General features: G+C 34.9%; 4 protein-coding genes and 1 long non-coding RNA gene across 5 annotated transcripts; all 5 read right to left on the bottom strand.

The window, feature by feature from the left end:
* Positions 1-28,601: 28,601 nt before the first annotated feature.
* LOC144419897 (uncharacterized) lies at positions 28,602-29,517 on the bottom strand. Its single transcript, XR_013474354.1, has 3 exons — positions 29,435-29,517; positions 28,843-28,914; positions 28,602-28,754 (listed from the first exon to the last, which is right to left on the bottom strand). It is a non-coding gene; the product is annotated as an uncharacterized LOC144419897 (long non-coding RNA).
* Positions 29,518-38,320: 8,803 nt separating this feature from the next.
* On the bottom strand, positions 38,321-46,471 carry LOC144418862 (uncharacterized). Its single transcript, XM_078109797.1, has 5 exons — positions 46,338-46,471; positions 42,512-43,297; positions 41,814-41,905; positions 41,517-41,610; positions 38,321-40,846 (listed from the first exon to the last, which is right to left on the bottom strand). The coding sequence occupies exons 1-4, from the start codon at positions 46,438-46,440 to the stop codon at positions 41,566-41,568; spliced, it is 1,026 nt and encodes a 341-aa protein (XP_077965923.1). The 5' UTR covers positions 46,441-46,471; the 3' UTR covers positions 38,321-40,846; positions 41,517-41,565.
* Positions 46,472-85,871: 39,400 nt separating this feature from the next.
* On the bottom strand, positions 85,872-100,929 carry LOC144431071 (carnitine O-palmitoyltransferase 1, liver isoform-like). The gene is made up of 8 exons (XM_078118971.1): positions 98,758-100,929; positions 96,654-96,745; positions 94,906-95,040; positions 94,174-94,246; positions 93,756-93,835; positions 88,870-88,983; positions 86,645-86,737; positions 85,872-85,952 (listed from the first exon to the last, which is right to left on the bottom strand). Exons 3-8 carry the CDS (start codon positions 95,002-95,004, stop codon positions 85,872-85,874), a joined length of 540 nt encoding a protein of 179 aa, XP_077975097.1. The 5' UTR covers positions 95,005-95,040; positions 96,654-96,745; positions 98,758-100,929.
* A 7,394-nt stretch (positions 100,930-108,323) lies between these two features.
* LOC144419833 (uncharacterized) lies at positions 108,324-113,471 on the bottom strand. The gene is made up of 3 exons (XM_078109923.1): positions 112,669-113,471; positions 111,847-111,950; positions 108,324-111,679 (listed from the first exon to the last, which is right to left on the bottom strand). Exons 1-3 carry the CDS (start codon positions 113,363-113,365, stop codon positions 111,584-111,586), a joined length of 897 nt encoding a protein of 298 aa, XP_077966049.1. The 5' UTR covers positions 113,366-113,471; the 3' UTR covers positions 108,324-111,583.
* A 6,666-nt stretch (positions 113,472-120,137) lies between these two features.
* On the bottom strand, positions 120,138-130,648 carry LOC144431042 (uncharacterized). The gene is made up of 4 exons (XM_078118970.1): positions 130,514-130,648; positions 128,168-128,335; positions 122,110-122,277; positions 120,138-120,383 (listed from the first exon to the last, which is right to left on the bottom strand). Exons 1-4 carry the CDS (start codon positions 130,646-130,648, stop codon positions 120,210-120,212), a joined length of 645 nt encoding a protein of 214 aa, XP_077975096.1. The 3' UTR covers positions 120,138-120,209.
* Between the last annotated feature and the right edge of the window lie 13,531 nt (positions 130,649-144,179).

The raw sequence follows: 144,179 nt of genomic DNA, 5'->3' as shown, positions 1-144,179 counted from the left end.
CACGAGAATGAATGATTCAGCAATTATGAAATCCTTAAAACTCATAGAACAGAACAAAAATATTGTTATATTAAAACAGTCACACTTGCAGGTATGAATTTCAAAAGTCAAAAAATGTTTTGACCTGCCTTTGCTCACTATAAGATGGAACATTCCTGAAAAGTTTGGCATTTGCGAAAATTTCTCGCAGTTTTTACAGGGAAGTGCACTTATAGTAAACAAAGAAAAATTGTAAGCTCATACTATAGCTTAAAATATAAAAAATTTGAAAATCAAGTTTTGTGTTTTCACTTTAATACAAAAATCACCATTGGGTGAAATAGTGATCGGGTCGTTGCTGCAAGTCATGTCAATTGAACAAAAAATCAGCTAATTCTGTGAAGTTTCATTGAAAATATTTCTAAAAACTTTTATAGTTCCTGATCAAGCATATTTATTGTGCACAGCGTATTTCTATTCAAAAATTTGAGTGACTTCGGCTGGTAATCATCTAATTATATTTACACATATAAAAATTTCTAATAGTTGATAATTATAAAATTTATCTTTTTGCATCTTACAATGTTTTTTAATATTAAATTTGACAACAGTGACATGTCATAAAATGCTGACCTAACTCTGATTGGCCTTGGGGTTGTAGGTCAAAATAATTGCATTTAATGAAGTAGTAGCACTTGGCATTAATACACAACATAGTGAAATTCATATTCAAATTTGACGAAACTTTGTCAAAATCCGCATTTTGAAAGTATTGCGCCATTGTAACTTTGAATATAGCCTGGTGCCAGAAGATGGAAGTTTGATTTATTATTCATTTATTATTCAAAAAGGTAATGTTAAAATTATAGAGGTTTTACATAAATTTCACCATGTAATCCAATTCTGGGTTATGAAGGTATAAAACTATAACATATTAAAAATCAAACTCAAAGTTTCTTCCAACTCTTTCAAATACGTTAATTATGTGATTATTATTGTTTTATACCTCTGTGCTGCCCAAGGATGATTTTAAAGCATGTAGTTGATCTGATGACAGGTTACAGTTGTCAAGGCTCAACTTTTTAACACAGGATTGATTGGAAAGTATTTGTCCAACTGATGATAAACCTTCAACTCCCATGTTTGTGTTTCCCCACAGTTTAAACTTCATGATCTATAATGAAACAAGAACAATTTAGGGTCGTAATTGGACTGTTATAAATCTTGTTGAATTAAGCAACAAATTAAGCATGGACAGTGGTTTTCACCCTTTTTCATGGAGCGGAATTCTAATGAAACATTCCAGTTGATAGAGGCCCCGTGTGCAATAGTCCAATGCCATTTATTGGCTAAATTGTATAAAACATGAATACCTATTAAGCAAATCTAATACTGACAAAACAAAATGAACTACTCATGTAGTATGTTAACCAAGATGGCGGACACTGGAACGTAGAACTGGTAGCAGGTAAGGGCTAGGCCATAATTTCAGGTACAAATACTACGAGAGTCACTTGGCTAGTCCCCGAACTCTCAATAGAACTGAAATAAGTAAAATTGAAATAAATTTATGGCCTAACCCTAACCCTGGTACACATGCTATGTTCCGGTGCACATACTACAGGAGTGCTAAAAATTCTGCTCTATGGTGTTTTACACATACTTTATAGTCAAGTGAGTATTCGTCAAATAGGAAATTTAACTATAATAATTACATTTGCGCCACGGACCGCAGATTTCAGGTTTAAAACCAGGTCCACCACAACACTCCGTGTGACAATTCAGTAAATACTTTCAAACCAAAAAGATTCTGATATATGATTTAACATATACAGTAATCAATATATGGTGACATTCTACTATATAGTAGTACCGGAGACTCCAAATATGAGCTTCTTGCCTAAAGCTTTATTTATAGTAAAAACATAAAAACAAATTTTAAAAGATTTGGTATCAGAAATTCTACCTTCACATTTGATCCTTTCAATTCAGATGCCAGAGTTTGAAGTGAGGCTGACTTGAGATCACATCTAGTGAAATCCATTGATAGTGATGTGCAGTAGGAAGCTACTGACCCAATGACATGAACATCACTGATTGAGAGAGGATGAACAGACATGTCAATTTCGTCAAGAGATGATTTGACAATGTCGCTCGTTCCACTCTTGGCTTCGTTCAATGCAGTGAAAAGTTCCAAAAGATCTGATTTGTTTGATCTTTTTTTGAGTTGTAATTGCAGACTTTTCTTGAGAATATCTCGTTTTTCTAATAGATCCTGAATTTCTGTGAAATATAAGAATATATGTATACTGATGATACTTGTGTCTGAATGATAAGTTACCATTCAGTAAAGATTGACTTGCAAATAACATTAGCGTTTATCTCTTTTAAATTAGTTATTGGAAAATTAAATCTAGTCAGCCATAGCCAATCAATGTATTGGGCACCTCAATGTATTGGGCACCTCATTGTACTAATGTGTCTGTTACATTGTTTGGACTAGTGTTTGTTATTGCACTTCAGATTTCCCCAAGCTTAAAACTTTAGTACAAATCCAGTGTAAAATGTGTAATAATAATGATTGATGCGTATTAATGATGCTCGGCTATAATGATTGATGCGTATTAATGATGCTCGGCTACTTTTTGCTTTGCAATAAAGCACCCTAGTACAGACATGGGCAAAGTATGACCCGTTGGCCAAATCCGCCCCGTTGAGTAATTCAATCTGGCCCGCATGATGGTGCCACAACCTAACTAGAACTAAATTTTGATGTCTTAGTTAAAATTAGCTCAAGAAATTTGTTGAGATTGCGATTAAAATTAGTCTTGGCACGAGGCTTATTGTTTTCCACTTTTGCTTTTGTTACACTGTAAATATTTTACATAAAATGTAACTTTTACATCACACTTACATGGCCCGCAAGTCTAAGTAGGCACAATTTTTGGCCCCTGGTCGAAAAATCTTGCCTATCCTTGCCCTAGTAGTATCTCAACCTTTGCCCCTATTACCAAGAATTACAGCATTGATAAATTAATTTTTTATATGAACTTATTCATGGATTTGGCTCCGAACAATGCCCTGTAACAGTGTGCACTGATAAGCTAGGCATAGAGTTACTGTTTCTTAAAATTACAGGAATATTCCTAGGTCAGCATTGTATACCAAATTTATTACACCCTAGGGCCTAGGTGAAGAGACAAGTATGTGATGTGAACCCAAGATGAGTAACCTACAATGCCAATACAGTTATTAGGTTGAAGTTTTTACCTGCTAGGCCATTGCACTGATTAATTGATGATGCGAGAAACGCTTAACAAATTTTAGATTCGAATCGAGAAAAAAAAATGGCTCTAGCTTGAATTTGAATCAACAATAAACAACACATTACCTTCAAGTAAAATTCCGGCTGCTTCATAAACTGTCGGATTCAATAAAAATCCACAGATCATTTTTCTGACGAAAACAAAGTGACCGGTATGAAGATGTTTATCCACGAACTCCTTAAAAGATTTTAAATCCAGTCCAAGAATATAGAAAGATGTGAACATTTCTTGAATACTTTGATGTTGAAAGTAAAGAAGATGGATTCCTTGAAAGAGTTTACGATATGTTCCTCCAGGAGCCAGAATTGCTAGATCGGTTGCTTCTTCGGGTTTTAGATGAACTTGACGAAAATCATCTTCTGTAAATAGAACTCGTTGTTTTAATGTCCCAAAGTATGATAGTTCTTTTAATTTGTCCAAAACTTCCATAGTAATCTCTTGGTGAGTGTGGGGTGATCGTAAGATACTTTGCATGACCACAATCATAATACCACTCATGGTGTTTGGTTTGAAGTCAGATTTGAATTTTAATGCTATCAGCGTGTAAACCAGCATCACAGGGGTAGTGCACAGTAACAAGAGTGGTGGAGCTTTGATTTTGAGAAATTCTATTATTTTCTCGGCTTCTTCATTTCCTTCATATCCAGAAATGATTTCTTTGATGGACTCCATTGTTAATCCAGCAAGTGCAATAACCTTGTCTGGTCGAACTTCTCCCCAATAATTTCTGATGGAATGTTCACGACTGGACGATATAATGCGACAGCCAGGAAATAATTTTTCCGAGAGAAAATTCCACATAATTACCTCAGGATATGCAGGCTCATCTAGACTGATGAGTTCATAAACTCCATCAACTGTATATTGAAGAGTATCCAAGGAGTCGAGCATAAACAAAACTTCCTCTGGGTGAGTTTTTGCAATGTCTATTGCTTGAACTCTTTCTTCTTTTGTGAGATTGCTGAAAATTAGTTCTTCTGCTGTTACTTTACTGTCGTTCATAAATTGTTTACATTCTACATATGGAACCATCTTGATATTCCCCTGAAAATATTTTCCCTGTATGACATCTCTTGAGGTTGCTTTCATGAGTGTGGTCTTTCCTGAACCAGGGGGCCCCACGAAACAGACATGACCATGTTTAAAGTTGTTAAACAATTCATCAAGTTGTGTCTCTTTTCTGATCCCTATTTCTCTTTCTCGTTGTAAATACTTTTGTTGATTAGGTGACTCTGGTACATAATCGTGTTCAGGAATTCTTCCACCTCTATAAAAATCAATTTCTTCCAATTGAGGAGTTACGTCCACATTTAGTTTTCTCTTGAAAACTCCATGAGGTTCGGCAAAGTCATAGAAGTCAGTGCACTTTTCAGTGTTATCATTGACTTTTGCTATTACTTTTTGATAAGACATATTTGCTTTACAATGTCATACACTTTAAACATCCAGCGTATTGACCATCTGGTAAAGCTTCATAAAAAAGGATCCATCCGATGTAATATTCAATAATACTTTTCGACAATAACTTCAAAGTTCTAGGATATAAACTTTAACTGAAGCTGCTACAAATCTAACAAGAAAACATTTGTCATCCAAGTGCGATGAAGCCTAACATAGATGCCATTAAATCTGCTATATAATGTACACTTTTGTAAACAGTCGCTATTCATAATAACTTTGTAACATTTACATAATTGTTCCTAAATTAATATTGTTGTTTTCACGATTTCAAGTAATACATTCAATGATGTTTCATGCGACACCCATTCCACACCTTCTGTTTTGAACAGAGCCGCCAAAAAGTACTTGCGGACCCCTGCTCTATGTGTGAGGAAATACTGTTTTTTTGGCAAAAATATTTTCACACCGACAGAAATTACTTTATATTGAGTGTTTTTAGGACAGGAATGCAGAAAGGAGTACCGGTATGTATTAGTTTCGATCATGAGGATAGTGCACTGAAAATTTTTTTTTTTTCCAAATTTTCTGCAAGGATAAAACTCTTTAAAGAGAAATTTGTTTATTTTAAAGTGAGTACCTAATGAAATCTGACATGTAGAGTTATGAAAAACTTCTCGTACTCGTCATGGTACATAGTCATGATTCCGCTGCTAAAATTAGGTGACAAATGCAAGTTTAAAGTACCCATCAGATATTGTTGGCTATATTAGACCCCAAACATTCAAAAACAAAACAAAACTGGTATTTCAGGGTATTAATAAAATGCCATATGTTACCGATTGCTTCTACACTGAGAGTTTTAATTTTATGTAAGACCAGTCGTAAGTCTCCATATAATCCCGCCACCCCCCAAATAATTTTTATTGCCATGTATTCGAACCCGGTATTTTTTCGATGAATATCAAATTACAAAAACTAAATTAAAAAACTATTATAAATAATTATAAAGACTAAATCTATGCCAAATAAAAATAACATAATCTCTTTCCACAAAATATCAAGTATATTTATGAGCTTTCGTTGGATCATAGTCTAACTTCTTCAGATAAAACAAGATATGGCTGCAAATTATAAAGATCAGTAATTAGTTGAAAATTGTAAGATTAAAATCACAGAAATACATTATACATTGGTTGGTTGGTTTATCTTCATAATACTATCTCAGTCACGCATTCTTGTGGCAACAGCCACATACGGATCCGGAATAGAAAGTAAACAAGGAGAAAGGGCCTGCAGTTCAATACACAAAACCCTAGTACACCCCATAAATCTATGCTCTCGATATTTGTTCTGATTCTCTAGACCTTCTCGGATTCAAAAATTTCACTTGACCTATTAACATCACAAATTGCAATATTAAACTCAAATTCGATTGCTGATTCACACATACAAATTTTATTTCTATATACAGTATTCTTATCCATTTTCCATCGCTGATGCTATATCTGAATGATTACTTTCATAAAGCAAGGGCCAAGATTCTCTGTGACCTAACCTGTCTTGCAGCCTGACCAACACAAATAATGATCAACTAATTCTTGTTGAATTATTTTGCATTCTGTTGCTTCAAAAGTGTCGACTTTGTTGGTGGTAATAAAATCTCCCAAAATATAACATGTTTATGTACTATTATGTTGAATATATATTGAAACACAAGAATATTTAAACTCTAATGACATAAAAAGTAGTTTCAGATTTCGGCGCTCCGGAAATATGTGTACCAATATAGAGAAAGCTAATTTTGTTCGCCTACTTTACATCATGTTGTGTATAGGTGGGCAGACCTATGGGCATAGGGTATATTTACCATACAGTCTCCGAACTCGTAATAGGCTATTGCAAGTGACACTACAGGACAATTCCAGAAATTTTACATTTTTTCTCCACCATAAGCATAAATACTGAGACATCACGTATTTCAAGTTTTTTTTACTCAGAACATGGCTCTGTGCAAGCAAGTATTGAGCATATTAAAATGCCAACTGTAACCACAGAACTCACTTACGCTTCATTCAGACAAAAAAGGAAAGTATAACACATGTATCTTTTATACAATAACCCCGCCCAAAACACTCACCACCAATGCTGAAAATAAAAAAATTAATAATTATCCAGTTAGAGTTAGGGATGCAGATTGCACTGGATAGTTAGTGGGTTGTTATTTCAAAATGTGGCGAGGGTTGTTTTTCTGAAATCTTACATTTTTGCACTAATGACGGGGACTATGTACAAAAGATCCTAATACGTAACAGTTTAATATCATTGTCCAAGTTTTATAACAGTTGGAAATTCATCAAAATATGCGACCATGATCTTCATTTAAACGGCCCCTCCCTCTCGTCTAAATGAATTTCTTGATTTGAAAAATTAGTCCAAAAAACGAAGAAATGTAAAAAAATATTTCACTTCACCAATTGATTCATAGAATTGACAACATAGGCTGTAAAAGTTTAATCTATTTCAACCGATCTTTTTTATTATTTACAGAATTAGGTGAAACATAACCAAGATAAAAATATACTTATTCATTTTTCACATGCTATAATATGCCGGTAATTTTGACAGGAATTGGAAACAACAATTGGGAGAAGACTTGAAATGAACTGTTGATATATTGATGTCTGTACCTAGACAATCTCAGTTTCAGCAAGCATTTCGCGATTATTTCAATCACTTTTATACAATGGTTTTCTCAAACTAATTACATATAACTAACATCAAACTCGGTAAAACTAACTAGGAAGGTCATGGTCTTGTTTGCCCAAATTACAACTACTAAGAATACGCGTCAACATCGTATTTCTCAGTTTGATAAAACTGATAAAAACAGCAATGTGTTTCAAAAAATTATACTGCCAAGTATGGGATACTGCTGGATCGCACATAGATGGCGTGTCCCACGTATATTCCGAGCTTGTTAAACTCTCTCTCTTCGTGGATCGATGACAAAGTGTGACAAAGTAACTTGACGTTAGCCTTAGCGCATTGTTTCGTTTACAACCGTTTTTATACCATGTTTCGTCAAACTAATTATGCGGGGTGTCCATAAAGTCCCCTTACAATTTTGTCATGAAGTTAGTTGTTAGGAAGGTCATGGTATTGTTTGCCCAATTTACAAAAGTAAACGAGTATTGCCCTATATTGCGACCTTTTCCATTATTTACTAATTATGCAGACCATAGCCAAAATGAACATTGAATTCTTCATTTTTTCACAAACTATGATATGGTAGACTGATAGTAAATGGTAATTTCAGATTGAAATTGCACATAATAATTGTGAGAAGTCTTGAATTGGATTGTTGATTTAGTGCTTATCCTTGGACAAGCTCAATTTTATTAAGCATTTCACAAATATTTTAATCATTTTACACCATGGTTTATCAGGTTACTTATTAATAACGGAAAAACTCCAAACACAAAGCCTGGGGCAAGTGATACTGTAATTTTTCGCGCAGATACATGAAAATCAACATGTTATTCACAACCCAGACTGCAACTCAAGTGAATCAAACCCAATATACCCCTGTACAAAGGAGTGTTTACTCAAAATATGTTTGACTTCTGCCGAGTGTGGGGTATTGATGAAGCATGCAAGTATGCATGTTCCACCCACGATCAGTGTTTGTTAAGATACCTCGTTCATGCATGTTTGGGCAAAAGTAAATGATTGTTTTCGCATTCCTTTTCGGTTGACGTGTTTCTAAGATTAGATTACTTGAGCATGTTGATAGACCGTGAAGTAAAAATGATTGTATCTGCAGAATTCTAACAATAAAGTTGGGAAAACTTAACCAATGGTTTACAGTGATCAATGCGCTTCAAAGAAATATAACTCAAGATAGATCTGTTGACAAGTATTTTACATAATCCACATGTATGTAAAATAATATGGCAGAACACTGCCTTTCAACCACTAATAATGATATATCAAATTTCCTCCACTGATGCATAAATTAATTTGGATATTCAAAAACTACAAAAGTAAATCAAACTAAATTAGGTGGTTTTTAAGAGTTTTTTTTTTTTGAAAAATTGTTCATTAGCTATATATGCTGCTTAAAAGACGAGCTCATTCAACTTTTGGTAACTGTGGAAAATATTAAATTTTTTAAATCTGTATGAATCAATAACTATGTACATTATGAGTATCCTCCTGCATAAATATACAATAATTCATGTGCGATGTTATTGGACTGGCCATAAAATGTTTTTCTGCCTGGTGTAATACATGCAGTATCACAAGTACCGTTACTTCTTCTAATAAAGGCGACACCAAATCCAGTGTTTCGAAAACAGCGCTTATCATATTAATGTCAAACTTTTAGCATAAATACTGAGACTTCAGGTGTTTTAAGTTTTAATATTGGAAAATACAACAACCCTTTTCTCATGAGGCATTCCACATTTCGCTTCAACCTAATATAGAGAAAGTCAAATACAGGCTTATTAATGCACTGTTTATAGAATATTTTATACTATCATTCAGAAGGCCAGATATAAGCAGATATGGGCGTACAAGTTGGATTGTAGATGGGTGTTGTACATCACAATATTTTATCTAGTAATTCTTTTACATCTATTGGTCTGATGAAGCTAACCCACTTTTTCTCATAGATCGTTCCACATTTTTCCTTGGAGCAATGGTCTTATTTGTGAACTATTTGGACTAGTTTATTAAAATGTCATCTGTAACCACAGAACTTACGCTTCATTCAGACAAATGAATCCGATATATTTTACCCCAACCAAAATGAATTAAGGAAAGTATAAGCCATGGATCTTTTCTACAAAACCCCGCCCAAAACACTCCCACCAATGCTCAAAATAAGAAAATTAGTAATTATCCAGTTAGAGTTAGGGATGCAAATTGTGTTGGAAATTCAAATTTTCAAATCATTACTAGCCCTAACCCCAACTGGATAATTAGTAAGTTGTTACTTGAAAATAGGCAGGGGTGTTTTCTGAAATCTCACATTTTTGCATTAGTGGCAAGGACTTTGTACAAAAGATCCTAATACATAACAGTCTAATATTAATTTCCCAGTTTTATAACAGACGGAAATTCATAAGGATATGCGACCACAATCGCCATTCAGACGGCCCTCCCTCTCTGTGAAATGTATTTCTTGAGTTGGAAAATTATTACCGATAATGAATAAATGTAAAAAATTATCCACTTCAATTCTTTCATAAAATTGGCCACATAGGCAGTAAAATTTTATTCTATTTGAACTGGTCAAGTTCTAAACGAAGTCCCATATTGTGGTCTTTTTCATTGTTTACAGAATTAGAAGAAACATTGCCAAGATTCTTCATTTTTGTACATGAAATGAAATGGCGGTAATTTTGACAGGAATTGAACATAATAATAATTCCTGAATTGAACTGTTGATATATTGATGTTCATCCCCGGACAATCACAGTTTTAGCAAGAATTTTGCAATCATTACAATCGTTCTTATACCATGTTTTGTCAAGCTAATTATGCAGGATGTCCATTAAGTCCCTTACAATTTCAAATTTTGTCATAAAGTTAGTTCTTAGGAAGGTCATGGTATTGTTTGCCCAATTTACAAAATTAAACGGGACTATAGTCCTGTATTACGGCACAAGATGTACATTGAATTTTATGATATGGTAGTAAATGGTAATTTCAGAAAGAATTGCACATAATATTTGTGAGAAGTCCTGAATTGGATTGTTGATTTAGTGCTTATCCTTGGACAAGATCAGTTTTAACAAGCTTTTCAATCTTTTTTACTCTGGGGTTTATCAGGCTACTTATTAAAAATAGCGAAAAAGCTATGAATACAAGCCAGGGACAAATGATGCGGGAACTTTACGCCCAGATAGATACATGAAAATCAACATGTTATTCACAACCCAGACTGCCAGAGACAGCAATTCAGGTGAAACAAAAATACTCCCTACAAAGGTATGTCTATTAAAAATAAGTTTGACTACTGCCAAGTGTGGGATATTGATGAAGCACGCAAAATTGCATGTTTCACCCACGATCAGTGTTTTTACAGTTACCTCGTTCATGCATGTTGAGGGAAAAAGTAAATGATTGTTTTCGCATTCCTTTCTGGTTGAGGTGTTTCTAAGATTAGATTACTTGAGCATGTTAATAGACCGTGAAGTAAAAATGATTGTATCTACGGAATTCTAACAATAAAGTAGGGAAAATTTAACCAATGGTTTACAGTGATCAATGCGCTTCAAAGAAATATAACTCAAGATAGAGCTGTTGACAATTATTTTACATAATCCACATGAGCATAAAATAATATGGCAGAACACTGCCTTTCAACCACTAATAATGATATATCAATTTTCCTCCACTGCTGCATAAATCGATTTGGATATCCAAAAATTACAAAAGTAAATCAAACTAAATTAGGTAGTTTTTGAGTTTTTTTTTTTTGAAAAATTGTTCATTAGCTATATATGCTGCTTAAAAGACGAGCTCATTCAACTTCTGGTAACTGTGGAAAATATTAAATTTTCAAATCTGTATGAATCAATAACTATGTACATTATGAGTACATTATCCTCCTGCATAAATATACAATATTTCATGTGCGATGTTATTGGACTAGCTATAAAATGTTTTTCTGCCTAGTGTAATACATGTAGTATCACAAGTACTTCTTCTAAAAAAGGTGACACCAAATCGAAAACAGCGATTATCATATTAATGTCAAACTTTTAGCATAAATACTGAGACAATAGGTTTTTTTTTGCTCAGAACATGGCCCTAGACTAAAAAGTATTGAATTTTCAATAGTGGAATATAGAACAACCCTTTTCTCATGAGGCATTCCACATTTCGCTTCAACCTAATATAGAGAAAGTCAAATACAGGCTTATTAATGCAATGTTTATTGAATATTTTATATTCTCATTCAGAAGGCCAGATATAAGCAGATATGGGCGTACAAGTTGGATTGTAGATGGGTGTTGTACATCACAATATTTTATCTAGTAATTCTTTTACATCTATTGGTCTGATGAAGCTAACCCACTTTTTCTCATAGATCGTTCCACATTTTTCCTTGGAGCAATGGCCTTATTTATTGACTATTCGGACTTACTTATTGAACAGAACTTATGCTTCATTCAGACAAATGAATCCGATATATTTTACGCCAGCCAAAATGAATTAATTAAAGTATAAGCCATGGATCTTTTTTACAAAACCCCGCCCAAAACACTCCCACCAATGCTCAAAATAAGAAAATTAGTAATCATCCTGTTAAAGTTAGGGATGCAGATTGTGTTGGAAATTCAAATTTTCAAATCATTCCTAGCCCTAACCCCAACTGGATAATTAGTAAGTTGTTACTTGAAAATAGGCAGGGGTGTTTTCTTAAATCTCACATTTTTGCATTAGTGGGGGGACTTTGTACAAAATATCCTAATACATAACAGTCTAATATTATTTTCCCAGTTTTATAACAGATCGAAATTCATAAGGATATGCGACCACAATCGCCATTCAAACGGCCCTCCCTCTCTGTGAAATGTATTTCTTGAGTTGGAAAATTATTACCGATAATGAATAAATGTAAAAAATTATCCACTTCAATATTTTCATAAAATTGGCCACATAGGCAGTAAAATTTCAATCTATTTGAACTGGTCAAGTTCTAAACAAAGTCCCATATTGTGGCCTTTTTCTTTAGTTACAGAATTAGAAGAAACATAACCAAGATTCTTCGTTTTTGTACATGCTAACCATATAATCAGTAATTACTACAGTTAGTTATTATAATCAGTAATCTCTTGACTCTCTCGATTTTATTTTGCCAAATTGTAATCCCATTTTTGTTAAAGAATAATTAGTTGATTTTATTTGACGTCATCTGCTGTTGAACTCAGCAAACATGGTGTCGCTGACTCGATGACTCTGGTAGTATTTCACGGCCATGCGTCAATATTGTGTGCCTTTCTATTTCAACTGATCTTTTTGTTAGCTTTTTTTTTCTTATTACTTGTGTCGCTACAATATTTCATGCACGACGGAAATAAAATATCTGAATCTGAATCTATGAGATGACGGTAATTTTGACAGGAATTGGAAATATCAATTGTGAGAATTCCTGAATTGAACTGTTGATATATTGAAATCCATCTGCTCATAATTTCAGTTTTAGCAAGAATTTTGCGATCATTATAATCGTTTTCATACTATGTTTTGTCAGACTAATTATACAGGATGTCCATAAAGTCGCTTTACAATTTCAATTTTGTCATGAAGTCAGCTCTTAGGAAGCTCATGGTATTGTTTGCCCAATTTACAAAATTAAACAGGAGTTGGACATAATAATAATTCCTGAATTGAACTGTTGATATATTGATGTTCATCCCAGAACAATCTCAGTTTTAGCAAGAATTTTGCGATCATTACAATCGTTTTTTTACCATGTTTCGTCAAACTAATTATGCAGGGTATCCTTTAAGTCCCTTATAATTTCAAATTTCAATTTTGTCATGAAGTTAGTTCTTAGGAAGGTCATGGTATTGTTTGCCCAATTTACAAAAGTAAACGGGTCTATAGTCCTATATTGCGACCTTTTCCATTATTTACAGAATTATGCAGACCTTAGCCAAGATGAACATTGAATTCTTCATTTTTTCACAAACTATGATATGGTAGACCAGGGATGGGCAACATACGACCCGCGGGCCGGATCCGGCCTGCGACGAGATTTTGACCGGCCCGCTGACTGTATCCAACCACACTCTGTGATGTGGTCCGACGCATCATTCCTGAAAGTTGCCGATCTACTCTCACCGCACTGTCAGTGCAAGCTGGTAAAATAAACAATTGCCTTAGTGAACAAACAATTGCGTTAGCACACTTGTTAAAACAAACAATATGAGGTCAAAGCAGAAAGCGTTGTAAACATTCCATTAACATAATCCATATCCACATAAACAGATTTATTATTTTGTCAACCAAAAACAAACAGTCATCAATACGAAAAAAATACATAACATAAATAAAATTGCTTCGGTATTGACAGGAGGGAGCGATACGACCATGAGGTCATTGAGTTCAACTCCCACCCTATTTTCTGAAGTGATTAAGTTTCACACTGAAGATGACTATTAGAAAAGTTAGTCTGTCAAATAATACATTTAAAAATCCAATGTAATCTCAGGAAACTATTGGGGCATGTTTTATTGAGAACTCATTTACACAATAAAAGTTATATATGCTTTAGATCAGTGGTTCCCAACCGTCGGTCCATGGATCGGTGGCGGTCCGCGAGGCTTTTTCGCCGGTTTGCGGAAAATTTCATTTTGTTGTTTTTCTACCGCATCAATCGCTTTACCGAAGCCGAAAAAAGACGAAGTTACGTTGGTTTATTACACAATTTCTTTTCCGCCGTCATATTGCTGTTGGATACGTGCGGGATGGCCCGGCAACGTCTTGGCGCCGAGTAATCATACTTTTCGGTTCATCGCGAAAGCGCTCCGTCAAATCTCGCAAGATTCAGAAGCCTGGAAATCAGCTTGCGTGCTTTTACCGTTCTGCATGATTTTCTCAATTAATACGTCAAAGTTATGTTGGTTTATTACGCAATTTCTCCTCCGCCGTCATATTGGTGTTTGATAAGTGCGGTATTAATGGCCCGGCGACGTCTTGGTGCTGAGTAATCACTTTTTGCTTTTTCGGTTCCGATTCATCGTGAAAGCGCGCCGTCAAATCTCGCAAGATTCAGAAACTCGGAAATCAGCATGCGTGCTTTTTCCGCTCTGCATGGTTTTCTTGATTAATCCAAATCCATCCAAACAAAAGGTTATGAATATTTCTTTGTTTAAAACCAGAATGTATCAAGATAGACAGTATAATATTCCAGAGCATCACCATGAGCATCTAATAAAGATTGGATACCGAAGAATTTTTTGTAATCATCCGGCCCGCTGAGTACCTCATTTTCCCACATCTGACCCGCCGACTAGAGAAATTGCCCACCCCTGTGGTAGCCTGATAGTAAATGGTAATTTCAGATTGAAATTGCACATAATAATTGTGAGAAGTCTTGAATTGGGTTGTTGATTTAGTGCTTATCCTTGGACAAGCTCAATTTTATTAAGCATTTCACAAATATTTCAATCATTTTTACACCATGGTTTATCAGGCTACTTATTAATAACGGAAAAACTACAAATACAAACCCAGGGGCAAGTGATACTGTAATTTTACGCGCAGATACATGAAAATCAACATGTTATTGTTGACTGCAACTCAAGTGAATCAAACCCAAAATACCCCTGTACAAAGGTGTGTTTACTCAAAATATGTTTGACTTCTGCTGAGTGTGGGATATTGATGAAGCATGCAAGTATGCATGTTCCACCCACAATCAGTTTTTTTTAAGATACCTCGTTCATGCATGTTTGGGGAAAAAGTAAATGATTGTTTTCACATTCCTTTCCGGTTGACGTGTTTCTAAGATTAGATTACTTAAGCATGTTAATAGACCGTGAAGTAAAAATGATTGTATCTGCGGAATTCTACCAATAAAGTTGGGTAAATTTAACCAATGGTTTACAATGATCAATGCGCTTTAAAGAAATATAACTCAAGATAGATCTGTTGACAAGTATTTTACATAATCCACATGTATGTAAAATAATATGGCAGAACACTGCCTTTCAACCACTAATAATGATATATCAAATTTCCTCCACTGCTGCATAAATCAATTTGGATATTCAAAAACTACAAAATTAAATCGAACTAAATTAAGTGGTTTTTAAGAGTTTTTTTTTTTTGAAAAATTGTTCATTAGCTATATATGCTGCTTAAAAGACGAGCTCATTCAACTTCTGGTAACTGTGGAAAATATTAAAATTTCTAAAGCTATATGAATCAATAACTATGTACATTATGAGTATCCTTCTGCATAAATATACAATAATTCATGTGCGATGTTATTGGACTAGCTATAAAATGTTTTTCTGCCTGGTGTAATACATGCAGTATCACAAGTACTTCTTCTAATAAAGGTGACACCAAATCGAAAACAGCGATTATCATATTAATGTCAAAGTTTTAGCATAAATACTGAGACAATAGGTGTTTTAAGTTTTTTTGCTCAGAGCATGGCCCTAGACTAGAAAGTATTGAATTTTCAATATTGGAATAACCCTTTTCTCATGAGAAATTCCACATTTCGCTTCAACCCAATAGAGAGAAACAGGCTTATTAATGCACTGTTTATTGAATATTTTATATTATCATTCAGAAGGCCAGATATAAGCAAATATGAGCTTACAAGTTGGATTGTAGATGGATATTGTACATCACAATATTTTATCTAGTATTCTTTTACACCAATTGGTCTGATGATAACCCACTTTTTCTCATAGATCGTTCCACATTTTCCCTTGGAACAATGGCCTTATTTATGGACTATTTGGACTTACTTATTAAACAGAACTTATGCTTCATTCAGACAAATGAATCCAACATATTTTCCACAAGCAAACATAAAACAAGGAAAGTACAATACATGGATATTTTGTACAAAGGTCCTGCCCAAAACACTCCCACCAATGATTAAAATAATAAAATTAGTAATTTTCCAGTTGGAGGTAGGGATGCAAATTGTGTTGGAAATTCAAATATTTGAATCATTCTTAGCCCTAACGCCAACTGGATAATTAGTGCCGTAAGCTTTTTTAAAATCTCACATTTTTGCATTAGTGGCGCAGACTTTGTACAAAAGATACTATTACCGGTACATAACAGTCTGATATCATTTTCCAAGTTTGGAAACAGTAGGAAATTTAAAAGGATATGCAACCTTGATCGCCATTCAAGCGACTCCTCCCTCTCGTCTAAATGATCTTCTTGATTTGAAAAATCAGTACCGATAATGAAGAAATGTAAAAAATATTCCACTTCACCATTTGGTTTATAAAATTGATCACATAGACAGTAAAAGTTTCAACTCATCAAGTTCGAAACAAAGTCCCGTATTGCGGCCTTTTTCAATGTTTACAGAATTAGAAAGAACATTGCCAAGATTCTTCATTTTTGTACATGAAATGAGATGGCGGTAATTTTGACAGGAATTGGACATAATAATAATTCCTGAATTAAACTGTTGATATATTGATGTTCATCCCCGGACATTCTCGGTTTTAGCAAGAATTTTGCAATCATTATAATCGTTTTAATACCATGTTTCGTCAAACTAATTATGCAGGGTATCCATAGAGTCCCCTTACAATTTCAATTTTGTCATGAAGTTAGTTCTTAGGAAGGTGGTATTGGTATTGGAAGGTGGTCATGGTATTGTTTGCCCAATTTACAAAATTAAACGAGACTATAGTCCCGTATTGCAGCATTTTTCATTATTTACAGAATCATGCAGAACATAGGCAAGATGAACATCGAATTCTTACTTTTTTTCACAAACTATGATATGGTAGTAAATGGTAATTTCCGATAGGAATTGCACATAATAATTGTGAGAAGTCCTGAATTGGATTGTTGATTTAGTGCTTATCCTTGGACAAGCTCAGTTTCATCAAGCATTTCAATCTTTTTTACTCCAGGGTTCATCAGGCTACTTATTAATAGCAAAAAAACTACGAATACAAAGCCAGGGATAAATGATGCGGAAACTTTACGCCCAGATACTTGAAAATCAACATGTTATTCACAACCCAGACTGCCATAGACTGCAATTCAGTTGAAACAAAAATACTCCCATACAAAGGTACCTATGTCTATTCAAAGTACGTTTGACTACTGACGAGTGTGGGATATTGATGAAGCACGCAAAATTGCATGTTCCACCCACGATCAGTGTTTTTACAGTTACCTCGTTCATGCATGTTGAGGGAAAAGTAAATGATTGTTTCGCATTCCTTTCTGGTTGAGGTGTTTCTAAAATTAGCAGGCTTAAGCATGTTAAGAGACCGTGAAGTAAAAATGATTGTATCAGCGGAATATTCTAACTATTGAGTTGGGGAAAATTACCCAATTGTTTACAATGATTAATGCACTTTAAAGAAATATAACTCAAGATAGAGCTGTTGACAATTATTTTACATAATCCACATGAGCATAAAATAATATGGCAGAACACTGCCTTTCAACCACTAATAATGATATATCAATTTTCCTCCACTGCTGCATACCGTAGATCAATTTGGATATTCAAAAACTACAAAAGTAAATCGAACTAAATTAAGTGGTTTTTAAGAGTTTTTTTTTTTTTAAAAATTGTTCATTAGCTATATATGCTGCTTAAAAGAAGAGCTCATTCAACTTTTGGTAACTGTGGAAAATATTAAATTTTCAAATCTGTATGAATCAATAACTATGTACATTATGAGTACATTATCCTCCTGCATAAATATACAATAATTCATGTGCTATGTTATTGGACTAGCTATAAAATGTTTTTCTGCCTGGTGTAATACATGTAGTATCACAAGTACTTCTTCTAATAAAGGTGACACCAAACAAAAAACAGCGATTATCATATTAATGTCAAACTTTTAGCATAAATACTGAGACAATAGGTGTTTCAAGTTTTTTTTTTGCTCAGAACATTGCCCTAGACTAGAAAGTATTGAATTTTCAATATTGGAATAACCCTTTTCTCATGAGGCATTCCACATTTCGCTTCAACCCAATAGAGAAAAACAGGCTTATTAATGCACTGTTTATTGAATATTTTATATTATCATTCAGAAGGCCAGATATAAGCAGATATGGGCTTACAAGTTGGATTGTAGATGGGTATTGTACATCAAAATATTTTATCTAGTATTCTTTTACATCAATTGGTCTGATGAAGCTAACCCACTTTTTCTCATAGATCGTTCCACATTTTCCCTTGGAACAATGGCCTTATTTATGGTCTATTTGGACTTACTTATTAAACAGAACTTATGCTTCATTCAGACAAATGAATCCAACATATTTTCCACAAGCAAACATAAAAAAAGGAAAGTACAATACATGGATATTTTGTACAAAGGTCCTGCCCAAAACACTCCCACCAATGATTGAAATAATAAAATTAGTTAATTTTTCAGTTAGAGTTAGGGGTGCAGAATGCGCTGGAAGTTCAAATATTTAAATCATTCCTAGCCCTAACCCCAACTGGATAATCAGAACCGTAATTTTTTCTAAATCTCACATTTTTGCATTAGTGGCGCGGTCTTTGTACAAAAGATACAATTACATAACAGTCTTATATCATTTTCCAAGTTTGGAAACAGTTGGAAATTTATAAGGATATGCAACCTTGATTGCCATTCAAGCAACTCCTCCCTCTCGTCTAAATGATCTTCTTGATTTGAAAAATTAGTATCGATAATGAAGAAATGTAATAAATATTCCACTTTACCATTTGGTTTATAAAGTTGATCACATGGACAGTAAAATTTCAACTTATCAAGTTCCAAACAAAGGTCCGTATTGCCAAGATTCTTCATTTTTGTACATGATATGAGGTGGCAGTAATTTTGACAGGAATTGTTGATATATTGATATATTGATGTTCATCCCCGGACAATTTCAGTTTTAGCAAGAATTTTGCGATCATTGCAATCGTTTTTATACCATGTTTTGTCAAACTAATTATACAGGATGTCCATGACGTCCCTTACAATTTCAATTTTTTCATAAAGTTAGTACTTTGAAAAGTCCTGGTATTGTTTGCCCAATTTACAAAATTGAACAGGACTATAGTCCCGTATTGTGGCACAAGATGATTATCGAATTCTATGATATGGTAGTAAATGGTAATTTTTAGATAGAATTGCACATAATATTTGTGAAAAGTCCTGAATTGGATTGTTGATTTAGTGCTTATCCTTGGACAAGCTCTGTTTCATCAAGCATTTCAATCTTTTTTTCATCCATGGTTTATTAGGCTACTTATTAATAGCAAAAAAACTACGAATACAAACCCAGGGACAAATGATGCGGAAATTTTATGCCCAGATACATGAAAATCAACATGTTATTCACAACCCAGACTGCCATAGACTGCAATTCAGGTGAAACAAAAATACTCCTGTACAAAGGTATGTCTATTCAAAATATGTCCGACTACTGCCGAGTGTGGGATATTGATGAAGCACGCAAAATTGCATGTTCCACCCACGATCAGTGTTTTTAAAGTTACCTCGTTCATGCATGTTTGTGGAAAGGTCATTGATTGTTTTCGCATTCCTTTCCGGTTGACGTGTTTCTAAAATTAGATCGCCTAAGCATGTTTACAGACCGTGAAGTAAAAATGATGTATCAGCGGAATATTCTACCAAGAAAGTTGGGTAAAATTAACCAATGGTTTACAACAGTGGTTCCCAACTGAAAAGAAATATAACTCAAGATAGAATTGACAAATATTTTACAAAATCCACATGTATGTAAAATAATATGGCAGAACACTGCCTTTCAACCACTAATAATAATATATCAACTTTTCTCTACCAATGCATACATCAATTTGGATATTCAAAAACTACAAAATTAAATCAAACTAAATTAGGTGTTTCAAGTTTTTTTTGCTCAGAACATGGCCCTAGACAAGCAAGTATCGAAGTTTATGAATTTTCAATAGTGTAGTATAGTACAACCATTTTCTTATGAGGCATTCCACATTTCACTTCAACCTAATATAGAGAAACAGGCTTATTAATGCACTGTTTTTTTGAATATTTTATATTCTCATAGTATAGTAGTCTCATAGTTTCAGAAGGCCGATACTCGAAGAAGCAGATATGGGCTTACAGGTTGGATTGTAGATGAATGATGTATATTACAAAATTTTATCTAGTAAAGATTTTACGTCAATTGATGTGATAAAGCTATACCACTTTTTCTCCAAAATTGTTCCACATTCACTCTTCATAACAAGGCCATTAGTTTTCTATGATGCCAATATTGTTATCATATAGCTTCCCTACCAAAAAGATAGAAAACTAGCTAACAATTAGGACTAGCTAATGAGAATGTAATATATTGTCATTGGACTAGCCAAGTGCACTATTCAACTTCGATGATTGTCTCAGCTAGTCATATCACTAGTCAGTTCAATGACATTAGTGATGTAACAATATGTCAGAGGATTTTTCTGGTTATTTTCATGACAAAACAAAACCAAATAAGATTTTTTCATTACCCTCCAACCAATACAACGTGGGCCACAGATAATGATGCTGCAGGCCACTGGCTATATGCGGCTTGAGGTTTGGACCACCTCTCCTTAGTAATTAGGTGGATTTGTAATGTAGCCGATGAGAGAAAACGCTACCGGTACTCAAAGAGTTATTATTGACTATATTACGGAAATTATTGAAAGCCCCATAACTGTTTGGATACTGATAAAAATAGACTATATATATTGACACTGGACACTGTCTCGATCTGGCTGATGCCATAACACAAAGTTAAAGACTGTCGAAGCATTTGCAATTATTCCCATAAGTTTCTAGTCAGATATGAACTCTTTCAATAGTTTCACTTGCTCATAAATATTACAGTATTTGCCTAAATTCTTTCTGAGCCAACAAGATATTGTATACCGAACCTATTTACATTATATTATTTATCATACATATACTACTAAATTTAAAAAAACCATACCCATACGTAAAAGTCTTGGATAAAACTAGTAACATACATACATTTCCAATAATCTGAACCAAACCTGCTAAGCAAGGAAATAGTTATTTTTATTTCTAAACCAAACCTAAGGAAAGCAAGCAAGGAGGCAAGGAAATACCGTAGCTTTCTTAAGCTAATGAGGTCTTAGGCTGTCTATATCATCTTGTATCATACTGATTTAGCATGCATTGTAGTATACTGCGTTGTTCCAATTTTTACCGTAATCGCACAAACTATAACAAGTTAAACATAATGCATTCATACACATATATTATTGAAAATTTATTTGATCAGAAGTCGCTGTTAATTCCATGCAAGGCCGAAGAATGTCACTATTTTACTTTCTGTTCTATGCATATTTAATATTGAAATTATCCTTCATTTGAAGAAAAACTGCGAGACCACTGATACAAATAACTCAATCTGGAATCTGGAAAGATAAAAATCCTGACGTGACATTCGTTCAACTATTATCTTCTAAGCACATATTCATATCATATTATCATACTCAAATATCCCAATTGTGAAAAAAGTATAATGAGAGATACCATCCCCTAACAATACCCTGCCTAGACCCGCAGGTCCGGTTCTGATGTAGGATTGATTATGCGCAAGAGGATTGCCGAAATCCAAGCACTCACTTACTTTCTTCTTCTAAGAACTTATTTTATATCATAATATCATACTCAAATATCCTAACTGGGAAAAACAGTATAATTAGAGATACCATCCTCTAACCAAGTGGTTCTTAAACTGGGGGCGCACCCCCATTGGGGAGCGTGAGCAACTCTTATTCTTGTTGCTTTTCTAATGATGTCATTACAATGATGTCAAGCATGCACAATGATCTATTTTTAACAATGTCACATTTAATGCAATATTTGTGAATCAGTCAACTTAATGATCATTATGTCTTTCGAAAACCTTCAGTTTAGTTGCAACAATGAAAATTGATACTGCAAAGGCTTCGATAGACTAGACAAAAATCAGCTATAGGAACCTGTAAGCGGCACATGGTTTAATGTTTTGAATAAAAATGATAATTTCGATGAAGTGAGCCAGTTTGTAAGCGATATCTCTCCAAAACACTCTCAAATTGAGCGTCTGAAATTTTGCAATGAGAAAAAATAAGGTAAATTTTTAATACTGGTAGGTCAAGGGTCGGGGAAGCGTCCACATGCATAATGTTCGTTAGAAAATGAACTGCATTTCTTTATGCTGAAAATGTACATAAATTCAATTGTAAATCTCCATTTTGTAAACTTTATTTTGAACCTGGTGGTTGTAAGCATGTCAGGGTTATTTGTAGTGAATTTTGAAGACGTTAGGCAAGCAATTGCGCTATGAGACAAACTCGCGCCATCTTTAAACAAAGCAATCTGCCCATCACAAAAACATTTGGCATTTTTTTGGCAAAAAGGGGGCACGAAGTTCGTAAAATTTTCCACGGGGTGAGACGGGACGAGCGGCTTAAAGAGTTTAAGAACCACTGCTCTAAGCATACAAAGAACCAAAATGAATCCAAAAATATCTAAACTACAATATTTAACAACAAAAAAATTCTCCCGTTCAACAAATTCAAAAATAAAATCACGAATTTGCAACACACACAAAAATAGTCAGCCACTATTTCCTATATCTTAATATTATTTATAATAACTAAAAAATGAATATTGAATTTGTCAATCCTAATTGTAGTACAAGTGTGTAATATTGGACTCAAAATAATCCAATATTCGTTTAGAAATATATCAGTATTCTCAAAACATCATATTTTGAAAAGTTGGCTAAAGTTTTAAATTCTTTTTATCAGAATTTTTTTGACTAGCTGTAATTTTTTTTGCAATGATACATACATTTCAGCAAATTAATATGAAGACTAGCTATTAATATGAAGACTAGCTATTACGGTAATATGAAGACTAGGTGTATTTGCAGAGTTCGAGATAATTCAGTGGTGATGCTAAATAAAGCTTTTCAGCTCTGACCGTAGAAGACGCAAATTCCCTCGTCATTTTGCACACAATTACAGTAAAACATTGGTATTGCATATAATTGACACGTTGAAACTTGTTTCTAGGCTCTAAGAATGGATGTAATACAATTTATAAAATATTCCCATAGTTTGTTACTTGTGCCATTGTTTTTCATTCTCGAAACAGAGGCGGTCGGAGTAAAAAACAACACGTATGTGCGGCAGTGAAAGTTTGAGAACCACTGCTCTGTTATGTCTAAATGATTTTGTGGAAACTATTCAAATAACCAATTATCTCAATTTGAAAGAGATTTTACCCTGCAATGCTAACACACCGAACTTGGTAACACTGTTGCAACAAACCCCAACATTTTATTAATTTCATGCAATTGAGTTTTGTGGTTATTATTGCATTTAATTCTAATTTTTTTTAAAAACATGTAAATGTAGCAGCACTAAGAATTTTACAATTAGCATTCATATCAAGTTGTAAACAGCTAAACCAAAAATACTACAAAAACGTCATCAAATGTATAACTGTATTATGTATAACTTATATAATGTATAAAAGTATAATATAAACCTGTATTTAAAAACACATCTTTGGCCAACTTATTCTGCTCATATCAGTCTCATGATATGACTTACATATACCATTTACAAGAATTTTATTGCAATTCAATGATAGTTGGTCAAAATTGAGTCAGTTCTATACTAGGGCCCGACTGATACTGCCTTTTTAAACCGATACCTATAGTTTACTAAAACTAGGCCGATAAGCCGATACTGATGTTTCCTCACCTGAAAAGATGGCTACAAGTAACAAGCAACACTCTTGAGACTTCTGTGTTTTTCTTGCAAAAGAAATGAAATCTATAACAAAAACACTTATTGTAATGGCAGAAAGCTTATGAATCTCAATAGCTCCAGTTGAACATTCTCAAGTTGTAGTTGAGAAAGCAGAGTTTTTATGCATTGGCTCCAATCATTCTTGCTCTTGTGTTTAGCTACGAGATGGCTTTACAAATTACTGGTGTTTTCTTTTAAACCGGCAGAAACTTGACTTAATAATGAAGAGCATATTTTACAAATTACGCCATCAGCATGAGAATTCTCTATAAATCTAACGTATATTATTAAACACAAATAAATTGTTCACGTGTTTCTCTCGCTTCAATTTGCAAGCCACCGCGCTCGCAAACTTGCTCACAAATTGTGAAATGATTGGTCCTGTCCTAATAATAATCTAATTTTAAAAATAAAATTAAGTTGTTGTATATCAAGAGCCTCAAATAATAGTGAATTTAAACTATACCTCTAACGTTAGGAATCTAAAAGCTTTGCCTTCCAGATACCTAAAAAATTATGAACTTAGCCCGGAAGTTACAATTAGTCGCCATGGATACCTAAATGAATATTGCTCATTATTGCCACATAGTGGCCGCTGTTAAAATTCTAAAAATACAAAATTGGATGGGAGACGGGTTGATAGTTGCATAATATTATTTGATGTACTACTAAAAAGGGCGTAGGTGTGTTGAGTTTGCATTATATTATTTGATGTACTGGAAAAAAAGTCAAGTTGAAATTATATGAAATGTCCTGATCATCAGATGGAAATCATTGGAGACACCCTGACGAATTTTGTTGTTCTATACTGTCACCTAGCGCAGACTTTTCAAATATTTGCTCATGTCAGTCATGACTATTTATCCAATTTGCCATACTTTTTGCGGTGTGTCCCACGTGTCCCACTTGATCCACGTGTCCCAAAAGGACCAATTGTCACACTTATGCCACGTGTCACACTTGAACCACGTGTCCCAATAGTACCAACTGTCGCCCCACGTGTCGCACTTGTCCCACTACAGAATCAAAGGTGAATAAATCGTGCATCTAAAGTCAAAGAATGATTTTTGATTAAATTAAACGCAGACGAAAATTCCCTCACATGCAAAATTTCTCTGAATAAACATTTTTTTTTGCCTCGAAACGAAAGCACTCAAATAACAAGAGAGCTATGCTATATATGAATAAATATAAGGACACGTAGCGCCACATAATTTTGATGACGTAATAGCAAAAATTCTATCTTTGACAACTGAAAATTTTAAAGCATTTGGTCCAGTATTCAAAGAGAAAAGCGATTTTCTCAAAACGATACAAAGAACAACATAACAACAAAACGATCGTGTGTCCACTACGTGTCCAATAACGATATAATGGAAACTAGTTGAACACGTTGTACAAGTGTGGAACAAGCTGAGTTATCTGGGGTCGTGTTTACTTATTGACTTGTTAATCAACATTAACACTTGTTATTGGTCAACATTACATTCTTTTATGCATTGCATAAAAAAATTCCCAGTATATGGTACAATTATAAACAAGAGAGTTATGCTAAAATGAATGGACACGTAGCGCCACATTGTGGCAAATTGGGATGACGTCATGGCACAAAAAAAACGAATCCCATGCAGCTCACCGACATATTTTAAATAAATATAAGTAATAGCCTTGTAGTTTAAAAATTTAATCTTTAAGCACTGAAAATTTCAAAGCAATTGGTCAAGTAATCAAATAGAAAAGCGTTTTTCTTCTGTGACAAAGAACATAAAGAACAAGAACAACGACATAATATTTGAACGATCCATAGGTCCACTTACGTGTCCAAAAATGTTTATGTAGTTAATGGCGAAAAGTTCAAAGGTCGCGTTAATGAATTTTGCTGTTCTATATTGCCACCTAGTGTATATCTGGGAAACTTTTGCCCACTGAGAACAACAGCGCGCACAGCTGTCCTTCTGTCGCATCAATGACATTAAACAACATGATAGGCAACTCTGACGTCACTCCATAAGACTACACGCGAAAGATTGTATTTCATGATACGCTTCAATGCACATAGTTATCGTCGCCTGTCGAGACCGTTTCCCGTTCGCTTTTGCTACTCGGCGCCTTCTTTACGTGTAGCATCTGCCTTTTTGCGCCTGTGACGAAAGAAAATAATCATTAAATCCAAGAAGTTTTGCTCACTTGGAAAGCTGGAATGGCAGACAAGCTAAGCAGAGTAATTCTGGACATCATAGACGTTTTTATATTATCAGAGAAGATTACAAACGAGATAGTGTAAAGATTTGTGTGGAACATTTTGCAGATAATGACAAAATTCAAAGTTACTAGTTTTAATGTTTGTACTTAAACATTGAAATTTTATTTAAAGAGGGTTTCTTACAAAACAGCAAGACTGTTTATACTTCTCTTAACGGTGCTGTGATACAATTCCATAACACAAAGTTTGCACCCATCGAATTTGCTTTAGTAGGTGAGTTTATTAGACATATTACATATTCATTTTATCGTAGTTAACATTGATGGTACATAATGCCTCGTAGATATGTTTGTGTCTAAATTTAGGAATTTAGCTCATAGCCCACTAATTAATATTATCGTCTATGCAGGAGGTTGCAGGGCTGAATTCAACTTGCAGCCCTACCGATCACCTGATGATGCTCATTTAGTTTGGCTCGAGCAAGTCTTTTTGAAAGACTTGTATGAATAGAAACTACCTATATCTTTTGCCTTCTTCCGATTTTAGAGGACAAATTTAATCTGAGGAATTTTGCATATAGTTCTCATTGATTGTTGGCTGTTTATATTTTCTATTAATTGTGAATTCTGATTATAACAAAATGTTAAAAAATTTTTTACGTAATTTACTGGCACCTTTTTCTTGTCAATACTCCAAGCTGAGGTAATAAACAAGACAATACATTCATGTCACCTGGAAGCAAAATATGCACACTAATTAAAAGTTTGACACATTGAGATAATACATCGCGACAGCAAATACAAGTCATACAATATGCCGCATCGCATTTTGGAAATTGTAAAAAGGGCCGCAAACAGTTTTTGATTATGTATACTTAAAAGATATTTTTAAGATAGTTTTAGTTTGTGACATATATTGTGATGCAATTAAACAGTTGGATTAAGTTCTATTATTTTCTCTAATTTCAAATGCAATTACATATTAATATTTGCATTCCACTATTATTGCAAGTTACTGTATTTATTACAAAAAAATCATAAAATTCCATGAACAACCATCAAAATCATTTTTGAACAAGCTTTGGATAAGAAAAGAATGATACATACACTAAGAATGACTTAATCTAAATATATGGACCTAAAATTAACAAAAATACTGTAGTATAAACTCAATGTTTACTCAATTACATTTGTCCTGACGTTTGACAACTTTTTTGTGTCACCAGCATACTAAGGCCAGGCTAAAATGATTTTATAGTACCAACTCTTATAGTAACTAACGAGGTCACATGATCATGGGTTAATATGGATCTGCGAGAATGTTTAATTAATTCCAGTAATGCAAGAAAGCGTATAGATCAGTAAACAAACAAATGACAGATTTTTTTGACAAGAAATTTTGCGCCACATTGCGTGGCATTGAATTGCTTGAATTATTGGTGATATTGATTTTTAGTAAACTAAGTCGTTGTATAATTATATTAATATACAAACACATGGAAATTTTCTGTTCGAAGTTGGTCTTAGAATTTGTCATATTGACTGCTGAGTTTATTGTGTTATTTCATTGTACTGATGGAAATATGACAAAACAAAAACAATGTGCTTCAGAATTTTGAGAAATGCAGAAATATTGTAACTCCCATTTTGTTTCGAAAATGCCACCTTCTTCATGTACTTTGCATTTAATTTATCCATTCAAATGTTTTATTCAAGTATTCTTTTGCTAGCTTGATGTGTATATTCTTAATTGGGTCAAAATGTGAACAAAAAAATAATAATTTTCCAAAACTACTTTCAGTAAATTGCTTTTTGCGTGAATAATCAATTTCACTTCAAAAAATTGGAAAAATCTTTTACATTTAGATTAAAAAAACTTTTAAAAAACTATTACAATTATTGTTTAGCGTTCGAGGGCCGCACTGGAAGTTCTCTGGGGCCGCGAGTTTGACATCCCTGGTCTATATTGAAGTTGTCCAAAATATTGAACAGTATTTTATCATGAATCATGATTATACCCTTCCCTGAATTTCTTCTATAGTACTAACAAAATTTTATGGAACCAATTCTAACATGGTGTAGTGAGTGACCCATAATCTACATTTCCAAAGCTGTTTTCAGTATGTCTGGCGTGTTTTGTGCCTTTTCACAAATAAGACCCATACACAACTCTACCGGAGGGTCAAATGTCTTTGCATGCCTCCATAGGTTGTTCTTCTATTGCAAACACTTATGGAGTACTCTAATTGTATTTCTTGGAATTTCGCCAGACTTCTGATATCTCCCCGTCTGCTACAGTTGTCCTGTGAATGAATAATGGGAAATTGAGGTTAGACGAATAGTTGAAAGTTTTGCTCTATGTCGACTTAATTTCTTGATTGATATTCTTACTATTTTTGCTATTGCCTCTTGTGCTACAGGAATCTCACAATGCTTGTACAGATTTGTCCACAACATTCACGTCTGAAGAAAGAGAGGAGATTTATTAATTTTCGTCAAGAATATTTAAAGCAGTCTATATGATTTAAAATGGAAAAGTTAATAAATCCAATATCTCATGTTAAATGTAAAAAATGTTTTACTTAATTTGGTATATAAACCAACTAATGAAGGGGTTTAGTCCGAAAATTACAGGCATTCGTGGCTTCATATACTTGAGAGATCATACTATACAATATAGACCGGTATGGGTGAAATGTTAGGTGAACTTGTTAACCCTTTGAATCAATACGCAAATAAAAGTGATTGAGCAATAGTATGTTACGGCAATGCGTATATATCCCCATTGGTTAGAAAAATCTAAATGGAGGTACATGAACTATTTGAAACCATAAGTGGTAAGTAAATATGCAATTTCGGCAAATGGGCAACTACGTACCGTACTGAATTAATAACTTTGTAGTATTTGAAAAAGCTGGCTTTCCCACATGCACCTAATAGTGCGATGCCCGGGTGTGATATACAACAATAGTATTTATCTTACCTTTTTCCGATTTCTTTTTAACTCAACTTTCCAAAATATCATTAAAATCGACAACAACTGTCAAAGCAGGCACGAACACCATTTTGAAAACAGCACACATCCGCTCGTTCTCGTCTCGTCAAGTATGTGCATTGGAGCGTGTTATCGAATACGATCTTCGGCCAAAAATGCCGGAGTTGCGCATCATGTTGTTTAATGTCATTGGTCGCATTGATAACCTATGAGTATGAACTTGTTGTAATCACAACTACATAATCTGAGAATGGTTGAATGAAACGTGATTATACTGTAGAGTGGTTAATGCAATCGCTGTTCGGCCACAGGTTCTTCCATGGAAGGCAATTAATGAAGCAGCATGAGAAACTTTGATTTTCGACCTTTTAACTTTTGCATCAATTTCATCTTGTTATAATCAACTCCCGTAATTCCCAAGTATTATTCCACGTTCAACCAAATCTACTCTATACTGCATTTGAAGCCATGACAATTCCCATACCTGACATAGATTCGCCATATGTTCATAGTCAAGTTTATTTTATCCATCCAGTAAAAAAAATAATATATAATGTTTAAACGGATAATATTGAATACACGTTTCACTGAGGAAGGGAAGTCGCGAGGCCAAAGCTGGTTATCAAGCGGCGACACCCAAGGTTCGGATATCTGATTAAACATTAGTAAGTTATGGCAACTTGATTGTCAAGTTGTCTCTTCCTCAGAATAAATATTAAAGTCCCGGATATGAATGAAAAAAGTGTGTGAAAAAGTGTTGACCTGTCAGATGCCACAGGTCCATGTACAAATAACTGGCTCATACCCATCATGAACTAGGTAGTGGACGAGACATCTTGGATCAGCATATGAAAAAGTTTTCTTATCAGCTTTCATCTCCCCTGGGATAAATATGTAAACCCCATCCTCTAACCATCAAGTGCCTGCATCTGAAATAAAATGGCTGGCAATCAACCCCGTACCTGACATACATTGGTAACAGACCAGAGGCCGTGGTTAGCCATATGGCCAAGTTGTCATATCAGCTTTTCCCCAGGATAAATATGAAAGTCCAAGATATGAAAAAAAGTAAATGTTGACCTATGAGATGTCAAAACGCTTTCCCATCTAACTGGCCAAATATTCCTTTACTCGACGTGTATGGGCTACCTTACGCTTGTTCAATATGTCGGAACTCGAAAATTGAGTAACTCGAAAATTCACATACAAATGCATATCGGAAAGAGAAACCTTATGTTTGTGAAACATGTGGGAAAAGTTGTTCCACGTTAAGTCATTTGAAAAACACGTACACGTACAAGGCGGAAACCTTATGCTTGTGCAATATGTGGCAAAGTTGTTCTAAATGAAGTAATTTGAAAAGTCACATACAAATGCATCTCGAAGTGAAACCTTTTGTTTGTGGAATAGGTGGAGAAAAGTTGTAATGGAGTATTGAGAAGTCACATACAAATTCTACTCGAAGAGAAACCTTTTGTTTGTGGAAAAGGTGGGAAAAGTTGTTTTACAGAAAGGTCACATACAAATTTATATCAAAGAGAAACGTTATATTTGTGGAATATGTGAGAAAAGTTGTTGCGCATTAAGTAACTTGAATAGTCGCATACAAATCCATACCGAAGCTACAAATCCATACCGAAGCAAAACCATATGCTTGTGAAATATGTGGGATTAAGTTGTTCTACATAAGGTAACTCAACAGGTCACATACAAATTCATATTGAAGAGAAACCTTATGTTTGTGGAATATGTGGAAAAATTTGTTCTACATTAGGTTATTTGAAAGTCACATACTAATCCATACCGGAGAGAAACCTTATGCTCGAAAACTGCTTGAGGAATATGTGGGGAAAGTTGTTCTAAATTAAGTAACTTGAAATGTCATATACAAATCCATACCGGAAAAAAACTTTATGCTTATGCTTGGATAAGTTGTTCTACATTGAGTAACTTGAAAAGTCACATACAAATCCATACCGGAGAGAAACCTTATGATTGTGAAATATGTGGGAAAACTTGTCCTACATAGAGTAACTTAGAGTCGCATAAAAATCAATCAAAAGTTGTTCCACGTTAAGTCTCTTGAAAAAACATGTACACCTTTTGCTTGTGCAATATGTGAGAAAAGTTGTTCTAAATGGAGTAATTTGAAAAGTCACATACAAATCCATCTCGAAGAGAAACGTGGAATAGGTGGGAAAATTTGTTATACAATAAGTAACTTGAAAAGTCCTTTATAACGTCCAATAACGGTATAATGGAAACTAGTCGAACATGTGGTACAAGTGTGGAACGAGCTGAGTTATCTGGGCTCGTGTTTACTCATTGACTTGTTAATCAACATTAACATTTGGGATTGGTCAACATTACATTTTTTAATGCAATGCATAAGAAATTCCAAGTATATGGTACAATTATAAACAAGAGAGTTATGCTAAAATGAATGGACACGTAGCGCCACATGTATAAGTATATGTTTATTTCGACTCCATAATCAGCATAACAATACATTTGACAGATAAAACAAATAAATAAAAACTGATTATGAAATCAGGAGAGCAAACGAAACCCTAGATAAGGTTTATAATGTACAAAATATAAGATGGAAGATTTTGCCGAGAGGAAGTGGTACGTGTTTACTCACCTAAAATTATTAAGTTATTTCACACACGCTCACATGCACCCACCAGCCACACACACACACACAACCACTGAGAAGTCATTTAAGTAAGAATAGAACGCGATAAATTTAGGGTATACTATACAGTAAACAAAAAAAAATAAATAAATACTAGAAAAGAAAAAAATTATTTGCCACACCATATTGATATTTTTGTAATGGTTGCCATTGCCAAATTGATCGATCTTCTAATCGTTAATTAAAATATAAAAAGAAGATTCTATTGAAAACATATTGCCAAGCTGATTATAGTTGGAGTCAAATGCCAAGTTGCCCAACCAAAGTTGCCAGAATTGGGTGCATGAAGAGGAGGGCGAGACCATTTCATTCCCCAAATTAGAGTCTATTATTGCCAAATTATAGACCAGATTGTAATACCGGTAACAGTAAAATTACATTAATTAAGTAAAGTAGGAGATGGGAATAAATTGGTTACAAAGGGTGTAAGTGAGGTTCTTCATTCTTGGGTATTGATTTCAGACAAGGATATATGAATAAGGTTGTTATTTCACAGGATATCGGGGTCTTTGTTTGATTTTTTCCTTATGTGTTTTACTTCATTTAATCACTTTAAAGTAACCTAAAAAAAATAAAAATAAAACTGCGAGTAGTTGTTTCAATGATTGGGTGAAGGGGAACGCGCTGAACTATTTATTACAGGCAAAAAATAATTGTTTAATTAAATGGGATGTATTGTCATTATATAGCGATGGATAGATGATCTATGATGACATTCTGCTTGGGACAGAGAAAAATTTATCACACCATAAAAAAAACACATAAAATTTTACTATCTATACCTTGGTCAACAAGTCAACTCAAACACCAATACCATGCCTCAACATAAAATGCATGCATACATAAATGATATAAAAACCACACCCAATTACAATGACCCACAGCAAATTAAAATCTGAAGGGGAGAATCCAACATAGCTCTACTACTCGCCTAGTTGCAAAAACTATGTTATACAATCTACAACCCTTATACCACCACTCAAACATAAGACAAAGCGTGTATGATAAGGACATCACAGCTAGAAAAAGGTAAAAACACGAGCGTGAAGTGATAGAATGTGTGCAGTTATTTAAAGAAAATATCATCCGGGTATGTCAGCTACATATATATTTAAAAAAAATATACTCATGCATGTCACAATACCATTTCTTCGGTGCTGGACTAGGTCTGGCCAAGTCATGGCAAGATATAACAATATTATTATAGCTGTTAAACATTTTTATAAAAACAATAATGTGCAAGTGTGGAGTGTCCCAAGTTTTTGTCATCGAATACCACCAGTAGTAATTTTTAATATTTGGAAACTAAATGAGCCTTGACTTGTTTTTGAAAATATTTTTTGGACCTTAACGTCTTCAAATTTAAGGGAAGAGAATTCCAAAGTTTGGGTCCAGTAAAAGACAAAGAATGTTGACTCACAGATTTACTCATGAAAGGTACGAATAAATCAGAACTACTTCTTCGGTTGGAGGTATTTTTGACAAGTATGTCATTAAAGCAATTAGACAGCTCATTATTATGGAAGTCGTAAGCTAGGGATAATATTTCAAATTTCATCATGTCTTCAACTTTGAGTATATTTAGTGATTTGAAGTAAGGGTCTCCTTTTACGTTTTCTTTCAGCAAAAACTATCCTTCAAAAATTATTACAAATACTCTGCAGTTTTGAGACGAGTGTTTTATTACCATGAAGCCAGACTGAACAACAATATCGAATGTGGCTAAGTAGTAATGATTGAAACATTGCTAGTAGAGCTGATTGATCAACACACTGGGATACTTTGGCAGAAACTACTAGGTTTCTTTTTGTTTTACCAATAACATGCAATATTTGTGATTTTCATGACAGATTTTCATCAAAGATAACTCCTAGAAATTTTATTTCTTTCACTCTTTCAATTTCCTTGTCATTGAGCAGTAGTTTTTTTGAACAACTCACACTTTTATGCTTGCTTGAATGGAATAATACAAATTTAGTTTTGTTGGCATTGAGAGATAATTTATTAACTAACATCCAGCTATGAATGTTGGTTAGTTCTTGGTTTGCAACTGTGAATAGATCTTCAAGGTTTTTCCCATGAAGAATCAAGTCAGTGTCATCAGCAAACATGATCTACTCAGAGGATTTCAGACACCTGGACATGTCATTAATGTAAGCTAGAAAAAATAATGGGCCAAGTAAAGATCCTTGTGGAACTCCGTGCTTCATGACACAAATATTTGTAGAGAATGAGTTGTCATATTGCACAATTTGCTTCCTGTCTTGAAGGTAGCTCCTGATCCAATTGAATGGGACGCCTCTAATTCCATAGTGATAGAGCTCACTTGGGAAGATCGAATGGTCAATGGTGTCAAAAGCTTTTGAGATATCGAGAAATATTCCAATTGCATGTTGTTTGCATTCAAACGCCTTGGTCAGTTTGTGTACCAAAACATTAGCAGCCATAGCAGTGGAGTGATGCTTGCGGAAACCAAATTGATGCAGATTCAGATTCAGATAATTTATTTTCGTCGTGCAAGAAACATTATGAACAACACAAGCATAGTAAATCAAGGCAAAAGAAAACAACAGACACATAATGTTTCGACTGCAATTAACGAGGAGCCGCGAAAGACTATCAAGTCATCGTGTCAGCGACACCATTAAAGCTGAATGATGTCAAAAAAACGTCAAATGATTAAGGTTGAGTTATATATGATCAGGGCAAAAATTTGGAAAACGTAAATCGAATCGAGAGAGTAAGCCAAATGAGAAAAGTTTAAATAAAAAGTATGAATGGAATCAAGAGAGTCGGGGAAGAAATGATTAATCTAGAATTAAGTTAGCTCAGGGGAAATTTAGAAAACGTAAATCGAATCGAGAGAGCAAGTCAAAAGAGAAAGGTTTAAAAAGAAATGTGAATGGAATCGAGAGAGAAATGTTTAAATGGGAACGAATATCCATCGTGTCGAGTAAAAGTCAGAAAAAACGCATTTACGATAAAACTAGTATGTCAGTCTCGCAGCGTCATGCTCGGGTGATCGCAATCACAATATGAAAATGTTGACCGGCAGGACGCTGCAGAAACTTAGCAACTGAAGGGGAATTCCCAGCAACCATAACAGGGGAAGCTGGGTTGGATTAAGTACCGGTACTGATACGGCAATATATGAATAAATAAATATATAAATACAAATCAGACAGGAAAAACAGTTTTGATGAAGTTCATTCCACATGTACTTTGGGCAATGATGCAAACTCAGTGATAATGGTCGTGCTCTGTGAGGACAATAAAGAAAAATGGTGACAATGCCAATGGCATTAAGAGGTGAAAAAAGTCACGATCGTTTAGGTAAAATAGAGATCCTGGACCGAATGACCAGTTATAAAAAAATCGAGCCACACAAAAGGTGGGGGACATAAGGGATCTATACCACTTATTGAAGCCGACTAAAAGGATACATAGGAATCCAGGTAAAATTTTTTCAAAGCTTGTTTGAATGAATTGTAATTCATAATTCGAATGTTATCGGATACAGCATTCCATAATTTAACGCCTGTATATTTTATCGAATTTTGAGTACGTTTGGTTGAAAAATGAGTTACATAATAGGAACTACTGGCAGAGGATCGTGTTCTATAAGAATGCACGCTGCTTTGTTTCAAGAAATAATCAGTGAATGTAACAGGGAGTTTTTTGTTGTGATGTTGGTGCATCAATTTCAATATCTCTAATTTATAAATATCCACCATTTTAATAATACGAAGTTTATAATAGATAGGATCAAGTTGGGCATAAGGTCCACTGCCAGAGACAGCACGAATGGCCCTATTCTGCATTATTTCAATTTTGCGTAAAAGAGTTTTATCAGCGGAGCCCCATGCAGAAATACCGTATTGAATATGGGCTTGGAATAACGAGTGGTAAACCATACGTAAAGTTGAAATTGGTATAAAATGCCTGAGTTTGTACAGTATTCCCACCGACTTAGATAACTTAGCAGCCAAGTTAGTTATATGAATATCCCATTTCATTTGACTGTCTAAATATATGCCCAGATATTTATAAGAATTGACTTTTTCTAATGTAATGTTGTCAATACAGATTAATAAATTATGATTGGCTTTATGTTTATTTGGTGAAATAAGCATAGACTTAGATTTATCGATATTTAATGTCAATTTGTTAGCCTTCATCCAATTAACCAATTTTACAATTTCAGAGTTCACTCGTGACTGTATAGCTGGTAGAGATTTGTCACTATCTAGAAGTATAGTGTCGTCAGCGAATAGTTTTGCGAAGAAAGAAGAACAGTGGGTGAGGTCATTTATATAGACGAGGAATAATAATGGACCCAACGTCGAACCCTGTGGGACCCCGTGAGTCACTGGTAAGACTGGGGAGAACTAGTATACAGAACTACAGAACTAGTATAAGTTTATTTCGACTCAATAATCAGCATAGGCCTATAACAGGTATAGGACGATGGAATAATTGAATATGGTACTGTGTCGTATGCGGGTGCTCTGTAACGTCTGAGAAACAACCTGACCGATCTTTTTTCATGAGTTCCCAAAGGATCCAAAGCTTCGGAATAACGCACAATTAAAAGGAAATTCAATTCATAAACGTTTTTGACTGAAGACCTGTTAGATTATGCAGGCGAAAGTGTTTTAAGTTGGTCATTTCATTTTGTATCATAAAGTTATGAGCTCTTTATTTAGATATTTCACTTTTACAATAATTAAAATAACATATCAAGCAAAAGTTAGGCATTTAAATACAGGACTCACTGAGAATTTCAAACATGAATTATCATCATCAGTTACCGGTACTACTCACTCTATACCCGGGTGGTCCAAACCAAGGCCCACGGGCCACATGTGGCCCGCAGCTTCATGATCTGTGGCCCGCGTCACATTCGGAAAGTAGTCAAAGAATCGCATTTGGTGTTGTTTTCATATAAAATTAACCAGAAATTTTTTTGGACATATTGTTACATCACTAATGTCGCTGAATTGATTAGTGTTATAATCGGCTGAGGCAACTAGCGAAGTTGAATGATGTGCTTGGCAGTTTAAATTTTTTTTATTCTTCTTGGTCAGAAATATATGCTAACAATTTTGGCATTATAGAAAACTAAAAATCGATTGCCAATTTTATTAGCCTAGGTTGGCTATGCCTAATAACTAAATATCATCGTTATGGCCCAACAATATAATTCATGCCGTGTGTTTTTTGCAACCACCCTAAACAGTATTAGAAAAAATTCTGCCTATTTGTCAGAAAATTCAGTATTTACCCTCCTGTTAGCTTACATTCGGTAATTAATGAATCTGCAGTTATTTATAAGTTATTTCGTAAACATGAGTTTGAAAAGAAAGCTGAAGAAGGCCTTTGCAGGTTTTAGTAAGTTTTTACATGTTTTAGCTTGATAAATGCCAAATAGTGATCAATGTGTTTGCACAATAAAATGTTTGATTTGTATTGCACTGTTTACCTATATTCTTGGCATTATTGTGGCCCGCGAACAATGCAAAAATAATTTTGTGGCTCCCGGAGCCGGCAACCTTGGACCACCCTGCTCTATACAGTACGAACAATGAGACTGATTTGAAAAGCAGATTTGTATGAAAATAACCACTTATAATGGGAGTTTTATCCACAATGTCATATTCAAAAATCCCAATCAAAAGACAAAAATTAGAAACAATAACGACTCGACTAGTCTGTATCTCGACTAAATTGCTTTCAATAATGGGCTGTAGCATCAGGTTTGAGACATTGCACATAAACTGCAAATTTAGCTTCATAAAATTATTCATCTAAGAAAGTTGTTCTCAAAGTTACTATGCCTACGGACCCCTTATACCTTTCTGGGGCAATTGCGGACCCCAATAATTTCAAACCTAAAACACAATACAGAACATAGCATATAGCTATTTGGAAAACATTCGCATCAGTTGCCACTCCTCAAATTGCAACACAAATTGTGTTACTGATTTATTGCAACTAAATGATGCCTATTAACCTTAGTGTGATCGCTGAAATGCGGTCATGGAACAAAGACATGATGCAAATATTTTATTTTAATGACGTCATCACACAGAAAAGATAAATACGAATTTCATAGAGACCACATAAATTTTTTAACAATCTTTAGCCGTAGAAAATTTTTTAGCAATTGATCCTGTAGTTAAAGGCTATTTTTTCCCTACAAGAATAAGAAAAATACTAAGATATCCATAAGGCCCTTTCGTTTCGTGTCCAATAAGTAAGTGAAATTCAAAGAACTAAATGACACAACAGCGCCAAGAACAACGTTAGTCTATAACGCCAAAACTAACAGCTGTTCAGACACACCCTCCCTACCCAATTATAAACATAATATGACATTGGTTAATTATCGGAAACCCTTTGATTCAATATAGTTTAATAATGAAGTAATTCAATAAAATAAAAACAAGAATTATATTTGTTCAGCAAAAGAATTGAAACAAAAGCTAATAGGCTACTCCATGAGCTCTGCCTGTGAGTACTTTAAGCCTCACACCAATCAGTATTCACTGGCATGTAATTTTACACTATAATGTCTTATGGTCTCAGTAGGTTTTGGGGCTTCAGTGGACCCTCATATTTCCACTCATATATCAGCCTCCTTAATTTCTGAGCTTATTTCTGATTTTTTTTTAGTTGTTTTCAATTTTTTTTCTATAATATAAAATTTAGGGAATACATGAATTTTTCTTAATTTTTATTACTGTTTTTTTTATTTTTTTTTTGCTATTTTTTATTTTTTTTAAACATGAAATTTTTTTTTTTCTATTTTATGACTCTTTTTAATTTTTTTTTACGTTTTAAAACATAGGAAAACACACAAGGTTATATAGAAAACCTATATACATTAGGGAGGATTGAGGATTGGATAAGTTGAAATATTTAACCAATTTTTATTTTCATTCCAATACAGCAAGATTAGGTACAGTGCTGTCAATCATGATAAACAAGAAATGTACAGTACATAAAAATTTAAAAAGCAGATGTATACAAAGGAAATGGAAATTTACAATAAGCTTTGCATGTCATTGGGATATTTTTGTGGCATTTTTTTACCAGTGAAAGTCCGTTTTGTGTCCAATAATAGAAGTGAAATTCAAAGAACCAACTGACATGATAGCACCAAGAACAACGTTAGCCTATACCGCCAAAACTAAAGGCTGTTGAAAACTTGGGATTTTTTTTTCGTTATTTTTCAATTTTCATTTTTTTATATTACAAAATTTAGGGAACACATTAATTTTTTTAATTTTTACTACTGTTTTTTATTTTTTTTTTGATATTTTATATTTTTTAAACATGAAATTTTTTTTTTGGCTATTTTTTTTTTTCACTTGGAGAAACACACGTAATTATAGAGAAAACCTAGGTACAGCAGTTGTCAATCATGATAAACAAAAAATGTACAGTGCATGAAAATTTAAAAAGCTGATGTTCACAAAACAAAAAATGGAAATTCGCAATAAGCATTGCTTGTCATTCTAACATGTATCGCCATTATAATATAACTAGAATTTATCATTGATATCTCTTGTTAATTTACATAGATTAGGGGCAAAGTTACACTGAGCTCCAGTAGAGTCCTCAGGTACAGATTTTTAGGAAATAATCGCAGTATCTAAAATTCATATGAATGTTCTAAAATATACACAGGACTAATAGATATCAGTAGTTGACAATAATTGAAAAACATAAGAGCAAAAGTTGATAATGCATTTCACAACAAAAATTAATAAAAATTTAACAATAGCTATTTAAAACGAGTTACGATTATGTTAATAACTTGGAAATTTTTTTTTACTTATTGATTTTTATTGATTTTTTTTTTTTAATTTTTTATATTTTAAAATATAATCAAATGTGAGGTTACAAAGAAAGCCTATAGACAAAAAGAAAGATTAAGGGCGATTTAAATACAGCAAGATTATGTACAGAAGTTGTCAATCATGAAAAATTAAAAAGTCTTGAAACCTGAAGTAAATAATGAAAATGAAATACCATAAAAATTACAATTACATAAAAATTTCTGAATCTAATCGATATAAAACCAATGTATAGAAAAGCTTAAAGTGGGTTTGTTGTGGCTCACTAAAAATAGTACATAAAAGCTGAAGCATTAGGTTTAATTTTTAAATTCATCAGATAACAAGGAATCGTATGAAACAAATGAAAATACATGCAAATCAGCATTTAATGGAGAATTTTATAAAATGCTGTAATTATTAAATATTGGCCGCTCCAGAATTTTTCGTACCAATGTGGGGATTAAGTGAGGCAAAGTAAAGCAAAGGGAAAATGATCTGGTACAGAAACATCGGTTGCCCAAATGTTGTGATGGCTGCCAAAACACTCATTCTACAAAGATTATCGTTGTGAGCTTATAGGGTCAAATCTACTCTCAACATTTCAGTCAACATTTCACATAAAAAAGGTTTGAATTTTAAATTCAAATATTACTGAAAAATTTGACCATTTAGGGAACAGTGTTTTTAAGAGTTAATTAATTATTCGGCATTCAGTCCAAAGTTGTTGGAGTAATCAAAAGTTGAACACGACTCTCTTTAGTTTATGCGACATCTGTCCCTTAGCAATATCGTTCGAATGTGTTCAGTCTAGAACACTTTTCATATTTTGAAGGAATTTTCAGCAAAGATCATCGGAATCTAAAAAAAATTGTTCATTTAGATGAAGCTGAAAACTTGATAGCTTGATTGCATAAATGGTGCTCAGTAAAGAAATATTACAACAATTTTCTATGTGTTGTTTGCATAAGGCACTAGAAAAGCAAGTATCACAAATATTGTTTATCAAAAATGAAATGGAGGGAAAAGCTGGCTAATTTCCTGCAAACACAATAAAATTTTAAGAGTCATTGATCGTCCACAAATATTGTGTTCCTTAGGCACACTAGTACAATATAGTTCAGGGGTTACGCAAGTTCCTATTCATTAGAGAACCCCCCCCCCCCCTCCCCCTCCCCCCACCCACATCCTCATGACATTATAAACACCCACCCTAATTTTGGAGTATGACAGACTTTAATTCCTAACTTAAATATAATTGTACTTGAATATCCAGAAAACAGTTTTACCGCTAATACAAAATCTCTAAAAATGAAAACTCTGGGGGCGCACTTCTCACAATACAGTATACACAGCGAAAATAGAAATTAAGAAAATATGAATCATGCAAAAAAAATGTGTCATTGTTTTATCTAAAATGACTCCAAGAATTATTTCAGGAATTATTTATATCAAATACCTTTAGTATGATTTGAGAAACAGTAATTTGGGAAGGCTGAAAAAATGCTTATAGCGGTGGCATTTCACCTACCGTTATCAGTTTCATGTTGTAGTGGTTCATTCAATTGTTGTTATCTTCCTTAGTTTCCACCTACTGCACCAGGTTCTCCTTGTTCATTTTGACCCTTAAAATAATATGTCATATTTACTATGTGACATAGACTACTATCCTTATTGACAGTATTATAAAGTGCAGAATAATATCAATTAACTTTAAGGATATAATATTGCATATGGAATGGTGGTCCCAATATCTCATAGTTAATATGGGGCTTGCTACCAGCATAAAATATAACTGTTCAGCTGTCTGAAATAGTAAAAATCTCACCATTTGCTGATTGTTCTGATTTCCTCTCTCTGGTAGATGCAGATTCCCAATATTTGCTCCAGCAAAGTTGATAGGTGGAGGTCCTCTGCGTTCTATGAATATAGTAATAGGAAGTTGTTTAATATTTGGTCTGAGTATAATTAAACTGAAGATGGTCTTAAGGTGAGTAGTTCTGAAGATAATGCTTGTGATTTTAAGAATATTAAACAAAAATTCGAAAAATAAACTTCCACTTTACATCCTACAAGGGGTTACCTTTTACTCAGCCTAAAGTTAAACAACCATTTACTGTCAGGTCATGGCACTTTCGCGATCCAAACTACCGTATGTTATCACTTTAACACAAATAAACACCATCAATCTTTTAATTGTGTTTATACCCTATCTCTGTTAGTTGACTCTGATAACGATAGTATTTAACGATTAACTATTCTTGTTAATTTTTAATATTGTAAGACAAGTTCTAAATGTGGGCACATAATTTATTTTTCTAAATTGGATTGATATTTCGCGATACACACAAAACTCGGCAACCACTGGCATATATCATTCGTTCATTTTTTTGAGAATGTTACTAACTCATTTTGTTTTTGTATTTTGTGTATGTTTTTTAAGAAAACTCATGTACCATTGTTTCATATTAGTACAATATATGGTAAAACTGTGTGAGGCGAGCGCAAGAGCCTTGAATTACTAACCTTCCAATGGGAAATCAAAATTACGATTGCAAATTTCCGGTTCATCACCATCCTTATCCATCTCGTATCTGATGTTACGTTGGGGATATTCGTCGAGGACAGGGAAAAGATTAACCGTGTATACATTTCTTTGCTTTCTCAGAAATTTTTTGTCTACCAGGAAAGTATGGCCATCAGGAAAATCGAAATGTAAATTTTCTGGTCCGCGGTCAATTCGAAGTTTCATGTGAACTCTGTCTCCAATTTGTAACAGGATCTGAGGGAGATGAAAAGGAGCAAGTTGTGCACCCAGGTCTTTATAATAATGTCTGACAGCGTTCTGAACAGTCTCACCGCATGTAAAAAATGCAAAATGAAATTGGTTTTTGTTTAAAATATAAAGACGATGTTCCATAAGAAGCTCCACTGTTCCAAATAGCAACCACTTGATGAAGGCCATAACTGGGCTGAACTCTCTGCATCGAAATTCTATGCTGTTATCCTCTGTGATTCGATCAGGGTTAATAATGTCCCAGTCAGTTTTACTTGAGAAATGTAATATGTCAATTTTGTCTTTCTCTAGACCGACGCACCATGACTGAATTTGCACGATCGCATCTTTGAGGAATTCCGAATCCGCGCTGATATCGAAAACTGGTGTGATACCAATGTATCCTTTTGGGCACAGTGAATTGTCAATTCCAACCGACATCCAGACCTTTGTTTGTTTGTTGAAAGTTCCACTAAGAAACGTGATTTTGCACTCGTTCAGTCTCATGGAGCCGCCGGTAACTTCGACGTTTACCACTAAAAAAACAGATTTGTTTTATAATGCGAAAAAAATAAATTTTAACCGTTTGTTCCAAAGTTATCTAAAGAACTTTCCCGATGTCATTAGGAGTTCCATATTCATCCCGGTGAAAGAAAAGTATATACGACGTTTCAGTTGTATAGCGAACCACAACACCTGTTCGATTACCAGTTCATGTCAGGTAGGGAAATAGTTAACCAGTAATTTGTTCCAGATGCATAAAGACCATTAGGGAAAGGAGATAATAGGCTACAAAAGGAGAAGATTGCTAATTACTAATATAAACGCAAGAAATAGCTTGAGCAAAAACTGGGTACTTGGACATAAATCAAAGCAGGCTCAGCTATAATTTCACTATCATTTGAACATTTTGCGCAAACAAAGCAAAATATAGAAAAGACTTGGGAAATACGACACAATATTTGTTACCAAGTTGCTAGAGTCATTACCTGTGTATTGAGTTAGAATTTTCAATTTATTTATTTTTTTCCCAGATCAGTCAGGTATGGAACAACTTATCCACATTTAGGAATAGAAATATGATTTGGTTCCATAAATTTGGATTGCTTGTATGACCAGAGCACGATATATTTTTATGTATCGCATTTAAGGGAAGAGGATGGTGTTTAGGAGACATTAGAGTAGTGGTTCATGCATAAATATTTCGGTACTCCCTGATGTATGTCAACCAAGATAGCTGACATCGTAACGTAGTATGTGTACCAGGTTAGGATTGGGCCATAATTCCGGGTACAAATACTGTGGGAGTCACTTGGCTAGTCCCAGAACTCAATATGTGTACCGGGTTGAGATTAGGCCATAATTCCAGGTACAAATACTGTGGAAGCCACTTGGCTAGTCCCCGAACTCAATATGTGTATCAGGTTAGGATTAGGCCATAATTCCAGGTACAAATACTGTGGAAGCCACTTGGCTAGTCCCCAAACTCAGTATGTGTACCAGGTTAGGATTAGGCTATAATTCCAGGTACAAATACTGTGGGAGTCACTTGGCTAGTCCCCAAACTCAGTATGTGTACCAGGTTAGGATTAGGCTATAATTCCAGTTACAAATACTGTGGAAGCCACTTGGCTAGTCCCCAAACCAAGTATGTGTACCAGGTTAGGATTAGGCTATAATTCCAGTTACAAATACTGTGGGAGCCACTTGGCTAGTCCCCAAACTCAGTATGTGTACCAGGTTAGGATTAGGCTATAATTCCAGTTACAAATACTGTGGGAGTCACTTGGCTAGTCCCCAAACTCAGTATGTGTACCAGGTCAGGATAAGGCTATAATTCCAGTTACAAATACTGTGGGAGCCACTTGGCTAGTCCCCAAACTCAGTATGTGTACCAGGTTAGGATTAGGCCATAATTCCAGGTACAAATACTGTGGAAGTCACTTGGCTAGTCCCCAAACTCAGTATGTGTACCAGGTTAGGATTAGGCCATAATTCCAGGTACAAATACTGTGGGAGTCACTTGGCTAGTCCCCAAACTCAGTATGTGTACCAGGTTAGGATTAGGCTATAATTCCAGTTACAAATACTGTGGGAGCCACTTGGCTAGTCCCCAAACTCAGTATGTGTACCAGGTTAGGATTAGGCCATAATTCCAGGTACAAATACTGTGGAAGTCACTTGGCTAGTCCCCAAACTCAGTATGTGTACCAGGTTAGGATTAGGCCATAATTCCAGGTACAAATACTGTGGAAGCCACTTGGCTAGTCCCCAAACTCAGTATGTGTACCAGGTTAGGATTAGGCCATAATTCCAGGTACAAATACTGTGGGAGTCACTTGTCTAGTCCCCGAACTCAGTATGTGTACTAGGACAGGATTAGGCCATAATTCCAAGTACAAATACTGCAGGAGTCACTTGTCTAGTCCCTGAACTCAGTATGTGTACCAGGTCAGGATTAGGCCATAATTCCAGGTACAAATACTGTGGAAGCCACTTGGCTAGTCCCCGAACTCAGTACGTGTACCAGGTTAGGATTAGGCCATAATTCCAGGCACAAATACTGTGGGAGTCACTTGCCTAGTCCCAGAACTCAATATGTGTACCAGGTTGAGATTAGGCCATAATTCCAGGTACAAATACTGTGAAAGCCACTTGGCTAGTCCCCGAACTCAATATGTGTACCAGGTTAGGATTAGGTCATAATTCCAGGTACAAATACTGTGGGAGTCACTTGGCTAGTCCCCAAACTCAGTATGTGTACCAGGTTAGGATTAGGCCATAATTCCAGGTACAAATACTGTGGAAGCCACTCGACTAGTCTCCAAACTCAGTATGTGTACCAGGTTAGGATTAGGCCATAATACCAGGTACAAATACTGTGGAAGCCACTTGGATAGTCCCCAAACTCAGTATGTGTACCAGGTTAGGATTAGGCCATAATTCCAGGTACAAATACTGTGGGAGTCACTTGGCTAGTCCCCGAACTCAATATGTGTACCAGGTTAGGATTAGGCCATAATTCCAGGTACAAATACTGTGGGAGTCACTTGGCTAGTCCCCGAACTCATAATAGAAATAAAAAAAGGAAAATTGTATAATGAAAATATGGCCTAACCCTAACCTGGTACACATACAACGTTCCGGTGTATCTTTGTTCACATACCTCGAGGGTGCCATTATTTTACATAACAGTTTGACATAGTGCAGTCGAACGTCAGTGAGCAAATCTTGAACTACCACAAATGGTAGAATAAAAACATTTGTCTTGGTCAACAGATGTAAAATCATTTTAAATTACGAAAAAATGTCGAGTTCGAAAATGAATGAGTTACTCGTGTCCCCCAACATTGCTACCATGGCCCACAGAACACTGGTCAATATGTTATTGAAACAACATTGTCTAACCCAAATTGTACTAATAAGGGAATTTCAGAATGAAAATGCTTGATATTTTTATAACAATGATGATGGGACGCCACCATGCAGATACACTCACCAACTATTTATTAGAACAACAAACAAGTTGAAATAGAAGGCTGCTACTTCACTTAATAATTAATGGCCATAACTTACATTTGATAACATTCCTTGACTGTGTTTTGATGCCAGAGTTTCCCAATTCATCTTTGGCCCAGACTTGAAAACGATATGTTTTACCAAGTGTAGGTGACTTCATTCTATACTGAGGAACCTCTGTAGTGTGAGTCTCTCCGAGCTTCACATCATCACAGAAGATTTCTATGTTGTATAGAACGTTGCTGTCAGATACTTCATTCCAAGTCAAAAGAATGTCGGTTCCACTTCTTTGAGACGAAACATTTTCAATTTGCGGCAAAGCTATAAATAAATATTTTGACTTAGCATACTTCAATAAAAAACATTTTCAATATAAGATGTGAACTTAAAATTATTTCTGGGCAATTCATACAAAATTCAAAAACAAAATCGTATATAAAATAGTAGTGAGTAGCAATTCAGATATTTTAGAATCAATAAAGCAGGCTTACAATAAAACAACTGTGAGTGACTTTTTCAAGCAAAAGCCAAATACAAAAATTCATGTGCAACTAATAGGAAATCTAAGACTCAGTTAGCGATATATGCTAACAGCAGGATAAAATGTTTTCATTGGAATTGGAGCTAAAGTGGTATTTTCAAACTCAAAGTCAGGAGTAGAAGTTGGAATGTTGAATTATCTGGGTAATACGGTAATTTTAGACTTTTATGAATTTTTTTACTGAAACTCAAAAACATGAAGTGGACCAAGCGTTCCTAACAGTGTATTAAAGAGGCATGCACACGGCAATTAATTATAATCAAAATTTGATCTCCTTGTAGTTTGGAGCTGGAGTTGATATCCTCTCCAACCTGGAGTGGTTTATATTTGTCCAGTTTGGCAGTTGATTTGCCAAACCTCACTATTTGTGTGAAAATTTGATTGAAGACAGATTCTATTATTTCAGGGGTCTGCAACAGGTGGCTCGTGGGCCATAAACCGTTTCGTCAAGCTATTCAGTGTGTCCCTTGTCAGCATTCAAATTCCTCCCCCCCACCCCCCACCCCCCACCCCCCCCGGGGGGTTACATTAATGGGATTCTTTATTGTGGGAATTTTTCAATTCTTTATGTTAATGGAAAAACTAAATTTGTTGTCATATGGCCCACTCGCGAAAAATGTTGCACACACCCCTGTATTATTCTAACATCCGAATGGTTCAGCACTTCCTCATAAGCATTTAGCTCAGCCTAATGCTACCTGATTCTATTAATATGGCTGACTTACTATGCTGAGTTACTTCTTTATCTGATTGTTCTGCTTCTTCTTCAGACAGTGGGAGTTCACTTCTGTAGATAAGATTGGAGAATGCAAATGTATTAATTTTGATTCATTGGTTGGAATATCAGCCCCTGTTACTCAATTTCAAAACCCTTCCCCCCTCACCCACAGCGTTAAAGATTGTGCGTCAGGTAAGCTGGTGGGCATGGGCTTTAAACCAAAGATTTCTAACCTGTGATAGATAATAAGTTCAACACTTTGACCACTAGGCCAGAGTTTCCCACGACGCGAAAATTAAGAGAATTGTGTAAAACATAGCTGATATATGATTGAATTTTTTATTATAAATGTTTTATTATTTCTCATTTTAAATGATGTGTATATGAATATATATGCTTATCAACAAGCAAACCTGAGCAATTTGTCAATTTGACATCAGATTTTAATGACTCATATGAATTTTGTTTGAAATGACCACAAGTGCAACCTCCTATCTCTGCAAAGCTGGGTTTTCAGCAGTGATGTCAATCAAACAAAATACCGGTTACTATTGGACATAGAGAGAGAAATGCATGTGCATAACAAGTATAACATCATGCTTTGAAAATATGTGTTCAGAGCAACTGCCACACACCTCTCATTAGATAAATAAGTGTGAATGTTTTTTGATGGCATTCCCTTTTCTTGAGGCGCACATATTGACAAACTTTAAAAAGCACAAAATGCACATTAACGACCACAAAATTCAGTTTTATCCAAAGGCAGCAAGTTCCATGTACGTGTACAACGATTTTTTCCCTGATAATTTAGCGCCGTACGAACATAAAGTTTGGGAACCGCTGCACTAGGCCATCACTGTCCTTGACAATTGGAATATAGGTGAGCATTATATATCATACAAAGTACTGTTATATCTAACCTGGGGCTTCCTACTTCTAGTAAAGTCTCCGCATTTTCTCCAGTATTCTCAAAACTGTCATTTGGTGATTCTGAGAAAGAATAATAAATGATTATCAAAAAATGATGATACTATTTAAGACCCCGTTTTGAGCTATTTAACATCGTTTATCAGAAATTATGATAGTATTTCCTATTTTGCCCGGAAAAGAAAGGTAAATCAATAGTGCGGCTTATACAGTGAATCATGGCCTCTCATCCGGTTACCAGTCCATGTCAGGTATGGGATTAAATAGCTAGTTATTTGTTTCAGATGCACGGACTTGATGGTGAAGGAAGCTCAATAAACCAGTGGGATAGGGTTAGGAACCACTATTTGACGACATGAAATTCAGCAAACCTCTCGCACTTAATTATCCCCAAGATCCGAAACTGTGAACCGAGCAAGATAATCAGATTGGTATGCCAAGCATCCATCCATAATAATGCTCTGCAACCAAATGTAACAACTTGGAAACAATTTATATTTATCCATGAAATTAGTTTTGAATATCCTAGATTTATATTGAATCATATCACACTGAAAATTTTGTTCGATATTTCCATATTTATAATAAACAATAAAAATACAGAATCTGTTTAAAGAATCACAATAGGCTATATAACAGGCTGCAAGATGCTGTTAAATGATATGTCCGTTTCAGCAGCTATGAAAGTATATTTATTTAACATAAAATCCCTGAAAAAATGAAAAATACTTGATGACCATAACTAAAATACTTGATGACCATTACGTACTCATCATACCATAGCACCACTCAATCTAAAAAACATATTTACAACTTACCAAATTCAGCTTTTGAAGTTTTGATTGGAAGTTGTTTAGAAAAAACATTAGTTGTAGCATCTGCTGACTTTCTTTGACTTTTGAGTGTACTTCCAGAAAGCCGAATCTTTAGTACCTGTAATTAATAAAATTTTTATACAAGATTAGCACTAAGCATGCAGAACAATATTTAAACAGACAATGGTATCTAATAATTCCAGTACTAAAATTTGATGCATTTTTCCATAAAACCATACTATATAAAAGTGCTTCTTATTTTATTAAGAATTCTTCCATTTATTAAAAAACTTTCAAAATTTGCATATTTTAATTATCTTTGATAACTCACTAAACTGACAGTCCACAATTGGTAATTCATTAAAATAGGAATTATTGTGAAAAATCAGTTAATTCATTTCAAATTTAGACTTTTGCTTGGCGAAACAGAAACACAAATGAATCTTGATACAAAACCTTGGTATTGTAAAATTATTAGTTTAAAATTAAAATAAATATTCAATGCAGTAGAGCAAGATGAATGATAAATTTTGGGAACTAAAAAAATGTACTATGAAATTGTTCTTTTTTTCAAAACACAAATAAACATAATTAAAAAATAGCAAATATTGAATATGTACAACACAATCACATTGACTGCGATGACATTATATTTTAATATAAATAACATACACTTCGGTGAAACTTTGAAGTGTTCAGTTCAGCGGGAACAATTTAAACTTGCAGTTTATTTCAGTTTTTACGCAAATCGTTGATTTTATGTCTGTCCCATATTTTATATTTAGAATATCGCAGAAAGAATTTCAAACCTCAGATCCAATTTCATTCAATTGATTCTGCAATATTTCTTTATCTTCATCTGCCATTTTCCATCCTACCAAATCCAACTTCTTTGCAACATTAGGAAGCAGATTTGCAACTGCAACAATATCTTTATGGTTTGCAGTTCGATTTACATCCAGTAACAACCAATCAATCTGTTGAAATATACAAATACAAAGAACAATCAGACGTGGATAAAATATATAACAGTCATATTCATCATAGTTTTGCCAAACCCATATTATTCATATTACACAGAAATGCATTGTAACATTAAATACAGCCTGGTGCTAGAAGTTGGGAGTTTTCATCAAGGGAGAAACAATAGTTATCAAAATTCAATGTTTTCGTTGTGTAGCATTTTTTGTGGTGAAATCAATTGTAATTCATAAATTGCTAACATTTGTAATCATAAAAAAAATTGTAAAATCAGTGTTAACTTAGTGCAACAGAGTCAAAATTGAAATTTCTAAAACAGACAAGCTCTTGTGACATTAAATACCTAGCCAGGTGCCAGAAGTCAAAGGTTGTTTTGGAAGGTAATTCATTGATTCTGTACTAAAGACTAAAAGTTAAAGTTTGTCACAAGGTTTGTTGTGAAAAGGCATGCTTAATTCATGTCCCAAAGGCCTAATTGGCCTGTCTCATTAGAATTTACTAAAATACAATGGGACATACAAACATTCATGATATCAGAATTAATCCTTCCATTGTAAATGTCAAAAGATTTATAGCGTTAATAGTCCTTCAATCAGTGTGACGTACATATACTTAGCTTAGAATAAAATAGAATGGGAATCGCATGTCAGTGAGGAGAACCTTCAAGTACAGTCTAGTAAATCCAGAGGCGCTAGTCAATGAAAAAATAGAGACTACAAGCACCATTAAGCGTGGTAACCATGACAACTGCTCACCCGGGGCACTGGCAGCTGATTAGATTAGACACGGGTTTGAGTTTTCAAGGATGCATAAGATAGGATTTGCGAAGTGCAGGCGTGTATAAAATGTTAACTAAATAATTTACCCATTTGATAAGAAGAGATTATGAAACATGAACCTCGTACTGTCATTGTGCTTGAGTAAAAGATGAGTACCATAACTCTGTGTGAAATTATTAAGATTAATGATTCTAATCAGTGAATTGAATATTCAACGAAATGCGGGTAACTATAAAGACTATAATATGAAACAGTTATTCAGGGGTTCCGCAACAAGCAGTCAATGAAATGTTTAACAACAATTGGGAATATTGTAGAGGTGTAACCAATCATGTTAAAGGTAGTTGTAATGCACAAAATATAACTTTTATTAACAACTTAGCATAAAAGGACTAACTAACTGATTTGAGATCAAGGTTTATTGTACATCTATGGCCTGGAAATTATTGTTTTGAATGTCATACTGCACCCAATATTATATATGGATGATATCCTCAGAACACTCCTATCTATCCCATGGAATATGTCCATGCAATGGTACCAATTAGCAGAGAAATACACTATAAAACTACGGTAATTATAGAATGAGATTTTTAAAGTCACAAATCACATAGAACGACTGACTATTCCAGGTATTGACGACTCGATAGTTATGAATCTGGTCAATTGTTTAGCTGAAAATGGCAAAAAAATGGAATACCAACACGACATTAACTGGGAGATGTGGCAACAGCAGATTGGTAAAAGAGGAGAGCATGAGTTTTTTATATTTTGCTATTCGGGAATTCGGTTTTCTATTCGGAAATTTGGGTGGCTCCGTCAGGTAACTATCTAATTATAATAACACATATAAAAATTTCTAATAGTTCATTGATAATTATAAAATTTATCGTTTTGCATCTTATAGGCCTACTGTTTTTTAATATTAAATTTGACGACAGTGATACATCATAAAAGGCTGACCTAACTCTGAATGGCCTTGGGGTTGTAGGACAAAATAATTGCGTTCAATGAAGTGGTAGCAATTAGCATTAATACACAACATAGTGAAATTCATATTCAAATTCGACAAACTTGGTAAAAATCCGCATTTAGAAAGTTGACCCATCCTTGTAACTTTAAATATAGCCTGGTGCCAGAAGTTGGAAGTTTTTATCAAGTGAGGATAAATAGATATCAAAATTCAATGTTTCAGTCAAGTGACAATTTTTTTGGTCAAAACGATTGTATTTCATATCATCAGGAAAGAAGGGCAATTTCCCGTATTTCACACAATCACAGAACAAGACTCAACAGAACCGTATTGGTCAGAAGAATTGGTTATTATGTTTTTCAAACAAATCTTTGAATAAACAATAAACTTAAACTTTTTCATAAATTCCATCATGCAATCCAATTTTGGGTTATGAAAGTGTCAAACTATAACATATTAAAAAATCAAAATTTCCTCCAACCCTTGTTAAAACGTTAATCATGTCATTATTATTGTGTTATACCTCTGTGTTTCCCAAGGATGATTTGAAAGCTTGTAGTTGATCTGATGACAGGTTGCAGTTGCCAAGGCCCAAGTATTTAACACAGGATTGATTGGAAAGTATTTGTCCAACTGATGATAAACCTTCAACTCCCATGTTTCTGTTTTGACTCAGCCTCAACTTCATGATCTATAAAGAGACAAGAATAATTTATAAACCATGAAATCTATAAATGGTTCTTTACTGAGTGAGAAAATATGAACTTCTCAAACTGAAAGTAGTTTTCGATACAAAATATACCATTATTATTTCATAGAAAATACCGTTGAATTCAAAAACAAAATCTGAACTACAAAACTAGACATATCAGAATTAAAATCTGTAAATTCGGAATAGCTGAATCCCATGTTAACAACTGCACGAGATGAAAGATTGAGCAATTATGAAATCCTTAAAACTCATAGAACAGAACAAAAATATTGTTATATCAAAACAATCACATTATGAGATAAAAAATTTCTAAAAAGTTTAGCATTTGTGACAATTTCTCGTAGTTTTTGCAGGGAAGTGCAATTATAGTAAATAAAGAAAAATTGTAAGCTCATACTATAGCTTAAAATGCAAAAAATTTGAAAATCAAGTTTTGTTTTTTCACTTTAATACAAAAATCGAAATAGCGATGAGATAGCGATCGGGTCGTTGCTGCAAGTCATGTCAATTGGACAAAAACTAAGCTAATTCTGTGAAGTTTCATTGAAAATATTTCTAAAAACGTTTTAGTTCCTGATCAAGCATATTCATTGTGTACAGCGGTTTTCTATTCGGATATTTGGGTGGCTCTGTCTGGTAAACATCTAATTATTTTTGCACGTTTAAAAATTTCTATAAATGGTTTTTTACTGAGTAGGAAATAAAAACAAGCCGGTAGTCACCCAGGATCTCAGCTGATAGTTGGGGCCCGCACTTAGCTACTTATTGCCATTCATAGAAACTTGAGGATCTTTAACGGTGGCGCAATTAACTAAGTGAGCGGGTTGGTTAAAAAGTCCAATTCATTTTAAGCGCTGCGCATTTTGTAGACATACTTACGTGACTGATATGCGGTGACAAAAAATTGGAAAGAATCATGTTCATTAAAATCCCCAAGGCTTCTCCAGTTTATGGAGTATCGAGACCAAAGACGACTTATTGGAAAGCGTATTTTTTTGTGCAGAAGGTAGCGTTCTTGAAATTTCAAATTAGTTAACAATTGAACAGCGATAAGTTGGGAAAAAATGGAAATTTCTTAACGATTGGCGCGTTATTCGTCGTTGTCATGGAAACGAAACCTCCATTCGGACTTTCTATGAAACGCACAATACTAGGGTGACATGATAACCCACGTGAGAAATTTCATCCCGATTGGTCCAGACAGAACGACTGATAATAAAAGGGTCTCCTAGAGCGGAGATTCATTATGAACATTTACAAACTGGAAGTGGTTTTCCGTGGAATTTCTAGGTTTTGATTCACGATATTCTAGTAATGACCAGGGTGGTCCAAACCCAGGCCCGCGGGCCAGATGGTAATCAAAAATCGCATTTGGTGTTGTTTCGTCATAGAACTAACCAGAAAAATCTTTTGGCATATTGTTATATCACCAATGTCACTGAATTGAACAGTGTTCTTGGGCGACTAGCAAAGTTGAATGATGTGCTTGGCAGTCTAAATTGTTATCTGAATTTCTATCTTCCTGGTCACGAATATATGCTAACAATTTTGGTATCATAGAAAACTAAAAATCGAATTAGCTTGGTTGGCTATGTCTGATAACTAATATTAATGTCATGGCCTTACAATATAATTCATGCCGGGTGTTTTTTGCAGCCCGCCTGAACAGTATTACAAAAAATGCTGCCTATATGTCAGAACATTTAGTAGTTACCCTCCTGTACCTCACATTTGGTAATCAATCAATCTGCAGTTATTTATTTGTACGCTATTTTGCAAACTGACAAATTCAAACATATTTTTAAATGAATGTGTTGGGGGGGGGGGGGGGGGGGAAGGGGCCGGGGGGTACCACAATGCTTGCTTGATATATCGGCAAGTTTTGTCGGTGACAAAAGAATATTTTGAAACCACATTTTAGAATCTTGTGAGCAATGAGCTTTTCCAAAGTTAAGATTTTGCTTTAAAAATCCTATAGCTGTTCAAAAGCACTTACATTTGCGGAAACACTTTTACCGTTATGAAGAGTTTAAAATCTTACACTAAACGTAGATATAGAAAGCCTTTTGCTAGACAGCCTTCTCACTTTTTCCGTTATGAAGAGTTTGAAATCTCACACTAAACGTAGATATAGAAAGCCTTTTGCTGGTTTTAGTAAGTTTTTTGGTGGTTTTTGCATGTTTTAGCTTGATAAATGACAAATACTAATCAGCGTGGCTAATCAATTTTGTGGCCCCTGGAACCGACAACCTTGGACCACCCTGTTCTAGACCTTACCATTGAATTTGAAATTAAAAAAAATAAATCAAACTACAAAAGTAGACATATCAGAATCGATATATATTGGGTGAGCCACTCAAACACCGAGGATTCTGACCCATGTTGTGAAATGGATCGGAAGCTTGAGCTTTATGAAATCCTTAATACTCACAAAGCAGAAAACTAACATTAAAATATTACTATGATATTAACACGGCCTATTTCAAATTTTTATTACAAGGAGCTAATGGAATGCTGCTTCAATAAAGTAAAGTATCATGGCCCCTGTTTCATGCAGGAGTGACCTTAGAGTTGTATCTGGCTCTTATTCTGTTAACCGGGAATATTAAACTTGGAAAATGTATTTTCTCTCGTCATGTACGATGTTAATGTCTTCATTTCTCACCATTCTTTTGTATATATGTAATATAATTTTGGCGCTAGTGAGAACATAGCAAATAGAAAGGCCTGCTGCCGTTTGTATGAAATAGGCAGAACAGCCCAGGACAGGTATCTGGCAGATAGCAGTTACATCATCAAGAAAACATGGTAAAAAATATCTAGGACTTCTACATTGTGAGACGAGGCCAATCTTTAGCACATAAATTAGGGTTTAGAATTAGGATTGACATATTTATCCCAGGGGAGAGGAAAGCCAATAAGATTGCTTAATCATCATATGGCGAACCACGGTCTCTCGTTCGGTTATCATTTAGTTAGCCAGTTTTCAGATGCATGGACTTGATGGTGGAGAAAGCCGTAACCGACCAGTGTGTGCATGAACCACCTTATGGTGGCGAGGAGTCCAGTCATCCTCTCATACGTAATCAACCCTGCATGGGATTCGAAAGTGCGAACCCATGCATGGTAATCAGAGGTGCGGTGGCAAGCATATTCCTAACTCTTAGCAGAATTTGCCACACTGCCGAGCCATGCGCAACACCGCTGAGAGTTTCTCCATATTACCGCCCAACAAGTAGGGACAGAATAAGTAAAAGAAATTTCTGTTCTTTAGTTGAACACCAATGCTCGCCATAGTTTTATATGCTTAGAACCAGATCATGTTCGTTTCATTTCACTACACATACAAATTTGTAGGTAAGTGGTTGCCAAAGGGGCATATCTGCTGTAAATTTACAGGATATATATGCATGCTTGCTATTTTGCAATTGATGATAATTTTCTGCTGTTACATATATATTTTCAAACAACTTCATTGATTGTAGGAATCATGTTAATCCAAGATTAAGTAAAATTACATATCACACAAGGGAAAATAGTATGTTAACCAAGATGGCTGATACTGGAACGTAGAACGAGTAGCAGGTTAGGGTTAGGCCATAATTTCAGGTACAAAAACTACAGCAGTCACTAGGCTAGTCCCCGAATTCTCAATAAAACTGAAATAAGTAAAATTGGAATAAATTTATGGCCTAACCCTAACCTGGTACACATGCTACGTTCTGATGCACATACTACAGGAGCGCTAAAATTCTGCTCTATGGTGTTTCCGGTTACCATTCCATGTCGGGTATGGGATTAGTTAGCCATTTTCAGGTGCATGGACTTGATGGAGGAGAAAGCTGTAACCGATCAGTGGGTACATGAACCACCCTATGGTGGCGAGGAGTCCAGTCATCCTCTCATACTTAATCAACCCCGCATGTGATTCGAAAGTGCGAACCCATGCATGGTAATCAGAGGTGTGGTGGAAAGCATATTCCTGACTCTTAGCAGAATTTGCCACACTGCCCAGCCATGCCGCATCGCTGAGAGTTTCTCCATATTACCGCCCAACAAGTCGGGACAGAATAAGTAAAATAAATTTCTGTTCTTTAGTTGAACACCAATGCTCGCCATAATTTTATATGCTTAGAACAAGATCACGTTCGTTCCATTGGACTACACATACAAATTTTTATGTAAATGGTTGGCAAAGGGGCATATCTGCTGTAAATTTACAGAATATATATATATATGCATACTGGCTATTTTGCAATTGATGATAATTTTCTGCTGTTACATATATATTTTTCAACAACTTCATTAATTGTAGGAATCATGTTAATTTAAGATAAAGTAAAATTATATATCACTCAAGGGAAAGGGCAGTGAGGGAGATTACATGGGTAATAACCCTCATTTTTTTAATTTTTCACGATTCAAAATTTCTGCCTTCCACTTGGAACAAACAATGCCTCGTTTTACTTTAATCAAATCACGGTATTGCGGTCAAAACTATTTTATTCTGTGCACTATCACCTCAACGCAATTATCACCACAAGTTTTCATTTGTCTTTACAGCATCTTATGCTTTCATAGCGCTGATAAAAATACTTATCTCCGTTATTATTGAGATATTTACCTTACTCCTCATCAATCATATCTTGATCATTGATAAACAGTTGCACAAGGTTCAGAATCAAGAATATTAAAAATGCATGGTTTAATAATGAATAATTGCCAACTGTGCCGGCATTAAAAAAATGAACTTTATCCCTAAAAAACATCAAATTTATTCTTTGACTGATGAAAACCTCAGTACAATTGTCGAATCCGCGAAAAATACAAATGTGTAATTTTGGTTTGTAATCAAGAGAGAGGGCATACATGTTTTATTTTCTGGCTTGAAACATACATGAAACGAATTTACCCATCGCCTAAAGATGATTACATTACATTTGGCTGCTCAAAAGGAGAGAAGTGTTATATGTTTATTTAAGGAATACAAATATCAGTGCATTGAAAATAAAAATGGTTTTTATTGAAGGTAATTGTGACAAGTAATAGTTTTATGTTTCATACACATTTAATCGATGCTACACGTGAGCTTGTCTTTGTGTATATAAACGAATATAATGTCTGATATCAGCAAGTCACAAATGACTTTCAAAATTAATTTTCACGATTTCTATCGCTTTGTTTCTGAACGTTCCCACATAGAAACAATTTTTAGGATATGGGTTAATATTTCGCGACTTATATCAAATTAATTTGGGAACCACTTTTATAATCAAATGCCGGCATATAAGAAATTGTTTATATACATAAAATAAAATACAAAATGGATTAATATTTTGCGTCACATCAAAAAATTGGAATATACATGCATATATCATTTGTTTATTGTCTACTATAATCATGTCATATTTCGTGACTGACAATTTACGGTAATTTTGTTCTCGCTATATCTCATGTACATTTGTGTTTGTGCCATATTTCATATTAGAATTATATAGTAGCGTTAAGTAGGGCATCGAAAATGCAAAATTAGAGAGATTGATGTTACCTCCGTCTCTCTACAGCAGGGGTCTCAAACTCGCGGCCCGAGTGCCAATAACGGCCCGCAGGACGATACTTTGCGGCCCCCGCCTTGGTATGAAAGTTTAATGTGTGATGCAGCGCGGCCCGTAAGTCACTCAGTTCAGTTAGAATGATTGATGCATTTAATATATGATCAGGACAAGTAGAGCAAAACAAAATATTTTATAATTTATCTCCCAAATAAAATGATAATATGCGGTACGGTAGGCTACTAGTACCGGGTACCGTACCTGTAGGCATGATATTCGATGGACCTTGACCCCAAAGAAATTTTTTTTACCTTACCATTGCAAAATCTTGGTGCTTATTTTAGAGGTGACTTCGCGAGTTGAACCCTATAAACTGGGGTTTATGTTTCACGTCATCATTTTGATTCGAAACATTCAACAACCTGTTTTTCAACAGTACGGTACCGGTAGAGAAGTTTAGCCTAGTCTATCACAGCTATTTCTAGACTAATTTTTGATTACGGCAATTAAACTATGACGCGCAAGCAATCAGAATGATCATTGAGCTCTTTGATTCATACTTGAATTTCTGAAACACAACCCAAGACTAACAAATAGTATGCAAAAACGAGGTAATGTTTACAAACATGCCTGAAAATCTTTCTGAGTGACAAGTGTCTGAGCGTTTGCGAAAAAGTCTATTGTTATGCCATTTTTTAAACAAGGAAGTAGATGCTCGGGGAAAGGTCCATCGCGGAATTACTTACATTTATGTTTTTGACATGTTTTGCGTATAGAAAAACAGGGGAAAAGATTTAACTTTTTAAGTTTTATTAATGCTTTTATTGTGAAAAACCTGATGCGGCCCGGACTCACTAAGGCTCCGTCTCGGTGGCCCCCAGGTAAATTGAGTTTGAGACCCCTGCTCTACAGCAATATTTTTGCGCGAACGACATTTTTGTGGAAAAATTAACTTCACAAAACAATGCGTGGAACAGTTAGCTGAATTATCAAACATTCAGCGAGTAAAAGACTGGATATTTTATGCAAAAGACCAAAACAAAATAGCTTGGCAAGCTAGGTGGCCCATACCTCTCCACTTTCCCTTAGCATTTATAATCCATAGATAAAAAAAGTTGTGATATCATTGTTAACTGGGAGCTACGGGGTCAAAATTAGAATTTTTAAAACAGACAACTAGCCAGGTTCCAGAGGTCAAAGGTTGCTTTGAATGGTAATTATAAATTCCGTACAAGAGACTAAAACTTAGAGTTTGTAACAAGATTTGTTATGAAAAGGCAAGCTTAATTTATGAAACATAGACCTCATCTGATTCATTGGGATTTACTAAGTTACAATTTTACGGCAGCAGAATTACTGTATATTATGTCAAAAGATTTATAGTTAATAGTGCTTGGGTGACTAATATAAATATTAGTAGGTAAATAATAGGTGACTAAAATAAATATAATAAGCTGTGACTCGAGTTTGAACAGGTGGACATTTCATATTTGATCAAGTCAAAATTTAATTTGGTTATTGAACACTCATCATTAATTGTTGAAGAAGTATTATTTTGGGTTGAAAGTTCGATTTACTTTTTTACTATCGAACACTCAAACTAAACACAACTTTTGGAGATGATAGAATAACATTAGAAATATAAATCCACATGCATGGCCATGGGTGTTATGACCCAGTAGTAAGACCAATGAACTTGACTGCGTTTGCATTACAGATTGTACAAGTTCATACCATTGAACACAAGCTGTAATAAAATGGGAGGCCAATGCCGAACTGAAATGATTTTTTATTTTTCAGAAAATAGTAATTCCTCCAGTGAACACTTGTACAGGGCTTGGATTAGAGTGAAATACATGAATAAGAGTCATATAGAATTTTTTTTTCAAAAACTATATTCAGTAAGTACTCAAAAAAATACTGCTTTTCACACTGCCCATTTTGTTCTAAAATTTTAATGAAAATCAATTGAACTTGGAAGTTTATCAGAAAATTAATCTTCCTTTGGGTGCAATATAGGGCAATTTTAGGTATTTCACACAGGTATTTAGGTATTTCACACAGGACAAGACTCAACAATACTAAATTGCTCATCGGAATTGGTTATTATGTATTTTAAACAAATATTCAAATAAAAAATTAGACCTAAAAGCTATTATTCAAAAAGGTAAATTTAAAATAATAGAGGTTTCACATAAATTTCACCATGTAATCTAATTCTGGGTTATAAAGGTGTAAAACTATAACATAATAAAAAATTAAACTCAAAATTTCCTCCAACTTTTTGAAAAGCGATAATTATGTGAATATTATTGTTTTATACTTCTGTTTTGCCCAAGGATGATTTTAAAGCTTGTAGTCGATCTGATGACAGGTTACAGTCGCTATGGTGTTTTGCACATACAGTATAGGATAGGATAGGATTTACATATTTATCCCGGGGGAGAGGAAAGCTGATAAGACGACTTATCCATATGGCGAACCACGGCCTCTCGTCCGGTTACCATTCCAAGTCGGGTATGGGATTAGTTTTTACTGTATTGTTTGTTTTCGGAAGCATGGACTTGGTGGTGGAGCAAGCCGTAACCGACCAGCGGTTACGTGAACCACCCAACGTCGGCGAGGAGTCCAGCAATCCTCTCACACATAACCATCCCTGCATGGGATTCGAACCTGCGAACCCACGCAGAGTATTTAGAGGTGCGGTGGCGAGCGTATTCCTAACGCTTAGCCCGTTGAGCCACACCGCCGCGCCTGAGTATGTAGTATAGTCAGCAAGTATTCAGCAAAAAAAAAATTTAAATACATTTGCGCTACGGACCGCAGATTTCAGGTTTAAAATCAGGTCCACCACAACACTCCGTGTGACAATTCAGTAAATACTTTCAAACCAAATAGATTCTGATATATAATTTACCGGTGACTCCAAATATGAGCTGCTCGCCTAAAGCTTTATTTATAGTTAAAACATGAAAACAAATTTTGAAGAATTTAATATCAGAAATTCTACCTTTACATTAGATCCTTCCAATTCAGATGCCAGAGTTTGAAGTGAGGATGACTTGAGATCACATCTATTAAAATTCATTGTTAGTGATGTGCAGTAAGAAGCTACTGAACCAATGACATGAGCATCACTGATGGAAAGAGGATGATCATACATGTCAATTATGTCAAGAGATGATTTGACAATGTCACTCATTCCATTCTTGGCTTCGTTCAATGCAGTGAAAAGTTCCAAAAGATCTGATTTGTCTGATATTTCTTTGAGTTGTAATTGCAGACTTTTCTTGAGAATATCTCGTTTTTCTTCAAGATCCTGAATTTCTGTGAAAATATAAGAATATATGTATACTGATGATACTTGTGTCTGAATGATAAGTTACCATTCAGTAAGGATTGACTTGCAAATAACATTAGCGCCCATCTCTTTTAAATAAGTTATAGGAAAATTAAATCTAGTCAGCCATAGCCAATCAATGTATTGGGCACCCCATTGTACTAATGTGTCTGTTACATTGTTTAGACTAGTGTTTGTTATTGCATTTCAGATTTCCCCAAGTTTACAACTTTAGTTCAAATCCAGTGTAAAATGTGTAATAATAATGATTGATGTGTATTAATGATGCTCGGCTACTTTTTGCTTTGCAATAAAACACCCTAGTACAGACATGGGCAAGGTATGACCCATGGGCCAAATCCGCCCCATTGAGTAATTCAATATGGCCCGCATGATGGTGCCACAACCTAATAAAACTAAATTTTGATGTTTTAGTTAAAATTAGCTCAAGAAATTTGTTGAGATTGCGATAAAAATTAGTCTTGGCACGAGGCTTATTGTTTTCCATTTTTGCTTTTGTTACACTGTAAATATTTTTCATAAAATGTAACTTTTTACATCACACTTACATGGCCCGCAAGTCTAAGTGGGCACAATTTTTGGCCCCTGGTCGGAAAATCTTGCCCATCCTTGCCCTAGTAGCATCTCAACCTTTGCCCCTATCACCATGAATTACAGCATTGATGAATTAATTTTTTATATGAACTTATTCATGGATTTGGCTCCGAACAATGCCCTGTAACAGTGTGCACTGATAAGCTAGGCATAGAGTTACTGTTTCTTAATTACAGGAATATTCCTAGGTCAGCATTGTCTAACAAATTTATTACACTCTAGGGCCTAGGTGAAGAGACAAGTATGCGATGTAAACCCGAGATGAGTAACCTACAATGCCAATACAGTTATTAAGTTGAACACTTTAACTGTTAGGCCATTGCACTGATTAATTGATAATGCGAGAAACGCCTAACAAATTTTAGATTCAAATAAAAAAAAAATGGCTCTAGTGTGAATTTGAATCAACAATGAACAACACATTACCTTCAAGTAAAATTCCGGCTGCTTCGTTAACTGTCGGATTCAATAAAAATCCACAGATCATTTTTCTGACGAAAATAAAGTGACCGGTATGAAGATGTTTATCCACGAACTCCTTAAAAGATTTTAAATTCAGTCCAAGAATATAGAAAGATGTGAGCATTTCTTGAAAACTTTGATGATGAAAGTAAAGAAGATGGATTCCTTGAAAGAGTTTACGATATGTTCCTCCAGGAGCCAGAATTGCTAGATCGGTTGCTTCTTCGGGTTTTAGATGAACTTGACGAAAATCATCTTCTGTAAATAGAACTCGTTGTTTTATTGTCCCAATGTATGATAGTTCTTTTAATTTGTCCAAAACTTCCATAGTAATCTCTTGGTGAGTGTGGGGTGATCGTAAGATACTTTGCATGACCACAATCATAATACCACTCATGGTGTTTGGTTTGAAGTCAGATTTGAATTTTAATGCTATCAGCGTGTAAACCAGCATCACAGGGGTAGTGCACAGTAACAAGAGTGGTGGAGCTTCGATTTTGAGAAATTCTATTATTTTCTCGGCTTCTTCATTTCCTTCATATCCAGAAATTATTTTTTTGATGGAGTCCATTGTTAATCCAGCAAGTGCAATGACCTTGTCTGGTCGAACTTCTCCCCGATAATTTCTGATGGAATGTTCACGACTGGACGATATAATGCGACAGCCAGGAAATAATTTTTCAGAGAGAAAATTCCACATAATTACTTCAGGATATGCAGGCTCATCTAGACTGATGACTTCATAAACTCCATCAACTGTATATTGAAGAGTATCCAAGGAGTCGAGCATAAACAAAACTTCCTCTGGGTGAGTTTTTGCAATGTATATTGCTTGATCTCGTTCTTCTTTCGTGAGATTGTTGAAAATTAGTTCTTCTGCTGTTACTTTACTGTCGTTCATAAATTGTTTACATTCTACATATGGAACCATCTTGATATTTCCTTGGAAATATTTTCCTTGCATGACATCTCTTGAGGTTGCTTTCATGAGTGTGGTCTTTCCTGATCCAGGGGGACCCACGAAACAGACATGACCTTGCTTGAAGTTGTTAAACAATTCACCAAGTTGAGTCTCTTTTCTGATCCCTCTTTTTCTTTCTCTTTGTAAATACTTTTGTTGATTAGGTGACTCTGGTACATAATCGTGTTTGGGAATTCTTCCACCTCTATAAAAATCAATTTCTTCCAATTGAGGAGTTACGTCCACATTTAGTTTTCTCTTGAAAACTCCATGAGGTTCAGCAAAGTCATAGAAGTCAGTGCACTTTTCAGTGTTATCATTGATTTTTGCTATTACTTTTTGATAAGACATCATATTTGCTTTACAATGTCATACACTTTAAACATCCAGCGTATTGACCATCTGGTAAAGCTTCATAAAAAAAGATTCATCTGATGTAATATTCAATAATACTTTTCGACAATAACTTCAAAGTTCTAGGATATAAACTTTAACTAAACCTGCTAGAAATCTAACAAGAAAACATTCGTCATCCAAGTGCGATGATGCCTAACATAGATGCCAATAAATCTGTTATATAATGTACACTTTTGTAAACAGTTGCAATTCATAATTTCTTTGTAACATTTACATAATTGTTCCTAAATTATTATTATTGTGTTTTCACGATTTCAAGTAATACATTCAATGATGTTTCATGCGACACCCATTCCACGCCTTCTGTTTTGAACAGAGCTCTCTATACCAGGGGTCCGTAAGTAGTGGGCCTGCAATCATATTTGGGCCGCAAGACCTTCTAATCTGTGTCGCAAAACAATTTGTAATTTGCCATAAATATAAGTATCCAGAGTTGTCTGCGGCTTCAATGAATGTTCTTCTACCCTTCGTAACTACCTACTAATGTGAAAGGACGTTTTCTGTGTTATTAAAAACGAATACAGATCAAAGTTAGAAGTGGAAGAAGATCAACACAGAGCCTGTAATTCTCATTAGGCAGAGTGAATGCAATTATATACTATTTCATATGCTAAGTATGGCTCGGCGGTGTGGTGCATCGTGCTGAGCATTGTGAATACGCTCGCCACCGAATCTCTGATTATCCTGCGTGGGTTCGCAGATTTAAATCCCATGCGAGTATAGTTATGTGCGAGAGGATTACTGGACTCCTAGCCGCCGCAGGGTGGTTCACTCAACCGATAGTCGGTTAGGGCTATCTCCACCATCAAGGTCATGCCTTCGAAAACAAATACCTGTCTAACTAATCCCATACCCGACTTAGACTGGTAACCGGACGAGAGGCTGTGGTTCGCCATATGAATAAGCCTGATTATGTCATCTCATCGCCTTTCCTCTCCCCGGAATAAATATGTAGATCCTATCCTAAGTTTCAAACAATTCATGTGCAAGAATATTGCTACTGTCAATAGTAGTTTTGAAATTGATATTTTTATTTACAAAGTATTTCCCACAACATTATATGCTAACCAAATGCTTGGCTCGTGAGAAAATAAAACTATTTTTTTAGGGTCGCGCCGAAAAGTACTTGCGAACTCCTGCTCTATACAAGAAGCCAATGATATCTAACAATGTGAAAAGGAATACTGTTCTTTTGACAAAAAATTTTCCACACTGACAGAAATTACTTTATACTGCAAAATTGGGGGGGTTCAATCATACCTCATTGCTGTTAGTTATCTAATAGTGACGCTATCCCCATGTTTATGTTTGTATTTGAAAATGAGATATGTCACCTCAAAAAAAATAGAAAACGCGCGCTGTCGATGCGAATTGAAAGCGACAATAGCAATACAATATCTCTCTTGTGACAAATACTCTCATGCTTCATCATCTTGACGCATTTTACTGTCCCCCGTCTTTATGTTATAATAATGCAGTAGAAATACTGCAAATCTGGATATAATAATTATTTTCGGGAAAATATTGCTTCGACTAATGTAAGATTTTCTACATATGAAAGGCCGAAAACCGAAAACTTAAAATGTGTGTGTGATATTATTGGTTTATTTTAGGGTAATTTAACGCAGGGATGTACAATATAAATTTAATATACGAATATTGCAACCTTCGAATATCGTTTTTTCGTGTTTATAAGAATACCGAATATGGTGCACATATCCTACCGCCACTGTTTAGATTTAAAAACATTTCACAATTATTTCATTTTTTATTGCAATCAGCTGAATCGAAAGCAGCCATGTGTGGCACGGCAATAACTAACAGTCATCATGAATAGATTTCAATAAACTCCGAGTTGAAGTGCTTATAAGACGTCAAGGACGTTCTTGGTTAAAATTTTTTTACATTTAAATTCGGCAATAAATTTAAAAGCAAATTGTGTCGTAATCAATTGTTTGCATCCTCATTTTCGATAGATAACGAACATAACGAAAATTTTTTCAATTTCTTGCAGTCTAGAGTGTATAAATAGCTCTTAAATATTATTTAGTTTCTGTTGGGGATTTTATCGTTATCCAGACAGCGTTGATAACAATATTTTTAATTTTAAGTTGGAGGTATTGATTCATAATCAAAAATAAATTTATAATACATAACATGAAAAATTAAAATCATTAAGAGCTAATTTAAACACTCTAAATTACAAGAAATGGAAAAATTTCCTGTTATGTTCGGTCACTATCGGAACTGAGGATGTAAACAATTAATTAGGACCCAATTTTCCGAGGACGCCTAAACCATCTCGACTAAGTTAAAATATACGATAAGAAAATATTTTAAATCAAAAACGTTCTCGATGTCTTATGAGTTCTTCAAGTCGGCGCTTATCAAAATTCTTTCATGTCGGTTGTAATATATTGTCGAACCACACATGGACGACAACTCTAGGATATATGCGCCATATTTGGGATTCTTATAAACACAAAAAAACAGTATTTGAAGTTTGCGATATTTGAATTTTTACATCCCTGTATTAAATTAGTCAGTTATAGATAGATAAGATAAGTTTATTTTGACTCAATAATCAGCAGAAAGGCGATAAAATGGTCGGTCTTGCATACTGATCCACACAAATAATGATAATAATAATGATCAACCAATTCTTGTTGAATTATTTTGTTTTCTGTTGCTTCAAATATGTTGACTTTGTTTGTGGTAATAAAATCTCACTCTACAACAAGAAATATAACTTGTTTATATACTATGTTTTACATAGCTCTACTTGAAACACAAGGACATTCAAACTCTAATAGCATAAAAGTAGTTTCAGATCTGAGCGCTCCAGAAGTATGTGTACCAATATGGAGGGAGATAATTCTGTTCGCATACTACATGTTGTGTAAAGGAACTGAAACCTATGGTCAGAGGGTATATTTACTTGGCTAACACAGACAGTCCCCAAACTTGTAATAGAACTAAAATAAGGAAAATCGGAATAAAATTATGCCCTAACCCTAATCTGGTACACATACTACAGGAGTACCTGGTTTGTCAAAAGTGACAAAACCTCTATTTATCGAATGACTAGGCCTAATTGGGATATAGTTGAGTGAGTTATACATTTTCAATATTTTCAAGATTTTGAAAATGCAGAGAAATTCAACCCCGAATCCCTGTGGCTATGTCACCTGGCACTGAACAAGGGCATAGCAGCCCCAAAACTGGGAGGGGTGCAATTTGTTTTAGTTTACACGAAACTTACTCGTGATTTTCGCTTTGAACAAGGCCAGACACAAGCGAGCAGCTACTTATATCTCAAGCTCCTCACAAACTCACAGCAATATAAGTGCGGAATTTCATATATCTCATATAAGTTCGTTTGGAGTAAGGATTGATAGTAAACCAAAAAATGTTGAGTGAACCACTTACAAATAGAGCAAAATAGTGTTAAAAAAGAGACATGAGTTTATGCCTCACAGGAAATGCCGCAAAATCACTTTTCAAAAAACATTTGGAACAGTATCCTTGCTACGTTGATGTCACTGAATATACTTTTCATAAGTAATTATACATGATAATCTTAGATTTCAATGCATTATATGAAAAATTCTCAAAGAATACAGCAAACAGAATTTAAAGAATAAACTTTTTCATAACAAATTTGGTGGTCCCGAAGTGTGTGAAACAAGATGACAGACACAGGAACGTAGTATGTGTACCAAGTTAGGAATATTCAATTTTCTTTATTTTGGTTCTATTACAAGTTCTAGCGAAATGACTCACGTAGTATGGTGCTCCCGAAGTATGTGAACCAAGATGGCAGATGCCGGAACGTTGTATGTGTGCCAGGTGACTGTTAGGCCATAATTTTATACCAATTTCCGTATTTTTGTTTTGTTACGAGTTCGGGACTAGTTGAGTGACTTCTGTAGTATTTGTTCCTAAAATTATGACCTGACCCTAACTTGGTACATATTCTACGTTCCGGTGTCCGCCATCTTGGTTCTAATACCTCAAACACAAATTTTGGGAAGTTAAATTGTGTACCAGTCACAATAATACAGCAAAGTAATTTTACCTAAATGATCAAAAGTTTGGATTATCATAAGGAAGAATTGTGAAATGCCAAACTATTCAGATATGAGCAATAATACATTTGTGATAAAGTAGTCAATTTAACTGTTATTTCATGTTGCATTAAATTAACTTTCCTTAAACTAGATTGACCAAACATGGGCTGCTGATGGATTGCACAATTATGGTATGATTAACCTATTGACCATCATCGGCCAAAGAAGATTTCAATTATTATATACCCACCCCTTTCGCATAGGGCTTTATAGGACGGGCAAATATACTGCTATTTCAAGAAATACAGCATATTAATCACCCGTCTGTCGTCATCTGTTTACTTAGCACTTCAATATCTGGTACAAAAATTGGCATTTATCAGAAAAACTAATAAATCATTGACTAAGAGCAAACAAAGGGCGCAGTAATATTACAGAGGAATTTCGCAACAATTCAGAAGCGCAATAAACTGAACAAAATATCCAGCCAATACAAGGGAAACTTGCTTTCCCATTTCCATTACAAAACTACATATCAGACAGACTAGCAGGAATGAAAACATCAAAAAAGTGGGAGAAACTCAAGTGTGATAATTATGTTTAAATATTGCATAAGAAATACATTGACAGAAAAGTTGACAGAATCAAACACCCATACAGATTTTCATTTAACACATAAGAAAGCTTTCAACAGTAAAGTAAAATTAATATCATCCCGCAAGGGGTCCAATTATTATCTGTGGAAGGGTACATGGCAATGGCAATCCAATATATTCTGTCACATGTTGTGCCAGCCCAGACCATGTAACTGCAATAAATTCTGTCAGGAAAATCCTTTGTATGTAAGTGTGATAATTAATCATGCATGACTGAGAAGGTTGAAAAATCTAATCATTGAATAATTCATCTAATTCATTTACCATCATTGCCTCCATCGAGATTGATTGAGACAGCGTCCAATTCTTTTAGCATTGATAACACAGATTAGATAATTGACATATTGGCGGTATACTACGTTTGATTGTAATTTGTAGATAATGCATTATTGTCGGATATATCAAAAACAAACGCTAACTGTTTCATTAGAACTAATTTTCATTCAATCGTTTATTTAGGCTCTGCAACCTCGTCGCATTAGTGACGAGTGATTTACTGTCTAGTGAATGGTTAAGCGTCAGTTATAACCCATAATGTTTTCTTGTGGTATTTTCTTACAAAACAATAATACAATCATTATGATAGTTAAAATATTAATATTTACTGTGAATTTCACATTGTATTTTCGGAATTTGTAAAGTTAATTCACCTAGGATTTATCCACTCGACTGAAAACTGATGACATCAGTAGGTTCTCTCCAACTTTCAATCAAATGAAAAAATAATTATGAGAGAGAAATGGAAAAAAGCTCTCTCGTTTTACAGTGGCACTCAACAGACACAATTCAAAAACCGGCGTGGCATGGACACATCCCGTTTACATACAGCTTTTATAGGACTATCGAATATACATTTATAATCAGATGTCTGTCATCAGCTGTTTACATAGCCCTCCAATTTCTGGTAGTAACTGTCATCTCATCAGAAAAACTATTTAAGAGTTGACTATGGTTAAAGATAGGACACAGAAATATTACAGAGAAAATTTCGCAATAATCTGGAACACAAAAACATTGGAAAAATGGACAAAACTTTGGAATTAGGTTTAAGAAACATACAGACATTATTCACAAAAAAATTAAAGCTACAAATAGGTAATTAAATGAATAGTATTCTACCACAAGAGATTCAGGGCCAGCATTACCCTTTGGAATGTGCATAACAATTCAATCGATTATGTCTCATGACTAACTAGTCGCAAAATATAGTGCCTGGGAAGTCCTTTCAAGTATGTGATATTTGGTCATGTGTGACTGGGAGAGTTGAAAAAATTTGAACTCATTGAAAAAAAATATATAATGGTACAATAGTGCCTTCGAATTTTCATGAACCCATTTTAAGTCCTTCAATCAAAAAATATCAATGAACTGTGACTATGAAAATGAACTTTCCCAAAGAATATTTACTAGAAATTGAACACAAGCTACCCTTATACTGACTTAGTTTATGCTTCATTCAGAAACACCTTCAATCTTGTGGCTAAAATCTCCGAGGGGTATAACTCTACCCACACTAAAAATTTCAAACAAAATTACATGCTTTTCATGTGGGCCTTCAATATGTATGTCACTAAACCCTGACTCCAGAAATATTCCTTCCCATTGGTCACCATATTAAATTTTCAAAGCCTATTTTGAGAATGATTATGAGAGTTGGCAAATCATTTCACCTTTGACGGCCGCTGATTGTGAACCCTTGTTGTATGTGAATGACTGATAACTCAACATGTTTTAGCTTACTAACAGTCAATGAAAAAGAAATAAATAAGTCGGTGTTTAGGAAAACACCAATAACTTCAACTGCTGTCGAATCACAAAATTCAACTTTATACAACACTAATAAGATATTTTAGAACATGTGTATTGCTTATTTAGATTTTTTATTTGCAAAACAAATTTGAACCAGAACTTGAAGTCTTGGGTGAAATTTGTAACAATAACATTTTCATTTATAAGAAATCATTAAATGCCAATTAGAAGAGTTATCCTAGGCTTTCAATTTTATTTAGATTAGTGGTGGTATAACAAAATAAATATTCTTATTAAATCACTTATTGTTTATTTGATATTTTCAAATACCCCAAATACGGGCAAGCTGAAATTCATTCAGATACTAATGGAAATATTACTATTACCGGTAATTACTACTCTATTGAAATCCAATTGTCCAATTCTCATTGTGGTGGCACAAGTGTGAAATATCATTGAAGATTTCAAGGGCTGACCCCAAATGATAGATATTGTCAATAATGCCAAGTTTGAAATTTCATCAAGAATCTTAGAACATTCTATCCTGAGAATATGGCATGATGTGAGGGCATAATTAAAATTTGATTTCAAACCCTGGATTCTCCCAATAAACGTTTGAGTCATACATATTGAATATACAAATTGCATGTTCATTCAAGCCTGATGCAGGCTTAATCAAATTGGTTGATACTAATAATAAATTTATAGCTCAACCTTAATCTTGCCTTCATTTGTGAAATCAATTTAATTAAGGAAAATCATTTACATTTTACTCTTCCAAAATAGGACATCAATCAAAAATACATAATCAAAAATTCATCACAAGGTTACTTAAAAATTTCCTGGGATTGACAAAATTGGAATATTACTTCTAAATACCACAAACATTTACCACAGAATAACACCACTGAGTAGTGACAGTCAGTATGTAATACAAGACTTGTTATATTTAAATAACCCATATTGTTCAACACTGATAAAATGCCATTCAAATCAATTTTGCAAGTTGTTTATATAATAGTATAAAATTTTCCTAGTCTATTCAAACTGTTTTCTTTCCTTTTATAAATTATACTTTGACGTGTGAATAGAATAGTTCACAAGCACATAATTCGAGGTATGTAACAGACAAGAATGAGGACTGAAGTTTGCCTAGTATTGAGAAGATACTACTATTATCACAAAAAATACTTAGCTTATCAAATGCAGAATATATTTCATTAATTTGTTTCAGATGCATGGACATGATTGAGGATGAAGCTGTAACTAACCAGTGGTTAAGTGAACCACCCACGGTGGCGAGGAATCCAGCAATCCTCTTGCACATAAATATGCCAAGATTTACAGCTTCGTTCTGAAAACAGCTTTTACCAGGCAATTACTGATAAGTGGAAATATTACCTTACGAATGGATCATACATAAGTTCAACAATTGAAAGCATTTCAGCACAAAGATTTTGAGCTTTGCAGTAATCTGTTATTCCATGCCACTAAATTTTTGATCTGTTTACTGCAATTCTATTCCCCCTGGGATAAACCAGGGCTGTGCAACAGGCAGTCCGTGGGCCACAACATGGCCAGCAAAGCCATCAATTGTGGCTCTTGTCAACACTCAGATTTTTTTCCCAATCAAGCATAAAATCCTAACCGACAGTTTATGTTCGAAAAGGCACTCACATGGATAAAAAACATAATGTTTTATGCTTTTGTCGCTCTTAAACTGACCATGGGACAACTAATGAGATAAACAGAGGATGGTGGGACACTAAACCTCACTTCCAGCAAACAAAACAACATTAATGCTGAAAACTAATGTTGGGGCAGTGGCAGAAAATTACAGATAAATAAATTACTAATAGCAGTATGCAACGCTCAAAATTTTAAACTTTAGCCTGCTCATTTCAGTCATTAGCCTACTGGGAGTTAACATTGTGCCTGGGTGAAACTTGCCACCAATTATAATCATGCAATTCTCTTAAATAAGTTGCTAAAAGAAATTCTATAACTCATGTTGCAGGGTGCCATATCTAACATGGATGCCTAGAGATCGATTAACCAAGAATTTGATTTATATACCGGTAATATACAGTTACCGTAGATGTTTCCAACTGAAATTTTTAAATTGATGGTTATCGCCTCACCTATGAGAGGGTTAGTCTAACAATAAACCATACTGAAAAAGAAGTCAAACCTAAAATACTAACAAAAGCGTGACTTTGAGAAACATTCAAGCGACCCGATATCCCGGTGACTCTATAGTTTACGTAAGAAGACAACCTTAGACATGACATCCGAGGTAACCATAGCAGCCGCAGATCATTGAATAAACAACCAATGGTACCGGTAAATATTTCATGGCTGCGCTAAGGACTATTGTTTTTTTTGGCGCAGTACTGAATTCCGGTACACATATAAATATATTTAAATATACACTCATGGATCTCTCTAGAGGCTGGGTGCTGGAGGCAATTATATACATGAAAAGAGGTTGCTAAACTCACAGTAATATGGATCTAGTACGACAGCACATGAGAATAAGAAGCACTAACATTATAAAATTAGGATGATGAAAACGAGTACGATACCGGTACCAGTTCCATATTATAAAAACAAGGCTAAAATATATAAACATGACTATGTTAACAAGCCCAATTCCAGATGAAAATTAACCTATTTTTAAACATGTACTTGCCATAATGTCCATGTGACACGCACAACATGTACACTCATTTGATCCATGTGGAGTCAAGTCAAAATAGGCTGGAGAAGATGACTTGTCACATGCTAATCTGTACCAGTAGCTGGTAAGGTTTCCTACTTCCCATTGTATTTCATTGTTTGAAGCAAAAATTGAGACCACTACTTAAGAACTATTCAATTTGAGAAAATAAAAATCCTAAGGCTCAAAAACCTCAATTGAATGGAAAGTAAAATAAGTGTTATATTCAGTCACAATTTCCTATACCTGCATGTCCTAATCAGAAACAAATATTGAATTGGTTGATCTTTTCGGAAAAAGTCCAAAAAAGTAAACTTTATATATAAGTGTTATTAGGAAAATTAGCATGGTGTTTGATACAATATTTAAAATTTAATTTTAAAGCAAATATTTCCAAGTTAAAATGTTGAATGTTATTGTATGATTGTACGAGTTGTATTTCCAATCAATCTTGATTCAAAATTTGACCATAATTTTATTCCAATTTTCCCATCTCAGTTTTATTACGAGTTCGTGGACCATCCAAGTGACTTCCATACCGGAAATTATAGCCTAACCCTAACCCGGTACACATACTACGTTCTGGTGTCTGCCACAGTGGTTCACATACTTTGAGAGTAGTAATTTATTTAATAAATAAAAACAACTGTATCCCAATCATGTTCATATTATAAACAACTGATACATACATATATATGTTCATTAACATATTATTAAAGAAAAAATACGACACACCGGGAAGATTTTTTGGTAAAATTTGATTGGAGTCAGATAAAATCGAATTCAATTTCAGTAAGACTTCGCTATATATTTTCTAAGTTTTAGTAAAACATAAAATGAAATGTATATATTCAAGTTAAAATTAACACAAGGATAATCAGTGCATGCTCGATAGTAAGTTATATGAATAGATTGACTGAATCTGATTTTTGACCAAAATTTAGATTCCAATAGAAAATAAAAGTTTATTGTTTATTGGAGTGAATACACTTTACTCTGAACAATGCTCGTGACAAGTATCGAGCTAATAGTTTTAGTCCCTCAACTGAAAGCAACAAACATTAGAACTGCATGATTTTAAAATCTTGTGCCTGCTTTACTCCTTGCCAAAGCTCAAAACAGTCTCTTATAGCAGTAGTCGCCAAACTTTTTAAGATGCGACCCCATTTCAAAAATTATGGCGTATGATAAGCACTCATGACCCCAAGGTATATGAATACCACAGTCAACAAAAAAATATTCATTAAAATTATTCAAACCACTATAAACTAATTACAGTGAAATCTCATTCTCGTGCACTTGCAACATAGCGTTTCCAAATTTGACTTGCCATATTTTCCAACGCCTAAATAGACGCCCCACAACTTCCCATAATTTCAGAGAATGTATGTTTCACGCATATTTTGTTCGCCACTGTTCATTGTGATGTCACACCTGTGTCTGTTACAATCGAGTACTTTTATTTCTCTATGCCAGCTCAGGCCCGTGTCGCATTCCGAAAATTCCATCATACGCTCTTGATTTATTGTTATAATTCAGATTATTGTCATTACATGATAGCCTTATTCTAAACCAGGGGTTCGCCAGTACTTTTTGGTGCGACCCAAAAAATGTTTTTCTAATTTCTTGCGACCCAAAGATTTGGTAAGCATGTAATTGATTATTGATTTTAAGACTATTATTGACACTAGCAATTTTCTTGCACAAAATTATCTGACAATTAGCACATAAAATCTTGTTATCTGTCTTAGTTAGCAATTACACACAGCTACTGCTAACTTTGCATTGCTACAAAACAATACAATTGACTACGTAGTAGGATAATAACAAATAACATTTCGAACAACTATGCAATAAATGTTACCCCGACTTTTGATCCCCTGATATTCTTTCTGTATACTCTACCTGTGCAAAATTATTGGTACTTATTTCAAGAGTGGTTTTACGAGTCGGCGCCTATAAACCAGTTTATATGTTTCAGAATATCTTTTCAAATCAAAACATTCAACAACCTTCCAATTAAATGTATCGGTAGAAAAGTTAGTCTAGTCTGTCACAGCTATTTTTAGACTAATTTTTGATTACTGCAATTAAAATGAGACTCATACGAAGACAAAATGATCATTGAGTTATTTGATTTGGACTTATATTTACCAAAACACGACTGAAAACTTACAAATAGCATGCGAAAACAAGATATAATCACCATGAAAATCTGTCTGAGTGACACAAAAGTGTTTGAGTGTATGCTAAAACGCTTATTGTTACATCAAATTTTGCACTTATGCTGATTGGACAATGTTATGGCAGTAAATAAAGATGTCGATGCTCAGGAAAACATCCATAATTTTAGTCAGATGTTCATAAAGTTGCGATAGATAAATATGCTACACAGACACAATTCTTATATTTACGGAAAATTGCAATTGTTTTGCGACCCAGAGTGGACGGTTTTGGGTCACAACCCTGTATTTGCAGATCCCTGTATAAAAGATATCACTATAATTCAGAATATCCAAATTTGCTATGTAGTGCTAGTAAGCTCGGTGTAGAATGCACACAATAGAATATTAAAAAATAAAACAAGAATACAATGCCGGACACTGGGGGACCCCTAAAATATTTAGGGCGACCCAACTTGGGGTCACGACCCACAATTTGATGACCACTGTCCTATAGCTTTTCTTACCAATAACAAAAACATCTATTTGATGTTTGTTTCCTGCCTTTCACTTTGAAATAGGCTCTGTATAAGCTTCCACTGATCTGTACAATATTTGGAGTCTGAAATCTTTCCTATTCAAAAGTGTAAATGGTTTAAACACGACATTTCAACCTGCGATGCCAACATAGGTAGAGCTTATGTAAAGCTTTTTAGCCTTGCGCGGGTTGGCAGGTTTGAATCCTGCGATGGATAATTATGTACAAGATGATTGTTGGACTCCTCCCCACCGTCCAGTCTGGATTTCATGGCCTTTTTGAACGAGAAATCGGGCGTGCAATCAGAAATTCCCGCGTGCAAATAAGAATTCCTGGCGTGCAATTATAGCTCACGACGTGCAAAACAACTGCACTCGCGTGCAACTGACTTTGACATCAGATACCTCTCAATACATCCGCGTAAAATTACCGGTATCGGATAAAAAATACGTTGAATCAGAGAAAAAATGGACGTTTGACCTTTGACCCCAAACATTATTTCTACAGTTTGTCGCTAATTTTGAGAGTGTTTGTGCGACTTTGGATACCGGTACTGTTCAGTACATCCGCGTAAAATTATTGGATAAAAAATACGTTGAACCAGAGCAAAATGGACATACTTTGTCATTCATTTTGGTAGTGTTTTTACGTAGAATCAATGACATTAAACAACATGATGCGCAACTACGGCATTTTTGGCCGAAGATCGTATTCGATAGCACGCTCCAATGCACATACCTGACGAGACGAAAACGAGCCGATGTGTGCTGATTTCAAGGCAAAGCACGAATGGTGTTCGTGCCTGCTTTGACAGTTGTTGTCGATTTTAATGATATTTTGGAAAGTTGAGGTAAAAAGAAATCGGAAAAAGGTAAGGTAAATACTATTGTTGTGTATCACACCCGGGCATCGCACTGTTAAATACATGTGGGAAAGCCAGCTTTTGTCAAATACTACGAAGTTATTAATTCAGTACGGTACGTAGTTGCCCATTTGTCGAAATTGCATATTTACTTACCCCTTATGGTTTCAAATAGTTCATGCACCTCCATTTAGATTTTTATAATCAGTGAGGATTGAATGAAAGGGTTAACAAGTTCACCTAACATTTCACTCATACCGGTCTATATTGTATAGTCTGATCTCTCAAGTATATGGAGCCACAAATGCTTGTAATTTTCTGACTAAATCCCTTAATTAGTTGGTTTATATACCAAATTCAGTAATACATTTTTTACATTAAACATGAGATATTGGATTTATTAGCTTTTCCATTCTAAATCATATAGACTGCTTCATTTATTCTTGACGAAAATTAATAAATCTCCTCTCTTTCTTCAGATGTGAATGTGGACAAACCTGTCTAAGCATTGTGAGACTCCTGCACCACAAGAGGCAATAGCAAAAATAGTAAGTATATCAATCAAGAATTAAGCCGACATAAAGCAAAAGTTTCAACTAATCGTCTAATCTCAATTTCCTATTATTTATTCACAGGACAACTATAGCAGAAGGGGAGATATCAGAAGTTTGGTGACCGTGTGATTCCAAGAAATATAATTAGAGTACTCCATAAATGTTTGCAATAGAAGAACAACCTATGGAGGCATGCAAAGACATTTGACCCTCCGGTAGAGTTGTGTATGGCCCCCACATCCTGCAGGGCTTAAGGAAAATAACAAAAAAGCCTGAGATTGCATAAGCCGTCCTATTTGTAAAAAGGCACAAAACACGCCAGACATACTTAAAACAGCTTTGGAAAATGAGGATTACGGGTAACTCACTACACCTGTGTTATATTTAGTTCATCAACTTTTGGTAGTACTATAGAAGAAATTCAGGAAAGGGTATAATCATGATTCACGATAAAATACTGTAATATATATTTTGGACAACTTCAATCTAGACCAGGGATGTCAAACTCGCGGCCCCAGAGTGCGACCCTCGAACACTTAGCAATAATTGTAATAGTATTTTGGAAGTTTTTTTCTATCTAAATTTAATCGATTTTTTAAACCTTTTAAAATGAAATTGATTATTCACACAGAAAACAATTTACTGAAAGTAGTTTTGGAAAATTAATTTTTTTTTGTTCACATTTTGACCCAATTAAGAATAAACATCAAGCTAGCAAGAGAATACTTAAATAAAACACTTGAGTGATTAAATTAAACGCAAAGTACATGAAGAAGGTGGCATTTTCAAAGAAAATGAGAGTTGTAATATTTCTGCATTTCACAAAATTCTGAAGCACATTGTTTAATTTGTCATATTTCTATCAATACAATGAAAAAACACAATAAGCTCAGCAGTCAATATGACAAATTCGAAGAGCAACTTTGAACAGAAAATTTTCATGTGTTTGTATATTAATATAATTATACAACGACTTAGTTACTAAAAATCAATATCAATAATAATTCAAGCAATCCTATGCCACGCAATGTGGTGCGAAATGTTCTGTCGAAAAAATCTGTCATGTGTTTTTTCACTGATCTATACATGAAATTATAAAAATAACTTTTTTGCATTCCTGGAATTAATTTTCGCAAAGATCCTGATTAACCCATGATCATGTGACCTCATTAGTTAGAGTTGGTACTATAAAATCATTTCAGCCTGGCCTTAGTATGCTGGTGACACAAAAAAGATACCAAACGCCAGGACAAATGTGATTAAAAATTTAAATTAAGTCATTTTTAGTGTATGTATTATTCTTTCCTTATTCAAAGTTTGTTCAAAAATGATTTTGATGGATGTACATAGTATTTTATGATTTTTGTAATAAATACAGTAACTTGCAATAATAGTGGAATGCAAATATTAATATGTAATTGCATTTGAAATTAATGAAACTTAATCCAACTGTTTAGTTGCATCACAACATATGTCACAAACTAAAACTATCTTAAAAATATCTTTCAAGTATACATTATCAAAAACTGTTTGCGGCCCTTTTTACAATTTCCCATATGCAATGCGGCTCTCGAAAACCCATGAGTTTAACACCACTGATCTATTCTAGACGATTCAAGCATTGCTTTGGGAAATAATATCGCTTCAATTAAATTGAAAAAACCTTGCTATATTAAATACAAAATCGTTGCTATCATAAAGGTAAACTAATTCAGCCACGCGAAATATATTGGCCTTGACAAAGCAATGGAGATAAAATTGAGAGTTCATGAGCTATGAACTTTTGTTCTTTTCTTTGTCTTGAACTTTTCATACTCCACAGCCGCTATTAATTTTTTTTTAATTTGACATACCATGTGATGGTCATACATATCTTTAACTTGTATTTTCTGTCATGATGTATTATCCCAATGTGTCAAACTATTAATTAGTGTGCATATTTTGCTTCCAGAAGACATAAATGTATTGTCTTGTTTATTACCTCAGCTTGGAATAATGACAAGAAAGAGGTGCCAAAAAATTACATAATTTTTTTTTTAACTCTTTGTTATAATCAGAATTCACAATTAATAGGAATTATAAACAGCCAACAACCATTGAGAATTATATGCGAAATCCCTCAGAATAAATTTGTCTTCTAAAATCGGAGGAAGGCAAAACATATAGGTAGTTTCCATCCACACAAGTCTTTCAAGAAGACTTGCTCGAGCCAAACTAAATGAGCATGGTCAGGTGATCGGTGAGGCTGCAAGTTGAATTCAGCCCTGCAACCTCCTGCATAGAAGATAATATTAATTAGTGGGCTATGAGCTGAATTCCTAAATTTAATCAAACCTATCTACGAGGCATTATGTACCAGCAATGTTACCTACGATTAACTAAATATGTAATATGTCTAATTAATTCACATACAAAAGCAAGTTCGATAGGTGCAAACTTTGTGTTATGGAATTGTATCACAGCACCGTTGGGAGAAGTAAAAAAAGTTCTGCTGTCTTGTATGACACCCTCTTTAAATGAAATTTCAATTTTTAAGCACAAACATTAAAATTACTAACTTTGAAATTTGTCATTATCTGCAAAATGTTCCACACAAATCTTTCCGCTATCGCGTTTGTAATCTTCTCTGATAAAAAACGTCTATGATGTCCAGAATTGCTCTTTACAGCTTGTCTGCCATTCCAGCTTTCCAAGTGAGTAAAACTTCTTAGATATGAAGATTATTTTCTTTTGTTACAGTCGCAAAAAGGCAGGTACTACACGTAAAGAGGATGCCGAGTAGCAAAAGCGAGCTGGAAACGGTCACGAAAGGCGACGAGAAATATGTGCATTGGAGCGTATCATGAAATACAATCTTTCGCTTGTAGTCTTACGGAGTGACGTCAGAGTTGCCTATCATGTTGTTTAATGTCATTGGTAGAATTCATGGATAAAAAATACGTCAAATTAGAGCAAAATGGACGTTTGACCTTTGACCCCAAACATTATTTTCATACTTTGTCACTAATTTTGGGAGTGTTTGAGCAACTTTAGATACCGGTACTGTTCAGTACATTCGTGTAAAATTATTGTATGGAAAATACGCTGAATCAGAGCCGTACTTGGCCATTGGTGCGGAGGCGATCTTTTCGTCCATAACTATTCTCACAGGATTCCTATTTCCTATCATTCAACACGATATGGATCTTTCCCCGAGCATCGACTTCCTTGTTTACTTCGTGACATTGGCCAATCAGCAAGATGCAAAAAAGGACGTAACAATGAGAGGAATTTTTCGCGGGTCAAAGGTAGGGGAAAGGTCCATGGTCTTTTTGCTTCGCAATATTTCGATCAGACCAAATCTTGCAGGCTGGTATTTGTCGACAATTGTGGAGTTATAATATTTTGGCATCTTTATATTACTGGATTATTGATTTTAAAACCATTTAAACCGATTTACATTGGTGAGCAATTGCAAATTTTCGGCGTGCAAAATTGATTTCGCTCGCGTGCATTTTTGCGGAGCGCTAGCGCCCTCGGGCGTGCACCTGCCATGGAATCCAGTCTGGCCCACCGTTGGGTGGTTCACGTAACCGATGGTCAGTTGCAACTCCCTTCACTATCAAGTACATGCATCGGCAGTCAAATAACTGGCTAACTAATCCTATACCCGACATTGACTGGTAACCAGTAGTTCGCCATATGATTAAGAAGTGTTATTATTGTCTTTCCTCTTCCTCAGGATATTTAAATTCTCTTCTATCCTATCCTAATAACAATCTTCTTTTCAAAATAAAATAAGTTGTTGTATATCAATAGCCTCAAAATAATAGTAAATTTAAGCTACATCTCCAACGTTAAGAATTCCAAAGTTTGCCTGATTTTTCAATACTTTGCCTTCATGATGTGTAAAATTATTTAGGCCGGAAGTTACAATAAGTCACCATGGATACCGAAAAGGATATTGCTCATTGTTGCCGCATAGTGGCTGCTATTTAAGTTCCCACAAAATATCAAATTAGATGAAAGAAAGGGTGATTACAATCGGTTTGATAATTTACAAAATCATTGCATAAAATTATTTGATGTAAAGTTGTAGTTGAGTTGAAATTAAATGTCTTGATCTTCAGATGTCAATCATTCAAAGAATACGTTGATGAATTTTGTTGTTCTATACTGTCACCTAGTGTGAACTTTTCCAATATTCGCCGATGTCAGTCATGATTATTAGGACAAGAGAGCAATGCTCAAATATATGGACACGTTAACCATAACTTTGACGCTACCGGTACCCTCAAAAAATTTCCGAGTTTTGCGTAGCAAGGATTTACAGAATCAAACCCGACAGCCGGTGTTTCCATGGATGAAATAATACAGCGAAATTTTGGATGATATATAAGATTTCATACGAAATTTAGGAAAAAAAATAAATGTAATAGGTCTTCAACCACTATAAATTTCAAAGCAATTGGTCCAGTATTCGACGAGAAAAGCGATTTTTTAATGATGAAGAATAACAAGAACAACAACATAATATTAAAACAATCGTTATGTCCATTAACGTGTCCAATAAGTAGCAGAGTGTTCATATACAGTAAGAAACGTGTTTCATAAAATAACTCACTCGGAAGAAAAGAGTCATATGTCTGAACGGATTTGAAAGCTCTTCTGATAAACAAAAAGCGATGCTCCCGAAGTATGCGAACCAAGATGGCGGTCATCGGAACGTAACATGGGTAACAGGTTAGGGTTAGGCGATAATTTTTTTCCAATTTTCCTCATTTTAGTCCTATTATCAGTTCGAAGACTAGCCAAGAGCCTCCCGTAGTATTTATACCTAAAATTATTGCCTAACCCTAACCTAGTACACATATTACATTCCGCCACATATTACATTGATGTCCGCCATATTGGTTCGCATACTTCGAGAGCCCCCAAAAAGCTACCATTGCTATAAAAAGACATGTCAGGTCGGCATTGGTGATCAGAGACAGGAGTGTAGCCAGGAATTTTCGAAGGGGGATTCTGAACTTTGTAATTGCCAAGTTAGACCATAACAGCTAGCAGAACCGGCTCAGGGTCTAAAAAGCGTTCTAAGCTATGAAAAATTTCTATGTGTGATACGAAAAAATTTGCTTTATTTACATTTTAGAAGAGGGGTCTGACCCTGATCTGATCTTCAAACTCAATATTTCAAACTTGCAATTCAAGCCCGACCGACACTCCGAGTACCAGGGCATTACAATTTTTTTTATCATTCTTTATTGTTAAAAATGTCTTCACCCCTTCCATTTCAAAGAAAAAACACAATACTGCAAAATATTGTTCATATTTGTCCAATTTACTTTCAAAAATTTTGAAACACACAAAAACAGCTAAAAGTCTAAGTACATAGAGAGAACGGCGAGTGTGAATTCAGAAGTATAAAATCCATATCTAGATAGTTTCATATTGCAGAATTCTACCCTGCTTGCCAGGATGTGATTATTCTGCCCAGTCATGCTTCAGTGACCATAAGCGGGATAGCTTTTTGAGATTGAATAGTTTAATCCTGGGGTGGGCAACCTTTAATACAAGAGGGCCAGGTACAAATAACTTGGTGAAACCTCGGGACGCACCTTTTTAACATCGGCTTTCTAGTAGTCGCAGGCCCAAAAAGTTTGGCTATTGAAATTATGGCATGTGTAGTTCGCTTCTGTGACATCATACACATAGATAATAAATTGAACTCGTGTATAAGCTATGCGATGCAAAGAGATTGGAATAACTAGCACGAACCAGATTGAACTAATAAAAACTCGTTTTACAGGCCGTACACCTTTCAAAATTGTCACTTCTGCGCGGACCACACAATTTTTTCTTATGGCCGCAGGTTGCACACCCCTGTGATAGGACATCCCTAGAGTTTGACATGCTTTTAATAACAATATTGGAGTCCGACAGAGTTTAGTTTGAATTGCTCTTATTGATAAGCTGTATTCAAAGACTAGAGCAGCGGTTCCCAACTGGGGTCTTTAAAACTATAAATACCACTGGAATGATAAACAGGGGGGCCAATGAGTCCTTAAAGCCTCTGTAAGAAGGCTGTTGAAGGTTGGCAACCACCGGACTAAAAACTAGAGACTACTAGAGTAGAATCCGGAGTCGAAAATTCAAATCTAAGAGCTCCGGAAATATTTGCTCAAAGATGGCGCACAACCTGAACTCTAACCTGGTACCTATACATCTTAGCGCACATACTTCGGGAGCACCCTAATCTATGGCATTATTTTCACTATCCATTGAAATATTCAGAGTAAAAAATACTTTCGGACATCAAGAATTAAAAATCAGCCAAGAACGCTGTGATTTACATCCAGTACAGAAAAAAGCTGGCATTACACACGTAATTAATTCGGGCTTGGGTGCTCCCGAAGTATTCGTACCAAGATGGCGCACAACCTGAACATAGTATGTGTACCAGGTTAAGGTTGTTCAGGTTGTGCGTCATCTTGGTGTGATTACTTCCGGAGCGCCTGGGCTTGTATATAAAGAGCAAAACTTGAACACATTTTGATAATGTAAATCTTACGTTCCTAAAAAACATGATAATAAACAAAATACACCACCCTGCGAAAAAAAATGCACTCGAATAAATACTTGAATAATCACACATAACTCATACAAAAATATTGTTTCACCAAAAATTCAACACAAAATCAGAGTTGTAGAGATGGGACTTAGTCTTAGTTTTTTGTGTTCAAAATTTGGATTTCTCTCATTAATTATAGTTTCGGACTTCTAATGGTAATAATCATAATTTAGACAAAAATTCAAAAATTGAGCCAAAGAAGTTTTCTTTACAGACAATTGAAGCGTGTATAAACAGAACCGTAGCCAGGAATTTTTAAAAGTGAAGATCTTGATATTTGTTATTGCCAAGTTGGACCGTAATTGCTAGGTCTGTCCGGTGGTCGTATAGGTCTTCAAGAGTCCCATAAAGTGTTTTATGCTACAAAAAATTGCTTTTTTCACATTTCAAAAGGATGCCGAAGCAGATGGGTTTTCAAGAATTCAAAAAGCATTTTATTTTACGAAAAATTGCTATGTTTAAATCAGTAATATGCCTTTTTTACATTTAAAAAAGGAGGGAGCAACCTTCAAAACCCCCTGCTGGCTATGTCCCTGTATATAGGCTACAGTTATCATTATCAAATTTGGTTTCCAAAGTTCAGTCCTGGAATCATAATTAAAGCATCAAAAAAGATTCAATTCCTAACAGTCTATCAAAGAAGATCATAAATATAATAAAAGTAAAGGGAACACCACATTTAAATGAGTAGATTGTCATAAGGAATTGTGTCGGTGTCTTTTATAATTTTTATATGAGAAACCCAATCTACGAGCTATTCCTAACCCTATAGGATATGCCATAACCCTATATATAATCATATATTGTCAAATCTAAAATGCTTCATAAATACAGGGTGTCCATAAAGTCCGTTTACAATTTCAATTTTGTTAAGAAGTAAGTTATCAATATTATCTTAACCAGGTTTGTCGTTTTTCAATCAGCAATTGTTAAAGTATCTTCACCTTCATTTAATCTGTCTGTGAGGGCAAAAACAATATATGGTATCGTAACAACGTATTGTTTTGAGAAATAATATTCTCTATCTATGCTGTATTTTTGTTAATGTAAATATGAATAAAACAAAATTTTATTTTTTATTTTTTTTTTGGGGGGGGGGTTATTATTATAAAAAATATTTGTGACTGAGTGGTGTTCCCGTTAAGCAAATACAAAGTGGTGATTATGTTGAATATACAGAAAATGAAAAAGCGGGGGAGCACAACATAGGAGTTTATCTTGGAAAAAGAGGGGAGGGGGAGAAAAAAAAACGGGACCCCAATAAATATCACCCACTAGAGCGGTTTTCCTTCCTGGCTGGGACATTGAAATGGTGGGGGGACAGGGGGTGTGAGAAAAAATGTCATAATCTCTCTGGGTCCTGTGTTGTAACCTCACCACAGGCAAATGCACCCAAATTCTTAAAAAAACTTGAAAAACATGTCTGAATATATATGCTGTATACAGCTCTCACCTGAGTGAGACGACAAAAAGAAAGGGGGGGAGAGGGGGCAGGGTGAGGGGTCAGAAAAAAAGTTCGGTGCCTACAGTGATACCTAGCCACTGCCGGTCTGTTCAAATTTGTCAAAATATTTATGCAAGTATGCTGAATCGTGATTTATATGAAATTTTACTCAAGTTCAAATTTATCTGAAAAATTCCCCCGTCCCTAGGAAATTATTTTTTTTTTGGTTTCCAAATCTGTTTTACACTAAGATAAAAACACAATCAGTAAATATTACAGAAAAAATAGAACACGCTTTTTCACACAAAAGTATAAGTAAAATCAAAATAAAATCCCCTACTTTTTTACCCCCAGTGCTCCCCCCCTTATTTTATAAAAACACAATGCATTAAAACCTAATAATAATTCCTAATTTTTTTTGTTTTTTTCTTAAATTATTTTTTCTTTGCATATTCGCAGAGGTCCTTCACGTCCATCATTGCTTTTTCGATGTTATCAGCAAATCGAGATGAGTTCTGATAAGATAAAGAGATGTTATAAGAATGTAAATTAATTCAAATGAGTGTAACCAGAGTCAGCACCAGGTTAGAGTTAGACCATAACTTCATCTTGATTTTCCATATTTCAGTTCTATTAAGAGTTTGGGTACTGTCTGTGTTAGCCAAGTAAATGCACCCCCTTCCCATAGGTTTCGGTCTCATCACACAACTTGATGTAAAGTAGGCGAACAAAATTCGTTGCCGCCATATTGGTACACACACTTCTGAAGAGCCAAGTTGATAATAAATTAATGATCCGGTGGTTAACGCACCTTTATTAAACATAGGTTTTCTAGTAGCAGTCATGAAAAATTTAGTTATTGATCTTATGACATGCGTTGTATGCTTCGCACAAGCTAACTGTTAGGGCATTGTGACGTCAAAGACATAGATAATAAATTGGACTCAAATACAGGCTTCACAAGGCATAGTGATTGGAATCACTCGCACATACCAAATCAAAAATTCGTTACGGGGGCCGCACAATATTCAAAATTGGAACTTCTCCGCAGCCCACAATATTTTTCCTTGTGGGCCGAGTTTGGCCCGCAGGTGGCACAGCACAGCCCTGTCTCACAGGTTGGTGCCCTTCATAAAATACTTGTTACTTACGAAGTAGCAGTTGCAAATGCAGGTCACCTAAAAACTATTATAAAAAGAATACTCACGGTCTCGTGAGAGGAGACTTTGCTTGAGATGTGAAACATTATGGTGTTTTCGTGGCAGATAATGTAGGAGACACCGTAGCCATCGTCAGCGACCTGACAAAAACGTGGAGAATTTTTTAGTAACAGGTCACAGTGCATAGGCTGTGAAGTCGGGAAATTTTGACCCAATTGTGACCCCAAATTCTGTTCCATTTGAAATATGACTTTGAACTGCTCACATAAAGTGAGTGAACAATGACAAAATGAATTCTCGAATAAATTCTTCATGAATTCTCAAATGAATCCAACCTTCAGAAAGAAGCTCTTTACAATCAGTGACTTTTTCTCTACAGCCTTGCTCAGAGGGAAAGTTTAGATCTATTTTCACTGTTTATTAAAGAAGGAATTAAGATGCACAGAAGATTTTGTTGACAAAATTTATTGTAGTTTAGAGATTTCCTTTAACCAAGAGTAAGAAGAAACATTTTTGTTCATCTGAAATCGGTGGTCGTTTTCTAGAAGGCTCAGAGATTGGCATTGGGTATAAATTAATTCCGACTGCACAGCCAACTGGGGGGATAAAATAATAAAATATAAAGTTGCATCATATTATATTGCTAATAAGCTTGGCCATAGAAGATTCCACACTCCATGCAAACAAACACATACCATGCATGATCAAGTATGATAAGGAGTTAAAATCGAAATAATTCTCATCTATTATTCGGACATGAGTCTTCTTTACTTCTGAGTGAGCAAACATCATAATTCTGTACTGTTCAAAAGCTTTGGCATTTCAGTGCTAGCAGCTAGACTTGCTCAGAGACAAGTCCCCGCTACATTGAGCAAGCTCACATGGAGAATGTGTTAAAAAACTTTAATTGAAATTTCACAGATATTGAGTACTAAATAGGGCTTCTAAAAGAGCGGTTGAATTCTAGAAGCAAGCTAACATTATCAAAATTTGAAACACACAATTTTGAAGTCATGCTGAGCAACTATGAAGTGAAAAACAAGACTAGAATACAGAATCGTGGAGTCAGAAATTGGATTCAAGAACTATAACTAAAGCAGTGGTTCTCAAACTTTTTAAGTCCTTTTTAGAATTTGTCAAGTTTGCACCAGACTGGTGAATGTAAATACCAACATAAGGCAGTCAAGAACAAATCAAACAAACACTACTGTCACACTGTCTACACGCCCCACCATTGAGAACCGCTGTTCTAAAGTATCACCGCAGCCGAAAACATTAACGATGTTGAGATCCTTCAATAGACTGGCCATGACCTAGCGTAGTGGTTCTCAAATGGGGCGCGACCTGCAAGGGGGCCGTAGACAATTGTTTGATGGGACGTCAAGCTAATTAAAATAGAAAATTCGATTTGATAATGCATGCCTTATTTTGGATATATACATTAATTTCATTATCTATGTTTCATCCACGTAGATTATTTTCAATTAGCTTCAAGCCCCCTCAAATAATTGTCTACGCCTTCCTTGTGGGGCGCACCCCATCGCTTGAGAAACACTGTTTTAGTTTTATTTGATTTATTTAATCAGCCCATTGGTCACCCTGTATATAATCACGTATTGTATCAACCAATCAAATCAAGGATTTGTTATTCAAATTTTGACTTATTAACACACACCACACACACAATTAACTGAAACAATTTTGGTATTTGAGGTATTGAAGAGAGGAGGACACAGCTGCCCGAGACATTATAAGCTTGACTATAATTATAAATACAAGGTGTGCATAAAATCCATTTACAATTTCAATTTTGTTATGAAGTCAATTCTCAGTATATCTTAACCAGGTTTGTTGTTTTTAATCAGTAATTGTTTAGGTATTTTTACTTCATTTCATACATATGTGAGGGCCAAAACAATATATGGTATCGATAAATTCCCTGCAATTGTAAATAATTTTAGGACTTTATGGACATCCTATATTTTTTAAAAAGTTTGTGCTTTGTGCGCTTCCTCGTCTAGGAAAGATGACTTATAATTGAAGAAATATTCCATGCATATAAAGATAAGAACATTCTGTCTAGTCATGCTTCATTAGTCACTGGTGGTAAAAGCCTGCAGCAAAATTCTTAGGGGTAATTGCAATAAGCCACTGATGTGTGTTATGGAGTTCTGCTGTTACAGTTTTAAGACTCAATGCAAGATACAGCACAAAATAGCCTGCAAGCGTGTGAGACCCATACGTCCATTAGATGTCGCTATTGCATTCTTACCGGACCGAATCCTCCTCCCCCAGACAAGAATGAGGGGTGTTCGACAAGATTTATCTTCATTCCCTGTTGGTGGGGGGTCTGAGACATCGAAAGACGCCACGGCTCACGAAGAACCTGTTGGGGTGAAGCAGGGTCGTAGCAGAAGAGTGGAAAGGTCAGATTTAAGGAACTTTAGGGTCAAAGGTTATTTTGTAGAGGTCAAATATCAAGTTGAAGGTCATTTTGTAAAGTAGAGGTCAAATTTAGGAGTGAAGGTCATTTCGCAAATTAAGGGTCAAATTTGGGGTTGAACGTCATTTTGTAAATTAGAGGTTAATTTTTTGGTTCAAGGTGATTTTATGATTTGGGGTTAAATGTCGTTTCATAGAGGTCAACTTTCAGGTTGAAGGTGATTTCACACAGTAGAGGTCAGAATTGGGGTTGAAAGTCATTTTATAGAGGTCAAATTTATAGTCGAAGGTCATACAATGTTAGACAAAACTACCCAAACCATAAAGTACGTTATTTCAAGCACCTAATGTTTCGTTATATGTTGGAATGATAAGGGGTCATATCAGGTTCAAGGGTCATAAGATCAGGAAGTAGGAAGAAAGTTCAATAAAGAGAGAAAAGGTGAAAATGATTAGAGCAATGAAAATATTATTGTTGTAAAAATGGTTTCTAGCGGAATAGGCTTACACAAGTCTGGCTCTATATGCAATTTGCAAAATTATACCCCTACGGGATTCAAACCTCGTACTCACACATGGTAATCAAAAGTGCAATGACGAGCATGTACTAATCCATTAGAAACCATTTCTACAAATATACAAGATTGTTAAAATTAAAACAAACATCTAAAATATAGCATTGCATAATCCCTTGTAAACCAGGTAGAATACAACTGTTTTATATATGTTATTTATACAAATTTGCCAAATAGTAGGCCGTTAACACAGGTATTAATAACAGTAGGCCCACTTTTGGACCAACCTGTAATGTGTTCAGTACTCCCGAAGTATGTGAACCAAGATGGTGGACACCGGAACGTAGTATGTATACCAGGTTAAGGTTAGGCCATAATTTTATTCCAATTTTCCTCATTTTAGTTCTATTTCGAGTTCGGGGACTAGCTAAGTGACTCCCTTAGTATTTGTACCTGAGATTATGGCTTAACCCTGACCTGGTACACATACTACATTCCGGTGTCCTCCATCTTGGTTCACATCCTTCGAGAGTACCATGTGTTCTATGTGAAAACTTTTTGCATAAGCAATACGAGGATTTAACAAACACATAAGATTTTTAGGGAAAGATATAGAAGTCGAATGCCCTCGCAAAAAGTTTCCACACAAATACCCCCCCCTCCATTGATCGTTAACTCCCCCTGACTGAAACAGAAAAAATTGTAAAAAAATCGCAAATTAGGTTTAAAAAATGCGTTGAGGGCAATGATTGTTGCAATCGCATGTTCTGTAGAATTAAAAACTAAAAATTAGGAGATAGAATTACGCAAACAAGGGTGTTAGTAATAACATGCATGAGTGATGATTAGACAAACAGCCAATCACAGCCAGTGTATTATGACACGCTTGATAATGTCATATTGGACTCACCGGACCAAATCCTCCCCCTTGTGGTGTCAAGTCAGTGTGAAAATCTTTATAATGGTCGATACGACCAGTTTGGTTAATCGCAGTCTGGGATGTTGACAATTCCCACGCTTCACCGAGCACCTACCCCCAAATTATGATGTCATAAGTCAATATATGATGTCACAATGAAACAAAGTAAATCATTTAAACAGACATGGGTAAGTTATGAAAAGAATTTCCACGCCTCACCAAGCATCTGATTTCAAATTATGATGTCATGAATCAATATATAATGTCACAATAAAACAAAGTGATGTGGTTAAGAGTGATTCTTACATCATAAGATGAATACTAATACCATATTATGACATCAAAATATCCTAAAAATGAAAATCGTTGCACTATAGTGATGTCACAACACAACCATAGTTACATCACAATACAACATCAAAAATAAAAAGCAACTTCATAGAAACAGTGAATTAGATAGAAGGGTTAGCGTTAATACAAATGGTTAGAAGCACAACCCAAAGAATATTTGAAGATATTTTTTAGAATGTATTTGGAATGATAGGGTATCAGGTTTAGGCCAGTTGTTCCCGAAGTTGATTGACCGGGGCCAAATTAGAAGCAGAAGGATATTTGCGGGTCGGGAAAGTGGAGTGCTCGCTAGGGGTCGAAACCAGTACCGGTACATATAATTAAGATACCGGTATAAGTAAGAATATATACAGGCTTAAACTGTGATAATGACGTTATCTAGAACTAAAAAAAAATGTGTTAAACTGTTTCACTTGAGTTGGTTATTATTTGTTAAGTCAGTTTGAGCGTAATTTTAGAAAAAAGCCAGAAAAGACTTGAATATTAATAAAAATCAAACATATTTGAAAGTAGGGCAAAATTTACAGAATTCACCGCGGAAAAACCAAAGCAGTTTATGTCACTTTTTTCAGAAATTGAATTTTTCATCTACCATCATCATGGACCATCTTAATATGGCGTACCTGCACCTGTTTTAGTTTTGATTGCAAGTCGTCCCTTATGTGCATTTTAGTTTTGGTTGTTAGAACCATACTAACGTTGTTCAACTGAAAATAAGATCTAGCCTGAATTTTAAAAATGATTTTAATATAAGCCTTCCCTTCAAAATAAGACCAAGTCAATGTTTCACAAAACCTTAAGATGTGACATAAGCCAATTTGGTTAAATTGCAGCAAGACAGACTTACTTAGGTTGGGAGTTATTGCGACAGAAAACATGGAAACTGATTGAAGATTAATGAAAACAGTGAAAAGAAAGACACACAGCATGATAATAGTTATTTTTTAGAGTAGAGAAACTCAAAGATGAAAAAGTTTTTTTTTTTTTTTTAATATGAAAAAATGTGATATGCGTGTAATGACTACATCCAAAAAATGGGATTCCCCCTCCCTCCTTCAATATTTGAACTATGTTTTTTGAAAGGCTGATGAGTCACAACCTATGGGTGTATTTGAAAGGTCCAATGACTTGCCATGTGGGTCACGGTTAGATGTGTTAAAATGCAGGATTGAAATGAAAATAAAATTAAAAAAGACTGTTAATTTTTCATTATCAGATTCAACTAAAAAAAAGTTTTGGTCCAATAAGTCAAAAAAGGGTTTAAATGAAGCAAAATTGACATGATACTATGTGCACATTCGAGGGTCGCAAGGATTTGTAACTGCTTTGTCACAGAGTGTTCAACTAAAGAGTCGCGGTCTAATAAATAAAAATACAGGGTTGAAATTAACCAAAATTGATGTGGATCTATCTATTCATTCAGGGGATCGCATGGATTTGTAAAGTCACAGGGTGATATGTTACTGAGGGTTCAACTAACGAGTCACGGTCTAATAAGTAAAAATGCAGTATCAAAATGAACTAAAATTGATGCGGAACTATTTGCGTATTCACAAGTTGCTGCTGTCACAGAAGGGACGAATGTTTGCTGGATATACAAATCAAGACAATTTTTTTTAGTTTAGTTAGATACAAAGAAAATTTCTAAATCTCAAAATATATAATGGTTTTGAAAATATCGTACATTGTGGCGAACAAATAAATAATTATTTTCATGATTGTAATTCGCGATTTAAAAAAAACTTTTTTGAAAATTGTTTTTTTTTGACATAATGAAGAATTTGATGACAGTAGACAGCCATGCGTTAATAACTAAAAATGAAGGGTACAAATAAAGACAGTCACAGTTGAATGATTAAAAATGCAGGGTTAGAATGATAATAACATTCTTTATGATTTTTCATCTAATGAACAAACATTTGTGAAACACTTAAAACATAGTTATGGTCGGAGGAATAAAAATGCAGGGCCAAAATGAACAAATAATTTGAGATTAGGAATGTTGGCTGGAGCATCACGGTCTGATGAACAAAAATGCGGGGATAAATTGAACAAAAAATTGATGAATATGCAATAGAACGCCGCATGATTGAAAAATGAATGGCAGTCATGGTTGGATGAATGATGACCGAAAATGCAGGGTTAAAATGAGAAAAATATTTGATTAACGATAATGACTAGAGAGTCATATGATTGAGAAATCTAATGGCAGTCATGGTCGAATGAGTAAATAATGCGGGGTTTGAAATGTCAATGTGACCAGATGAAATTAATTCCATAACAGCCATTTTGACAAATTTTTTACGGATAAAATTTCGTGAATTTCGAAATAAACATGCGCTAAGTTGCAACAGCGAGAAAGAAAATTATGTTTCAGCGATAGCTTGCACCAGCATGATAAGAAACACCGAGAAGAAAAATGATCGTTGTGAGAAATGTTGTAAAAACAACTTATGCTTTTAGTTTTTAGTAAGATTCTGTAACTTCTAAAACAGGAGGTTCTCACATAGTGGAGATATGGGAACCTACGGCCAGTATGTACCTCAGCATTTCACTTTGAGGGGGGGGGGGAATTTAGAAGGTTGGTAAATATTTTCCTATTAGCGATTAAACTATTCATAACTTATAAAAATGTGTTATGTATTTGACAGATCATCTGCACTGATAAATATTCTACCTTATGGATATTCAAATACAATTATACTTAAGTTAGGTAATCAAGTGCTGTATCTTACTTCAAAATTAGGGGGGTGTTTGAAATTTTAGAGGGGGGACAGTGACAGTGACAACCTTTAAGGTTTGTCCAGAGCGAAGACACAAAACATCACATAAGGTTAGCGTATTAAAAAGTGAGTAGAGATATATAAACAATAAGAGAAAGGTATAAATCAAAATAAAATTAAAAAGAAAAAAAGAAAATGATATTCTGACCTTTTGCAAGAAAGGAGACTCGATCTTGAGATATTTTGACACGACGTAGAGACAGAATAAATGACGATCAATTCCTTGACCTACAAAGAGAAAAAAATCAGTTTATCCTTGTGTGGGATTCCCCCTCCTCACCATTGACTTGGAATGTTTCAAGTATAGCTTTGTGCGTTGTGCGTTATCATAGGCAACAAATAGGCTTTGTCAACAGAGCCGTGGCCAAAAATTTTCAAAGAGGTTGGTTTTTCAAACAATTTTCAAACAGGGGGGTTCCGCTCGGGAATAATACCAAAAATTTTTTTTTACATTACAAAAGGGGGCGTTTCACCCTCAAAACCCAATGCCCCTGCCTCATATAGCCAGTGGGTACTGAGTTCGAATTGAAGATAAGAAAATGTTTCTAAATAACACAATAACTTACCAGTCATGGCCTCCTTATATCCAGATACATGGCGTTCTGTGGCTTTCTTCAGAAGAGCAATTCTGTCTTCATTCTGAAAAGTGGGAATTTATTTGAAATGAAGAAATAATTTTGGTTCGAGTTAGACCGGAACATCCAGCAGATCTGGAAGGAGGCCGGAAAAGTGGGTTTTCAAGCAGTCTCGAGAACAAAAAACGGTGCTCCCGTAGTATTTGTACCAAGATGGTGCACAACCAGAACATAGTATGTGTACCAGGTTAGGGTTCAGGTAAGAATACTACCGGAGCGCCCAAAAACTGCTAAAAATGGCTCAACCCCCAACCTCACCCCCTCCTATCTGGCTAGCACCCTGGGTTCTCCCATATCAGTGGCTTCTCATACAAGGCCTTGCTTGAACCAGTTGTACAGAAGTTTTCTCTGCGGGCCCCGACCTAAAGGCCTCGCACTTGTCATTTGAGATTACTATAGCAATTCATAATTCAATATAAATTAACTGTTGTTGGTTTAATATCTTCGAATGTAATAGATTTAATCTTTTACGTTCATTTTTCATTATCGAAACCAAGCACTTCCATAGGAGGGCTGGCAGGCCACAAGCATTGAGAGTCTTTAAGGGGTCACAGATTATAAAACTTGAAATAACAGCATCGGGTCCTGTTTATTATAATTACATTATTCTGACTAGTCACACTCTAATGAGCACAGCTTGGTTTAGTCAAACAATAAACTTACAGTTTGTTCTGGATCTTCCATGGCCCGAATGAAAATGCAGGATTCAGTCGTGCATGAACGAACAGTCTCAGTCCTCCCTTCTCGAAACAATCTTGTCATCAAGGCTTCGTACGTCAAACTGAAATGACTTTTGTCCTGTAATAAAGATGATTTTTATTTTAAGAAGGAAAGGAAATCTTATGAAATGGTTCAGTTTTTATATGTAGGCACTATGGCCTAGAGCAGTGGTTCCCAACCGAAGCGCCACGAAGCAGTTGCAGGGGGGGCACAATACTAGGTGCCAAATGGCATTTGGAATCTACCAATCAAAATACCACTCTAAATCCTTGTGTTGTGTGAATTCTAACCTTCATAGTTGGTTGACGACTATCTGACCTGCAGATAACGACCAAGCCTAGGGTGCATATAAATATACCGACCGCTTCACAACAATGTGAGAAAGGGGTCGTTAACGAATCAAGACACAGAAAAATATATTCAAATTTTGATTGCCTAGAAATATGCCTTGGAATATGGCGTTATTAACGTAACAATTAACGTTTGAGTTAGCTAAAATATGTCATCAATGCTTTCTCTTTTTCCTGCATACTGTATGTATTTGCTGAACATCGTTCATAGAGCTACCAGTCTTTTTTTTAGAGATCTCCTTCATCCATGTGGCGTGTTACGTCACAAAGGATGTTGTGCCACATTATGAAATGCTCCCCATAGCACAATTCTTGTGCCTTTGTTCCCCACCCCAAAGAGGGGCTTTATCGGTGGTACGCGAGCAGAGTAATAGCAAAGTGGTTTTAGCACCCGCATATAGATTGAACTCGCGGATATGCACATGGGTTCAAATGTACATGGGTTCAAATGTATGGTCACCGCTCAGACACTTCTGTCGCTCAAACAGATATTCAAGCATGGTTGCAAACATTGCCTTGTTTTTGTAGTTTTGAGTGAAATTTGTCAGTTTTCAGTTGGGTTTCAGAAAAATTGTTGTGTATTATTTAACTCAATTATCATTATCTCTTCCGCGGAGCTTTACTTCAGTTGCAGTATCCAAAATTGAATCTCGCAAATGCTGCGATGGACAAGGCTAAACTTAGCTATATCAGTACATGCAAACAGCACATGGTTGCTTAATTTTAATAAAAATTATGGTTTCAAACACGTAAACCAGTTTATATGCGCCAACACACCAAAACACTCTCAGAATAAGCATAAAGTTGCAAAGCGATATGGGCATGTTTTTGTTCGTTTTGCGTGTTACGCCACAAATGATGTAGTGCCACATTATAAAATACACCCATAGCACGTTTCCTGTGTCCTTTTCCTCACGCCAAAAAAGGAGTTTTGTCGGTGGTACACGGCCACAGTAAAAAACAGGAAAGTGGTACGCGGTCAGTAAAAGGTTGAGAACCACTGATGTAGAGTATGGAATTAGTTAGTCAATATTTTCAATTGCATGAACTTGATGGTGGAGGAAGCCATAAATGACCAGCGGTTACGTGAAACACCCTACAGTGCCGAAGAGTCCAGCAATCCTCTCACACATAATTATCCCCCACAGGATTCGAACCTGCAAACCCACAGGGTAATCAAAGAGGTGGTACCAAGTGTATTCATATCGCTTAGCACGATGCACCACACAACCGAGCCTGTAACTGTCTATTACATCGTGTAGGAGATGATTGAAAACATACATATGAATACTTTGAAAAAGCATTATAGGAAGTTGAGAATAAATATTACTCAAATCTTACTATTTGCTAATTGTTCTGATTTCCTCTTTCCGGTAGATGCAGATTCTCAATATTTGCTCCAGCAAAGTTGATAGGTGGAGGTTCACTGCGTTCTATAAATATAAGTATAAAAAGCTTTTAAAAGGTGTTAAAATGTTTTAAGTAGCATTTCATCTTAACGTCTGTTAATTTTGCGTTATTATTTTAACACCTAGTAGTTCTAACTAAGTTGTTATCAGGCCGGTGTGATGAACTGGTCGTTAAAGTGTTTGACTTAACTGTGTTGACATCGCAGATTATTATGTATCGGATTCAAATCTCATGATCATCACCTGGGGTCTGATAAATTGGGTGAGCAATGGGTACCGAATATGCAGATAACCGCACACACGCATAAAAACTACCATCGCTGCCAATAAGCAGCTAATAAAATGGACTCAAAATTTGTATTTTTTATGTTTCATTAAAGTTGTTAATTTGATTAAGTAATTGTATTCTAAGTAAATGTTTCATCATTAGTTATAGATTTATTCATATTATACAATTCAAATATGAGGTCCAATTTTTTAGTTGTAAGTGTTGAAAAGTCCTGGAGAAACTTTGCCAAGTAATCATGTATTATCTAAACAGCAAAAATAAATATTCTCAAACCATAAATGTTACATGACTGCTCAAACGTTGGTATCTAATTTACAATTTCCTTCAAAAGTAATTCTTTGCTCGCTTGGAATTAGAAAAAAATTAGACATTCTGATGCCAGTTGCGAATAAAATTCATCATATCACTTTTGAAATGAGACAATATTTTTGCATACTGCAGAAGGTATTGTAGCATCCTTTGTCAGCAAGACACACAGTATTCGACGCGTCATTTTCAAACCTTGGCAGTGGTAAAACTTATTTTTGTTACGTAAAAATATGCTCTATAGAACTTGCCCAGATATTGTATTTTTTGTGGTATGTTATTAAATTCACCCAGTTGGCCCACCCATTCACCCATTAAATTCAACCAATATCAGATGATATCGACTACTCGGGACGCGGCGATCAACGAGTTGACCTGCTTTGCTATAGAGCAGTGGTTCCCAAACTTTTTGAAAAAAATTCCATGACGTACCCCTCGCAATTTTTTTAATGATTCCCGGTCATGTGCACCAAAACATTAAAAGATCACAACAAAAAAATCAACGCGCCGTATAGTGAACCGAACAAAAGAATATAAAGCGCAACTCTAATGTGAGTGTGACATCCAGTCTGTTTCGATATTTGGTAAAAGGGCAGCGTTAGCTACAGCTCTGCAGTTAGTATACCTGTGGTGGCATGAATTGAACTCTCTCTGTGACATCACATGCCCACAGCTCTGTGACATTACAATGGGGCAGCGTGATCGAAACAGAAAGTGAAGAATCAGTGTCTCTAGCGGTGATTGCAAAACAGCAAAAAGCGATAAATGTGTATTTGTTTAGGCACTCAATTTTTGTATTATCAAGCTAATAGCCATATTACAGATTTGTTTCGCGGACCCTCCAAAAGTGCTTCACGGTCCCCAATAGGTTCGCAGACCCCAGTTTGGGAACCACTGCTATAGAGTGATTGCTGTAAATCCCAATAGTCGCAATTTATTGCATACTGTAATTCTTACTTGCTTTGCTTTAATTTTAATATCATGCTGTAGTCCAGGGGTGTGCAAACTTTATTACAGGAGGGCCAGATACAAGTAACTGGGTAAGGCTGCAGTCTGTACCTTTGCTATGTTTTCTCAGCAGTGTGTATTTGGCAACAGAATTCTGCTAGCTAGTGTTGCTAATATGGCAGTGGCACCCAGGTACTGGTACAGTATAGGCTTTGCGGCGCAAAGAGATTGAAATGCCCGCACGTACCAGATAAACGGAACTAAAAACTCGTTTCTTGGGTCACGAGCCACAATTTTCACACCCCTGTGCTAGTCGATTAAGATATAATCCATGACAAAACTGGAATAAATTGTTGCAATGAGTTGGGCAGTCTATCGTCACCACAATATGATTCTGACTGCCAGTGGTTGCTCTTATGTATACTCGAATGTGTATTATTTACAGAATTCCATGACAAAAATAAATAAAATCTACATAATCCTGGAAATATACCTTTTATAACATTCTTTGACTGCGTTTTGATGCCAGAGTTTCCCCATTCATCCTTGGCCCAGACTTCGAAACGATATGTTTTACCAAGTGTGGGTGACTTCATTCTATACTGAGGAACTTCTGCAGTGTGAGTCTCTCCAAGTTTCACATCATCGCAGAAGATTTCTATGTTGTATAGAACGTTTCTGTCAGATACTGCATTCCAAGTCAAAAGAATGTCGGATCCACTTCTTTGAGATGAAACATTTTCAATTCGCGGCAAAGCTAGAAATAAAGGAGTGAGTTAGTAAATATAGTAATCAGTAATTTATTTCTTCAACATGCTGAAAGTACAAACTATACATACATAAATTGAAGGAAATATAAAAAGTCGCATTCCAGGGTGAAAGGAGATGTCGAAAACCAATACTGGTTATCGAGCGACTCCACCCTTGGGGGAATCTAACAGAAACCTGATGAATATAATAAAATCAAACTAAATATGTTATTGAATAAATAAAATGAAAAGCAATAGGTACGTCAAAGCGACCCGGTACATACCAAACAATCACTGTTTAAACAAAAAAAAGTCGATTCCATTCACCACAGTCTAGTTATCATGAAAATAAAAGTGCGAGACCAGACAGTGTTGTGTTGGCGAGATACCGTAAAAAGAGTAGGCTATAGTAAAGGGCATCGAACATTTGATTGTGTGCATATATACCATCAAGTGTACAAGTAACAAAATAATGACACTTTTTGGCAGGAAGAAACCTGTAGTATTTACCCTAACATGGTACCGTGTACTAACAAGTGTTTTGATGCTGGAGTCAGAGAATTTACAAAGACATGGATATTCATGAAGCATAAATATGTATAACCTGCTTTTGCAACAATTCTGTTCTAGATTCTTCAATTTCCCATAATTCATTTAGTTTCATATTGCATAAGTTACACTCTAAAATCATAATAAATTTCAAGTTAAAAAATTAACTTCGTTTACATTTATGCTCGAGCAAAACACCAAACTACTTTCGATTTTGTACTACAGGCTAGTCCAAGTTTGCAAAGTTAGAGGGCCACAATTTCAAGCAGACCTTGTGAGTCGAAGTCAGAGAAGACTGAGAGATGGCGATACGACCAGTAGTGGGATTCAATTTTTTTGTCAGCCGGTTCCATCACAAAAGTCATATTTTTCACCCGGTTCTGTTACAAAAAGTCATTGAGAGTAACCAGTAATGCTAACAGGTTCGCTGTTCTCATAAAATTCCGTGAGACGGTTCTATAGAACCGGTGCGAACCAGCTGAACCCCACTACTGGATACGACCAAAGGTCATCAAAGTCAGCCACCACCCATTCCAGATAAATAATTATTGAGAAAAAAAATAAACAGTAACCGTCGACTAGTTATCTACCAAATATTTAAACGAAGTATACTCTCAATACAGATAATAATAGCCAGAAAAAATAAGTGAATTGTAGAAATTTATTTAAAATTAGTTTGAAAATTGAAAGATAGTAAGCAAACAGTGACAATGTGACCATTATATGATGGACAGTTACATGTTTTAATCATTATTGAATATTATAACTATACTCTGGTAATCCTTAACAAGAAAATTTAGGTAACTTTTTTTAAATTTCACATAGGAAGCCAATCTAATAGATTCAGGAATTTGATTCCAAATTTTTTAGACCAGTGCACTTGATTGATTCTTGGGAGAATTTTGTGTCAGCTCTTGGAATAAAATATGAATTTTATAAAGAGGATCGTGTATTATACGAATATAGGCTACTACAATCGGTGAAATATGACGCAAACGATTCAAGTAAACTCGCTGAGAAGAATTTATGCATGATTTTCCCTATTTCATAGTGAAATAAGTCATTCAGGTTCAAAATAGTGGACTAAGTCTAGTTCGCAACGACACATTTGATATAGTCCTGACAGAGCGGTTTTGATGCTGAACCCCATAAGACAATATCATATTGAATGGAAGAATGAAAAATTGCAAAATAAACAGTTCGTAAAACACTCAATGGCACATAATTTTTGAGCCTGATTAAAATACCAACAGCCCTTGACAGTCTATGCACAAACATGGATTCGGGTATCGGGTTCCTCATGTTTACTTTCTTTCAAAGACTGGCCACTACGAGACTAGTATAAGTTTATTTCGACTCGATAATCAGCATAGGCTTATTACGGCTATTAGACGATGAAACAATTGAATATGGTAAAATGCATATCTTCCCGGACTTCCCAGATAGCAAGGTCTGTTCAACTGTTTGTCACCAGTTGGGAGAGAAATTTATCGCCGAAGTAAGGCCGAGATCGCCATGGCGACCAATTTCGTCCCTGTTCTGCAGAACAATTTCAGAAAGCATGTGGAACAGAACACAGTTTGAGAAACGCTGCACTAAAGTATTTGAAACAATTGATTGTAATAAATGTCAGTGGTTCCCAAATGACTAGTTTTTCACAAGACTATTGCATTGTTCAATTTAAACTCATTTAAATTATTGCATCGTTCAATTTAAACTCATTTAAATAAAAAAAATATTTGTTTTAAAAATGAAATAAATTAACAAAATGAACATTGAGAAAGGGAAGACTAAGTTAAAATTTTAGCTGCGTTATATTAATATATAATTCAATATTTATAATACAGTCACACAATCATAAATTGCATTAATGCAATGCGTGGGGATTTGTAATACAGAATTATAAAAACTGTTAAAATTAACGTTGAAAGAGGGAAATACGAGTTTCAATATCGGAAAAAAAAACCCTGATTTAAATTAAACCGATAATCCGATGCATTACAGGAAGTAAATTAAATTTGAAAACCTAAGGACTTATTCTTTCTTTTTCAAAGAATCTTTTTTCTTTTCAGGGGATTTTTCCTCCTCAGCTCCCCCATACGCAGAATAATCTATCACGCAACTTGTGATTATCTTCTCAATTCGATGGAACGGATCAAAGTTGACGCCAAACTTGGAAGAAGCCTGAAATAACGAGAATTTGTTAAACTTCTTATATTTAGAGTTGGTCTAAACGTGTCATAGGACTTGAATGCCTGCTATATAACCTCTGATTGACCTGCAAGAGTTTATAGGTTCCAATCCTGCAGGGAATTCCAAGGCCAGCGCTATAAATAAGTTTGTAATTTTTTTTTAATGGGAAGACTATTTAATGGGAGGGAATAAATTGACATAAATACATACAAATACATAGGTGCATTGTGCAAGGCAAGAATTTGATTCAGTGACATGCCCAGGTAATGTGTTACCAGATATTCGAATAGTAAACTGCAGCTCTAATATTTTAGTATTGATACGATATTCAAATATTTTGCCTGCTCTACTCAGTATTTTTGGATTTGATTCATTATGTAAATAAACTATTTTATTTCCAAGGTAAATCAAAACTTGGCTGGTATTTGAGTTTGCAACCTACAAAAAACTTTCTAATGTGAAAGTGGATTGTAACCATAAAAGACATTAGGCAGGCCTGCTGTAGAGAATAACCCTCAACCTGGTACACATTACGGGAGTATCTAATTGGCCTGGCCGTATTAGAACGCAAAAAGGTAAAAACACAAAGTGTTAATCTATTTCACTCAAGTTCAGCAGGTCATATTAAATCATGAGCTAATTGCCTATAATCTATTATGTCTTACCGATATCAGGAACATCACTGTTAGTTGTAGAAGAACAACAGTGTTGAATAAGATCGGCAGGATTCCTAGAAGTTGTAGATTGTAAAATAGTGAGAACAGAAGGCTGAGCTTTGTTACTCTGAAAAAAATAGGATATTATGGTAAATTGCCCGTAACTAAATTCAAAATTGTAAGAACGGGTTCTCTTTTGTGTCAAACTGGTTCCCTAATCTTAGAAAACCATTTCACGTTCCCAAAGAGCGATTCAGAATTTTAGAACGGGTTCCCTTATGTATCAAGCTCACTAACAACGGGTTCTTTCATTTTAGAAAATGTATGAATGTCACTATCAGGGCTGGAACCAAAGCCATTGAGCAAAGCCTACCGGGTTAGATGGAGCCAGAGTTACCACAAATTTTAGTAGCGCTAGCTCATAGCATCTTATTAACTTTTATTATTTTAGTGATATTTAGAAATTGGAGTCAAAACATTGAATTTTGTTTCATGGTGAAATCTTTATTTAAACTCTTTTGGAATTGTAAACTTGATTCTCTGTCTGCTCTAAAGATTTGAAAATCTTTACTCCTGCTCGGATGTGCCAGAAGTTTGCAATAAATTGAAACTCCACAGCCCAGTCACTAACTACCGTAATAATTACCGTAATTTTTATGTCTCGATTTGACACAAATCAATACTCACGTCGCCAAATGAATAGATTTCACGGTCTCATGATTCCATTGTTTCCTCACAAACATTGCAGCATTTTTGACAAACCCCCCTCCGCAGGCTCCAAACATTCCAAGAATAGTACAGATCAAGAGAGAGTCTGGGAAAGCTCCACGACCAAGTTTCACTCCTAAATTATGAAAATAATTGTTTGAAATAACAAGAGAGTAAAATTCCAATAAGGGCACATACGTGGAGATGAGCAGAGCGAAATAAAGTGTTGTCGTGTGAGAATCGTAGTGGAACAAAATTATTTTTTGAAGTGAACAATAGCTTCAGAAATACCTGAATTACGAAAACGTTGTTTGGAATAACAAGAGAGCAACGCTTGGCATTCATACCATCACGCAGCACATGTATCAATGCTTAAATGTATATTGGCTATAACTGAGAACCGAGACTACGGAAGAAAAACAAGCACAGGGGAACACAGCGTATTTCCGTGTGTCATGAAATAAAGTTCTTACAAATTAAATTCGTCCTGAAATCTGGAACAAATGACTGGCTAACTTACACCATACCCAACACAGACTTGTAACTGAAAGAGAGGCGAAGGTACCTCATATTATTAAGCTGTCTTATCAACATTCCTTTCCTCTGATATAAATATGGAAATCATTCCTAAACGGCTGGAATTGGGAAGTTTGATGCAAATTTTTCACAAACATCAAATATCAGAAAATGTAAACAAATATATAGCATACCTTTTATAATTTTTCTTGTTCGAATCATTTCTTTTCCCAGAACAATCACTAACATTGCTGGTTTCCATGACAACAAATTATAAATGACATCTTTGGGAGAGTAAAAGATGTGCCACCATACTATTGTCATCATGAGAACTGACTGAAATGAAAAATTATTATTTATTTATTATTTGTCCTGGCTATAATATGCTATGTTGCCACAAATACCTGTCGATACGTAAAGAGCTACTATTTTACGAGTGATTGAAATCTTTCCGGTTTAGCACAGCCTACTTCAGCGTTTCTCAAACTGTGTTCCGCAGAACACTACCGTTCTGCAAGGTTAGAACAGGGTCGAAATTATGACTAAATTGGTTGCTATAGCGATCTCTCGATCGTGAATTCGACCGCCTGAAGGCCTCGTACCAGTTTGGAAAGCATAGCATATGCTTTTTCACTCAGATTAACTATTCAGGGATGTGCAGCTTTCAATACAAGGGTACAAATAAGTGGGTGAAACCGCGGGCCACACCATTATTCTAACAGAGGTTTCTAGTGGACACAAAAATATTGGTTATTGATCTTATGACATGCGTTGTTCGCACAACCTAGCTGTTAGGGCATTGTAAGGTCATAGATAATAAATTGGACTCGGGTATAGACTTTGCAATGCAAATGGATCGGAATTACTCTCACATACTAGATTAAACAACTATAAAATTGCAGGCCGCATTATTTTTCCTTGTGGGCCGCATTTGGCCACAGACCGCAGATTGCACAGTCCTGAGCTTAACAATAAAACAAATCCAAACCTGATTATTGGATAGAGGAGTCAGAGCAGGTTTTCCTACACAAACACTTATGATCATCCCTCCACCGTAGCAACAAGCTATCGACATCAACCATGTGGCAACTGGCTGTTTCCTTGCCTTGTTGACATCTGAATTTAAAATATTTTTCCCAAAGGGCTCTGTGATTGAAACTTAGGGGCTTTCCGAGCTATTCACTTACTTATTAAAATACTGAATTGGCTGATTTTGTGACTGTCCAAAAAGCTATAACGTCATCAATAAAAGCGGAGTCATTAAATAAAGTAATTTTAATTTATTCAGAAACAATAATCGGCAAAAAACAATTGTGTTTTATTTTTTGAAGCTAATTGTGAGGCTCTGTACTAACTAGTCAACTACTTCCCGGGTTCCATAACACTACAAGTTTGAGAACCCCTACACTAGAGTATATCTCAGTTAAAAAGCATGCAATAGATTCATTTGGGGTTTCTATGTTTTACCCAAAGTATAATTATTTAGGAGGTATGAACTACTGATAGAGAATAGGCCTATAGAAAGCATCAAGCCATCCTCTGTCCTCAGTCTGCGGGTCGGAACCAGCAGTGGGATTCAACCGGTTCGCACCGGTTCTATAGAACCGTCTCACAGAATTTTATGAGATCTGCGAACCGGTTGGCATTACTGAAATAAACATGACTTTTTGCAACAGAACCGGCTAAAAAAAATATGACATTCGTGTGATGGAACCGGCTGACAAAAAATTTGAATCCCACCACTGGTCGAAACCACATTTTTTGAAACGTAAAAAACTGTCTATATATGATAAACTCACCCCAGTCATTCCGTACTCCGTAAATTACCAGAGTATAATGAGCAATCTCTATGATTGTTGTCAGATATACTATCAAGTTATTCGTTGTGTCTGCTATCGATGAAACATCCATTATGATATACTTACTGAGATACAATAATAAAATTAGAAATGGGTGTTGTATAATTCAGTATGAATATACAGTATATAAATTTGAAAAAAATTATCATATACCGTACAGTCCGTATATATGAACATGCCGGCAGCGGCGCAGCTAGCAATAGGGGGAGATGTTTGATTTGAAAATTTTCTCTTCCACTTGCAAAGAGTGACGAGCTACACGCAACTGTGAAATTTATTCAACAGCATTTCGCTATGAAAGCCACAGCAGTTGTCTTGAATTGCAGTTTGTTTCAATTTCAAATGTCCTTAATAATATCTTACAAACGTGAAATAACGAGTATATAAAAACCAATGACAACACACTGAAGTAAAATCTTGAAATTCAAAAAATTTCCTAAATCTTCCACTGTTCCACTAAGGCTCAAAATATTACGCGTAGACTATTTCTGTACTGCAGTTATGTGCAAAATTTTGAACTGTCTTTCTACCATCCTCCCAGAAGTAACTACTCAAGAAGCTTCTTATTCTACCAACTTTAACCGCCTTTAATAAACAAAGTATACAGGTATAGCAAATAAAATTGACCAACGCAAGGTCGCGCTTTAGACCGGCGAAGTCAGCTGGGAATGCAGCTGCACTCAGAACAGTTGTGCTGTTAACAATAGGCGGGGTCAAATTATGTGTATCCTGCATGCGATGCGAACCTACGAAAAGTAATCAGAGATGAGGTGGCGAGCGCATTCCTAACGCTTAGCACGATGCGCCACACCGCCAAGCCTTTCAAATGAATTTTAAAATGTGAGACGTGTATTCGTATCATAACAGTCCATGCACAAACGTAGATTGGGGTATCGGGTTCTTCTGTTTACTTTCTTTCAAAGACTGGCTACTACAGAACTAGTATAAGTTTATTTCGACTCAATAATCAGCACAGGCCTATTACAGCTATAAGATGATGGAATAATTGAATATGGTATTGTGTGTATGCGGGTGCTCTGTAACGTCTGAGAAACAACCTGACCGATCTTTTCATGAGTTCCCAAAGGATCCAAAGCTTCGGAATAACGCAGAATTAAAAGTAAATCCAATTCATAAACGTTTTTGACTGAAGACCTGTTAGATTATGCAGGCGAAAGTGTTAAGTTGGTCATTTTATTTTGTATCATAAAGTTATGAGCTCTTTATTGAAATATTTCACTTTTACAATAAATAAAATAACATATCAAGCAAAAGTTAGGCATTTAAATACAGGAGTATTTCAAAAATGAATTTTCATCATCAGTTCATCGGTACTATTCACTCTATGCCAGGTTGGTCCAAACCAAATGTAGCCCGCCGCTTCATAATCTGTTGCCCGCGTCGAATTCGGAAAGTAGTCAAAGAATCGCATTTGGTGTTGTTTTCATATAAAATTAACCAGAAAATTTTTTGGGCATATTGTTACATCACTAATGTCGCTGAATTGATTAGTGTTATGATCAGCTGAGGCAACTAGCGAAGTTGAATGATGTGCTTGGCAGTCTAAATTTTTTTTTTAATCTTTTTGGTCAGGAATATATGCTAACAATTTTGGCATTATAGAAAACTAAAAATCGATTGCGGATTTTATTAGCCTAGGTTGGCTATGCCTATTAACTAAATATCAACGTTATGGCACAACAATATAGCTCATGCTGTGTGTTTTTTGCAACCACCCTAAACAGTATTAGAAAAAATGCTGCCTATTTGTCAGAAAATTCAGTATCTACCCTCCTGTTAGCTTACATTCGGTAATCAATGAATCTGCAGTTATTTATAAGTTATTTCGTAAACATGAGTTTGAAAAGAAAGCTGAAGAAGGCCTTTGCAGGTTTTAGTAAGTTTTTACATGTTTTAGCTTGATAAATGCCAAATAGTGATCAATGTGTTTGCACAATAAAATGTTTGATTTGTATTGCACTGTTTACCTATTATATTCTTGGCATTATTGTGGCCCGCGAACAATGCAAAAATAATTTTGTGGCCACCAGAGCCGGCAATCTTGGACGACCCTGCTCTATACAGTACAAACAATGAGACTGATTTGAAAAGCAGATTTGTATGAAAATAACCACTTATAATGGGTGTTTTATCCACAATGTCATATTCAAAAATCCCAATCAAAAGACAAAAATTAGAAACAATAACGACTCGACTAGATAATGAGCTGTAGCATCAGGTTTGAGACATTGCACATAAACTGCAAATTTAGCTTCATAAAATTATCCATCCAAGAAAGTTGTTCTCAAAGTTACTATGCCTACGGACCCCTTATACCTCTCTGGGGCAATTGCGGACCCCAATAATTTCAAACCTAAAACACAATACAGAACATAGCATATGGCTATTTGGAAAACATTTGCATCAGATGCCACTCCTCAAATTGCAACACAAATTGTGTTACTGATTTATTACAACTAAATGATGCCTATTAACCTTAGTGTGATCGCTGAAATGCGGTCATGGAACAAAGACATGATGCAAATATTTTATTTTAATGACGGCATCACACAGAAAAGATAAATACGAATTTCATAGAGACCACAAAAATTTTTGAACAATCTTTAGTCGTAGAAAATTTTTTAGCAATTGATCCTGTAGTTAAAGAAGAATACTAAGAGATCCATAAGGCCCTTTCGTGTCCAATAAGTAAAGTGAAATTCAAAGAACTAAATGACACAACAGCGCCAAGAACAACGTTAGTCTATAACGCCAAAACTAACAGCTGTTCAGACACACTCACCCTACCCAATTATCCCTCGCAGACCCCAGTTTGAGATCTGAGAGAAATATAAACATAATATGACATTGGTTAATATGGGAAACCCTTTGATTCAATATAGTTTAATAATGAAGTAATTCAATAAAAGAAAAACAAGAATTATTTTTATTCAGCAAAAGAATTGAAACAAAAGCTAATACTACATAAGCTTTGTCTGTGAGTCCTTCAAGTCTCACACCAATCAGTATTCACTGGCATGTAATGTAATGTAACACTACAATGTCTCATGGTCTTAGTAGGTTTTGGGGCTTTAGTGGACCCTCATACTTAATTTCTGAGCTTAATTTTTAATTTTATTAATGAGCTTAATTTAACATATTACAAAATTTAGGGAATACATGAAAATGTTTTTTTTTTCAATTTCACTACTTTTTTTTATTTTTTTTTGATATTTTTCACTTTTTCAAACATTAAAATTTTTTTTACGTTTTGAAACTTTTTAAAACACACAATGTTATAGAGAAAACCTATATACATTAGGAGGGATTGAGGATTGGATAAGTTGAATTATTTATCCAATTGTTATTTCATTCCAATACAGCAAGATTATGTACAGTGTTGTCAATCATGATAAACAAGAAATGCTGATTGCAGTGCATGAAAATTTAAAAAGCTGATATATACAAAATGGAAATTTACAATAAGCATTGCATGTCATTGTAATATTCTACATGTATTACTATTATAATATAACTAGAATTTATAATACACATATGTTTTTACTTCCCATAGATTAGGGGCAAAGTTACTTTGGGCTCTGGCAGAGTCCTCAGCTACCATTCTGCTCTCTCTGGTTAGGAACATAATGTCTAATGGCGCGGCGGTGTGGCTCAACGGGCTAAGCGTTAGGAATACGCTCGCCACCGCACCTCTAATTACTCTGTGTGGGTTCGCAGGTTCGAATCCCATGCAGGGATGGTTATGTGCGAGAGGATTGCTGGACTCCTCGCCGTCGTTGGGTGGTTCACGTAACCGCTGGTCCGTTACGGCTTCCTCCACCACCAAGTCCATGCTTCCGAAAACAAACAATATAACTAATCCCATACCCGACTTGGAATGGTAACCGGACGAGAGGCCGTGGTTCGCCATATGGATAAGCTGTCTTACCGTTTTCCCTCTTCCCCGGGATAAATATGTAAATCTTATCCTATCCTAACCACTAGGTGGAGCCAGAGTTGAAATTAATTTATTATAACAGTCATGAAAGTTGCCGACAAATCACAATATTTAAACATCTCAGAGATGCTCTAAAATATACACATAAATTGTAGATTTCAGTAGTTGACAATAATTGTAAAACATAACAGCAAAAGGTGATGCATTTCACAACAAAAATTGATAAAAATTCGAACAATAGCTCTTTAAGACGAGTTGCGATTAGGTTAAATAAAATTAGGCAATACATACAATAGCAGTTGTAACATTTATCTCATCACTAAGTGAAAGCAAGTCAAGTTTATTTTTTCTAACCAGTAAAATAAATATCGATCGACAACAAATTATGAGTTTTACTGGGGAAGTGAGGCCACGAGGAACCAAAGCTGGTTATCGAGCAACGACAGCCAAGGTTCAAATATCTCTCGATAAATAAAAAAAATGGAAATATTTGTGATGATGGTAAGTACCGTACAAATTATCCAACTGGATATCACTTACCAGAGATAGTAAATTTACTAAAGATTACATTAACACCAAGTCAAACACCAACTGATGGGGAATTTCCCAATTTTACTGACTGCTGCAATAATCAAGCAATCAAAATTATGCACTAGCTATTAATATTTATTGGAAAACAACGAGACAAATTGAGAAAACCTAAACATGTGTTTTATTTACAATGTCATAGTCAAAAGTTTCAATCAATCGGAAACAAAAAAGAAAGAAAATGAAATATGATAGCCACGCAACTAGCCTGTAAGCTTTTTGAATGTTAAACAGCCAAAATACAAAAATAGGCAAAGGCTGTAAATAAATCAGGTTTGAGACATCACACACAATAAGCACATTTTGTTTCATGAAATAAGAGAAAATAAATGAATACCAATCTTTTTGGTAAATTTTGTAAATGAATATATCAAAATGAAAGCTTTTTTTGTTTATATTTTTTATTATTTTTTTTTTATTTCAAATATTAAGCTAATGTGAAGTTTCAAGGAAAACTCATATATACAGTAAGAAGGATTCAAATACAGCAAGATTATGTGCAGTAGTGTCAATCATGAAAAACTAAAAAATCTCAAGAAATAATGAAAACTACAATTACCGGTACATAAAATTTTTAAAATCTGGTCGACATAAAATAATACATATATCTATACACCAATGGTATTCACTGGCATGTAATTTTACACTATAATATCTTATGGTCTCAGTAGATTTTGGGGCTTCAGTGGACCTTCATATTTCCACTCATATATCAGCCTCCTTAATTTCTGAGCTACTCAGGAATTTTTTTTAGTTGTTTTTAATTTTTTTTTAATTTTAAAATTTAAGGGAATGCGTGAAAATTTTTTATACTTTTACTACTGTTTTTAATTTTTTTTGCTATTTTTTTCAAACATGAAATTTTTTTTATTTTATTTTTTTTATTTTTTTTCACATTTTAAAACACAGGGAAACACACGGAGTTATAGAGAAAACCTATATACAATAGGAGGGATTGAGGATTGGATAAGTTGAATTATTCATCCAATTGGTATTTCATTCCAATACAGCAAGATTATGTACAGTGTCGTCAATCATGATAAACAAGAAAAGCTAATTGCAGTGCATGAAAATTTAAAAAGCTGACATATACAAAATGAAATTTTTACAATAAGCAATGCATGTCATTGTAATATTCTACATTTATTCCTATTATAATATAACTAGAATTTATAATACACATATGTTTTTACTTCACATAGATTAGGGGCAAAGTTACTTTAGGCTCTGGCAGAGTCCTCAGCTACCATTCTGCTCTCTCTGTTTAGGAGCATTATGTCAAACCACTAGGTGGAGCCAGAGTCAAAATTCGTCACACAAGTCCAACATTTATTATAACATCCATTAATACCTAACATACTTAGTATTATAACTTGTTGTGGGTTTGCAAATTTGCAATACTAACTTTTATAGGGGTGTTTGAAAATATATATAAACACAGTATATACCAGCAGATGACAGGCTAATCTGGGGGACTCTTCGGGCAAGATTACGATAAATTTTTAAAAAAAAATGCAAATAGATAGTAAATAGTACAAACAAATTACACAATGTAATCAAGCCACCTCACTAAAAAAGTGTGGAGAAAAGCAACAAGTAACAGAAGTGCAGCAATTTTGAACAGCTGTTGATTTTGCACCTGAAATATATTATGACATTAAATTCCATTAAAATTAACTTTCAATGGTGAGCATAAATATCAACTTGAACTGATAATGAAATGATAAGTTTGGTGACCAAAAAATACAGTTTATCATGTAATCAACTACTGATATAACGATTATTAACAGTCATTATTGCACTTACTTGCTGTAGTCCTTGTTGAGGGTGTACGTTTCCTTGGCCAATTATGTGCAATTGTTCTGAATCCCCATAAAAGTTGTAAGTTGGAGGTGGTGGTGGTTGATGATCTGCACGAAAAGAAAACAATGTTGTAGGAAATATATTATCAGTAGGGCTGGGAATGGTTAACCGATTCATTGATTTTAGATGGTTAATGGTTACGATTTATTTTGACCGTTAACCGACATCTCAGATACAAATCACATTTATACAATTTCTTCAAAAATGATTAATATATTGCAAATTCATCTCTCTCAAATACTTTTATATGTCCGAAACACGCTGCATATCTATTGCAGAAGAGTGACTTTGAAACCGCCTCGATTTGTGAATAATTTCGAGCGATACCAGAATGAAATCTCATGAAATTGCTTTTAAACCATTGTGACTTAACAAGCTAAATTTATATCTGGTTGTGTCAAACCTCACGCTGCGGTTAACATGTTAATTATACCCGGTTACTGGTTAAAATGTTTTCCCTGAAATTTCCAGTCCTAATTGTCAGACAATTAATGTTTCATTTATCATTTGTGAAATAATGAAAAGCAAGCAACATGATAGGGTTACCACTGACTACAGGATTAATGGTCATCGATTAGTCCATGTTTGAAATACGACATGAAAAAAAATGTTTTCCAAATGACGTATTGCAAACATAGGCGAGCTCTATACATAGCTGGGCTTTTTTCGAAGGCATTTCGCAATTAGCAAAAATCGTCATATGGCACTGAGATATAAACAGAAAATATATAAGCAAATTTTCCAGTAGTGCCGTTATTTACTCACCTACTGGTTCTAATGGAAAATCAAAATCACGGTTGCATATCTCCTGTTCATCACCATATTTCACAATCTCATATCTAATGTTTCTTCTGGGATATTCTTCTAATTCAGGAAGAAGACGGAACATGTAATCATTTCTTTGCTTTCCTAAAAATGTTTTGTCCACTAGGAAAGTATGGCCATTAAGATAATTGAAATGTAAGTCTTCTTGTTCGGGATCAATTTGGAGTTTTATGTGAACTCTGTCTCCAGTTCGTAATAAGACTTGGGGAAGTCGGATAGGAGCAAGTTGCCCTCGTAACTCTTGGAAGTCAGATATGACATGGCTTCGAACTGTCTCACTGCATGTGAAAAATGCAAAAAGAAATTGATTTTTGTTTAAAATATATAGACGATGTTCCATAAGAAGCTCCTGTGTTCCAAATAGCAACCACCTGATCACGGCCATAACTGGGCTGAACTCTCTGCATCGAAATTCTATGCTGTTATCCTCTGTGATTCGATGAGGATTAATAATGTCCCAGTCAGTTTTACTTGAGAAATGTAATATGTCAATTTTATCTTTCTCTAGACCGACACACCATGACTGGATTTGCACGATCGCATCTTCGAGAAATTCGGAATCTGCACTGATATCGATAACTGGTGTGATACCAATGTATTCTTCTGGACATAGTGAATTGTCAATTCCAACTGACATCCAGACCTTTGTTTGTTTGTTGAAAGTTCCACTAGGAAACGTGACTTTGCACTCGTTCAGTCTCAGGGAGCCGCCGGCAACTTCGACGTTTACCACTAAAAAAATAGATTTGTTTTATAATGCGAAAAAAATAAATTTTAACCGTTTGTTCCAAAGTTATCTAAAGAACCTTTCCGATGTCATTAGGAGTTCCATATTCATCCCGGTGAAAGGAAAGTATATACGACGTTTCAGTTGTATAGCGAGCCACAACACCTGTTCGATTACCAGTCCATGTTAGGTATGGAAATAGTTAACCAGTAATTTGTTCCAGGTGCATAAAGACCATTAGGGAAAGGGGATAATAGGCTACAAAAAGAGAAGATTGCTAATTACTAATATAAACGTAAGAAATAGCTTGAGCAGGAACTGGGTACTTGGACGTAAATCAAAGCAGGCTCAGCTATAATTTCACTATCATTTGAACATTTTGCGAAAAGAAAGCAAAATATAGAAATGGGTTGGGAAATGCGACAAAATATTTGTTACCTTAAGTTGCTAGAGCAATTCCCTGTGTATTGAGTTAGAATTTGCAATCGTTTTTATTTCCCAGGTCAGGTGTAGAACAACTTATCCACATTTAGGAATAGAAATATGATTTAGTTCCATAAATCTAGATTGCTTGTATGACCAGAGCACAATATATTTTTATGTATCGCATTTAAGGGAAGAGGATGGTGTTTAGGAGACATTAGAGTAGTGGTTTCTGCATAATTATTTCGGTACTCCCTGATGTATGTCAACCAAGATAGCTGACACCGTAACGTAGTATGTGTACCAGGTTAGGATTAGGCCATAATTCGGGGTACAAATACTGTGGGAGTCACTTGGCTAGTCCCCGAACTCAATATGTGTACCAGGTTAGGATTAGGCCATAATTCCAGGTACAAATACTGTGGGAGTCACTTGGCTAGTCCCCAAACTCAGTATGTGTACCAGGTTAGGATTAGGCCATAATTCCAGGTACAAATATTGTGGGAGTCACTTGGCTAGTCCCCGAACTCAATACGTGTACCAGGTTAGGATTAGTTCATAATTCCAGGTACAAATACTGTGGGAGTCACTTGGCTAGTCCCCAAACTCAGTATGTGTACCAGGTTAGGATTAGGCCATAATTCCAGGTACAAATACTGTGGAAGCCACTTGGCTAGTCCCCGAACTCAATATGTACCAGGTCAGGATTAGGCCATAATTCCAGGTACAAATACAGTGGGAGTCACTTGTCTAGTCCCCAAACTCAGTATGTGTACCAGGTCAGGATTAGGCCATAATTCCAGGTCCAAATACCGCAGGAATCACTTGTCTAGTCCCCGAACTCAGTATGTGTACCAGGTCAGGATTAGGCCATAATTCCAGGTACAAATACTGTGGAAGCCACTTGGCTAGTCCCTGAACTCAATATGTGTACCAGGTTAGGGTTAGGCCATAATTCCAGGTACAAATACTGTGGGAGTCACTTGGCTAGTCCCCAAACTCAGTATGTGTACCAGGTTAGGATTAGGCCATAATTCCAGGTACAAGTACTGTGGGAGTCACTTGCCTAGTCCCCGAACTCATAATAGAAATAAAAAAAGGAAATTGTACAATAAAAATGTGGCTTAACCCTAACCTGGTACATATACAACGTTCCGGTGTATCTTGGTTCACATACTTCGGGGGTGCCATTATTCCACATAACAGTTTGACATAGTGCAGTCGAACGTCAGTCAACAAATCTTGAACTACCACAAATGGTAGAATAAAAACACTGTGCCTTGGTCAACGGATGTATATCATTTTCATTTCGAAAAAATGTCATTTGGAACCACTGATTTTATGCCAATAAGCCTTTTTCTCATTACAAATATACAGCATTGATATGTATGGCAATTCATATTTAATTGATTTTTTGCTATTCCAAATACTTGCCAAAAATTTTTTTTGAGTCCTAAGTAAAGTTGCTAAGGCTGTTATTCGAGTTCGAATGAGTGAGTTACTCGAGTCCCCCCAACATTGCTACCAAGGCCCACAGAAGACCAATCAATATGTGTTTGAAACAACATTGTCTAACCCAAATTGCACCAATAAGTGAATTTCAGAATGAAAATGCTTGATATTTTTATAACAATGATGATGGGGCGCCACCATGCAGATACACACACCGACTATTTATTAGAACCACAAACAAGTTGAATTATAAGGCTTCTACTTCACTTAATAATTAATGGCCATAACTTACATTTGATAACATTCTTTGACTGTGTTTTGATGCCAGAGTTTCCCAATTCATCTTTGGCCCAGACTTGAAAACGATATTTTTTACCAAGTGTAGGTGACTTTATTCTATACTGAGGAACCTCTGTAGTGTGAGTCTCTCCAAGTTTCACATCATCACAGAAGATTTCTATGTTGTATAGAACGTTGCTGTAAGATACTTCATTCCAAGTCAAAAGAATGTCGGATCCACTTCTTTGAGACGAAACATTTTCAATTTGCGGCAAAGCTATAAATAAATATTTTGACTTAGCATACTTCAATAAAAAACATTTTCAATATAAGCTGTGAACTTAAAATTATTTCTGCGCAATTCATGCAAAATTCAAAAACAAAATCGAATATAAAATAGTAGTGAGTAGCAATTCAGATATTTTAAAATCAATAAAGCAGGCTTACAATAAAACAACTGTGAGTGACTTTTTCAAGCAAAAGCCAAATACAAAAATTCATGTGCAACTAATAGGAAATCTAAGACTCAGTTAGCGATATATGCTAAAAGCAGGATAAAATGTTTTCATTGGAATTGGAGCTGAAATGGTATTTTCAAACTCAAAGTCAGGAGTGGAAGTTGGAATGTTAAATTATCTGGGTAATACGGTAATTTTAGACTTTTATTAATTCTTTACTGAAACTCAAAAATATGGAGTGGACCAAGCGTTCCTAACAATGTATTAAAAAGGCATGCACACGGCAATTAAATATAATTAAAATTTAATTTCCTTGTAGTTTGGAGCTGGAGTTGAATCTTCTCCAACCTGGAGTGGGTTATATTTGTCCAGTTTGGCAGTTGATTTGCCAAACCTTACTATTTGTGTGAAAATTTGGTTGAGGACAGATTCAATTATTTCAGGGGTGTGCAACAGGTGGCTCGTTGGCCATAAACCGTTTCGTCAAGCTATTCAGTGTGGCCCTTGTCAGCATTCAAATCTCCCCCAAAGGATAAAATCCCAATCCGACTGTTTATGTTGACAGTTCTGATAAAGCTGATCTTAACAAACTATGCATAATCTTGAAGTTTCCAATGTCCCACTAAACTGTTACATGAATGGGATTCGTTATTGTGGGAATTTTTCAATTCTTTATGTTTATGGAAAAGCTAAATTTTTTGTCTGGCCTAGCTAGATGTCTGAAGTTGGTCATATGGCCCACCGGCAAAAAATGTTGCACACCCCCTGTATTATTCCAACATCTCAATGGTTCAACACTTCCTCATAATTACAAGCATTTAGCTCAGCTCAACGCCATCTGATTCTATTAAGACGACTGACTTACTATGCTGAGTTGGCTTTGCAAGTTGTTCCGTTACTTCTTTATCTGATTGTTCTGCTTCTTCTTCAGACAGTGGGAGTTCACTTCTGAAGATAAAATGGAGAATGCAAATGTATTAATTTTGATTCATTGGTTAAAATAACAGCCCCTATTACTCGATTTCAAAACCCTTCTCCCCTCACCCACAGCGTTAAAGATTGTGCACCAGGTAAGCTGGTGGGCATGGGCTTTAAACCAAAGATTTCTAACCTGTGATAGATAATAAGTTCAACACTTTAACCACTAGGCTAGAAGTTCCCATGACGTGAAAATTAACAGAATTGTGTTAAACATAGCTGATATATGATTGAATGTTTTACATATTGTATTTATTATAAATGTTTTATTATTTCTCATTTTAAATGATGTGTATATGAAGATATATGCTTATCAACAAGCAAAACTGAGCAATTTGTCAACTTGACATCAGATTTTAATGACTCATATGAATTTTGTTCAAGCAATGAAATGGCCTCAAGGGCAACCTCCTATCTTTACAAAGCTGGGATTTCAGAAGTGGTGTCAATCAAAAATACCAGTTACGTTTGGACATAGAGAGAGAAATGCATATGCATAACAAGTATAACATCTCGCTTTGAAAAGATGTGTTCAGAGCAACTGCCGCACACCTCTCATTAGATAAATAAGTGTGAATGTTTTTTAATGGCATTCCCTTTTCTTGAGGTGCACATATTGACAAACTTCAAAAAGCATAAAATGCACATTAACGATCACAAAATTCAGTTTTATCCAAAGGCAGCAAGTTTCATGTACGTGTACCACATTTTTTCCCTGATAATTTAGCACCGTACGAACATAAAGTTTGGGAACCGCTACACTAAGCCATCACTGTCCTTGACAATTAAAATATAGGTGAGCATTATATATAATACAAGGTACTGTTATATCTAACCTGGGGCTTCCTACTTCTTGTAAAGTAGCCACATTTTCTCCAGTATTCTCAAAACTGTCATCTGGTGATCCTGAGAAAAAATAAAAAATAATTATCAAAAAATTATAGTATTCAGGAATCTGTTTTGAGCTATTTAACATCGTATATCAGAAATTATGATAGAATTCCATATTTTACCCGGAAAAGAAAAATAAATCAATAATGCGGCTTATACAGTGAACCATGGCCTCTTATCCGGTTACCAATGCATGGTTGGGAATGGGATTAATTAGCCAGTTAATTGTTTCAGATGCATGGACTTGATGGTGAAGTAGGCTCAATCAACCAGTGGGCACATGAACCACTATTTGACGACATGAAATTCAGAAAACCTCTCGCACTTAATTATCCCCAGGATCCGAAACTGTGAACCGAGCAAGATAATCAGATTGGTATGCCAAGCATCTATCCATAATAATGCTCTGCAACCAAATGTAACAACTTGGAAACAATTTATATTTTTCCATGAAATTAATTTTGAATATCCTAGATTTATATTCAATCATATCACACTGAAAATATTCTTCGATTTTTCCATATTTATAATAAACAATAAAAATACAGAATCTGTTCAAAGAATCACAATAGGCTATATAACATGTTGCAAGATGCTGTTGAATGATATGCCAGTTTCAGCAGCAATGAAAGTATATTTATTTAACATTAAACCCCCCAAAAAATTAAAAATACTTGATGACCATTACGTACTCATTATACCATAGCAACACTCAATTTAAACAACATATTTATAACTTACCAAATTCAGCTTTTGACGTTGTGGTTGGAAGTTGTTTAGAAAAAACATTAGTTGTAGCATCTGCTGACTTGCTTTGACTTTTGAGAATGGATTCATTCAAGTGAATTTCTAGTTCCTGTAATGAATAAAGTTTTTATACAAGATTAGCACTAAGCATGCAAAACAATATTTAAACAGTCAATGATATCTAATATTCCAGTGCTAAAATTTGATGCATTTTCCCATAAAACTATACTATATAAAAGTGCTTCTCATTTTATTAAGAAGTCTTCCATTTATTGAAAAACTTTCAAAATTTGCATACTTTATCTTATCTTTGATAACTCACTAAACTGACAGTCTAGTGACTTGGTAGTTCATTAAAATAAGAATTATTGTGAAAAATTGGTAAATTCATTTCAAATTTAGACTTTTGCTTGGCGAACACAAATGAATCTTGATACGAAACCTTGATATTGAAAAATTTTTGTTATTGGTTTCATTTGATAAAAAAATTAAAATTAATCATCTATGCAGTAAGATGAATGATATATTTTGGCAACTAAAAAAATGTACTATGAAATTGTTCTTTTTATTAAAGCACAAATAAACATAATTAAAAAACAGCAAATACCGTATATGCTCGTTTTACCGCCCGATCTTGATTAGGGGCCCGTTTGAATAGCTGCCCGTGTGAACAGAACATAAAAATAAATAAGGGCCGGTGCGTGAATAACCGCCCGATGTAAAAGCTGATTTTTCAGTGGTAGAGAACAATGGGAAATGAGAAGCGCTTTTGTCACAACGCTGTTGAATTTTAAGCGCTGGTAGATAACACTCACGCCTTAGGCGTCCTGATTACGTAACACCGTGGTTCTCAAACTGGCGTCGCGATGCCCAAGTGCGATGCTGTTGAATTTTAAGCGCTGGTAGATAACACTCACACCTTAGGCGTCCTGATTACGTAACACCGTGGTTCTCAAACTGGCGTCGCGACGCCCAAGTGCGTCGTTTCAATATCGATAGGGCGTCGCAAAACTTTTCTTCTTTTGCGGATTTGTACCTGCGGTGCGTAGAAAAAGTCGTCGTTCGTTATTCTTGTTTAAATCATACTTGAGAACTGGAAATGACAATATATTAATTATTGTAACGATCGATCTTATTTATATATATATATGTTTTTTTATATATTTTCGTGTAAAATTTTACTTTAAAAATAGCAAACGCCTGTGCTTGAATAAGGGCCGGTTTGAATAAGGGCCCGGTTAGTGAGTTTGGTTAAAAATATATGGGCCCGTGCTATAAAACGAGCAAATACGGTATAGAATATGTGCAACACAATCACATTGACTGCGATGACATTATATTTTAATCACTCCTTTAAAGAATTGAAATGACACCAATGGAAATAACATACACCTCGGTGAAACTTCAAATTAAAGTGTTCAGTTCAGCGTGAACAATTTAGACTAGCAGTTTATTTCAGTTTTTTCGCAAATCGTTGATTTTATGTCTGTCCCATATTTTATATTTAGAATATCGCAGAAAGAATTTCAAACCTCAGATCCAATTTCATTCAATTGATTTTGCAATATTTCTTTATCTTCATCTGCTATTTTCCATTCTTGCAACCACAAATTCTTTGTAACATTAGGAAGCAGATTTGCAACTGCAACAATTTCTTCATGGTTAGCAGTTCGATTTTCATTCAGTAACAAGTGATCAATCTGTTGAAATAAACAAATACAAAGAACAATCTGATATGGATAAAATATATAACAGTCATATTCATCATAGTTTTACCAAACCCATATTATTCATATTACACAGAAATGCATTGTAACATTAAATACAGCCAGGTGCTAGAAGTTGGGAGTTTTCATCAAGGGAGAAACAATAGTTATCAAAATTCAATGTTTTCGCTGTGTAGCATTTTTTGTAGTGAAACCAATTGTATTTCACAAATCGCTAACTTTTGTAATCATCAAACAAAATTGTAAAATAATTGTTAACTCAGAGCAACACAGTCAAAATTGTAATTTCATAATCAGACAAGCTCTTGTGACATTAAACAACTAACCGGGTTTCAGAAGTCAAAGGTTGTTTTGGAAGGTAATTTATTGATTCTATACAAAAAACTAAAAGATAAAGTTTGTCACAAGGTTTGTTGTGAATAGGCATGATTAATTCATATCCCAAAGGCCTAATTGGCCTGTCTCATTAGAATTTACTAAAATACAACGGAACATTCAAACATTTATGATATCAGAATTAATCCTTCCATTGTAAATTATGTCAAAAGATTTATAGCGTTAATAGTGCTTCAATCAGTGTGACGTACATATACAGCTTAGAATAAAATAGAATGGGAATCGCATGTCAGTGAGGAGAGCGTTTAAGTACGGTCTAGTCAATCCAGAGGCGCTAGTCAATGAAAAAATAGAGACTACAAGCACCATTAAGCGTGGTAACCATGACAACTGCTCACCCCAGGCACTGACAGCTGATTAGATTAGGTACGGGTTTGAGTTTTCAAGAATGCATAAGATAGGATTTGCGAAGTGCAGGCGTGTATAAAATGTTAACTAATTAATTTACCCATTTGATAAGAAGAGATTATGAAACATGAACCTCGTACTGTCACTGTGCTTGAGTAAAAATAGAGTACCAAAACTCTGTGTGAAATGTATAAGATTAATGATTCTCATCAGTGAATTGAATCTTCAACGAAATGCCGGTAACTATAAAGTCTATAATATGAAACAGTTATTCAGTGGTTTTGCAACAAGCCGTCAATGAATTATTTAACAACAATTGGGAATAGTGTAGAAGTGTAACAATTTGAAATAAAGGTAGTTGTAATGCACATAATATAACATTTATCAACAACTTAGCATAAAAGGACTAACTAACTGGTTTGAGATCAAGATTTACTGTACATCTATGGCCTGGAAATTATTGTTTTGAATGCCATACTGCACCCAATAATATATGGGTGATATCCTCAGAACACTCCTACTTATCGCATGGAATATGTCCATGCAATGGTACCAATTAGCGGAGAAATACACCATAAAAATAAATATAGAATGAGATTTAAATCAAGAAGAACGACTATTCCAGGTACTAAAGACTCAATAGCTATGAATCTGGTCAATTGTTTAGCTGAAAATAGCGAGAAAATGGAATAACAACACGACATTAACTGGGAGATGTGGCAACAGCAGATTGGTAAGAGGAGAGCATGAGTTTTCTATATTTTGCTTTGAACGTTTTGTAAATGATGACCTGGGAACTATTATTAAAAAAGATAAATTTAAAATTATACCAGTTTTCATAAATTTCACCATGCAACCCAATTTTGGGCTATGAAAGTGTAAAACTTTAACTTATTACAAAATTAAATTCAAACCCGTTAAAAAGGTTAATTATGCGATTATTATTGTTTTATACCTCTGTGTTGCCCAAGGATGATTTGAAAGCTTGTAGTTGATCTGATGACAGGTTACAGTAGCCAAGGTTCAAGTCTTCAACACAGGATTGATTGGAAAGTATTTGTCCAACTGATGATAAACCTTCAACTCCTATGTATTTGTTTCCACTCAGCCACAACCTCTGGATCTATAAAGAGACAAGAATAATTTATAAACCATGAAATCTATAAACGGTTCTCTACTGAGTGAGAAATAAAAAATTATGAAGATTCTTAAACTGAAAGTAGTTTTCGATGCAAAATATACTATTTATATTTCATAGAAAATGCTGTTGAATTTAAAAACAAAATCTGAACTACAAAACTAGACATATCAGAAGTAAAATCTGTAAATTCAGATTAGTTGAATCCCATGTTAACAACGGCACGAGATGAATGATTGAGCAATTATGAAATCCAAAAACTCATAGAACAGAACAAAAATATTGTTATGATGTCAAAACAGTCATACTTGCAGGTATGAATTTCAAAAGTCAAAAAATGTTTTGACCTGCCTTTGCTCACTATGAGATAACAAAATTCCTAAAAAAAAACTAAGCTAATTCTGTGAAGTTTTATTGAAACTATTTCTAAAAATTTTTAGTTCCTGATCAAGCATATTCATTGTGTACAGCGGTTTTCTATTCGGAAATTTGGGTGGCTCCATCTGGTAACCATCTAATTATTTTTACACATATGAAAATTTCTATAAATGGTTCTTTACTGGGTGAGAAATAAAAAAAACAAGCCGGTAGGCACCCAGGATCTCAGCTGATAGTTGGGGCCCACACTAAGCTACTTATTGCCATTCATAGAAACTCAAGGATCTTTAACGGTGGCGCGATTAACTAAGTGAGCGGGTTGCTTAAAAAGTCCAATTCATTTTGAGCGCTGCACGTTTTGTAGACATACTTACGTGACTGATATGCGATGACTAAAAATTGGAAAGAATCATGTTCATTAAAATCCGTAAGGCTTCTCCAGTTTATGGAGTATCAAGACCAAAGACGACTTATTGGAAAGCGTATTTTACTGTGCAGAAGGTAGCGTTCTTGAAATTTCATATTTCAACATAGTTAACAAGTGAACGACGATAAGTTGGAATTTCTCAACGATCGGCGCGTTATTCGTCGTTGTCATGGAACCGAAACCTCCATCCGGGTTTTCTATCAAACGCACTATACTAGGGTGACATAATAACCCACATGAGAAATTTCATCCCGATTAATCAAAAATCACATTTGGTGTTGTTTCGTTATAGAATTAACCAGAAAAATCTTTTGGCATATTGTTATATCACCAATGTCACTGAATTGTCCAGTGTTCTTAGTCGACTAGCAAAGTTGAATGATGTGCTTGGCAGTCTAAATTATTATCTGGATTTCTATCTTTTTGGTCACGAATATATGCTAACAATTTTGGCATCATAGAAAACTAAAAATCGAATTAGCTTAGTGGCTATGTCTGATAAATAATATTAACCCCAGGTTGAGAACCCCTGATATAATTCATGTCGGGTGTTTTTTGCAGCCCGCCTGAACAGTATTACAAAAATTGCTGACGTATGTCAGAACATTCAGTGATTACCCTCCTGTACCTCACATTTGGTAATCAATCAATCTGCAGTTATTTATTTGTAAGTTATTTTGCAAATTGACAAATTCAAACATATTTTAACTGAATGTGGGGGGAGGGGGGTACCACAATGCTTGCTTGATATGTCGGCAAGTTTTGTCGGTGACAAAAGAATATAATTTAAAACAGCATTTTAGAATCTTGTGAGCAATGAGCATTTCCAAAGTTAAGATTCTGCTTTAAAAATCCTATAGCTGTTCAAAAGCACTCACCATATTTATTCGCAAATACGCCGAGTTTGAAACTCAAAAAAAAAGTTGCCCAACTAGAGGGACCGTCTTATGTGCGCATAACTCAGATATCACCAAAAAATCGGCTCCTTCGCGCATCGAATCTTTGATCACGCAACGAAATGATATAATGCTGACTTGCCGGTAATTGCAACAGCTACAGATCATGCTTAATTCTCACGATAAAGAGCGTGCACGTACACACCACACACGCGATCGCTTGTCTAGGTGTGATTGTCTGATCATAAACGTGACCGCTTGTATTTGATTAAATTTAATTGTATCTTTTGCATAAGAGCAACAGCATTGATCTACCAGCCATGTCGTGGTCAAAACGTTATCATTTGTGCACAACTAAAGATCAGATAGAAGTTTCAGGTAGAATAATACTCACAGCATTGATTCTTAACAATAAAACTGTAATTTCAATCTTTTTGAACAACCCTTTACGGTAACTGAAAGGTTGAAATAACATATGAATATGATGTGATAAATACTGTGCTGTACGTCCATGGGTTAGGCAACAGCTGTGTTTTCGGTTTTTTCCTGAATCAGCAAAACGGAAGGGTCATAAATCAATCACTTTATTTCGTGGTAGTCGTTTTCTTTCTGAAGTGCCGTTTATCGGGCAGGGAGTGCTTCATTGCACCGGCCACGTTTTTGTTTTTAGGATTAAGACAAATAACAGCTGGTATACAAAGTCAATTAAATAATCGGCAGACACTTTGGCATACATTATAAAATATATCAGCCCATATATGAAGCTCACACAAATCATGTTTGAGAAGACTTGCGAAAAATAACCAAATTTATTGCCGTGTCCGCTCAGGATATCTCGACTACCTTAATATAAAATAATGATTGTAAAATATTTTTAATCAAAAATGTCCTCATGTTATACGTTTGGTACTCCAAGTCGGCGCTGATTTAATTCCTTTCATGTTGGCAGTAATTTAGTTGTGCCGCAAAGTGCTGTCTTCCATTACGATAAAACAGAAAATATAATAATCGAAAATTATTTTGATCAAAATGTGGACAGCGGCGCTAGAATGTGTGTGCCATATACAAGAAGGTAGCGAATCGCGATATTTGAATATTAAATTTGAATTGAACATCATTGACTGTAATAGATGCGTGCGCGTGTTACGATTTGTGGAAACGGCGTATATGCGAATTTTTATAAATTCACTATTTCGAAGCTGTTATTAGGAAGTCGGCTTATCCGCGTGATAGGATGAAAAATACGGTACATTTGCGGAAACACTTTTTCCGTTATGAAGAGTTTGAAATCTTACACTAAACGTAGATATAGAAAGCCTTTTGCTGGTTTTAGTAAGTTTTTTGGTGGTTTTTGCATGTTTTAGCTTGATAAATGACAAATACTAATCAGCGTGGCTAATCAATTTTGTGGCCCCTGGAACCGACAACCTTGGACCACCCTGTTCTAGACCTTACCATTGAATTTGAAATTGAAAAAATAAATCAAACTACAAAAGTAGACATATCAGAATCGATATATATTGGGTGAGCCACTCAAACACTGAGGATTCTGACCCGTGTTGTCAAATAGATCGAAAGCTTGAGCTTTATGAAATCCTCAATACTCACAAAGCAGAAAACCAACATTAAAATATTACTATGATATTGACACGGCCTATTTCAAATTATTATTACAAGTAGCTAATGGAATGCTGCTTCAATAGAGTAAAGTATCATGGCCCCTGTTTGAGTGAGTGACCATAGATTTGTATCTGGCTCTTATTCTGTTACCCGAAAATATTGAACTTGGAAAATGTATTTTCTCTCGTCATAAACAAAATAAATAACAATAAACAAAATTGTAAAATTATTTTTAACTCAGAGCAACATAGTCATATTACGGTAATATTTCAAAAACAGAAATGCTTTTGTTGTCCAACCTTCAATGTTGAAAATAAGTAGCTTTTTAGAATTGTTATCATTCATCATTTAATGTTTGAAATCTGATTGATACCTTCTGTCCCAAATTTCAATCTGAATTGCATTCAAATTTTCAGAAAAATGTGTTATATGACTCTTTTCAATGCCGTTCACTCCAAACCAGGTTATGTACAATTGTTCACTGATATCTGTTAGAAGGAAATACTATTTCCTATTTCCTTCTCCATTTTTAGGAGATATCAGTGAACAGTTGTACAGGGTCTAATTTAGAGTGAATGGTGTTGATAAGAGTCATATAGTACATTTTTCTCAAAAAATAAAGTACTCAAGAAAAAAATACTTTGCTAATTTGGTTCTAAAATTTTCTTTCAATCAATTAAACTTGGAAAATCATCAGAAAAAAATTGAGTATGATATAGGGAAGTGGTTCCCAACCTTTTTTTTTCGCGACCCCAATTTTCGTAAAATCAACCCTTACAGATACTCGCTACCCCGCAACAAGAAAAGCATTAGAAACCATACCTACGAAGTTAATTCGTTCCTAAATCCCTTCATAGGTAGGGACACATTTTACCTGTAAATTCCCTAATCTGTTCTAAGATCCCACAAAACTACTATACTATTTGTATAAATCATATTATGGTTAAAAACCGTAACTAATACATGTTAGAACTAGATTACGGCATAATAAATAGAAAGGGTATATTCATGGAAAAAACAGAGAAATAACGAATAAAAACAATAAACTGTTTGTTCGCTTATCTTTGGTGTTAGTCGACTAGGCTGGGCTAAGAAAAGACCGTGGAGATCGGGAGTATAGCTTTCAAAGGAGGTGAGACGAAGCGACAAAAGTCGATAGTTGAGAGCGACCGTAATACGGAAATGAGCACATGCACATGAATTCAAACTTAAAATATACCTTTTTTTTACTTTTCTGTTTTTTTTTTGTTCTTTTTTTGTTTTTCTTTTCTAGGTCATTTATTTTTCAGTTAAATTTTCTTTTGTTTAACTGTTCCGCGTATCGTCTTCTCACTGAAGTTAGCTAGGGACTCAAACTGACTGTTCAGACACATTGTACGTAACCGTGGGAAACAAACGAGCCAATGGGATGACAGGTAATTTCTGGGTGTCTGACGGCAGCTGGCAGTGGCTCCAAATATATTAATGAGAAGACTGTGCCTGTACATCGTTTGTCAGTTTTTGAGACTATGGTGTAATGTTACTGAGGCACAGCCGCATGTCATCTTCTACACTCAACCTATTTCTGTGTTTTGTTGTGAGTACAGCCAATTTTCTTGACTTTCCGGATGTCATTTTAGTGAAGAATTTGTGATAATGGTTCAGTTATGTTTTATATTAATTTGAAATGTACCGGTAAGTAACTGCTTTGGAAAATTAGCAAATCTTCACATCCTTATTTATTCTTATATACGTATGTTTTTGGTTTGGCAAAACCAAGAAATTCTTTCTCCCTGCAGTCAGTTGAACAGGTGATGCAAATCTACCAGCAATCCCCCGACTATCTATTCATCGTTATGCAATTTACGACACCGGTACGTTTCAACGTTACGTTGCCGGCAGACGGATATGTAATAGACAGGGGAACAACGCATCAGCGCGATACAATGATCAAGCGTAGTGGACATAACTTAAAGGTAACTTAAATAACTATCTCTCCCTAAAACTCAAGCTATTATGAAACCGAATTCAACCGTAAACATAAATTATTTAGCCTGCAAGCGCACGTGTAAAGACTGTTGCCAGATCAGGGTCAAAGACAACAATACTTCGAATTGAACAACACGCATAAAAAAGCTGAAAACGTGGATATATCATTGACGTTCCAATCACTAAATCGCATTCTCTACCTGACCTTTATAATATAAATATAAGCGAATTAATGTACATTCACAAGAAGTTAGGCACCCCAAAAATCTGCTCGCGACCCCATCCGGGAACCACTGATATAGGGCAATTTCGCGCATTTCACACAATCACAGAACAAGACTCAACAGAACCGAATTGATCAAAAGAATTGGTTATTATGTTTTTCAAACAAATTTTCAAATAAACATTCAGGCCTATTATTACTATTATTAAAAAGATAAATTTAAAATTGTAGAGGTTTTTCATAAATTCCACCATGTAATCCAATTTTGGGTTATGAAAGTGTAAAACTATAACATATTAAAAAATCAAAATTTCCTCCAACCCTTGTTAAAACGTTAATCATGTCATTATTATTGTGTTATACCTCTGTGTTGCCCAAGGATGATTTGAAAGCTTGTAGTTGATCTGATGACAGGTTGCAGTCGCCAAGACCCAAGTAATTAACACAGGATTGATTGGAAAGTATTTGTCCAACTGATGATAAACCTTCAACTCCCATGTTTGTGTTTCCATCCAGCCACAAGTTCATGATCTATAAAGAGACAAGAATACTTTATAAACCATGAAATCTATAAATGTTTCTTTACTGAGTGAGAAATGAAAAATTATGAACATTCTCAAACTGAAAGTAGTTTTCGATACAAACATATCATTAATATTTCATAGAAAATAACGTTGAATTTAAACACAAAATCTGAACTACAAAACTAGACATATCAGAATTAAAATCTGTAAATTTGGATTAGTTGAATCCCATGTTAACAACGGCACGAGAATGAATGATTGAGCAATTATGAAATCCTTGAAACTCATAGAACAGAACAAAAATATTGTTACCCGTATATCAAAACGGTCACACTTGCAGGTATGAATTTCAAATTTCAAAAGTCAAACAATGTTTTGACCTGCCTTTGCTCACTATGAGATAACAAAATTCCCAAAAAGTTTAGCATTTGCGAAAATTTCTCGCAGTTTTTGCAGGGAAGTGCACTTATAGTAAACAAAGAAAAATCGTAAGCTCATACTATAGCTTAAAATACAAAAAATTTGAAAATCAAGTTTTGTTTTTTCACTTTAATACAATAATCACCATTGGATGAAATAGCGATCGGGTCGTTGCTGCAAGCCATGGCAATTGGACAAAAACTCAGCTAATTCTGTGAAGTTTTATTGAAAATATTTCTAAAAACTATTTAGTTCCAGATCAAGCATATTCATTGTGTACAGCGGTTTTCTATTCGGAAATTTGGGTGGCTCCGTCTGGTAACCATCTAATTATTTTTAAACATATGAAAATTTCTATAAATGGTTCTTTACTGAGTGAGAAATAAAAACAAGCCGGTAGGCACCCAGGATCTCCGCTGATAGTTGGGGCCCGCACTTAGCTACTTACTGCCATCCATAGAAACTTGAGGATCTTTAACTGTGGGGGCGATTAACTAAGTGAGCGGGTTGGTTAAAAAGTCCAATTCATTTTGAGCGCTGCACGTTTTGTGAACATACTTACAGGACTGATATGCGGTTACTAAAAATTGGAAAGAATCATGTTCATTAAAATCCCTAAGGCTTCTCCAGTTTATGGAGTATCGAGACCAAAACGACTTATTGGAAAGCGTATTTGTGCAGAAGGTAGCGTTCTTGAAATTTCAAATTTTAACTTAATTAACAAGTGAACGGTGATAAGTTGGAAAAAAATGGAAATTTCTCAATGCGCGTTATTCGTCGTTGTCATGGAAACGAAACCTCCATCCGGACTTTCTATGAAACGCACAATACTAGGGTGACATGATAACCCATGTGAGAAATTTCATCCCGATTGGTCCAGACAGATACACAGACAGAACGACTGATAATAAAAGGGTTTCTTAGAGCCGAGATCCATTATGAACATTTACAAACTGGAAGTGGTTTTTCATGGAATTTCTAGGTTTCGATTCACGATATTCTAGACCAGGGTGGTCCAAACCCACCCCCATATTTTTGGTCACGAATATATGCTAACAATTTTGGTATCATAGAAAACTAAAAATCGAATTAGCTTGGTTGGCTATGTCTGATAACTACCGGTAATATTAATGTCATGGCCTAACAATATAATTCATGCCATTTCAATCTGAGTTGCATTCAAATTTTCAGAAAAATGTGTTATATGACTCTTTTCAATGCCGTTCACTCCAAACCAGGTTTTGTACAATTGTTCACTGATATCTGTTTATTTCCTTATCCTTTTTTAAAATATATCAGTGAACAGTTGTACAGGGCCTAATTCAGGGTGAATGGTGTTGATAAGAGTCATATAGAACATTTTTGTCAAAAAATATATTTAATGATAAGTACTCAAGAAAAGAGTACTTTGCTAATTTGGTTCTAAAATTTTCTTTCAATCAATTAATCTTGGAAAATCATCAGAAAATAATTTAGTACGATATAGGGCAATTTCACGTATTTCACACAATCACAGAACAAGACTCAACAGAGCCGAATTGATCAGAAGAATTGGTTATTATGTTTTTTAAACAAATCTTTGAATAAACAAGTAGGCCTGTTATTACTATTATTTAAAGAAGGTAAATTTAAATTTTTTTTCATAAATTCCACCATGCAATCCAATTTTGTGTTATGAAAGTGTAAAACTATAACATATTGAAAAATCAAAATTTCCTGCAACCCTTGTTAAAACGTTAATTATGTCATTATTATTGTGTTATACCTCTGTGTTTCCCAAGGATGATTTGAAAGCTTGTAGTTGATCTGATGACAGGTTACAGCTGAAAAGGCCCAAGTATTTAACACAGGATTGATTGGAAAGTATTTGTCCAACTGATGATAAACCTTCAACTCCCATGTTTTTGTTTCCACTCAGCACCAACTTCTTGATCTATGAAGAAACAAGAATAATTTATTAACCATGGAATCTATAAATGGTTCTTTACTGAGTGAGAAATAAAAAATTGTGAACTTCTCAAACTGAAAGTAGTTTTCGATACAAAATATTCCATTAATATTTCATAGAAAATACCGTTGAATTTAAAAATAAAATCTGAACTACAAAACCAGACATATCAGAATTAAAATCTGTAAATTCGGAATAGTTGAATCCCATGTTAACAACTGCACAAGATGAAATGATTGAGCAATTATGAAATCCTTGAAACTCATAGAACAGAACAAAAATATTGTTATGATATCAAAACAGTCACAGTTGCAGGTATGAATTTCAAAAGTCAAAAAATATTTTGACCTGCCTTTGCTCACTATGAGATACCAAAATTCCTAAAAAGTTTAGCATTTGCGAAAATTTCTCGCAGTTTTTGCATGGAAGTGCACTTATAGTAAACAAAGAAAAATTGTAAGCTCATACTATAGCTTAAAATACAAAAAATTTGAAAATCAAGTTTTGTTTTTTCACTTTAATACAAAAATCACCATTGGGCGAAATAGCGATCGGGTCGTTGCTGCAAGTCATGTCAATTGGACGAAAACTCAGCTAATTCTGTGAAGTTTCATTAAAAATATTTCTAAAAACTTTTTAGTTCTTAATCAGGCATATTCATTGTGTATGGCGGTTTTCTATTTGGAAATTTGGGTGGCTCCGTCTGGTAACCATCTAATTATTTAACACATATAAAAATTTCTATAAATGGTTCTTTACTGAGTGAGAAATAAAAAAAACAAGCCGGTAGGCACCCAGGATCTCCGCTGATAGTTGGGGCCCGCACTTAGCTACTTATTGCCATCCATAGAAACTTGAGGATCTTTAACGGTGGCGCGATTAACTAAATGTGCAGGTAGGTTAAAAAGTCCAATTCATTTTGAGCGCTGCGCGTTTTGTAGACATACTTATGTAAATGATATGCGGTGACTAAAAATTGGAAAGAATCATGTTCATCAAAATCCCTAAGGCTTCTCCAGTTTACGGAGTATCGAGACCAAAGATGACTTATTGGAAAGCGTATTTTACTGTGCAGAAGGTAGCGTTCTTGAAATTTCAAATTAGTCAACAAGTGAACGGCGATAAGTTGGGAAAAAAATGGAAATTTCTCAACGATCGGCGCGTTATTCGTCGTTGTCATGGAAACGAAACCTCCATCGGGTTTTTTTATGAAACGCACAATACTAGGGTGACATGATAACCCACGTGAGAAATTTCATCCCGATTGGTATAGACAGATACACAGACAGAACGACTGATAATAAAAGGGTTTCCTAGAGCGAAGATCCAATATGAACATTTACAAACTGGAAGTGATTTTTCGTTGAATTTCTAGGTTTTAATTCACGATATTCTAGTAATATTCTAGAGTCAGACCAAGGTGGTCCAAACCCAGGCCCGCGGGGCAGATGGTAATCAAAAGTAATCAAAAATCGCATTTGGTGTTGTTTCGTCATAGAATTCCCCAAAAAAATCTTTTGACATATTGTTATATCACCAATGTCGCTGAATTGAACAGTGTTCTTAGGCGACTACCAAGTTGAATGATGTGCTTGGCAGTCTGAATTATCTGGATTTCTATCTTTTTGGTCACGAATATATGCTAACAATTTTGGTATCATTGAAAACTAAAAATCGAATTAGCTTGGTTGGCTATGTGTGATAACTAATATTGATGTCATGGCCTTACAATATAATTCATGTCGGGTGTTTTTTGCAGCCCGCCTGAACGGTATTACAAAAAATGCTGCCTATATGTCAGAACATTTAGTAGTTACCCTCCTGTACCTCACATTTGGTAATCAATCATCTGCAGTTATTTATTTGTAAGTTATTTTGCAAACTGACGAATTCAAACATATTTTTAACTGAATGTGGGCGGGGTACCACAATGCTTGCTTGATATGTCGGCAGGTTTTGTCGGTGACAAAAGAATATAATTTAAAACAGCATTTTATAATCTTGTGAGCAATGAGCATTTTCCAAAGTTAAGATTTTGCTTTAAAAATCCTATAGCTGTTCAAAAGCACTTACATTTGCGGAAACACTTTTACCGTTATGAAGAGTTTGAAATCTTACACTAAACGTAGATATAGAAAGCCTTTTGCTAGAAAACCCTCTCTTCCTTTTTCCGTTATGAAGAGTTTGAAATCTCACACTAAACGTAGATATAGAAAGCCTTTTGCTGGTTTTAGTAAGTTTTTTGGTGGTTTTTGCATGTTTTAGCTTGATAAATGACAAATACTGATCAACGTGGCTAATCAATTTTGTGGTCCCTGGAGCCGACAACCTTGGACCACCCTGTTCTAGACCTTACCATTGAATTTGAAAAAATAAATCAAACTACAAAAGTAGACATCAGAATCGATATATATTGGGTGAGCCACTTAAACACTGAGGATTCTGACCCATGTTGTCAAATAGATCGAAAGCTTGAGCTTTATGAAATCCGTAATACTCACAAAGCAGAAAACTAACATTAAAATATTACCATGCTATTAACATGGCCTATTTCAAATTATTATTACAAGTAGCTAATGGAATGCTGCTTCAATAGAGTAAAGTATCATGGCCCCCTGTTTGAGTGAGTGACCATAGATTTGTATCTGGCTCTTATTCGGTTAATCGGGGATATTGAACTTGGAAAATGTATTTTCTCTCGTCATGTTCGATGTTGATGTCTTCATTTCTCACCATTCTTTTGTAAATTTGTAATATAATTTTGGCGCTAGTAGGAATATATCAAATAGAAAGGCCTGCTGCCATTTGTATGAAATAGGCAGAGCAGCCCAGGTATCTGGCAGATAGCAGTTACATCATTGAGAAAACATGATAAAAAATATCCGAGACTTCTACATTGTGGGACGAGGCCAATCTTTAGCGCTTAAATTAGGGTTTAGAAATAGGATTATTTATCACAGGGGAGAGGAAAGCCAATAAGATTGCTTAATCATCATATGACTAACCACGGCCTCTCGTTCGGTTACCATTCCATGGATGGGATTAGTTTTCAGATGCATGTACTTGATGGTGGAGAAAGCCGTAACCGACCAGTGGGTACATGAACCACCCTATGGTGGCGAGGATCCAGCCAGTCATCCTCTCATACGTAATCAAGCCCGCATGTGATTCGAAACTATGAACCCATGCATGGTAATCAGAGATGCGGTGGCAAGCATAGTCCTAACTCTTAGCAGAATTTGCCACACTGCCGAGCCATGCGCCACACCGCTGAGAGTTTTTCATATTACCGCTCAACAAGTCGTGACAGAATAAGTAAGTCGTGACAGAATAAGTAAAAGAAATTTCTGTTCTTCAGTTGAACACCAAGGCTCGCCATAATTTTATATGCTTAGAACCAGATCATGTTCGTTTCATTGGACTACACATACAATTTTTAGGGAAGTGGTTGCCAAAGGGGCATATCTGCTGTAAATTTACAGGATATATATGCATACTGGCTATTTTGCAATTGATGATAATTTTCCGCTGTTACATATATATTTTCAAACAACTTCATTGATTGTAGGAATCATGTTAATTTAAGATTGAGTAAAATTATATATCACTCAAGGGAAAAGCCAGTGGGGGAGATTACATGGGTAATAACACTCATTTTTTAATTTTTCAGGATTCAAAATTTCTGCCTTCTACTTAGAACAAACAATGCCTCGTTTTACTTTCAGCAAATCACAGTATTGCGGTCAAAACTATTTTATTCTGTGCACTATCACCTTAACGCAATTATCACCACAAGTTTTTATTTGTCTTTACAGCATCTTATGCTTTCACAGCGCTGATAAAAATGCTTATCTCTGTTATTATCGAGATTTTACCTTACTCATCATCAATCATATCGTGTCTTTGTGTATATAAATGATTAAAATGTCTGATATCAGCGAGTCGCAAATGACTTTCAAAATTAATTTTCACGATTTCTATCGCTTTATTTCTAAACGTTGGCACATAGAAACAATTTTTAAGATATGGGTTAATATTCCGCGACTTACCGTATATTAAATTAATTTGGGAACCACTTTTATAATCAAATGCGGGCATATAAGGAATTGTTTATAGACATAAAATAAAATACGAAATGTATTAATATTTTGAGTCACATCAAAAAAATGGGATATACATGCATATATCATTTGTTTATTGTCTGTAATCATGTCATATTTCGTAACTGACAATTCATGGTAATTTTGTTCTCGTTATATTTCATTTACATTCGTGTTTGTGCCATATTTCCTATTTGAATTATATGGTAGCGTTATGTAGGACATCGAAAATGCAAGATTAGAGAGGTTGATGTTACCTCCGTCTTTCTGAAGCAATTTTTTTGCGCAAACGACGACATTTTTGTGGAAAAATTCACTTCACAAAAACAATGCGTGTAAGAGTTAGCTGAATTATCAAACATTCAGTGAGTAAAAGACTGAATATTTTATGCAAAAAACCAAACGAAATAGCTTGGCCAATTTGGTGGCCCATACCTCTCTACTTTCCCATAGCATTTATAATCCATAAATAAAAAAAATATGTGATATCATTGTTAACTCGAAGCAACCTAGTCAAAATTGAAATTTAAAAACAGACAAGGTCTGGAGACAACCAACCAGGTTCCAGAGGTCAAAGGTTGCTTTGAATGGTAATTTATGAATTCTTTACAAAGGACTAAAACTTAAAGTTTATCACAAGATTTATAATATAATATAATATTTATAATGTATAATATGTCAAAAGATTTATACTGTGAATAATGCTTTGGCGACTGAAATATTTGATCCAGTCAAAATTAAATTTGGTTATGGAACACTTATCATTAATTGTTTAAGAAATATTATTTTGGTCGAAAGTTTTATTTCCTTTTTTTCCTTTTTACTATCGAACACTCAAACCAAACAGAATTTTTTGGAAATGATAGAATAACATGCGAACTATGAACACATGCATGGGCGTGATGACCAATGAACTTGACTGCGTTTGCACAAGTTCAAACCACTGAACACAAGCTGTAACAAAATGGAAGGCCAATGCCGAACTGAAATGATTTTTTATTTTTTAGAAAATAGTAACTCCTTCAGTGAACACTTGTACAGGGCTTGGTTTAGAGTGAAACCGTGAATAAGAGTCATAAGAATATTTTTCTCGAAAACAATATTCGATAAGTACTCAAGAAAATGAATGCTGCTCCTCACTGCCCATTTATTCTAAAATTTTAATAAAAATCAATTGAACTTGGAAGTTTATCACAAAAAAAATCTACCCTTGGGTGCAATATAGGGCCATTTTAGGTATTTCACACAATCACAGGACAAGACTCAACAGAACTAAATTGCTCATAGGAATTGGTTATTATGTATTTCAAACAAATATTCAAGAAAAAGAGTAGGCCTGAAAGCTATTATTCAAAAAGGTAAAATTAAAATTATAGAAGTTTTACATGAATTTCACCATGTAATCCAATTCTGGGTTACGAAAGTGTAAAACTATAACATATTAAAAATCAAACTCAAAATTTCCTCCAACCCTTGTAAAAAAGTTAATTATGTGATTATTATTGTGTTATACCTCTGTGCTGCCCAAGGATGATTTGAAAGCTTGTAGTTGATCTGATGACAGGTTACATTTTTCAAGGCCCAACTCTTCAACACAGGATTGATTGGAAAGTATTTGTCCGACTGATGATAAACCTTCAACTCCCATGTTTGTGTTTCCACTCAGCCCCAACTTCATGATCTATAAAGAGACAAGAATAATTTATAAATCATGAAATCTATAAATGGTTCTTTACTGAGTGAAAAATAAAAAATTATGAACATTCTCAAACTGAAAGTAGTTTTAGATGCAAAATATACCATTAATATTCCATAGAAAATAACGTTGAATTTAAAAACAAAATCTGAACTACAAAACTAGACATATCAGAATTAAAATCTGTAAATTTGGATTAGTTGAATCCCATGTTAACAATGGCACGAGAATGAATAATTGAGCAATTATGAAATCCTTGAAACTCATAGAACAGAACAAAAATATTGTTACCCGTATATCAAAACAGTCACACTTGCAGGTATGAATTTCAAATTTCAAAAGTCAAACAATGTTTTGACCTGCCTTTGCTCACTATGAGATAACAAAATTCCCAAAAAGTTTAGCATTTGCGAAAATTTCTCGCAGTTTTTGCAGGGAAGTGCACTTATAGTAAACAAAGAAAAATCGTAAGCTCATACTATAACTTAAAATACGAAAAATTTGAAAATCAAGTTTTGTTTTTTCACTTTAATACAAAAATCACCATTGGATGAAATAGCGATCGGGTCGTTGCTGCAAGTCATGTCAATTGGACAAAAACTCAGCTAATTCTGTGAAGTTTCATTGAAAATATTTCTAAAAACTTTTTAGTTCCTGATCAAGCATATTCATTGTGTACAGGGGTTTTCTATTCGGAAATTTGGGTGGCTCCATCTGGTAACCATCTAATTATATTTACACATATAAAAATTTCTATAAATGGTTCTTTACTGAGTGAGAAATAAAAAAAACAAGCCGGTAGGCACCCAGGATCTCCGCTGATAGTTGGGGCCCGCACTTAGCTACTTATTGCCATCCATAGAAACTTGAGGATCTTTAACTGTGGCGTGATTAACTAAGTGAGCGGGTTGGTTAAAAAGTTCAATTTATTTTGAACGCTGCGCGTTTTGTAGATATACTCAGGTGACTGATATGCGGTGACTAAAAATTGGAAAAAATCATGTTCATTAAAATCCCTAAGGCTTCTCCAGTTTATGCAGTATCGAGACCAACTTATTGGAAAGCGTATTTTACTGTGCAGAAGGTAGCGTTCTTGAAATTTCAAATTTCAACTTAGTTAACAATTGAACGACGATAAGTTGAGAAAAAAATGGAAATTTCTCAACGATCGGCGCGTTATTCGTCGTTGTCATGGAAACAAAACCTCCATTCGGACTTTCTATAAAACGCACAATACTGGGGTGACATGATAACCCACGTGAGAAATTTCTCCCGATTGGTCCAGACAGATACACAGACAGAACGACTGATAATAAAAGGGTCTCCTAGAGCAGAGATCCATTATGAACATTTACAAACAGGAAGTGGTTTTTCGTGGAATTTCTAGGTTTTGATTCACGATATTCTAGTAATATTCTAGACCAGGGGTTCCCAAACCGCGGCCCGCGTGCCAAATCCGGCCCGCGTAACAATTTGAAATGGCCCGCCGAGCTTACGTAAAATAGTGTTCAACAGATTTTATTTCCACCTTTTTGTGATCTAGATACCGGTAATTTATGTCATTATCAGAGTTCAAGCACGTGTTTATCGTAACAATTCAATTACACCAGTATATCAATTATAGGTACCGGTGTTAGGATTACATAGGGTAGTAATCTAGTTATCAGCCATATAGGAAAGCTTAAAGATGTCAGAAATCAAACGAAAACTAGATTCATGAAAACTAACATTTCTTGGATAAATGGCAGTGTTCGTATTTCTCCATTGAAAAGTATCAAACTTTAGAGATTTGTCTTCTTTGCCAACGAACTATTCCAGTTCTGAAGGAATACAACATTGAGATCCATTATGAGTCAAACAAACATGTTTCAAAAAAATATCAAATGAAAGTGAATCCACTTTTGGGCGCTACATTCTTCCGGCCCGCGAACATCTTTCCTATTCTAATTTTGGCCCGCGGCCAATAAAGTTTGGGAACCCCTGTTCTAGACCATGGTGGTCCAAACCCAGGCCCTCGGGCCAGATGGTAATCAAATATCGCATTTGGTGTTGTTTCGTCATAGAATTAACCAGTAAAATCTGTGGCATATTGTTATATCACCAATGTCACTGAATTGAACAGTGTTCTTAGGCTACTAGCAAAGTTGAATGATGAGCTTGGCAGTCAAAATTGTTATCTGGATTTTAATCTTTTTGGTCACGAATATATGCTAAAAATTTTGGTATCATAGAAAACTAAAAATCGAATTAGCTTAGTTGGCTATGTCTGATAACTAATATTAATGTCATGGCCTTACAATATAATTCATGCCGGGTGTTTTTTGCAGCCCGCCTGAACAGTATTACAAAAAATGCTGCCTATATGTCAGAACACTTAGTAATTACCCTCCTGTACCTCACATTAGGTAATCAATCAATCTGCAGTTATTTTTTTGTCCGTTATTTTGCAAACTGACGAATTCAAACATATTTTTAACTGAATGTGGTTAGGGGGTAACACAATGCTTGCTTGATATATCGGCAAGTTTTGTCGGTGACAAAAGAATATAATTTAAAACAGCATTTTAGAATCTTGTGAGCAATGAGCTTTTTCCAAAGTTAAGATTTTGCTTTAAAAATCCTATAGCTGTTCAAAAGCACTTACATTTGTGGAAACACTTTTACTGTTATGGAGAGTTTGAAATCTTACACTGAACGTAGATATAGGAAGCCTTTTGTTGGTTTTAGTAAGTTTTTTGGTTGTTTTTGCATGTTTTAGCTTGATAAATGACAAATACTAATCAGCGTGGCTAATCAATTTTGTGGCCCCTGGAACCGACAACCTTGGACCACCCTGTTCTAGACCTTACCATTGAATTTGGAAAAATAAATCAAACTACAAAAGTAGAAATATCAGAATCGATATATATTGGGTGAGCCACTCAAACACTGAGGATTCTGACCCATGTTGTCAAATAGATCGGAAGCTTGAGCTTTATGAAATCCTCAATACTCACAAAGCAGAAAACTAACATTAAAATATTACTATGATATTAACACGGCCTATTTCAAATTATTATTACAAGGAGCTAATGGAATGCTGCTTCAATAGAGTAAAGTATCATGGTCCTCTGTTTCCTGCATGAGTGACCATAGATTTGTATCTGGCTCTTATTCTGTTAACCGAAAATATTGAACTTGGAAAATGTATTTTCTCTCGTCATAAACAAAATAAATAACAATAAACAAAATTGTAAAATTATTTTTAACTCAGAGCAACATAGTCATATTACGGTAATATTTCAAAAACAGAAATGCTTTTGTTGTCCAACCTTCAATGTTGGAAATCATTGATTTAATGTTTGAAATCTGTTACCTTCTGTCCCAAATTTTAATCTGAATTGCATTCAAATTTTCAGAAAAATGTGTTATATGACTCTTTTCAATACCGTTTACTCCAAACCAGGTTATGTACAATTGTTTACTGATATCTGTTAGGAGGAAATACTATTTCCTTCTTCCTTTTTAACAGATATCAGTGAACAGTTGTACAGGGCCTAATTTAGAGTGAATGGTGTTGATAAGAGTTATATAGTACATTTTTCTCAAAAAATATATTTAATGATAAGTACTCAAGAAAAGAATACTTTGCTAATTTGGTTCTAAAATTTTCTTTCAATCAATTAAACTTGGAAAATCATCAGAAAAAAATTGAGTATGATATAGGGAAGTGGTTCCCAATCTTTTTTTTCGCGACCCCAATTTTCGTAAAATCAACACTTACAGATACTCGCGACCCCGCAACAAGAAAAGCATTAGAAACCATACTTACGAAGTTGATACGTTCCTAAATCTCTTCGTAGATAGGGACACATTTTACCTGTAAATTCCCTAATCTGTTCTGTCATATTACCTGTAAATGCCCTAATCTGTTCTAAGATCCCACAAAACTACTATACTATTTGTATAAATCATATTATGGTTAAAAACCGTAACTAATACATGTTAGAACTAGATTACGGCATAATAAATAGAAAGGGTATATTCATGGAAAGAACAGAGAAATAACGAATAAAAACAATAAACTGTTTGTTTGCTTATCTTTGGTGTCAGTCGACTAGGCTGGGCTAAGAAAAGACCGTGGAGATCGGGAGTATAGCTTTCGAAGGAGGTGAGATGAAGCGACAAAAGTCGACAGTTGAAAGCGACCGTAATACGGAAATGAGCACATGCACATGAATTTCAAACTTAGAATATACTTTTTTTTGCTTTTCTGTTTTTTTTTTGTTCTTTTTTTGTTTTTCTTTTCTAGGTCATTTATTTTTCAGTTTAATTTTCTTTTGTTTAACTGTTCCGCGTATCGTCTTCTCACTGAAGTTAGCTAGGGACTCAAACTGACTGTTCAGACACATTGTACGTAACCGCAGGAAACAAACGAGCCAATGGGATGACAGGTAATTTCTGGGTGTCTGACGGCAGCTGGCAGTGGCTCCAATTATATTAATGAGAAGACTGCGCCTGTACATCGTTTGTCAGTTTTTGAGACCTTGGTGTAATGTTACTGAGGCACAGCCGCATGTCATCTTCTACACTCAACCTATTTCTGTGATTTGTTTTAAGTACAGCCAATTTTCTTGACTTTCCGTATGTCATTTTAGTGAAGAATTTGTGATAATGGTTCAGTTATGTTTTATATTAATTTGAAATGTACCGGTACGGTAAGTAACTGCTTTGAAAAATTAGCAAATCTTCACATGCTTATTTATTCTTATATACGTATGTTTTTGGTTTGGCAAAATCAAGAAATTCTTTCTCCCTGCAGTCAGTTGAACAGGTGATGCAAATCTACCAGCAATCCCCCGACTATCTATTCATCGTTATGCAATTTACGACACCGGTACGTTTCAACGTTACGTTACCGGCAGACTGATATGTAATAGACAGAGGAACAACGCATCAGCGCGATACAATGATCAAGCTGGTGGACATAACTTAAAGGTAACTTAAATAACTATCTCTCCCTAAAACTCAAGCTATTATGAAACCGAATTCAACCGTAAACATAAATTATTTAGCCTGCAAGCGCACGTGTAAAGACTGTTGCCAGATCAGGGCCAAAGACAACAATACTTCGAATTGAACAACACGCATAAAAAAGCTGAAAACGTGGATATATCATTGACGTTCCAATCACTAAATCGCATTCTCTACCTGACCTTCAAAAACGTCACTTTACTAATTTCAAATTATTGATAAATATAAGCGAATTAATGTACATTCACAAGAAGTTAGGCGCCCCGAAAAATCTGCTCGCAACCCCATCCGGGAACCACTGATATAGGGCAATTTCGCGTATTTCACACAATCACAGAACAAGACTCAACAGAACCGAATTGATCAAAAGAATTGGTTATTATGTTTTTCAAACAAATTTTCAAATAAACATTCAGGCCTGGGAACTATTATTAAAAAGATAAATTTAAAATTGTAGAGGTTTTTCATAAATTCCACCACGCAATCCAATTTTGGGTTATGAAAGTGTAAAACTATAACATATAAAAAAATCAAAATTTCCTCCAACCCTTGTTAAAACGTTAATCATGTCATTATTATTGTGTTATACCTCTGTGTTTCCCAAGGATGATTTGAAAGCTTGTAGTTGATCTGATGACAGGTTGCAGTCGCCAACACCCAAGTATTTAACACAGGATTGATTGGAAAGTATTTGTCCGACTGATGATAAACCTTCAACTCCCATGTTTGTGTTTTCACTCAGCCCCAACTCCTTGATCTATAAAGAAACAAGAATAATTTATAAACCATGAAATCTATAAATGGTTCTCTACTGAGTGAGAAATAAAAAATTATGAACTTCTCAAACTGAAAGTAGTTTTCGATACAAAATATACCATTAATATTTCATAGAAAATACAGTTGAATTTAAAAACAAAATCTGAAATACAAAATTAGACATATCAGAATAAAATCTGTAAATTCGGAATAGTTGAATCCCATGTTAACAACTGCATGAGAACGAATGATTGAGCAATTATGAAATCCTTAAAACTCATAAAACAGAACAAAAATATTGTTATGGTATTAAAACAGTCATACTTGCATGTATGAATTTCAAAAGTCATAAATGTTTTGACCTGCCTTTGCTCACTATGAGATAACAAAATTCCTGAAAAGTTTGGGATTTGCGAAATTTCTCGCAGTCTTTGCAAGGAAGTGCACTTATAGTAAACAAAGAAAAATTTTAAGCTCATACTATAGCTCAAAATACAAAATATTTGAAAATCAAGTTTTGTTTTTTCACTTTAATACAAAAATTACCATTGGATGAAATAGCGATCGGGTCGTTGCTGCAAGCCATGTCAATTGGACAAAAACTAAGCTAATTCTGTGAAGTTTCATTGAAAATATTTCTAAAAACTTTTTAGTTCCTGATCAAGCATATTCATTGTGTACAGCGGTTTTCTATTCGGAAATTTGGGTGGCTCCATCTGGTAACCATCTAATTATTTTTACACATATAAAAATTTCTATAAATGGTTCTTTACTGAGTGAGAAATTAAAAAAAACAAGCCGGTAGGCACCCAGGATCTCAGCTGATAGTTGGGGCCCGCACTTAGCTACTTATTGCCATCCATAGAAACTTGAGGATCTTTAATGGTGGCGCGATTAACTAAGTGAGCGGGTTGGTTAAAAAGTCCAATTCATTTTGAACGCTGCGCGTTTAGTAGACATAATTACGTGACTGATATGTCGTGACTAAAAATTGGAAAGAATCATGTTTAATTGAATCCCTAAGGCTTCTCCAGTTTATGGAGTATCGAGACCAAAGACGACTTATTGGAATTTCTAGGTTTTGATTCAAAATATTCTAGTAATATTCTAGACCAGGGTAGTCCAAACCCAGGCCCGTGGGCCAGATGGTAATCAAAAATCGCATTTGGTGTTGTTTCATCATAGAATTAACCAGAAAATTTTTTTGACATATTGTTATATCACCAATGTCACTGAATTGAACAGTGTTCTTAGGCGACTAGCAAAGTTGAATGATGTGCTTGGCAGTCTAAATTGATATCTGGATTTCTATCTTTTGGTCGTGAATATATGCTAACAATTTTGGTATCATAGAAAACTAAAAATCGAATTAGCTTGGTTGGCTATGCCTGATAAATAATATTAATGTTATGGCCTTACAACATAATTCATGCCGGGTGTTTTTTTGCATCCCGCCTGAACAGTATTACAAAAAATGCTGCCTATATGTCAAAACATTTAGTACCGGTAATTACCCTCCTGTACCTCACATTTAGTAATCAATCAATCTGCAGTTATTTATTTGTAAATTATTTTGCAAACTGACGAATTCAAACATATTTTTAACTGAAAGTGGGGGGAGGGGGGGTACCACAATGCTTGCTTGATATGTCGGCAAGTTTTGTTGGTGACAAAAGAATATAATTTAAAACAGCATTTAGAATCTTGTGAGCAATGAGCATTTCCAAAGTTAAGATTCTGCTTTAAAAATCCTATAGCTGTTCAAAAGCACTTACATTTGTGGAAACACTATTACCGTTATGAAGAGTTCGAAATCTTACACTTAACGTAGATAAAGAAAGCCTTTTGCTAGAAAGCCTTCTCACTTTTTCCGTTATGAAGAGTTTGAAATCTCTCAATAAACGTAGATATAGAAAGC

This window comes from Styela clava, chromosome 2 (genome assembly GCF_964204865.1).
Source record: "Styela clava chromosome 2, kaStyClav1.hap1.2, whole genome shotgun sequence".
Taxonomy (NCBI): Eukaryota; Metazoa; Chordata; class Ascidiacea; order Stolidobranchia; family Styelidae; genus Styela; species Styela clava.
The sequence above is the reverse complement of the archived record's forward strand: the minus strand, read 5'-3'. Positions and strand labels throughout refer to the sequence as shown.

Bases quoted from the DNA above. Each gene is read 5' to 3' on its own strand.
- LOC144418862 (XM_078109797.1), bottom strand. From the start codon at position 46,440: ATGAAGTCACCTACACTTGGTAAAACATATCGTTTTCAAGTCTGGGCC. The intron at 41,906-42,511 runs GTTAGTAATTCA...CTATATTCATAG, and splicing joins TTTTGATTTCCCATTGGAAG to AACGCAGAGGACCTCCACCT. The intron at 41,611-41,813 runs GTGAGATTTTTA...TATTATTTTAAG, and splicing joins ATCAGAACAATCAGCAAATG to GGTCAAAATGAACAAGGAGA.
- LOC144431071 (XM_078118971.1), bottom strand. From the start codon at position 95,004: ATGACAAGATTGTTTCGAGAAGGGAGGACTGAGACTGTTCGTTCATGC. The intron at 94,247-94,905 runs GTAAGTTTATTG...CCCACTTTTCAG, and splicing joins TGGAAGATCCAGAACAAACT to AATGAAGACAGAATTGCTCT. The intron at 88,984-93,755 runs GTCAGAATATCA...TCACCCCAACAG, and splicing joins AGTCTCCTTTCTTGCAAAAG to GTTCTTCGTGAGCCGTGGCG.
- LOC144419833 (XM_078109923.1), bottom strand. From the start codon at position 113,365: ATGTCAGTTGGAATTGACAATTCACTATGTCCAGAAGAATACATTGGT. The intron at 111,951-112,668 runs GTGAGTAAATAA...CTTTTCGTGCAG, and splicing joins TTTTCCATTAGAACCAGTAG to ATCATCAACCACCACCACCT. The intron at 111,680-111,846 runs GTAAGTGCAATA...AATATATTTCAG, and splicing joins CTCAACAAGGACTACAGCAA to GTGCAAAATCAACAGCTGTT.
- LOC144431042 (XM_078118970.1), bottom strand. From the start codon at position 130,648: ATGGGAGTTGAAGGTTTATCATCAGTTGGACAAATACTTTCCAATCAA. The intron at 128,336-130,513 runs GTATAACACAAT...GTCTCTTTATAG, and splicing joins CATCCTTGGGAAACACAGAG to ATCATGAACTTGTGGCTGGA. The intron at 122,278-128,167 runs GTATAACACAAT...GTCTCTTTATAG, and splicing joins CATCCTTGGGCAACACAGAG to ATCCAGAGGTTGTGGCTGAG.